The sequence below is a fragment of the Perca flavescens genome, chromosome 16 (genome assembly GCF_004354835.1).
Source record: "Perca flavescens isolate YP-PL-M2 chromosome 16, PFLA_1.0, whole genome shotgun sequence".
In the NCBI taxonomy this organism is placed as follows: domain Eukaryota; kingdom Metazoa; phylum Chordata; class Actinopteri; order Perciformes; family Percidae; genus Perca; species Perca flavescens.
The window spans coordinates 28,052,088-28,192,418 of record NC_041346.1 but is presented as its reverse complement, the minus strand read 5'-3'; the positions used below and the strand labels follow the sequence as shown (position 1 = coordinate 28,192,418).

Sequence of the window (140,331 nt, the reverse complement as noted above, 5' to 3'; positions counted from 1 at the left end):
AGGTTTTAAAGGTCTATCTCTGTAGGGATCCTTTCCATAATGATGACACTTTGAATATTAATCCGAGCCGGTCAGCGGCAAAACGAGATCTTTTGCGAAGATAGATACAAGCTGGACAATCGCCCCTATTAACTTACATTGTAGCTTGATCTTGCTTAAAGGAACACGCCAACTTATTGGGTATTTAGCTTATTCACCATAACCCCCAGAGTAAGACAAGTCGATACATACCCTTCTCATCTCTGTGCGTGCTGTAACGCTGTCTGACTCTATAAATCACAACATGTAAATAGGAACAGGTTGGTGTTATTTTGTCACTTATTCGGAGCAGTAGGATTACTGGAACCATTCACCTGCATGTTCTGTGCTGGGCTGATGCTGCTGGAGCCGTCAGACAGGATTACAGCACGCACAGAGATGAGAAGGATATGTATTGACTTGTCTAACTCTGGGGGTTATGGAGAATAAGCTAAATTCCCAATAAGTCGGCGTGTTCCTTTAATACTGGACCATTGTCAAAGACTGTTGTTCCCATCAGTCACTTAGACACAAAAACATAGGAAAATAGGGTCCAGGTTGAACAAAATGATAGTTACCCTTAGAAGTTAAGACTCCAAAACAACTAGTTAAGAATAAAAAAAAAAAAAGATTGTGGTTTGGGTAAAAACACAAGTCCCCTTAAGTAGTCCCGGGACACTAACACCTGTTTCCTGGGTGACAAAGTTGTGTTTTTTCCCTTAATTTGAAAAAACAAAAAAAGGTAGTTACCCTTTAACTGTCCTTGCCGCAAATCAGTCACCTTTTGTCAGCTAAACCTAACTGCCACCCTCATGGTACCCTTTCCCGGCTAAATTCAACTGTAAAGACCAGAAGTTCTGTAGAATTGTCAGAGAGAGAGAAAGAGGGCTTTTTTTGATTGTTTACAATGGTATAGTTGTACTGTACTATATTGTGTTGACGACTGCTATAGTTTGTCAATGTAAGTAAAAAGTACTTGTAATTCTTAATGTAATCATTAAAACAGGTGCTTTATAAAAAGCATTTGAGGGTTGCTTCTTTCTTGTACAATTTCTGGCATAAGTTTTCTCAGAATCTCTTTTATATCCAGGCTAAAATTTTTATTGTAACTGAAATTTACCTAACCTAATTGATATCAAATTAAATTAAAAGGTGACCGAATTGGGACCCTGTGAATCTGAGTCCAAACGATTTGGGAAGTCATTGGCAATACCCAGCCCTAGAAGGTATCTTGGAGCGGATTTCCCAAAATGTCAAAGTATTCCTTTAAGTATAAAAGCGTTCCCCTTTGGTTCTACGTGTGGGCTTTAGTAAACATACATACATACAATACAAAACTGCTGATAGACAACAACTGCAGCACGGATCCAGAAACATCCTGTTTACTCTCCAGTTAAAATGTCGTTTCCACCACCAGTAGTGCTCAGCTGTCAGAAATAGTTCTGCATTAGTGATCAGCGGTGTAGCAGGGTAGAGACGCCTCAGAGCTTTAGCCGAATCCGTCGTTCCACTCCATCACTTTATCGTATTCTTGGATCTTCTTTTTGATGTGCGACAGTTTGCTCTTCAGGTACTCGCAGCGCTCCTTCTTCTCGAGGAAAGTCGGGTCCTGGTTGGATGAATGAAAACGAAAGGTTTGACTTTCAGACAAACTAGTTACTTCAATGATTATTTACGGTTTTATTCAGCTGTTAAGGAGCAGTTCCTCATATGACTACTATTATACCTAAGAGATAACGCTGGTGACATTCAGGGCCACACGGAAACTGCGGACGCAGAATTCTGCAAAGTTTTCCGCAGATAAAAAATAAATAAAAAATAGATTTTTTTTAATTAAACTCAGAATTTTAACACATCTCCACCCCAAGTGGAAAAATAGTCCGCTGTTCTGCAGATTTTCATTCTGGATCACCGCTGAAAACTGTGATTTTCTATATTTCTCTAATTAGCCCATAAAAAGACCCAAACCAACAGTGAATGTATCAACTAACAAGTATTGTGTGTATCAAGCCCTGATATATATTCTTCCTCTGTGACACAAAGCTCTATTGTTGTTAAAAACACGTCAGTGAGCCACACTGCTGCACTCGATGACATGTTCCCTCATCAACATGAACACACACAGTGTAGTTTATTTTGACTCAATCCCACACAAACACCCACACCCACACTAGAGCACCACATGTGGATTAATCCACCATTGAAAATAGTCTAAAAACAAATGCACTATTTCCTCCTGTTTGTTTGATGAAAACTACAGCGACCAGCTGTTTTAGGAAGTTACCGGTACTAATGAAACTGTATATTTGTTGTTTTTTAAAAATGTACGTCCTTAGTAGGAACCAATGGGCTTGGAACTGAGAGCAACAAACAGAAAGTATCGAGGGACGGACTTACATTTTGTTAGTTTTGGTCTTTTCATGGGATTTGTTGACAAAAAGAAAAACATAAAATCTGACTTTTACATTAATCTATTTAGATATTTAGAATCCGTGTCAAAGAGCAACAAGAAATATAAAAGCCACTGCTACAGACGGTGTATACAAAACATCAACAAGACAATAGGCTCACATTTTTCTTCCTCTGGTAGTCCTGAAGGATTTTGTTAATGCGATCAACCTCCTGCAACACGAGAGAGAAAGAGAGAAAGAGAGAGAGAGAGAGAGAGAGAGAGAGAGAGAGAGAGACCGTGTTAAACTCAGGTCTATCCACTAAAGAGTGAAATGCAGGAAAATGCTTCAACAATTATGAAAATGAGGTGCAATGAAACGTAGGTGCTTCTGCATGGAGCAGAGAAGGAATTTGAGGGTGGAGGGGAAGTGCAGCGGGAACAGGAAGTGTAAACAGAGGATGTTACAAGATAGGGAAATGAGGCACGTTTCAACAAAAAGACCGGGTGCAATATTCCAGACACAACCGGTCTCTGACCGAAAGGTTTCCTCAGTAGTCACATGAAACCAAACACTGATCGAAACTGTCCAGCAGGGTTTTTGACACACAGAATCAGATTGAATGGGCTGTAACTTTTGTTTATCAATGCAAAGTGCAATCCAGTGTGCTGTGATGGTGCACTTTAAGTATTTGTGGGTTGGTAAAGACTAGGCTACCAGGAGCACACATGAGAACTAGGTTGGATTAAAAGGTCCTAAAATAAACTAATTTCTCATTCAGTTTCTTACTTTTTAATTTCATCTTTTGAAGTGTTTGCAAAGACAACGTTTAAAAATGGACTACACCTAAACTGTGAGCATTTAAATGTTTTCCAAACCTGAATTTGAATCCGTATTTTTTAAATATTAGTTTTTCTAAAATGATACTTTTAGAAAAACAGTATCGAAATATATTGAATCGTGACCCATGTATCGTGATAAGTATCGTATCGCCAGTTTCTTGCCTATACACAGCCCTATGTAAAACACACAAAAAAAAACTTTATCTCAGCCTCGATTTTGATGAAAATTTAAGTTTTGAGTGTGGGTCAAGCTAAAAAAGTACTGAACCTACAATTCCCATAATGCAAGGTGACTATAACTTTTCTTAAACTGTCCCTGCCTGTTGAATAAATGTACTAAAAATGATTTAAATGATATTACGTGTAAAATCAGTGGGAGTGAGCCGTTAAATAGCATGTATTTATCAGAGACAAAAACACTCCAAACTAGATACACAAAGCCGACTTCAATAAATGCACACAAAGAATATTTAGATAATTTAGAGAAGCATAAGAGATGTGTGCAACCAATCACCATCTGGCTGGTGGGGTTCTGGGGTAGACTGCGCATTATGGCGTCCATCTCATCGAACTTCTTGAGGGTAGCCTGCACCTCCGAGTGGATTTCTTTGTACTCTGAGTACTGGTCGTTGAAGACGGCTCGGTACTGGTCCCGCTCCTCGTCTGACCGGATCGTCGGGTACTTGCTGCACGATGGAGGTAGAGAAGGACACTTCAGTAACATTATGAGAGTAAACAAACTTAGGTGCGTTTGCCCGTTCAGTTTAGATCATTCCAGCTGGTGTGAAAGCTGTCAATCAAACTGTGGTGCGGACTTGACAACTCAGTTGAGACCACTGCAAAAAGAGGATTAACACCCCTGGCGTGCTGCTCCGGTCTAGTTGAATAAAGTGCTTTCTGACATTTTAAAGTGCTCATATTATGCTTTTTGGCCTGTTCTCCTTTCCTTTATTGCGCTATATATAATTTTTGTGAACATTATAGGTTTACAAAGTGAAAAAGCCCAAAGTCCCCCCCAAAGGGACTTACCATCTCCAACAGAAAACACTGTTCACCAACTGCTCCAAACAGCTCTATTGTAGTCCAGCCTTTACTTCAGAGACCAACGTGGTCACTTTGGAACACACGTTATAATGCTCGGCTAGCTGCTAGCATGGTACACCCTCATACTCTGCTTCTGACTGGCTAGTAGTCCTTACCTAGGTACTGTCAGGCCACGCACTCATACTCTGCTTCTGACTGGCTAGTAGTCCTTACCTAGGTACTGTCAGGGCACGCCCTCATACTCTGCTTCTGACTGGCTAGTAGTTTATTACTTAGTTAATTATTGATACAAGTAATCATTAGTTTCAGCCCTACAGGTTTATTGTATCTACTTTACTATGCAGTATACTGTAAAAAATAAACAAATAATCTTAACAAAAGGTGACAAAGACTCAAATTGGATAAGGTAATATCAGTGTGACCACCAACCGCGCTTGGTAAACATGGCTTTTTAATGATGTTTTTTAACTATTTATTATTATATGTTGTATTTAGATTGATCTTTTGTGATTACTGTTGTCAGTGCTGCAAAACCAACTGCCTCTCTGGGGACAAATAAAGTTCTATTTGATTTTTTCAGCACTTACCTGATGTAGTCAGGCACAATAACAGGTTTTGGAATGTGTCCTGATGGTATAGCTCCCTGCAAAATGTGTGGTGGAACTGCTTTTGGAGCAGCCTGGATGGGAATGACCGAGGAGTCTTGGATATGTTCAGGAGCTCTGGCTGCAGAAGCCGACACTGGAATCTGCATGGACACAGCAACAGGAAAAACAAACTATGTCAAATTTAAAGATGGTGTCGGTAGGATTGTGAACATCCAGGACTTAACCAAAAAATGTGAACATTGACAACTTCTTAGTCCCTCCCCCCTTTCTGCTAAAGCTTAAAATGGAGTCCTAAGCTCCTCCCCCCACAAGGGAGAATGAATGCGTTTGCATGAGCAGTGATTGAAACGCAGTTAGACACTCCCCCTGGCCCTGATTGGTGCATCTGAACCTGAAATGACCTGCTTCATGCAGTTCTACTGGAACATAGGGTCAGTTTCAGCAAATACGACAGAAAGTTAGTTTTACCTACTGCGACTTTAAACGTAGATATGTCTTTATTATGATTTTTAAAATTACAGGATGCTTACCAATGATTGTGTCGCTCGCAAGTCGGAGGGACGCATCTGTGTGTACAAAACAAACAAAAAAATAAATAAAAGTTAAAATGCAGCTAATATTAATAATCAACTATCAAAAGAATAGTTTGACATTTTGGGAAATGTGCTTATTCGCTTTCTTGCAGAGAGTTAGATGAGAGGATTGATAATAGGGCTGCCAATAACAATTATTATCTCTAATATATATGATAGCACAATATGATATATTATCTATATTATACTATAAGATGGTTGATCTTTAAAATGCCAGAAAATTGTGAAAAATGTCAATCCGTGTTTTCCAAAGCCCAAGATGACGTCCTCAAATGTCTCATTTTGTGCAAATTGGTATCAATCCCCTCATCTAACTCTCTGCAAGAAAGCCAATGAGCATATTTCCAAAGAGACCAAAACACAAACAAACAAAAACAGAGTTTAATATGGTGCAGGCTACAGCCACACTACTACATTTTTATGTGGCGTTTGGAGACAAAAACAATCTCCGTCCCTATTGAGTTTTAGCTCCAGTAGCAGAACTAATCTCCGTCCATATTAACAACACGTTGTCAAATGACCATTCACGCATGTGCATACCCAGTGTCAACAGGATGTAGATTGTCTGACGTTACTCTGCAGTTGAAAATCATGGGTGTATAAGTTGAAAATACAGAAAAATCTTGGGGGAAAGAACAACAACGGTGAAAAGTGAATGCAAGGCGTTAACGTAGTAAAAGATATTTGTTTATAAACAAAATGTGGTATTGTAAATGTAGTCTCAAAAACTAGCATAGTTGGGGCGGCCTCTAGCTCACCCAGTAAGAGTCCTTTGCAGCAGTGCGGGTTCGAATCAGGCCTGCTGTTCTTTGCTGCGTGTGATCCCACATTTCTCTCCCACATTTCCTGTCTATCCACTGTCACTATCTTATAAATAAAAAAATAAAACTAGCATAGTTAAACTATCCTGTGTGTGCACCTTTTTGCCCTGCGGCACACAGATAGGACTCACAGACACCACCAACTCATTCCTCCACAGCTGTAAGCCTGTGTGCAAATGATGTGGTTTGCTGTTGCATTGCAGTCTGTGTGTGTCAACATGTCTGCAGCCTGTTTTTTAGCCATCGGAGTGATAGATAGGGTTGGAATAACCCTTAAAGTTTAAGAAGAATCCCTGAGTGACTTTGAAGAATCCCAGGACCCAACCCTTAAAACAAACTGTGATCTCACCTCAAGGCCGTGCTTCTCCCGGTATCTGCGAGCAGCTTCATGTCTCCACAGCTTGAGACTCACCAAGGCTCCGATCAGATACAAAAGCAGAGTGACAAACAGGAAGATAATGGCAGCAGTCTGGCCTGCTTCTGTTCTGCAGAACGCCCCATTGATGCCATTGTTGAAGACCGGGTAGGAGCAGAGCCCTCCGCGGGTTGTGTCTCGGACATAGGCGATGCCTGGTAAACCAAAAAGATAACATGCAATAAAGAGGTAGTGTAAAAAGACTATATAAATACACTCCAGCAATACAGTACGATAGTCGATTTTGTGTTTTGACCATTTGTGATTGAAACCCCGTCTTGTTTACCATGCTTTGTGAGTGTGAATTTTTTTGTCATGTCCTCACCTTTCATATCTATACAAACTAGGGCTGTACAATATGAGGAAAACATGCGCTACTGTTGTTGAACATCGCAATGACAATATTACTTGCGATAAATAAACAGATATTAAAGTGTTCTCAGTTCTGAATTTCTGCTGCTTTCAGGATTCTGCTAAAATGCAAAACAAATTGCTTGTTGAATATAAAACAAACCAAAGGAAAACATTTCCAACACTCTTTTATTAAACTAATTGAACATTGAATTGAATCTAAAATGCACCCATAAAAAAAAACTTTAAATTGCAGCTTTCTACGGATATATTTTCTTTCAACTAACAAAACAAAATCTCCGAGTGTCTTTCGCGATGGGTCTTTGCGTTTATTGCGGCAGGTGATATCGTAATGGCGATAAAAAACAGCTCTATATTGTGCAGCCCTGACACAAACAATGTGTTTATGATTAAACTGCTAACAAGAAGAATTTTTTTTAGAAGAGCACACCGACTCTTCATAGATCTAGCTTCTTGACGTCGCTCTCAAAGTGCACCAGATTGATGCATTTAACTTTAAAATGCACACCATTTTCTTTCAGGGGAGCAGAGGGTCAGAGGTCCACCCACCATAGTCTCACAAAAACCTGTGAAAAACTGTGAGATGTGTTGGGTGTGCAGCTGCGTTACCTACCTGCTCCCATGTACAGCACTGCCAGCGCCAGGTTTATGGTGAACTCAGTCAGAGGCCACCAGGAGGAGTCCAGCAGGATGGTGCGGTAGTACATGGTCATCCCCAGCACTAACATTATCACAGTCACCAACCAGGCCAGCCCCGCCACCACCAACACAAACGGGGTCTTGGGGCCTGAGTAGTAGGACCCCCCTGTCACACCTCCGTACCCTCCGCCGTACCCTCCTGCGCCGTACCCTCCTCCGGGAGACGAGTATCCAAACATGTTGAACCACTCGTTGTCTTTGTGGATGTAAGCACAGACGCAGGCGAACACAGCTGCTCCCAGCAAGAGCTCCACACATCCCAGAATCCTCAGCAGTCCGGCCCAGGACTTCATGTAGTCGTAGCGCATATGATACTCCTCCACCCGCTCGCTGTAGGTCAGAGCTGTGCGGTAGGTTTGCCCTGACACGGACTCATGGGCGTCCAGAAGCTCCTTGTGCGAGTTGTGGCTGCCGCCTGAGCCGCCATACGGGTCCCGGTACGATCCAGGAACGGAGGGGGAATGTGGAGGAGAGCAGCGAACTCCCTCGCTGGTGGCGCTGTTGTTGTTGTTGTTAGACGAGGAGCCAGGCATAGACCACGCCTTTTTACTGCTGCGGCTACTTCCTCTGAATAAGTTCTTCCAGGAGTCCGGGATGAAGCGGTGGACCGGTTTGATGTCCAGGGCGGGGTCGTGGTCCGGGTCTGTGGTGTCCTCGCTGCCGCTGGGATACAACTCGGGCCCCACGGGAGGCTGGTCCGGCAGAGGCGGAGGAGGGAGCGGGTCTGCGCTCTGGGCGAGGTGAGTTGCTCTCTGCTCCCTCAGCGGCAGCAGGTCGCTGGAGTCGGCTCGCGGTAAGGAGCCCGGCGGTACCTGGTCATAGTACGGCGACTGACGCACACGCTCAGTGCGTCCGTAAAAGCCTCCTCCATTGGACATTAGGATGGTGATGGTCCCTGAGAGCACGAGCACAGACACACACACGTTTAAATGTGTTTACATTTGAGCTGCAAGTAAAACTATTTTTAAAGACAATTTGTTGCTCGACAGGAAATTTGGCAGAAAGGCCAAATGTTTATTTGCTGTTTCCAGCTTATTAAAAAAATGAGGATTTGTCGCTTTTCTCAGTTTCATTAAATGGGGTTTGGACAAAAACAGGCATTTAAAAGATATCGTTAAAGATATTTTCACTGTGTAATAGATCTAAATAATACCAGGACCCATTTTTAAAGTCTCACTTTTCAAGCTGACATCCTTGAAAGTCTTTTTTTGTCAACCCCTCCCCAGCTCAAAACTCAAACTCTCAATTTAGTATCATGTAAGAAATAGAAAAGCATCAAATCCTCACAAATGATAAGCAGGAACTTGCTTGAAAAAAATGATAATTATTGACACAAATATCAAAATTGCTGCCAGTTATTTTTTCCATCAATGAATGAATTAATCGTTTAAGCTCTCGCCATATTATCATCAATTCAAATCATAAACAGAACTCCGTAGGCAAAGAAAGAGGAAACATAAAAAGGAAGAAGCCAGAAGATAACAACAAGTCCCCAGACTGATGAGAAATTCAAATTAGACATTCAAGAATACAATTCATGCAAAAGTCTGTTTATTCCCCGTTCCGAACAGATACAGCTGACCCCCAGTACCTGAGCTCACCAGAGAAAAAGCCCTCATGAGTGAAGATGTTATCCCAGCATCCTCCATGCAAGCTGAGTCAAGAATGCATTGTTGTGCTGCAACCAAATTAGGAAGCACTAAATCCCCTGTGGTTGTTGTAAAATAAAGTGCTCGTGTGTTGTTTTCCAGGAATGCTCAACTTACCAACAGTTGTTGCAGTCGGACAGCACAAAAATACATTCTTGACGACCAATCAGCCCTTAAAAGCCCATTTCCTTAAATGATCCCGAGAAGTAAAAAAATATAATGAACTGTGCTTGTATACCTCTTTCACACGCAGTCACTCAACACGACTTACATTGGCCTGCAGCTCAGAATGCAAACCTGGTGTGAACGTACAGAGTGCTGATGAATCGCCTGTAAAGACACAAAGATATTAAAAAGGTCTGAGATGTGAAGATGGGGCATTATCAGGCCTGCAACTAGGCAGCCCAAAGAGCAGGGGCAAGTTCAGTCTCAAAACGGTGTGCGCGCTTTGCTACGGTTTCCTTGGAACTGTGTGCAAGGTCTTTGAGATATGTTTTCTCTCGTTTGGGGGGTGTGAATCACAGGTCATACCCGATCAGCAGAGACGGGTCTGTTAACTCGTGGTAATAAAAAGGCAGAACGCTTGCACACACAACAGGGTGTTCAACATGCCTACGTTTCAATATAAAAAAGCGTGTTGCTATGTTCTGTCGGGGCTGAATGTGGCCACGGTGCACTAGAGACCTCTGGGTCGACCGAGCCGGCTACTTCCTGTTTAGCGCCCTGTTAACTTCAATGGGGATGACGTAGGGCTGGGCGATATGGAGAAAAATCAGATATCATGATATTCTTGACCAAATACCTCGATATCGATATTGCGGTTATATTCTAGGGTTGACAACTGGTGCTTTAACAAAATATCTTCACACTTAGATTTTAGATAAATAATCATCAGTAATGTGGACATAATGTCTTAGTGGGGATTAGAAAAGGCAAATAATAGAACAGCTAGAACAGTCTGGTAGGTTCAGAAAAGTACATCACTTTACTGTAATGCAGCCTTTAAAACCAGGAAAAGACACCACTCCTGTCATATCACGATATCCAAAATCTAAGACGATATCTAGTCTCATATCACGATATCGATATAATATCGATATATTGCCCAGCCCTAGGATGACGTATCAAAGTCTGATAGTGAAACAAGTCATTCCACAGGCGTTTTAAAGCAAAAAAAAAATGTCTTTCGCCATGTAAGTCTAGGGGAAAAAATATCTTTGGGCCTCATGGCATCACGTGATAGACACAGAAGTTGTATTTCCACTGTTCAGCCGCTATGGTAAAAGGAACGCGCCGACTTTTTAGGACTTTAGCTTATTCGCTGTATCCCCCAGCGTTAGATAAGTCCATACATACCCTTCTCATCTCCGTGCATGTCATAACTCTGTCTGACGCACCCACCGCTAGCCTAGCTTAGCCAAGATCCTGGAGGTAACCGGCTCCATCTAGCCTAGCTTAGCACAGATCCTGGAGGTAACCGGCTCCATCTAGCCTAGCTTAGCACAGATCCTGGAGGTAACCGGCTCCATCTAGCCTAGCTTAGTACAGATCCTGGAGGTAACCGGCTCCAACTAGCCTAGCTTAGTACAGATCCTGGAGGTAACCGGCTCCATCTAGCCTAGCTTAGCACAGATCCTGGAGGTAACCGGCTCCAACTAGCCTAGCTTAGCACAGATCCTGGAGGTAACCGACTCCATCTAGCCTACTGCTCCACATACTGGGTGTTGCGCTAATCACTCCGCCTTCTGAGAATATAGTTCCCAGTATGTATACGGTTAGAAGACGGCTGTGTCTCATGTGACCTTGTTATTTGTACACGCTGTGACTATACAAATCACAACATGAAATGTTGCCGTTATTATGTCACTTATTGGGAGCAGTGGGCTAGTTGGAGCTGGTAACCTCCAGGATCTGTGCTAAGCTAGGCTAGCGGTGGGTGCGTCAGACAGAGTTAGGACACGCACAGAGATGAGAAGGACTTATCTAACTCTGGGGGATACGGCGAATAAGCTAACGTCTCAATAAGTCGACGTGTTCCTTTAGATTGGGTTCAAAATCCGGCACACTTCACGGGACCCTGGAGCCAGCAGCATCACTTGGAGGTTTGCTGCTGGCCTGTGAGGGCACCGGACAGATGCAGGAGGGAAGTTTAACATAGTTCATTTACACACACACTATCAACATTATTGAGATACAAAGTTGGTTAAATATCAGCAGAGCATCTCCTTTAAGTAACACCTTTTTTATTGAAGGACTTTAACTTGTAGTGTAGCATTTTTACAATGTGGTATTAGTACTTTAACTTCAGTAAAGGACCTGAAGACTAGGATAACGGCTCACGTTGAGGATGACTGTTTGTGAACATTATCATCAGATTGAGTCTGACAGACGACTACTCCTTTTATGAGGAAACGGTTTTCTAATAAAATAGGAGTCTGTAAACATGTCAGCTCTGATACAATAACATGACACTTATCTAAAGACGATAGGTAGCCTATACGTGCAGTTTAGTGTCCCAAATTATTTTCCAAAATCTATTGCAAATGATGAGGGTCTATTTGAGACAGGTTAGTTTATTAGTGTCCAAAAAAACTGAGGGCTAGGGTTTAGGTTCATAATTAATTAAGGACATTGTATGGGGAATTTGGGACACTAAATTGCACGTATATATAGACGATATATATAATATTCAGTCCAAAGTATTACATATAACGTCAATACTGTGTGTGTGCAGTCATGGAGGCCTCATAACGTTACAACAAACCTGCAGCTGGCACACAGCCACAGGGCTCGGTCAGGGGAACGAGTCAATGTAACACTTTCACACTTAACATGTGATTGTTAAGTCATATCCTGTTTAAAAGTTGTTTTATAAATGCAATAAAGAATGTAGCTTTCAAAATTGTTGCTCTTAGTTGAGGGTTTTCTACAAGTTTCGTTACAACAAGCGGTAGACTTCGCTCGATGTGCCCGTTACGCTTCAAACATAACGTTTCGTTTTACTGACTTTACGACATTAAAAGTTCACGTTTCGAACTAAAAAGGACTCCTAATCAATATCTAACCTAACACACGGATTAATACGTTTGAGTAGGGTATGTAAATACAGTCTGTAGTCTGCCTCACTTACCTTGCTCGCTTCCTTTCCTTCTCCTCCTTATCCTTTTTTCTCTCTCTCTCCCATTTCAGTAACGTTAAACCTACAGGTTTCCCTCGCGACTCTGACCTGCCCATCCCCATGACGTCACCCAGGCTGTGGGGCGGGGTTAATTTACCTGAGGATGACGATTGCACATTTGTTGTGTGAATGTTTTTATGTCAGATTGTTCTGGATTGATGTGTCTTTCATGTATTGTAAAATTACAAAGTAGAGACATTATGTTTTACTATGAAGGAAATTATTTGGATAAATGCCATGTTTTCATTTTGAATCTTTTAATTTTATTTTCAAAAATGTTATATCCATAAATGTACTGTAATGGTCTGAAAGAAAACCGAATATTCACCAATTTAAAAATGACATGAAATTATATTTAGAAACTTAAAAATGACAAATAAGAAAGCCATCTGGACTTGGAACATTTGCAATGCCTTACAACCTCTTTAATGTACATTTCATGCGCCCCTTTTTTCATGTATGTATGTATGTATTTATGGTTTTCTATGAGTTTGTGTATCTGTACTTGAATAATAAAGTTTTTTGAAGACAAAAACAAAACAAAAATAAATGTACCTGAGGCAGCCATAAACTGAGTACATTTACTCAAGTACTTGTACTCAGAGTATTTCAACTTGCTACTTTCTACTTCTACTCCACTACATTTCAAAAGGGAAATATTGTACTTTTTCTTACTGCACTAAATGTACTTAATATGGAAACCCATTTCTGCCAATATGAAGAAAAAAATAACTAAGTCTTTATAATGAGAAACTTTATCAATATAATGACTTAATTTCTCAAAATATAGCTTACTAAGGCACTATTTTAAGATATTAACTTATTATTTTGAGAAAGTTTCTTAATATTTCGAGATACTATCTCATTATAATGACTATTATTTTTTCATCAGATTGGCAGAAAAATGGGCTTTTTGCAGATTCAGATCAATAAAACATATAATAAAACTAAAAAATAATATAATCCACAAATACATGATCATAATTATTATGGCTAAAGATAAGACTTAGTCAGAGGTCAGAGAATATGGAACTTGTGTACAAATACTGTGTGAAACAAGTCCTCAAAATTGTACTTTTGTTGGCTAAAAGTAAAAGTATTAGCAGCATCAAAATATACTTAAAGTACCAAAAGTAAAAGTGCTCATTCTGCAGAATGGGCTGGCCCATTTTAGAATAATATATATTATATTATTATATTATAATTATTGATGCATTAAAGTGCTCATATTATGCTCATTTTCAGGTTCATAATTGTATTTAGAGGTTGTACCAGAATAGGTTTACATGGTTTAATTTTCTAAAAACACCATATTTTTGTTGTACTGCACATTGCTGCAGCTCCTCTTTTCACCCATATACTATTCTCTGGAGCCTGATTCTGTGACTGAAGTCAAGTCTATATTTTCCGCCTCAATTAGCTAAATTATGAAAGGTCCTTACCCCTCTGTTACAAAACTTAAATGTTTCTTTCTTGTTCTGACTTTTACCTATATTTCTAAAAGGCAGTTACGATACAGAGAAACTACATGCTTTATTGTTACTGCCTCATCAGTTAATGTGTGATATTGTGAAGCTGAATACAATGCAAAAACCCACATGCTTTAAGGAATGGCAGCTATAGCCTTGAATATTTATGCATCCATTGTGTGTGGGGAATGTGAAGAATAATGCATATACACCCGTTTTCAACTGTGAGACGGTGAATCGTGTTGAGGCAGGGTGCAAACAACCTTTTCTGATTGAATAAAGGTTCAAACATATTCAAAAATATAGAGTTTACCACCCATACAGTATATATTCAAGAAAACAAACCCATGCACACATACATGATTCAGCCAAAGCAGTGAGAGTCCATAGAGGTGTAAATAACTCAAGACAGGAGGGAAAAGAGGAGTATACTGTATATCAAAGTACTCTACATTGGTAGGAGCATATTTTTCCTTGCATCCGCTGCACTGACAACTTTACGGTCTACTGGTTAGACACTTAAAGTCAATCATTCCAATGGGAAATGTTTTGATTGACAGCAAAGGATGGTGTATCGAGCGGCTGTTGGCTCTGCTGACTGAGGCATGAATATGTTTTTGGGTTGGTCATAATTTAGCTTTTTAAACCAAGCATCAAAATCATATTAAACAAAGTTGAGGATTTGTTCCATTTCTCTATTTTATATCATAGTAAAATGAATATCTTAAGATTTTGGATGGTTAGTTGGCAGTGGTGGAAAAAGTAGTCAGTAGAATTAGTAATACTTGCATTAACAATTTTACTTGAGTAAAAATACAGCAACAGTATTAGTATCAAAACATACTTGGGGTATCAAAAGTATCCATTATACAGGTTTACATGGTTTAATTTTCAAAAAACACCATATTTTTGTTGTACTGCACATTGCTGCAGCTCCTCTTTTCACCCTGTGTGTTGAGCTCTCTGTTTTAGCTACAGAGTGAGACATCTCACTTCTGTTCCATCTTTGTTGTCAGTCGCACATGCCCAGTAGCTAGGTAAGGAATACATGAGCTAGCTAGCTGTTTCTCCAACTTCGGTCAGTACAAGGCAGGATTAGCCGGGAGACTTCTTCTAATTGACGGTGCACTTCCAACTTTGCGTGGAATACCTGCAGAACACCTCACTCATCTGTATATCTGTGTTTATATACGGGCTGTTTATATAAGGGTGTTTATTCTCTAAATATGTTGTTGTTATAACTCATTCTATTTCTTATATTCTGATGTGTGTAAATTTTTCTCTTTTGAGCTGCTGTAGCACAGGAATTTCCCCAGTGTGGGATTCATAAAGTCTATTTTATCTTATCTTCCACAACTGATTATCAGTAGTATTTGTGCTGAGCACTAGATGGCGCTCTGTAGTTACAGTATAACAGATGCTGAGATGTGATGGACAGGGGAAGGACAAAGGTGAGTGCTCTGTTCAACAGAGAGAGAGAGAGAGAGTTTCTACACGTGTGTGTCGGTTACAGTGTTTTACAAACTGGGGAGTGGTGATGGCACAGTGGATATGACACATGCCTTTGGTGTGGGAGACCCAGGTTCGATTCCCCCTGCGATACATCAACCAATGTGTCCCTGAGCAAGACACTTAAGCCCTAGTTGCTCCAGAGGTGTGCAACCTCTGATATATATACATTGTAAGTCGCTTTGGATAAAAGTGTCAGCTAAGTGAAATGTAATGTAATTGTCTTTACAAAGATTGTCGATTCCTTATCGACTTACTCTCCCACATTTGATTTGAATTATTAAATAGCACACATTCATAAATGGGGTGGCAGTAGCTCAGTCAGTAGTTGGTTCAAGTCCCCATACGTGCCAAAGTATGGTGGTGCACTGGTAGCTGGAGAGGCACCAGTTCACTGCCACTGGCACTGGCACTGCTTCGGTGCTCTTGAGCAAGGCACTGAACTCCCAACTGCAGCTCGCGCACTCTGACATCTCTCCATTAGTGCATGTATAGCTACTGAGCATGTGTGTGTATTTCAGGCCTGTGTATAATAATAACAGAGTGAAAACATTGTAATTTCCTTTGCAGGATTAATAAAGTATAAATTATTATTAATAAAACACAGGAAAAGAAACGGGATGTGTGCTGGAGAGAAAGATCAGAGACCTGTGTGGGGTGGGGCTGGAAGTAAAACCTCACCTGGTCACTAAAACTCAATTTATGATTGAAACACACGTAAAACTGAAATTTGGTGAAAATATTGTCCCTCTGTGTACAGGTAGGGAGGATGAGCTGCCTCCGAGGCATCACATCTTTTTGTCAAAAGTTGATTATTGAGACACAGCTCGTGACTGCAGAGTGACTCTCAGACTCAGGAGCTACCTTTCCTTTTTCTCTAAACTCGGCCGGTTAAGGAGCTACTTTTAGCGTTGGGGTGTTTTGTCAGGATGTCCCGAGGGGCCCCGGGGCCTCAGTGACAAAAGGAGACATGGGGGGGGAAGGGTCCTTTGTGCACATGTCAAAGTCTCACTCCCACCGTCATCTTGGCTTTTGTGTTACTGGCACCGTTTTCGATGTGCGTCTTGCTCGATTGACAAAAACTAGAATTATCTTCTTCTATTATCAATCCATTGTAAAATACCTAACTTTAAATGTATTTTTATCCTTTTTGGTCACTTCTCTCGGTCAGAATCTTCCTAATTACCACAAATACCAATCTCAAAGTTCAACACAACTGGCTGCATTGTCATCAAACTCTTCTTTCTTTCTTTGTCTTCGTTCACGCTGCCATGGAGCAGCTTCCAGGCCGAGACAGAAGAATATGATCAGTATAGTTTCAGCTGCTCAGCTTTCTTTAAAAAAGGTATTTCTTACACTGATTTATTGTTATGAAACAATTCATAGAAACGTCCAGGCTGTAGCTATAGGGCATTCATTACTTCGTAGCTTCATCAGATTTAATAAACTTATTAAAAGTATTCATTCGTTGTTCATTAAATGTCCCATATCATGCTCATTTTTAGTTTCTACTAACATACTATATACGTACTAACAAACATGTTTACATGCTTTAATGTTCAAAAACCCACTTTATTTCCGATTATACCATGTACCTGTATTCCCCCTCCGTCTGGAATGCTCCGTTTTAGCGCTTGTCTCTTTAAGAACCCATCCCCGCCAAAATCTGGCTGCAGATGTCGCAGCTGAAAACAAGGAAGAAAGGATCCCAGGCAGTGAATCCAACACCTCTCCCCCCCAGCCTCTCCAGCTGTCTCAGGGATTTCAGCCCAGTCTATTGTGCTAGAGCCAAAATGACATGAAAGACTGACAAGAACTAGAGACCATTTTGCAATAGGATCGCACCAGCCACAAAGCCAAATGGGGCCAGGGGCGTAAAGTGGGGGAAAAAATGGCCCCCATCCCTACTTTCTACCCTCTACTTCAGACACCCATGCATCTCTGATCTTGGCCTTCATTTTGAGCACACAGACAGACCAGACTCACGCACACAAACACATAGTGTGTTTTACTATCTTTGTGGGGACCCATCGTTGACATAATGCATTCCCTGGCCCCTTACCCTTACCTTAACCATCACAGCTAAATGCCTAAACTTAACCCTTACCTAATTCTAACCCTAATCCTACAACCAAGTGTTAACCCTCAAACTGCCCTTTAAACTTCTGGGGTCCAGCATTTTGGCCCCACAAAGCTGTCCGGACCCTACGAATATAGTTAAACAAGAACACACACACACACACACACACACACACACACACACACACACACACACACACACACACACACACACACACACACACACACACACACACACACACACACACACACACACACACACACACACACACACACACACACACACACACACACACACACACACACACACACACACACACACGAAAGAGAGATGGACAAAAAAAACAAAGAGACGACAAGGAAGACAAGAAGATAAAAAAGAACAAAAAAGTCAAACACATCAGTAGTCTGATTGATGAAATATTCGCACATTTAATCTTGGAAAAAATACGTTTTCACACATTATCAGAACAACAGACGTGATCTCATATGAACCGGCAATGATTTCGCCACAAACTGAGCAAATACAAACAGAGAAACTGAACGCGTACATCTAAATATATATATATATATATTTATATATTACACATCTGGTTGACAGATCACAGCCGACATAAGGAATGACTAACTGATTGAAAATACAGCAACTCAATAAAATCCACTACATTAAAAATGGCTCTGTAAAGAGTTAGTCACAGCATTGTCAGCCCCTTCAACTCTTCTCAGAGGCCGTTAAACAAGTACTTTGTGAGCGTATACCGACATACATAAACACACTCGATTATGAAACGGCCGCAAAGTCCGAGCTGCGACATGAAAACACTTCTCACGCAAGGATCAGGGTGGAGGGAATTATAGCAAGTTCATTTGTTGAACACAACACGCAAATACAGCATCAATATACATGAATATATTGCATAAAGTTAGGGTTTCTTGTCAAGTATTACTACAGTTGTGTTTCTACCGAGAAATGGCTTTTAAGGTAGTATCGTCACCCGCTTCAGTAAAAGCAAGACTTTCAACACTCAAAGATGTTCGATATAACTCAAATAAGGAATGTTTCAAGACGGGGTTCCACATATTGTAAAGGGCTTTCAAACGTGCTTCGGACACGTTATTAGACAGGACAAAATACATGTGATGTAGAGCAGTCAGTGAGCGCCTGGTCTACCCGGTTTGCTGAACCAACTCACTTTTCCACTACAGGAACTCAACATGGAGCCACTGTCGCAGGTTCTGCTTTCATTTCCACTCTTCTCCACCCTGGAACTAGTTCAAGGCTAGCCCGGGGAAAACCCTGACGAACCAATTTTTCCAAATCGAGGCAAAGATTACAACCGTTGAGGCGGGCTTTACACGATGACGATAGCGTTTTTTTTTGTTTTTTTTTACATTCAACGTGACGGCCACCGAAGCGCAGCAACCCGTTGATGCTGCTGTCGCTGCTACGTCACCCAGATCGTTGTTCTGATTGGTTGAAGGTATATCCAATTGCGCCCAGAGGCATTTGAGCAGCATCCGTTGGTGACGCCCCTTTGGAAATGGGCTGTGAATGAACGTTCCCGAGACCCACTCTCAGTTGTAACTGAGAGTGGGTCTGGTGTCAACCGGGCTAAGTTCAGGTAACAATAGTAGTTGTTAGCTGAAGGGCTTTGAAGAATCCTCAAAGACTCTTCAAAAAAACATCTGGATGAAAAAAGGTTTCATCTGTTAATCAATACACTCGTTTCTTTTAAGTTGTGATTATATTTTCCAATCCGGGTTACTGGAAACAAACATCAACATACCACTATAACTTAATAATAACATCAAAAGTTTCAGTTCACATTATTACCCTGATGTGATTACCGGTAACAACTTTGTGCGACCGGGCTATATGTTCCTTACAGCTTAACGAAATGATTGGTGCAACCTTACGGAAGTAAAAATGTGCGTTGTGTTCTAAGCTAGGCTACTACTAGTCTCGCATTGCCAGACCCTCCTCCACAGCGCTGCGGAGGAGGGTCTGGCTAGTCCACACAGCATTTCGGGATGGGAGAAGAACGTGCTCTGGATTATTGGCATTTCTTTAAACCAATCACAATCGTCTTGGGCGGTACTAAGCGCCGGAGAAAAGCCGCGGTGCCTCTGCAAACTAACCTCGGGAAGGAACTTGTTTTGGTGGAACACGTGTACGTTCAAAAGCATGGTTTGAAATGTGCCGGGGACAGAGCCGCATTTGGAAGTGCATTTCCAGAAGTGCTGGGTACAATGATATTCATGTTTCTTTTCTCTTTTGCGCAGGTCATGTTTTGAAAGACGCTGTCCTGTCGATTACTAATGTAAATTATTAAAAATGTATTCAAAAATGTGGTGATGTCTGACACGTTTTAAGAAGAAGAAGCCTTAAGTTTTCAACCATTAGACAGGCATTCTAAAACGCTTAACGTGGTTTAATGCAGGGTGCGAACTACGCAAGCATCAAGGCGTGGCGGCGCTGCGGTGCAAATTCAACTCATGTTTAGGACATGTTAATTTAAAGATTCGCAGAAAAAATATAAACATTGGAGGCCATTAATCGGCTCGCAAAGTCCTTGAAATCTATTCTGCAGTAAGCGTCATATAGCCATGGTAAAAAGAAAACAAGGCAGTTTAATTCATTTCGGTTTTACTAAGAAATAGTGTAGCGATGACGTTAATAGCACGACCGATTCACCTGCTGCAAGCCCCACCTCCAACCGGGGTGACAACTCAAGAAGAAGCTGAAGAAATAATGTCCTCTGGCTGAAGATGCTCCTAATCCCTCTTGTTCCTCTCTCTCCCGTTAAATTGAAAAAGTCCTATTATTATGGACGTTATCTGATAAGCGTTTCTGCTTCATTAGAGCCTATAAGCTTAACGTGGTTGAATGTAGCGGGACTACCTAAACAACAATCAATGATCACCAAATTTCTCTCTCATATTGCTCATCATAACCACTGAAAACTGTCAAAAAATCTAACCGAAAGTCCTATTATTATGGACGTTATCTGACATTAAGCGTTTCTGCTTCACATTTTCAGCAGGGCGGCGGAACGGCTGTGGGTTGACTCCCCACGGTTCTCATATGTCCTATAAGGTCCGCAGCAGAGCGGCTGTGTCTGTGCCTGTCCTGTGGGGGGGATAGAGCTTTTTGTGGATTTGTTGGTATCGGTCGATCACGAATTATAGGCCTATGTGTTATGAACTTTATTTTTTTAACTAAATTGAGTTCGAGGTTTTAAAAAAAAAAGTGGTGGGTACAAAATGACTCATGACGAAATGTGGTGGGGACGCGTACCCACCGTCCCCACCGAAATCGACGCCTATGTTCAAAAGTTGTTTTAGTCGTGCAACAGGAAACTCCGATTTGACAGATAGTCTAGCTAGCTGTCTGGATTTACCCTGCAGAGATCTGAGGAGCAGTTAACCATTTCCGGCGGCACCTGAACAATCCCGGAAGTGAAACGTCCTGGATATAGACTAGGCTACTACTTGAGTTTTGGTGAGCATGGCTGAGCGTGAGCAACCACATATGGATACAAACCGGTCGATCACCCCCAGGGTTAAAAGCTAGCGCGTGGAAGCATTTTGGTTTCTATGAAGTTTAAGGGACCCTGGATGAGAGACAAACATGAGGGACCATATTTCATGTTCCTTGTATTAACAAAAGATAATGGAAGTAAATGTATCCGTTTAAGTATGGATCATTACAAATATAGGTTTTAAAAGTAGCAAGTAGTCACACAGTGAGAAATAATCAATCGCAAAAACATGTAAAGAAATACATTTCTTTGATGCAACAAGATAATCGTTTTATAATCTCATTTTAGCCCACTGAATCAAATCGTAAAAAGGGGTCTCGAGTTTCCCACCCCTAGTTTCCGGTACGGATCGGGTACTGAAGCAACAGAAACAAACTAAATATCTTTATTTTTCATCCAGATGGTCGGAAGAGTTTTGTAGGATTCTGTAAATATACTGAACAAAATTATAAAGGCTTCAGTTCATGAAAAATGGGGGAAAAAATAAAAGTGTTGCGTTTATAATTTTGCTCAGCGTACCTCCTGAACAGTGATATGTGTTCGCTCAGTTCTGTGACTAAAATGTAGAAGCACAAACTGGGCCGTTTATTACGACCAAACGGCACCAAAAATGTTGTCTGTTCGATGACGTGTACCCAAACTAACCCGGCTTTTGAAACACAGTGGAAACAAAAGACAGAACCTAACACCGAAGCTTTACAGCTCCTTAAAAATTAAGTTCCCATAGTTGATAAAAACAACATTAAAAGCTGACATGAAGATGTGCGACATAACTGGCTTTGAGGATAAGCATCAAAGTACCAGTTATTAAAAACCTTCTGATTAATATGTTCTTCACATATAACTCTACAAGTTAATGTCAATCACAGAACGATATCTGTGATGTTGATGTAATTCTACAGTAAATATTCTACAGTAAAGACTACAGCACAATTACGTTTGGTTCTCTAAATACCGTTACATTCCTAAAGACTAGCGTTAGATTAAATGCGTTATGATTCCTGCATTGATTTTTTTTCCATCTACCAGCTTTTGTTCTATTAAATCAAAAATACGGCGATTTCATGGATCGGTTTGATTTAAATGCAGGTCCTTTTTAAATCTCTGATTTCTGATGTATAATCTCTGTTCAAGCTTGTGATCATAGGCAGGAGAAGCCGATGAAATACTGTGATCTATAAAGTGCATAAAAGTGGATACCAGCATAGTGACAAAATGATAACAATGATGATAAAAGCTGCTTTGACAAAGTCTATAAATATGGCTCCCGTTCCGGCCATCTTCCTCACGTGTGACAAATTAGTGTTGGTAACAAACAACAGCATCAAGAAGAAAATACTTAAAGGGTGATTCAAATGCCTTTTTTGGTCGTATATTGTTCTTCACAAGTTAAAACATCTTTAAAACTCAGAAGTACATTATAAAATCAGACAACTTACAGTATGCTGAATAAAAGTGGAGCATTAGGATCAAAGTGCCATATTGTTGTGTCTCAGAGTGGAGTACAGAATCGGCTGGACACACACGTAAAGTGCATCCAGCGCCTTATTAAAATCATCCAAAAAGAGGGTTTGCATTGCATGTGTAGAGACGTTTGTAGTGGACGTACAGTACAGCGGAGGTCCGGCAAAAGAGACTTTCAGTACGGGATTTGGTTCTGGTAATACTGCAGCATGTCGTAGGTTTTGCTCCTGTTGAAAACAAGTTTATGAAAAATATATATTAGTGACAACCTCATCTCAACAGTTCTTCTCATGTTGGTGTTTGCATGATGTTAAAAGGGATAGTTTCGATCTTTTAAAGCGCCCATATTATGCTCATTTTCAGGTTCATAATTGTATTTTAAAGTTGTACCAGAATAGGTTTACATGGTTTAATTTTCAAAAAACACCATATTTTTGTTGTACTGCACAGCTCTCTTTCACTGCTGCAGCTCCTCTTTTCACCCTGTGTTCAGGTCTCTGTTTCAGCTACAGAGTGAGACATCTTTTCTTCTGTACTATCTTTGATTGCACTGGCACATGCGCAGTAGCTCAGATGTAGCTCATGTCAGCTAGCTCCATAGACCGTAAAAGAAAGGCTGTTTCTCCAACTTCAGTCAGTTCCAAGGCAGGATTAGCTGGGAGACTTCTTCTAAACGAGGGCGCACATGCAAATAGTTTTTTGTAGATTATGGTGAACTTGTGTGTGTTGTAGCAGTGCTTTGCCATTGAGAACGAGGTAGCATGCTAGCGCTAGAAGCGAAACACATTTTAGACACCTAAAAACATCTCTATCAGTTTAAGTGAAGAATATTTTCAGCGCTTCACCTTGCTGTCAGACAGCCCTTTACGACGGAGAACTGAAGCAGTTATCTCTGCTCTCTTCAAAGCCTCCAGACTCCTTTGACAAAAACAGTGATTTTACCTCGCAGAACACGGGAGTTGCTGCTCTACGGCTGCCTCCATCGGTTAGTTAGTTTCCGTCATTGTGTGACTCCGGTGAATCCGAATTAACCCGTTAACACCAAAATCACACAATAACACAAAAACTAACCGATGGAGGCAACCGTAGAGCAGCAACTCCCGTGAACGGCTTCAGTTCTCCGTCGTAAAGGGCTGTCTGACAGCAAGGTAAAGTGCTGAAAGAAACTCTAAATATAGCGTCTACTTAAACTGATAAGAGATGTTTTTAGGTGTCTAAAATGCATTTAGCTGCTGCCCCCTCATCCACAGCAGGACATTGCTTAGCTTCTGTGTCGGTACTCCTGCCTGCTTCTTCAAACTCGTGGCATGCCAACTGCCATCTTTAAACTATGTAAACTATCCCTTTAATGTCACTTGAGATCAGTAAAAGAGCTGAAGAGAGGTGGGGTTTTTCTTACCTGCTGCTGAGAAAACAGCTTTGGATGACTTTGATAATGAAGGCTGCCGCTTCTTTCTCGCTCATTTGAGGATTAAACCGTCCTCTGATTAAACAAAACAAAAAACAAAAAGATACCCATTAATGTTTAAAGTTGCATTCATTGATTCACTCTCTCTCCCCTTGTATTCTGCCTTTTTCTTCACCATTTACTTTCCAAGAAAGATGAAAATGCAAAAATAAACACAAAGCTTTCAGTGCAAACTAGAACAGGAGTAGAATTTGTCCAAACTGTTTGCCACAGTCATATTCACAACATAAAACAGTATAATTATTTATACACATTTTGACGTTGCCCCACACTTTACAGACATCCTATTGTTGGACTTACTTGAGGAGTTTGATGGTCTGTCCTCTGAAGCACGGCAGTCCAGTGTCCAGCATGAGGGTCACTAGAGAAACCACTGCATCCATGTAGGGTCTTTATGTTCAGAGAGGAGGCAACAGAGTTACACTTACACAATTAAACCACCATATAAGAGTTCTCTGTGAGGAAGAAATACAGTTTCCTTTGACTTTAATCTTCAAAACATCCAACGTCATCTTTCAGTTTTCTTTCTCCCGTAACAAAGCACTAAAGTAGAAATGTGAAAACAGCATGGAGACCTACTGAAGACCTTTTCTTGTGCAGTTTCTTACCGTACAGCCAGATATCCCCTGACACACATCTCCATGAACCATTTGAAGGGCGTGGCCTCCATCTTGCCCCCCATGATCATCACCATCTCGTCAGTCAGCTTGATGTCCGGCTCCCAGCCCAGGTTTCCTCCAGGAGAGCTCTCAAACATGAAGCCAAAGTCTGTGGGAAACAAAGCGGACATGAACAGATCACATTTAGAAGACCAGACCTCAACTAAACAGAGTCCATGTCTGTCTGTGTACACACACACACACACACACATATTTAACACACACATACAACATACCTATGTGGATAAGATGTCCTTTGCTGTCCAGCATGATGTTGCCATTGTGTCTGTCTTTGATTTGCAGCAGGAACAGCAGAAGGCTGTAGGCAGCCATGCTGCGGATGAAGTTATACCGAGCCTGGAAAGAAGAAGAGGACATCAGAGATACCTCTGCTGGGGTTTATTTACATGTTAGTCTCGCATTGCCAGACCTTCCTTCACTCCACCGCGGAGGGGGGTGGAGTAGATAAGCCTACTATGGCCACGCCAAGGCCCGCCCTTCAATCACTACTATTGGCAAGGCATCCATGCTTACGCAAGTCTTGGCCCTCTCCTTTTTTCTCTTTATTTACTCCTACTTGGTTCCATACTTAGGAAGCATGGCATTTCATTCCATTGTTATGCAGATGACAGTCAGATTTATGTGCCTCTTAAAAAGAAAGATTCATACTCTGTCAGATTGCTACTTAAGTGTCTCGACGACATAAATGCCTAACCCCAACCAATCGCGCTGCTATTGAAGGGCGAGTCTTGGCGTGGACATAGTAGGATTTGTAATTTCGCTTCCAGACCAGCTGGGAAAACAAGAAGAAAGAAAAAAACAAAAAACGTTTCTGTCGCCCCCATGAGGAATTCTAAGTAATGACAACAAATCTGCCGTTGCGTCCACGTGATACAAGCCTTCTGTGAACGCGCAGTTGGTAGTAGCCAAGGAGGACACGGAGGATTAAAAAAACATGATGGACTCTTCACTCAAGTTTCTGCACGGGAAAGTCACCGGACATCCCAATCTTCTTAACATAATCACAGTGAGAGCTGTGTGGAGCGGATAGTCTCTTTTTTCTTTTTCTTTTTTAAACAGAAAACACTTAAACAGAGTGATAAATATCTGCAGCATAATCACTGATACGCAAGTCTTCTGGTTCCCTTTTTAAACTCCCATTAATCTAAACTAGCCATATATAAAAAACTCCTTCCTCCCTCTACCATCTCTAAACTAAATTCTGTGAGAAATATACACCCATTCTGGGCGTATATTCTAACTATTTAATGATTTATAATAATAACTTATCTATAAAATTGTTTTAATTTGTGTACTCTGGATCTATCACTAATTTATATTCATCTAGACATCGACATATCTACACAAACATGATCACACACGTTTATAGCCAGCTCAGTCTGGCTCACTGACAGTAATTCCGGACATTATCCGAGGACTACATGAGACAGGGTTGACAGTGGACCCCCCCCCACTCATTCATTACGCTGAATAAAAGGGGGACGGCCAAAGGTTAAAGTCTCTGTACCTTCTGGAAGGCCAGGGTGGATTCATCGCCGTACTGGTTGCGGAAGTAATCGTACATCCCGAAGTCCGTCTGTCTGCCGAGTTGGTCTCTGGACTTACAGTCTGGGATGCACTCGATCACGCCACACTGAGGAAAACAGGATTGATTCATAAATACCTACATATGAAAATAAAGTTCTACATTTGCAAAGTTTTGTCCATCGATGCTATCGATTATGATTTCTAAACCCGTGACATTGTTGAGATAACGGGATGTAACGACATGGAGTAAATATTCATAACAAAAAAGTGATAAGAGTTGTTAAACTTGTCTCTATTTTGAGCCATTTACAGTGGGGGAAATAAGTATTTGACCCCTTGCTGATTTTGCAGGTTTGCCCACTTACAAAGAATGCAAAAATCTACAATTGTAATCATATGTACATTCTAACAGTGAAAGACAGAATCCCAAAGAAAATTCCAGAAAATCACATCATATGAATTTATTAAAATTGATAACCATCTGATGAGGAAAAACAAGTATTTGACCCCCTGGACAAACAGCAAGTATTCTGGCTCCTACAAGCCAGTTAGTCTTTCTTTAAGACACAGCCCCAATCCGAACCAATTATCTACATCAAATACACCTGCCTCACCTCGTTACCTGTATAAAAGACACCTGTCAACACCCAAACAACCAGCATCCAACATCACCACCATGGGCAAGACCAAAGAGCTTTCTCTACGGACATCAGGGACAAGATTGTTGATCTGCACAAGGCTGGGATGGGCTACAAGAGAATCGGAAAGCAACTTGGAGAGAAAAGATCAACTGTCGGTGCAGTTATCAGGAAATGGAAGAAGCACCACACCACCGCCAACCTCCCTCGGTCTGGGCCTCCACACAAGATCTTGCCTCGTGGGGTGTCCCTGATCATGCGAACAGTGAGGAATCATCCCAAAACCACAAGGGGGGAACTGATGAATCAACTGAAGGCAGCTGGGACCACAGTTACAAAAGAAACGGTTGGTAACACACTACGCCGTCATGGATTGAAATCCTGCAGCGCACGCAAGGTCCCCCTGCTCAAGAAGAAACATGACACAGGCCCGCATGAAGTTCGCCATTCACCACCTGGACGACTCAGAAGAGGCCTGGAAGAAGGTGATGTGGTCAGATGAGACCAAAATAGAACTTTTTGGCCTCAACTCAACTCGTCGTGTTTGGAGGGCAAAGAACACCGAGTACAACCCAAAGAACACCATCCCCACCGTCAAGCATGGTGGTGGCAACATCATGCTTTGGGGGTGCTTTTCAGCCAAGGGGACGGGACAACTCCATCGTATTGAGGGGAGGATGGGACGGGGCCATGTATCGTGGAATTCTGGACCGACATCTCCTTCCCTCAGTGAGAGAGCTGAAGATGGGTCGAGGATGGGTGTTTCAGCACGACAACGACCCTAAGCACACCGCCAAAGCAACAAAAGAGTGGCTGAAGAAGAAGCACATCAAGGTTCTGGAGTGGCCTAGCCAGTCTCCAGACCTGAATCCGATTGAAAATCTTTGGAGGGAGCTTAAAATTCGAGTTGCCAGGCGACAACCTCGGAACCTGAATGATTTGGAGGCTGTCTGCAGGGAGGAGTGGGCCAACATCCCTGCCGAAATGTGCACAAACCTTGTCACCAACTATAAAAAACGTTTGACATCTGTGCTGGCCAATAATGGCTTTTCTACAAAATATTAACATGCTGTTTGTCCAGGGGGTCAAATACTTGTTTTTCCTCATCAGATGGTGATCAATTTTAATAAATTCATATGATGTGATTTTCTGGAATTTTCTTTGGGATTCTGTCTTTCACTGTTAGAATGTACATATGATTAAAATTGTAGATTTTTGCATTCTTTGTAAGTGGGCAAACCTGCAAAATCAGCAAGGGGTCAAATACTTATTTCCCCCACTGTAGGTATCTAAACTACTTTTTGGGAAATAAAAAGCAATGGGAATTATTGACATTATTTTATTAGATAATTTTTGGGGGCTTTTCCGCCTTTAAATGGACAGGACAGGTGAGAAAGGTGACAGAGAGAAGAAGACATGCAGGAAATCGTCACAGGTCGGAGTCTAACCCTGGACCTCTGCGTCGAGGCATAAGCCTCGAAGTAAATGTGCGCCTGCTCTACCCACTGAGCCAACCCGGCCACAATTATTGACATTATTACACAAACTTTTCATTGCCGGCATTTACTGTATTATAGAGATTATCTTTGGGTAAATCTTTACCGAGCAAAGAATGATTGTGATGGACATTTAGTGTATTTTCACATTTGTTTTCACCTGCAAAAAAAAAATAAAAAATAAAAAGCCATACTTGTCCTAACACTTGTTCTACACATATATACATGTATGTATGTATGTATATTTTTTTTGTCTTTATTTGTGCATATAAAATAAAACTTAAAAATATAAGTAATGTACAAAAACATAAGAAAATGCATAAAAAAACCCTAAGGCCTGGAAAAGGAACCCACCTAACATTGAAATGAAAGTTCATGCTTGCCACCAATTTACAAATTAACATAACTATTTTTAAAATAGTTAAAGGAAAGAAAAGAATACAAGTTCTACAGATAAAAAAAAAAGATATTCATTCATTCATTAAGGAAATGATGGCTCAAACTAATAAAATAAGATCCAGGCTGTAAAAAAATGTATCTGTAGAAAGGAGTGATTGATAAGAAATGAGAAAATACTGAGTCTCACCCCTGGTGCAGTGGCCACCACTCTGTAGGGGAAGACAAACAGATCCAGGCCTACCAGCTGGAAAATATTCTTAAAGAGCCCAATGATCTGCAGAGCGAGCATGTCCTGGAGACAGAGAAACACAGAAGGGTCACAAGAGAAGCCAAAGTCTCCTTTCTCTGAAATCTCCCTGAGAATGAGTTCAGAGGGGTACCTGTCTGCAGTCGTCTCCCACTTTAAAGATGGCAGCCTGCCAGCAAATCCTGCGCGATCCGTCAGGGTTCTCCTCTCCGTCCTCCAGACAGTCCGTGGTGGAGCGGAGCCCCTCCCTCTCCAGCTCACTCACCCCGCAGCGCTTCACCTTAAACTTGGCCAGGTAGGGCGCCTTGGCAGCACTGGGACAACAGAGAACGCACTCCCATGAGATAAACACAATACACAGTTTCTGCAGGTTTCACCGTCAAATTTAAGACTTTTTAAAGACCTTTTAAGACCATTAGGAATGATATTTAAGACCTTCATCACAACATCAACTGAGGCCCTAAATGCCATTGTTTCAGTATCGCTAAACCTGCACTTCCCCAAAGCTGAGAATAAAATCAGTTTTATGTCGGTGGTACAATCCCAAAGAGACTCGCGCCAACAACACGAAAGCTGATTGGCTGCAATATAAGTTGCGTGTTTGTCTCATTTGTCGTAATACAGCGATATTATATTTGAACTAATGGAAGAAAGAACTACAACACCAAGGAATAAAAAAAGAAAAACTGAGCATTAGAGGTAACGTTGCATGGACGTAGGAAAATATTGTTTGAAATGATCTAAGACCTAGAACACAATATTTCAGCCAATTTAAGACTTTTTAAGGCCTAACATTTAGGGCTTTTTAAGACTTTCTAAGACCCCACGGAAACCCTGAAAATATGCATAGATCTCTGATGTTTCAGAAGTGAAACCGCCTCCTTTACCTCTGCATGGGTGTTCCAGACTTGTAGTCGATGTCCAGCACTATGGCTTCAGGGTTACTTGGTAGGTAACAGCCTAAAAAACCCCAAGAAAGAGACAACAGAAGGCTGTGTTCAGAGACTCACATTGACGTTGCACTTTCTGTTTCATAGTGACAAAAATTGAAATTATTCACACTTAAATTACACGATGGGCAAGGGCCCACAAAATGTTGGGAATATCACAACACAAACAGAGACACTCTTCCACATGGAATAACCTTTTAATCTGCACAGAGAAAATATCTACCAAAAAAAGTGTATGGAAACAGGAATATGTATAACATATCTGTAATCACTAGAGAGACAATTTAAAGGAACTGAAAGAGAAGTTTTATCTAACTGATAACGGGGATATCTGGAAATATTTATAGCTAAAAGAGCAGTGTGGTCTCCATCCGAATTCCCATGAATGTCTCCGTTAGGGGATAAATGTCTTATGCCACCGAGGTTTACTAAAGCAGACTTTGGTTGGTCAAAAACAGGTTTTATTGTAGCGTCCAGGCTCAATTTTACATAATTGGAAAAGCTTCTTTTGATTTTTACGTAAAAAGGAAAACAAGTCAAATTTGGGATAATTTTCCTACATACGTTTAGGATGAATCTAAGAGAGTGCTTGGGATATTAGTTAAAGGGTAACCACCAGTTTTTTGTTCAACCTAGACCCCATTTCCCTATGTTTTTGTGTCTAAGTAACTGATGGGAACAACAATCGTTGGTTGACATTGGTCCAGTATTAACCCTAAAGAGTGCGTTACCTGACTGGACTTTGATATCCGACAGAGCTTTAAGACAGGCTCTTTTTCTCTCCTCTCCCTTCGGAACCGGCCTGGAAAATAAAATAAAAAATCAGACTTTAAAAATTACACCAAAACGTTCACTTGTTCGCTAATGATTTTGTAAAGTGATGGTGATGGATTTACTTAAGAATGGCGGACACGTTGGTGATCTTGTTGAAGAAGTCAAACTCTCTCTGGTAGAAGTCTTTGGCCGGACCCGACAGAGAACCGGTGATCTCCTCCACCATCTGCTCCAACAGCTCCCCGATGTCGGCTACACAGATTAGAACGGTAATAAGGTTATTGAACGATAGCACAACAGGAAGGAGGGCTGTGGTCTGAACTTAGTCACTTATGTATATTGTGTTGGATATTCTATAATGTTTTTAATGCTATTATGTTTTTAAAATTGTTATTATTGACTGGTGCTTAGAGAGTGCTAAGGCACATTGTATTTCATTGCTGTGGTACTTTGTACTAATATGCACATGACAATAAACTTGAACTGAACTGAACTAATGAGGCAGGAAGAAATGTGATCAACTTCATTTGATTGAATTAGGCCTGATGAGGGTTTTCCCATGAGGCAGACAATATAATTACACATTAAAAGGAAAATATATTACATCATTTTTTAGTCTTGTATTGCCATACTTCCTCCACATTGCTGCGGAGGAGGGTCTGGCCAGTCCACATTGCATACCAGGATGGGAGAAAAACGTGCTCTGGTTTATTGGCATTTCTTTAAACCAATCACAATCGTCTTGGGCGGCGCTAAGCTCCGCACGGAGCAATGGTGCCTCTGCAAAATAGCCTCTGGAAGGAACTTGTTTTGGTGGAACATGTGTACGTTCAAAAGTAGTTTTAGTCGGGCAACAGAAAACTTTGATTGGACAGATAGTCTAGCTAGCTGTCTCGATTTACCCTGCAGAGATCTGAGGAGCAGTTAACCATAGTCCTCACAAATCCACCGGAGGTTAGAACGCCAACACAAAGAAAGAAGAAGGGGACGACATCCGGCTGAACATGAACAATCCCAGAAATTAAACATCGTCGATATAGACTACATAATTTTACAGTAGCCAGAAAAAATTTGAGTACAGACAAAAAAATATGAGTACAGACGAAAAAAATATGAGTACATCTCATGTGTGTATTAATGAAGAAATGGAATGACTCGATAAATAGCTGACTCATGCAAATGCATTTTTAGATTTCAATAACAAGAAATAAAATGAGTCAAATGAGGACAGAGTTGGTAATGTACCACACATCAGCTGCATTAACCTGAGTGCTACTGAAGGAGGTTTCAGACGATTTAAAGTGCTCATATTATGCTTTTTGGCTTTTTCCCTTTCCTTTATTATTGATATACTTTGGGCTTTTTCACTTTGTAAACCTATAAGGTGCACAAAAAGAAATATAACACAATAAAGGAAAGGGACAAATCCAAAAAGCATAATATGAGCACTTTAATACCACTGCTGCTCTCGCTCACAGTGGATGCATTGGAGTTGACTGTGATTTAGTGAGTCTGTACTCACGGTCTTTCTGGTGTCCGTCCTCGTCCATGAATATGTTGGTCTTCATGTTCCAGATGAACTGGTGGGCGAGAAGCTGAGACTTCTGGGCCGCCCACAGGATGTACTCTCTCACATAACCCATCTGGGCAGGACAGAGTGGCGGCGTTTATCACTACTGCTTCATAAATGACGATTAAACCATTATCAAGTTGCTGATTCACTTCCGTTTAACTGAGCGTTAAAGCTCTTGCTGTTTGTGTTTACCTTGTCATAACGGAGAGCCTGAACAATCTGAGGAATGTAGAACAAGATGGCATCCTACGAAGAGATAAGCAAAACAAATGTAATGTTAAGAGAGCTGTGATTACCTAGTGCACTATTATCAATATGTGTATAAGTGTACATGTACAGTATGTCTGCATCTATGCAAATATATATATAAAAATTACATATATTCTTTAATATTATTATTATTTTTATTTATTTTCCTTCTCTCCTTGTGTCAGGTAACAGCATGCATGTTTAGTATGTACAATTGTATTTTCATTTTCTTTTAAACAAGAACCTTTTTGACTTTGCCTTTATTGATAAGCCATCCCTCTATCTGACCTTTATTTTCCACATTTTGTACCACCTAAGCGGTTTCTGTACCATGTTTGAAAAATAATAAAAAAACAAACTTGAATTACAAAAGAGGAGAGCTGTGATTTTTCCCAAAGTTGTATTTTCTTTACTGCAAAAACCCCGCGAGACTTACTGGAGGAAAGGAGCGCAGCACTTTAACCCCGTACTGAGCGGTGAGAGGATGAGGAGGGTACATGCTGCTGAAGTAGGACAGACCAGTGGGCGGGTCTGCTGGAGCCCAGCACAGGATGTGGCTCAGCTCAGGAGAGTCGGCGTCAATAGTGTGCCACGTCACCAGGAACTAAGGTGTACAAAATAGGGAAAGAAAATATTTAAAAATGCATTAGGAACCATAGTCAAAATGTCCAAAGCTCTAATCCTGTATATTGCAATGCATAATGCGTTACTACGTTTTCAATATTTAACATCTATTATTGATCCACTCTGAGCAAACTATGGACATTGAAGAAAGAAGGTCACTGGTAATGTATACTGTAGGAGCCACATATTGTATGTTGTTTTACGGTCTCATTTATATTATTTATTGATTATTATATTGTGCACTTATATTGTAGGTGGTGGGTGTTTACATCGCAGTTTGAGCAGAGATGATAACATATTTGTTCACCTGGGGTTTTTGGGCTTTGACAGAGAGGGGGGTGGGCCCGGTAGCGACACACTTTCTGTTGACCACCGCACTTATTTCGACTCACGAGGTAACTTTACATTTGGTAACTGCAGTACTAGTTGTATTTTACATGTGGAGGAATAAATCATTGCCATAAAACCCCTCGCGGCAGCACTTTGTTGGGACTGTTTACAGCCGCAACATATACTCTGTGTATACTGGACAGTGTTTCCCCAAGGATTTTTTTCCAGGTGGGGGTTGGGACGGTACAGTAACTTTGGCTACATTACACATGTAATGTATGCGGAGCGTTAGCGGAGCGTATGTGCCGTGGAATGTACGTTTTAACTGGCTACACCCGCTGCGCTCGCGCGGCATAGGATTGTGCGAGTCACAGGTGAGAGCTTTAGCTTTTGGGATTCTTGTTGTTTCTTCTGTTTTTTGGAGCCGGCACAGCGCTGTGAAAACATCAATTTACGGTCAGCTGCTTTCAAAGGACGCAGGTGAGGGAAACAAGAAATAAAAAGCAGTAACTCTCTAACTGCCAATACACTCACTGACGGTCATTAAGTTATTGGATACCTGTATATCGGTAGTTTAATTTCAAAGAAATAATGACACTTTATGATCCATTTCTGTAAAAAAGGGCCGCGCACAGTTCGAGTAAAAAATAGAAATAGAAGACTGTCCTATTTTTACGCTTGTAGAGCGGATCTCCGCGGAGCCTACGCACCACTAATGCGCTGCTCTCGTGCCCGGTGTCGCCACTTTCACTGACTGTAGTTAAAGCGTAGTGTTGGAACTTCGCTTTGCATAAGTTACGCTGCAATGTAGCCGGCCCGTTAAGTTAAAATGAACTTAATTTTTAAGGCGAGGAACGAGAAGTGAATTGAATTTTGTGTGTGCAATATATAGCATAATTATATAGTTTTGTCATTCGTTCAGGGGGGTCGGGGGGGCGTTGGGGCAAAGCAATTATTTCTTCATGTTTATGTATGTTCGTGTGAGTATGAGTGTTTGGATGTTGGGACTGTATTATGTGCCAGTATTTGTTTAAAAAGTCAATAAAGAAAGTTTCAACATAAAAACTAAAAACTAAAGTCCAAAGCTCATTAGACTCTGTGATCTTACCTTGACGGCCTCAGGAACATCGCTGACAGCTCCAGGGTCCAGTCGCACCAACCTGGTCACTTCAGCAACTATGGCGTCATTCTTAAATCTGGAAACCAAAGTTAGAAATAAACAAATAATCTACAGTCTGGCTGTTATTTTCTCTGTAAAACTTTATTCCCCCCACTTAAATCTTTATTGACATAAATAAATGAAAGAACAAAGTCACAAACACCAGCAAACAAAAGAAAAGGAAATCTGCTTTGGGATTGCCTTCACATTTTACAATCTTGGGAGTAGAGATGGCACGATAACATTTTTTGCTTTCCGATACCGATTCCAATACCTGAACTTACGTATCGGCCGATACAGAGTACTGATCTGATACCAGTGCGTCATATACATGTTATGTTTTATATGTGTATACTAATATCCCTGTATGGATGTGATATGATGTATAACAGCTGTATACTACTATCCCTGTATGGATGTGATATGATGTATAACAGCTGTATACTACTATCCCTGTATGGATGTGATATGATGTATAACAGCTGTATACTACTATCCCTGTATGGATGTGATATGATGTATAACAGCTGTATACTACTATCCCTGTATGGATGTGATATGATGTATAACAGCTGTATACTACTATCCCTGTATGGATGTGATATGATGTATAACAGCTGTATACTACTATCCCTGTATGGATGTGATATGATGTATAACAGCTGTATACTACTATCCCGGTATAGATGTCATATGATGTATAACAGCTGTATACTACTATCCCTGTATGGATGTGATATGATGTATAACAGCTGTATACTACTATCCCGGTATAGATGTCATATGATGTATAACAGCTGTATACTACTATCTCTGTATGGATGTGATATGATGTATAACAGCTGTATACTACTATCTCTGTATGGATGTGATATGATGTATAACAGCTGTATACTACTATCCCTGTATGGATGTGATATGATGTATAACAGCTGTATACTACTATCTCTGTATGGATGTGATATGATGTATAACAGCTGTATACTACTATCTCTGTATGGATGTGATATGATTTCTATCTTTGTTGTCTGCCTGGCTCAGGTTAAACTCTTTGTGAAACATGAACAAACACTAACAATGAATGCCTCAGAACTTTCTTTTATTCTCCAGTCTGACAGTCAGTTATAACGGAAAAATAACATAAATAAACTACTTTAACGTAGATTTTCTTTAGGGCTTTATTACGTGGTATCGGATCGGTGCATAAACTCCAGTACTTCCTGATACCGATACCAGCGTTTTAGGCAGTATCGGAGCCGATACCGATACTGGGACATCTCTTCTTGGGAGAGTAATGTTTCGGTTTACTATTGTTTTAGTCCAGTAACGTCATTTGAAGTCTGGTATAGGGTCCATTTTTCCCCCTTTCCAGTTGTGTTTCTTGTAGTCTCAGTTTGTGTGTCAGTCTTTCCATTAAAAAGATTTCTTTCCCAATTGTTAGCCATCAATTCTTCGTTGTAGGGGTTTCCTTACCCCCGTTCCTAGTGATAGCTTTCTTGCTAGCTACAAGCAGTTTTTTGATCAAATCTCTGTCACTAGCAATACTATTTTCCTCAGAAAACTTAAATAGATAAAGCACCAAAAGACTTTTAGGGACCTTATACCCTAGTATTCATTGGGACTCCTTGCTTACCATTTCCCTGAAATCTTCCCCGAAACGTTCAGGGACAATTTTCTTTTGTTTGGCGGTTGAGTTTAAATATCAACAATCTTTGCGCAGCATCGCTTACTGCACCTTTAAAAAGTATTTGGGAAATGTATTACACAAACACAGAGCGAGAGAGAGGGGGGGTAACCTGGTTGGTAACTGCATAGCCAGGTAGGGTGCGATACCCCAGGCCAGGTTGACGTTGTCCTTCCACTGTTTCTCCGTCAGACTGATGTATTTGGACCTCCAGTTGGCGATGCTGGTCTCCACCGACTGCTCCGTGGCGATGGCCAGTTCCTGAGTGGAGAGTGGGTTGTACCACGTCGTCAAGCGCTCGATCTCACTGGCCTGGAGAGACGAGAGAGGACACGGAGGGAAAGAGAAGAGCGTGAAGATAAAGAGCCACAAGTTTAAAACCAGAAAATGACAATTCATTCTCAGCCCTCACCAGTAAAGCCAGTAGCAGAGTCCTGCGTTTCATGTAGTATTTGTGGAGCTGTGTCCCTCTGTTGCTCTTCTTGGACAACCCTAGGACGTAAAGAAGAAGAGACATTCAAACCAGTGTGTCAGTTTAGGTTTTTAAGCGTTTCTCCATCTGCGTTCTTGTGTGCATTTGTTTTTCTCAATGAAATTGGGAAATATCATTGGTTACATCCCAGGAACTGTCTGAATCTGGCCGAGCAGGAGTGTTCTTACTCTGCACGTTTTATCAAAGATATTTTGGTAGCCGACTTTTGTCACCTTGGGGTAGAAAAGTGTCCCAGTATGCATTATGCAACCACTTTTTCATCTGTATTATTATTGTTGTATGTATGTATGTATGTATGTATGTATGTATGTATGTATGTATGTATGTATGTATGTATGTATGTATGTATATATATCACTATGAATGAACACATTTGGAATTATGTACTTAACAAAAAAGTGTGAACTGAAAGTAGCCACCCTTTGCTTTTTTATTAATAAGGGAAAAACTTCCACTAATTAACCCTGAGAAAGCACACCTGTGAAGTGAAAACCATTTCAGGTGACTACCTCATGAAGCTCATTGAGAGAACACCAAGGGTTTGCAGAGTTATCAAAAAAGCTATTTCAGACTTTTTTGTTAAGTACATAATTCCATATGTGTTCATTCATAGTTTTGATGCCTTCAGTGAGAATCTACAATGTAAATAGTCATGAAAATAAAGAAACCCATCGAATGAGAAGGTGTGTCCACACTTTTGGGCTGTACTGTGTGTGTGTGTGTGTGTGTGTGTGTGTGTGTGTGTGTGTGTGTGTGTGTGTGTGTGTGTATATATATATATATATATATATATATATATATATATATATATATATATATATATATATATATATATATACACACACATTTAATTTATCAAAACAAACAAACAACTGAATGCAAACACAAAATGTAAAGTCCTGAAAGAAAAGGAGCAGAAAGAAGAATCATCTTATATAATTTGGCCCCCTAACATAACAAATATTTTATAAAAAAAAAAAAGAAAATCTTCCCTATAACCCACCTCAACCCCTTACCAGTCACAAAAGAACAGAACAAAAACAGAATTAACACATTTAACTGTATGTACTCAACATATTTGTTTCAATTCTTTGGTTGCCCTTTTACAGGGTTCATACGCATTTTAACCAATCCTTTTCAATGACTTTTCCATGACTATGTATTCCTGAAAATGTCGACATTATACAATAAGAATACAAATCTGTGTTAAAGTTTACCCTCAGAGGTTGGAATCTGGAATTTGCATTTTTCACATTCCATAACCTTTCCAGGTTTTTTCAAAACGTATGAACCCTGCTTTTAACATTGTTCCACACACTGATTCCTTCCACTGTGACCTGCTGACTGTAAGCAGTACCTGATTTCTTGGACGTGGTGGACATGCCACTAGACAGCGGGTAGGTGTTGATCCACCCCTGGCCGCTCTGCTGGGAGCGAGCGCTGGAGTCCATGTTGCTCCTGAGGTCGGCTGCGTTCATCACCGACAGGCTGTTCAGGGACGGGTCCTGATTATCTGCTCACGTAACAAAAAGGATTTAGCATGGCCAAGACACGAGCACAAACAAACTCATATAGTAAATCCTGAACGAGAGAAAGCACAGGTTGAAGTTTCTTGTTATGATGTGTAAACAGCGAAAAAAAAACATCCACATTATGATCGATGGCGAGGGAGATTTTGAAGAGCTGAATGAGCTGCATGAGTCAGTCCTCTGCTTGGTGTGATGGTCATGCATTTTGAAAGCAGGGGAAACCAGCGGCATTCACATGGAGGTAGAGGTTGCACTTGAACCACTGATACTGGGTCAGGTATTATTTTTGTCTTGTTAATGCACAGCGGGGCTGACGGTAGCTTAATCTGATCCAGGATCAGCGGTTAGAGGACTCGTCTACCTGAAGCGCTTCGATGTGCATGAGAATGAGACCGTGTCTTTCCTCGGGGTGGCGTCGAGAATGAAGAGGAGAAGATTTTCTGGGTTGGAAGAAAAACTTAGTAGTTTCTTCTTCTGATACCACGTTGACCAATCGAGGAGAGAGGCAGACGGGCGGGGCTGACATGATGAATAATCATGCATCTTAACGCAGACGACAAATTTGCGCTTTTCCATCACAGCTGCTTAACATTAAGGATAGAACATGACTGATTGCAAAAGTATAAAGAGTAAGATAAATAAATAAAGGAGGATAAAAAAAAAAAGCAATAAAAAGGCTGGGTTTGTGACATAGATAGATACCAGGATCTATCTGCAGCAACGTGAGGACAAACAGCGTCAAATTTGACACGCGTAATAGCATGCCCCTGCTGCAGTGCAGTCCGAGCTCCACCGCTTTAGGCTTACTTAAGATAGAAAGAGGAGAAGTGCTGGACACGATAAGCGATCCAAATATCCCGGCAGAGAGCGTGCTCGGGGCTGGGATAGTACCAAGCTCACCAGGTGGGACCAAGTGGCACGCTGCCAAGTATTTCTTGTCGGACAGGATGCTGGCGTAGAAACGGATTATGATGCTGATGTCCTCGCGGAGTTGCTTGTCACCTTGGGTGGGGAACTTTGGAGCGATGCTGGAGAGATGGACAGTAAAGAGTTAGAGCATCAATAGTTGGGTTTTATTATGCGTTTAGGATGTTTTTACTAAACCTTTGTGCAATCTAATCCTCTTTGAGGTTGCATTTAGGCACAGAGGGGCTTTGAGTTAAATGCTAATGTCGGCACGCTAACTTGCTCCCAATGACAATGCTAACGTGTTGATGTTAAGCAGGTGCAATGCTTACCTCGTTCACAATCCTAGTTTAGCGTGGTAGCGTGCTAATATTTGTTAGTCAGCACTAATTTTACTTTCTATCATTTGTTCCTTTGGTTTGTTTGGGAAAAAAAAACAGCAATAGGCCTTTGGATATTTTTTTTTCTCACTTTTTTCTGATATTATATAGACTGAATTATTGTAATCGAAAAAAACATTACACAAATTAATTGATTGCTAACCCTAACCCAACCCCAATCCTAACCCTGCATGGAAATGTTTGTTGCACCCTTAGATTTTGTGTGTGTGTGTGTGTGTGTGTGTGTGTGTGTGTGTGTGTGTGTGTGTGTTTGTACCTGAAGTAATCAAAGGCTGTAGAGTAGATTTTCTCTCTGAGCACATTTCTAACAGTTGAATTTGTGAGGACGTCAGAGTGGAGCAGAGCCAGACCCAGAGTCAGCAGCCTGAAGCACAGAGAAATACATAAAACTTAAACTTAACATTTTACACTTCTTTTTCATTTCCTTAAAAAACCAAGATGATTGTCAAGACCCCTAAAAGGGTAAACCGACATTAAATGACAGGTAAGTAAGCATAGGGATCATAAAACATACCATACATTAGCTTTAAGCCGTGTGTGTGTGTGTGTGTGTGTGTGTGTGTGTGTGTTTATGTACCTGAAACGAGGTCCAATGGCAGCTACGTGTCGGTTGAGGCTACTCTTAGCCCCCCCGACGTTGAGAGACATCGAGCGTTGAAGCAAACTGCCGAAGATCTCCACTTGATCTGCGCTGGAATACTTTGCTATCTCAAACCTCTGGACTAGAAACTGGAGGGGGGCAAAAGGCAGACACGAGAGGCGATAATGGAAATGGAGAAGATGGAGTACGTTTACATGCACACTAATATTCAGAATATGACAATATTTTGAATTTGATGCAGGTCATGTAAACAGTACATTCCGTTTGGATATGGAATAAGGCCTTAATCCGAATTTAGCATTTTCTAATTTAAGACGTGTGGGATATTCCGATATTATTCTGGTTTTAGAAGCATTATTTGCGCATGTATACAGCAGTTTGTGACAGTTTACGGCCTCTTGCCTATTTACGGTCGGCTCTGTGCGTTGCTATGGTTGTTGGACACAGTAAGGATGCTTGCCTAAAATGATCACACTGTAAGGAGAAACACAGCTACTTTTTAACATAATGACTTGGATATCAACTGGATTTTGGAATGGCGACCTTTTCAAGAAGGCGGTTGAAGGAATGAAAGAGGGAGGTGCGTTCGCTCAGTCCAACAAGTCCACCAGCGGTAGGGATCTTTAAAGAAAATCCTTTTTTGCACAGCTGCATGTAAACGGGAATATTAGCGGAATATTCTCTTTCATTAGCCATGTCAACAGCTGAGTCGGAATATTGTCTTTTTCAGAATAAGGGCAAAAACTGGAATATTATGTGCATGTAAACCTAGTTCATAAGAGCAAGTAGATCCTCTGACCTCGATCCAGATCTGGTGAGGGATGACATCTGGAGGGCAGGGGACAGGCTGACTTTCCTCTGATGCGGCCAGAGGATCGGCCTCCACCTGAGCGTCTGAGAACAAGCCCATCTTAAGCTCCACGGTCATCTGCCACGCTCCTGCCATCTCGCGCATAAACTAGGCAGCCAAGAGAGGAGATTTATAGTATAGATACAATACAAATGCACTCCAAAACTAAAAATGATAAACCCGTCTGCGTTACCGGTACTTCCACTCCAACGCGAGCTGCCAGCAGCCACTCCCAGCAAGCGATAGCCGTTTCCATGCCGTGCGCTGTAAACATCTTGAGAGGAGACCAGCACAGGTGGTGCAGGAGCTGAGGGTCGCAGTCTGAAAACCAGTCAAGAGAAAACAGGGAAAAAAACATAGCGGCAATCAAACAACAAATCAAGAGCACTGCATTTGGTAGCCAGGGATTTAAATTAACTTTTTTGATCACCAGCCAACATGGCTAGTAGATTTTAAAAGTTACCGGCCAATCAGAAAGCAAAATTTTCCTGTCTCTAGCTCACCCGGTAGAGCGTGCGCCCCATGTAGGCTGAGTCCTCTACAGCGGCCCAGGTTCGAGTCCAACCTGCGGCATTTTGCTGTGTGTCATCCCCCATCTCTCTCCCAACTTTCCTGTCTATCCACTGTCACTGTACAATAAAGGGGAAAGCCCCAAAAAATAATCTTTTCCTTGTTTTCTTCTTTTCCCTTTACTTTTTCATCTTCATTTTGCTCTTCTGGTTTCTTAACTCCCGAAAAATATCTCCACATTTTTTATTATTTTTCTAACTAACTTTACTACTTAATTTCAGCTCCTCTGGTTTGTTTTCGCACCGTTTGTTTTTTTCTAGGGCTCGACCGATACTGTTTTTTTTTTTTTTTAAAGTCCGACTCAGTGGTGAGTGAAACGGCAGCAAAGGGACAGACACAGAGCTGTAGCTGAGCTAAAGTATATCTCTTTGTAATTCATTAACCTTATTGGTTTTCAGGCAAATACAGATTATCTGCAAACTGGCAAAAAAAAACGGCCCGATAATCTGCCAGGGTTGATAATCAGTCTATCCCTGTTTTTTTCTGTTTCAGCGTAACTCATAATCATTACCACACGCGTCAGCCATTGGTTGTATGACACGTCACGACATAGTGTTCATGGGGAATGCAGGATTAGTACTACAAGCAGTGTTGCCAGATACAGACTACGTTTACAAGCCAAACGCACACAAAACCGCCCAAATTTCTTGACGGAAAACCGGCTAATCTGGCAACACTGATTTATCGCATCGTTTCTACAGCCTGCCGATTCAAACAGACACAGGGCCAGATGAACTAACGCTTTTGCGCCCACTTCAGGCGTATTTGTTTCGCAAGTTGCGCGTAAAAGCATGGCAAGGTACGTACAAACAGGCTGCACTGAGGTAAAAGCGCAGACTGCCTGTCGCGGGGACTGAAAATGGCAAATTGCACTTTTCCATGTCATGTATATGCATTCATGGGAGGGTGAAGGGGAAAGTGAGCTGAAGTATCAAAGCGTGCGCTTTCTGCGGCCTGGCCATGGCGCCGATAACGCTACATTCGCAAATGTACGTACATCTGGCCCACAGTGTTGTTTGCTTCATTCATCACCAGCCATAAGCCAACGTTCATTTTTACACGCATTTGGCGGGTGTGAATTTAAAGTCCTGTTGTTAGCACAGAACAGCAGAGAGAAAGAGCGAAACCTTTGGAGCTGATGAGCAACGCGGCCAGTTTGAACATGGACTCGGTGAAAGCTTCCGGCTGCGTAGAGTCTAAAGCCTCCCCCATCTCCTTGACCATCATCCGGCTCAGATCGCACTGTCCTCGAACCGCCTGGGTGAAGTGGATCATACCCGAGACCTACAGACAAAATAGAAAAGATGTGAGCAGGAGAAGCACACGTATCAAAGTGCTTTATGTTCAGTTCAGAGAGCTATATTGTCCCTCAAGGGGACATTTTGATCTGCAGTTGACGGCACAAAAAAACAACTATTTAACCCTCCTGTTGTCAAATTTGACCCATTTTCAAAAAGTCTCTATATCAAACATTTGGGTTTTATTTCAACAAATTGTCAACAAATAAATAACGTGGATGGTTGTGGAACGCTCTTTAATGTAAAAAAAAAAAAAAAAAAAAAAAAAAGATCAGTTCAATACTTTTAATTAATTTGGGTATTTTATTAGATTTTATAAAATTTGAAAAAAAATGTATAGAAGGTTGAAAAAAAGTGACAAAAATGCTTCAAAAACGTGGGGGAAAAACAGGAAAAACTTTTTTTTTTAAATAAAAAGAGACATCAGGAATAATGACAAACTTGGTATTAAAAAATAAAAATAATCGACAAAGACATCGGAAAAAGTGACAAAAAAAAAAAAAAACTAGGAAAAAAGGTTCAAAATGTCAAAAAAGCGTGTTGAAAAAGAGGACCAAAACATTGGACAAAAAAAAGGTATTCATCTTGACCCAGAATGACACAAGGGTTAAAAACACAACAACAAAAAAAGACATCGTAGCATCGTGCATGCACACAGGATCGGACTGTATTTCCCATCCAAAAGGGTTTTTTATCAACTAAGCAACCAGATTTCTAATGTAAAAAAGTGTTAAAAGTTGTTTTGCTGACATTTTTTACTAAATGTTGAATTTGGCTGTATCAAGACACAGTAGAGGTAATAACAGAGAGCAGAGCAGATAGCCATAACAGTTAGCATGATTTGGTGAGATTACCTCTCCAGCGAATCGGTTCCTGAGGTTGAGGGAAGCCATGAAGTTGGAGTAGTCCTTCTTCACACAGGTTGGCCTCTCAGAAAGCTGAGTGGACTACAGGAGAAAACATACAAATTACTACTTTATAATGCCTTTTTTTTTTGGACATGGAATACAAACAATGCTGTCTTCATCTATCTGTTATGGTGATGTTTTTTTTTGTCTTTCGGAGGAATTGTGTCTATAAATGTTCCTTATGGCTTTATTGAAACATGACAAAACATCAAAAAAAGAGCCACAGTGTTAGTGTGATATTTAGAAGCTGATGTGCAACGCAGAGCATCGTCACCGCTGTTCTCCGGTAGCGAGTTAGAAAGGATTGATGTAAGCCTGTTCTTTGTTCATCAGGGATGTATTTTCAATTATTTTTGCAGCTTGAGGGTTTCCTGATTACCATTGTGAGCGCAAGGCACGCTGGCCTCTGCTCCTATCCTTTCAAATAAATCTACCAAATTTCCTCATGAAGTCTACATTCAGCTTTCTATTTTATGATATTGTGCAGTGCACAAGCCCAAAATGACAAAATGTTAAAAGCAGGACTGATTTAATTCCAATTTCGCTAATTTCTGTATGTAAACCGTTCTTCTGAATATTTTCATCAACATAGAACTGTTGGAAGGGTTAAATATCTTCATTTTGCAGCATTCATAAGCATTAAGCATATGAAAAGTCAGTTTGTGAAGTACCCCCAGTGTGGTGCTCTGTCTGTTGTAACCAGCGAAGTGCAGGATGCTCTCTGTGGCCATGGCCAGGCCAGTGTGCTGGGAGAGACCAGACACCCAGTTCTGATGTTTGTTCAGATACTCCTGAAAAAGACAACATTAAGATCAGTGGTTAAAGCCACGTTTAAGTACACCATGTAAACTTTATTTATTATTTGGGCTTTACTGTACATGAGGAGGCATTGGCAACTTTGTTGAGTTTTCTCCTCCCTTCTCCGGGAGACTTACGGCAATTCCAGAGGCGAGGATGTGCACCGAGCTCAGGCTCGTACATGGGAGGGGTGGAGTATGTGCAGAGGGGCAAGGAGGCATTTCATTGGTTCTTTCCAAGCGGACCGCAAGGCAGTGATTGGTGTTTTTATTTTTGTTTTTTGTTTTTTACAGGATTACAGCAGCTACAGATGAGGGATCTTTTTCGCTCCTTTTTCAGAGCCCATAAGTTATTTATTGCTACCGGAGCGTAAACACCATTTCAAAAAATATGTACAAAAATGGGTAACACTTTACTTGAAGATATCTGCATAAGAGTGACATGACACACACTGTCATGTGTTCATGACACATGAACCCTTACCATAACTTGTCATGAGAAAAACCGAATGACACTAAGCGTTAGGTCATGTTTATGACACGTTCATGACAGTGTCATGTCACTCTTATGTAGATACCTTCACGTAAAGTGTAACCCAAAAAGGGTGTATTGGAAAATGTTTCCAACCCTGCCTTTAATGTTTCAAAAATTAAAGTTTACCTGTAGGTGTGATTTGGTCACAGATGGCGCCCACTTCATAGCCTCTTTAAGGATCTCCCCACAACGAGCAGCAAAATCCTTCACGATGCTCTAAAATGTTGAGATCCAATATGTCTTTGATCATTTTAAAATAAATTACACATACAGACGGAGACACATTGGAAAATAAAGTCTACGGTGGGGAGTAAGCGATGAATAATTTGTTCTGAATGAAAACAATGTTACCTCTCTGGCTTCATATGTATCTGGGACGGTGATTCTGTAGGGCGTGTCGGGGATGTCGTAATAAGGTTGGTCTTTATGAATGTCCTGCAAAAAAAAACATCCTTGTTATGGCATGGTATGACACGTGTATTCAGTATAAAGACAGACTGAGAGGTAGATGCTACGGCGATGCATAGTAGACGTCTCTTACTGCACTGAGTGAGAGGGAAAGCGTCTGCAGGATGTCCAACATGGTCCTCAACACACGGCCGCTCCATAACAAGTGGGGGAAACTGAGGAGGGACAGAGAAAATACTGGTGACGCTGCTGCATTTTAAACAGTTAACCCTTTTGTTGTCTTCGGGTCAAATTCATATATATACACATCAGAAATATTGGTTTCTTTCTAACTACCTCATTTTAATTACCCAAAAATAACACGGATGATTCCATACAACGCGCTTCGCACGTGCAAATACTTCAGGCCACTTACGTAGGCTTGAGCCCTACGTTTCAGTTATTTTCCTTTCCCAACACTGATGCAAAAATACATTTGCCAGGGATTTTCTTAACTGCATATTACCCCAGCGATGAAATAAATCCATGTCCTAGCCATTTTAAGTTTTATGTCAAGTACTTAAGTTAAAAAATTGATTCTCCAAAGTTCAGTTCAAAAGTCTTTAGAATAATATGCAAATTAATCGTTAGATTAATCGACTCATCGAAAAAATAATCGTTAGATTAAAAGGTGCTGTAGGTAGGATGGTGAAGATCTAGGACTTAGCCAAAAGATTTGAACATCGACAACTTCTCAGTCCCTCCCCCTTTCCGCTAAAGCCCCAAACAGTCTCCTAAGCCCCTCCCCCCACAAGGGAGAATGAATGCGTGTGCATGAGCAGTGACTGACACGCAGTTAGTCACCCCCCCTGGCCCTGATTGGTGCATCTGACAGAAAGTTAGTTTTATAAGTCTTACCTACTGCACCTTTAATCAATGACAAAAATAATCGTTAGGGACAGCCCTAGTTTTGACCCGTGAGGACATGGTCAAATGAAAGACAACACAAGGGTTAGTAAAAGAGTCGGTGTAGTATTCTGTGTGTGTACTATGGATGCCCTCTCACGTTTCAGCCAGGCCAGACAAATATTTGTCAGCCACTCTGCGGATCCTCTTGTGGATGTGGTTGAAGTTGACCAAGAGGAACTGAGCGTGGCGTTCCAGCTCCTCCTCATGGGCTTTGGTCTTTGGCTGAAAATATAACATTTCGTGAAGATTAGGTCCACGACTAACGGCCGATTACTTTCTCAATTAATCGCTGGGTCCATGAAAAATCAGAAAGTAGCGCAGAATGCCCGTGGAGATGTCATCAAAGGTCTTGTTTTGTTTTGACCAACAGACCAAAGTTTAGTTTACAATGATATAAATCAGAGAAAAGCAACAAATCGTCACTTTTGAGGGGGGTCAGCCCTATGTTCCCACAGCCCTATGTTCCCACATTTCTAAGATTTTTCTTAAAATTAGGCCCTATGTTAGTGTTAGGGTTACATTCCATATGTAGTCCATTGCTACTGGATAATAGGGTGGGTGTAGTTGGCTACCAAATTGGAGGAAAGGGAGATAAAATCTGATACAAAGTTATGAAAATGGAACTGTGGGAACATTTTGGAAAAATCTTTGAAATATGGGAACATAGAGCTCTGGGAACATAGGCACGCTCCCCTTTTGAGAGGATGGAGAATATTTACTTATTTTTGCTGGAAAACAACAGATTATCAAAATAGTTTAGTTAGTTAGTTGTAGATAACATTTTCTGTTAATCAACTAATCAAACAATTGTTTAAACTTGAATTAAGATGCACTAGTGGTATTTACGAAGCCTTCTACAAATAACTGTCAGGGGCACAACATGTTACAAAAAGCATCTCAGACCCTTTAGTAAAAAATCCCCCAAAGGGTCAGAATCTAAACACACTCTAAACAGGATACGAGTTCTTCTTCGGTGAAAACATCTTCCTTACTTTGTCAGCCATCATGTGCAGGAAGACCTCAAAAACCTTGTCGCTAACGGCAATCACACACTGCATCATGCCTGGAAAGAATATATTAAACGTTAATGCATAGAATAAAAAAGTAATAGCACAGGTTTTAGGTCTTTTTTTCCCCCTTTCTGCTTACCAGATTTATCCTTCTGTATCGCTCTGTCTTCAAAGTATCGGAACATGACCTGAAAGCGCTCAGAGTCCAGAGCGCGCAGCATCCTAACAGATAAAGATGAATAAAATGTAGATATAAAAATATAATCCCTGAACACGGTCAAGCACATAAGCCAATATATATATGTTATGGGTCTGTTTTACCCGATTGTTCAAACTCTTTTAATCTGTTGTAATTTAAATAATATTGTAATTAGTATTATAAAGTTGCTGAAGTGCATGCTGTGCACTCGGCCCAATTCGAAATAAGGGACTCCCTCAATGGGCCCCGAGTTTTAAATAAAGGTTTGAAATGAAAATGAAATGAAATACTAGAGCTGTGCAATTAATAGAAATTTTAAAAATTTAAATAGTTTCCCAACGATCACAATAATAGAGTAATTAGAGAAAAAAAACATTATTTTGCACATAACATTTTGCAAGTAAACTCTTTTGTCTTGTGTTCTGAAATTTTAAACTGGAAAAGTATGAAGGGAAATTTCCCAGCTCAAGGTGTTTTCACAGTTTCTTTTTTTTTTAAGATTATTTTTTGGGCTTTTGCGCCTTTAATGGACAGGACAGCTAGGTGAGAAAGAGGAGAGAGAGAGAGAGAGAGAGGGGGAAGACACGCAGGAAATCATCACAGGTCGGAATCGAACCCTGGACCTGTGTCGTGGAATAAACCTCTATGCACCATGCTCTACCCACTGAGCCAACCTGGCCACACTGTTGATTTGTTTAACTGATTCACAGCTTTTCTTTACTTAAAATTTATAGTGGTGGGAATCACCAGAGGCCTCACAATACAATATCATCACAATACTTATGTCACGATATGATATTATTGCGATTTTAAACATATTGCAATATTCTGCAATTTATCACCTTTTTTCCAACTTCAAAATTTTTGCCAATTTCAAATTATGTCCCCAAAAGGAAACTTTGTCAACATTTATTTTATCTAAAAATATACATTTCTCTCTTTGTTCATCTCACTTCAGTTTGATTGCTGCAAATTGGGATTGTCAAGCAGACAAACTGACCAACACACATATAATAAAAGATCGATACTTGGCGTCTGTGTATCGATACAGTATTGCCACGGAAAATATCGAGACACTATGATGTATCGATTTTGTCCCCCACCCCTAATAAATACAATAAATGCAACATCTTTCCAAAAGACAATAAGTAAATTGTGTTAAATAATCTTGATTTCAATAGTGACCAAAATAATCTTGATTATTATTATTTTTCAGAATCGAGCAGCCCTAATATATACAATTTAGACGTGTTGGCATACCTCATGTATTCCAATCTGTAAACAGACAGCAGATATGTGGACATGGCAAAGTCCAGTTTGTTGATGAGCGCAGCCACCTCCGGCGGAGGATCCAGCAGGTTGATGATGGTGCTACGCAGATCATTCAGCTCCCCCTGAAATACAACAATGAACCGTAAACTAATGCGTACTTTACGTGAGCATCGTTGTGCATATGCGTGTTCTCTCGTACCGCAGTGACAGTGTCGTTCTTCAGTGCAGAGTTGTACTGCAGCTCCGAGCGTAAAGGTTCCCCACTGGGAAACGTGAGCAGCGGCGATTTGGTCGCAATCTCACAAACTCCCTCGTACCATTCCTCTGGCCACAGACCTGCAGATTTCAACGACGACAAAACATGATGAGGAGTGGTACAGAATCTGTAGGAATATTAAAGTGCTCATATTATGCCTTTTCCCTTTCCTTTATTGTGTTATATATTTGCACTTTTGTGTGCACGTTATAGGCTTACAAAGTGAAAAAGACCAAAGTCCCCCCCAAAGGGACTTACCATCTTCAACAGAAAACACTGTTCACCAACTGCTCCAAACAGCTCTACTGTAGTCCAGCCTTTACTTCAGAGACCAACGTGGTCACTTTGGAACACACGTTATAATGCTCGCCTAGCTGCAAGCATGGTACACCCTCATACTCTGCTTCTGACTGGCTAGTAGTCATTACCTAGGTACTGTCAGGACACGCCCTCATACTCTGCTAATGACTGGCTAGTAGTCCTTACCTAGGTACTGTCAGGGCACGCCCTCATACTCTGCTTCTGACTGGCTAGTAGTCCTTACCTAGGTACTGTCAGGGCACGCCCTCATACTCTGCTTCTGACTGGCTAGTAGTCCTTACCTAGGTACTGTCAGGGCACGCCCTCATACTCTGCTTCTGACTGGCTAGTAGTCCTTACCTAGCTACTGAGGGCTACTTTTTTTTGACCAGGAAACATGATAACCTATGTGAGGTTGCAGGGACCCAGGCTCCATTCAGCCCAAGATTATTTGTTCTGGGAGATGGGTCAGTCCTAAGCGGGATGGATAAGCACATAAGAAGCTGGGTCCAGTCTCGTTTAATGATAGCCAGACAGATTATTTTAAGAGGATGAAGGAATGAAGGGCTGCCGTCAATCCAGGAGTGAGCTTGTGAGATGGCTCCGGTGGTGGTGTTTGAAAAATGTCATTTAAATGGTTTGCCAGATTGGATGTCTATACTAACATTCTGGAGGGCTCCTAGGAAGCTCTGTGCTGGGGAGAGACCTGTATAATGATGGACTTATGGTGTTGTCATTTATACATATGTTTATTTGGTTTATTGTCTATTTTGTTACTATCTTGTTGAATGTCTTGAATACTGTAGTTACTGTGTCATCTTTTCTGAATTATTGTCTGGGTGGGTAGTGATGAAAAGGGGGGGGATGCGTTCCTGTTGCAAATTGTATGCTATATAAATAAAATAAAAATGATTAATCACAAAAACAAACATGATGCTGAAGATACATACTGTACATTAGATCATTTTTAAATGAAGTGCAAATGCATGACCCAATTCAACATGAGGTATTTGGAACCAACTGTACCTGAGCCTTCAACAGCAAATCCCATGACAACGGAGTAGAGCCAAAAGTCCCTGAAGAGCTTCTGCAGACGCGGCTTTGCTTCTTTAATTGGTGGCAACCTCTTAGTCAGCTAACAGCAGAGAAAGAAGAGGAAAAGAAAATAGATCTTTGTGGTTCTGAAGTTACTGAAGAGCATTAAAGCGATTTACTTGTAGGGCATCATTGTCGAGTCTAAGATGCTAAAGAAGTGGACCAAATTTACCTTTTTATAAAAACATTTATACAGTATGTACTAGGTTTCAGAGCTGCAAAGATCAATCGATTAGTTGTCAACTATTAAATTAATCGCCAACTATTTTAATAATCGATTAATCGGTTTGAGTCACTCTGAGAACAAAGTAAAAACTTCTCTGATGTCAGCTTGTTAAATGTGAATATTTTCTAGTTTCTTCTCTCCTCTGTGACAGGAAACTGAATTTCTTTGAGTTGTGGACAAAAACAAGACATTTGAGGACTTTGTCTTGGGCTTTGGGTCCACAACTTTTTTTATTTACCATTTTCTGACATTTGACATTAACTACTAATCCATTAATCAACTATGAAAATAATCTTCTAGGTTTCGACAATATTCGACATGCTTTCTGGGAGAAGGTAATAAAGACAATGTGATAAAAGCTGAAAATGTTGGAAGAACACTTACCACTGCAATAACTGGAATTAGGACACCGAGGTTTCCAGCACTGCTTGATGCCTAAAGAGACAAAAGAGGAGAGGAGATCTGGGTGTCAATATGATTCAAATAATTCAAATTTTTTTCTCTTCGGTCTCCCTACAGGTTGGAAGCGGAATTATCCATTACCGCTGTCGTAATGTCTCATTCGAACTACAGATCCGCTACCCGATCTGGCAAACTTGCATAATGTAATGTAATGGACAATTCCCCTGTAGGGGGACCGAAGCGGGAAAAGTGCTTTAATGTTGCTTTAAAATCTGACAATTTCTGTAACTTTCCAAAACAAACACGCACTTTCAAAGATTATTTTTTGGGGCTTTCCCCTTTATTCGATAGTGACAGAGGATAGACATGAGAGCTGGAGAGAAAGTGAAGGGAAGACATGCAGAAAAGGGCTGCAGGTCGGATTTGAACCCGGGCTGCTGCAAAGGACTCAACCTACACGGGGCGCACCCTGTTACTGGGTGAGCTAGAGGCCGCCCCACAAACACGCACTTTAGTGATTGGCCAAGGGGGACAGGGTTTGAACTTCTCTCTCAAGCTCTTTTTTTTCCCCCCCCCATTCTTCACACAACTACTTCCTTCACTTTCATGTTATTCAACCAAGTTTCGACACCATGCGGGCCTTCTAAGAGACTATTGAGCTATTGTGCCCATTTTTACAATTCATTGTGACAAGACTACAAAGACACACAAAAGACACAGGGAGGCAGTGGGATGCAGCCAGAGGGGAGGCTATCACGGCAGGCTTTTTGCCCTCCCTTCGACTGCGGCCGTTCAGAACAGATTCAGTTTGGCCTTAAAATGAGGTCATGAAGCAAGTCGTCATCTGTCCACGTCTCACTTATTTTCAAGCCTTTAGCCTGACTGACATTAGCACTGTGTCAAAAAAACTTATGTATGTCAAACTCTTGTCAAGTCAATTTTATTTATTTTGCTCCACTCATTTCCTGTTTGTATCTTTTTTGTTGTTGATTATTTTGCTGGTTTTTTATGCATTTTATTGGATAGTAGACAGGAAAGTGGAAAGAGAGAGGGAGAGAGAGAGAGAGAGAGAGAGAGAGAGAGAGAGAGAGAGAGAGAGAGAGAGAGAGAGAGAGAGAGAGAGAGAGAGAGAGAGAGAGAGAGAGAGAGAGAGAGAGGACGACACACCGGCTGCAACTTTTCCCTGCAAAAACGGTTTTGTCTTGTCACAAATCTTTTGTCTTAAAAAGGTGCAGTATGAGTTCCTGCATGGTCACTTCTGTTGACGTTCCAAATAAAATTCAAACAAAACAGAGCAAACTCGCCCCTCCCCACATGACTAACTGTCACTAACTCCCACCCCCCTCCCCCAACCATCTTGTCGGTGATTGGCTGGAGTGGTTTGTTGTATTTTGGTGCACAGCCTGTGCCTCTAGTGTTTGACGTTTACGACCCCTGTGTTGTCTCCCGAGACCGGGCTTTTTCGCGGTGCATTCAGGGGGCAGGCAGCTAGCGGATCAAGGAGAGATGCCTACGATTTGAGACAAAAAACGAAATCGCGCTGAAACATTGCAAGAACTCATAGTACACCTTTAACTTCACTATAAACCCCTAAAACCACCAGGGCTGGCCACAATAGTTTTGCATCAGGGCACTTTTAGAAATAATTTACAAGCTACAAAATATTCTAGCTGGTGTGTATGCTTGCATGCTTTCGATTGGCTGCACTGCACCAAATGTGTCAGGATACGTTTTCCTTCTGTGCCAACAATGCATTCTCATTGCTGTATGTATGTATGTATGTATGTATGTATGTATGTATGTATGTATGTATGTATGTATGTATGTATGTATGTATTACCTTCAGAGCCGGGCCTTTGTCTGGGGCTCTCTCACTGGCTCTCTTCCCCTCTAAGCCCAGCTGAACAAAAAGCTCCAGCAGGTTGACCAGCAATTCGTCGACCATCTGCTCAGCCTGCAGGTTCGCTGCTATGTTACCCAGAGCATTTATCACAGCCAAGGAACAGTGTCTGCATACAGGAGAGGGAACATTCATTTACTAGACTCTCGTGACAAGCTGTGAATAATACAGAGGAATAGCATATTCTCCCACTTTATGCATCACTTTCATATATACTCAACAACTCCAAAGGACTGTAATTGTGTCATTAAACCCTTAGAGGCCCACCATAGACCCATTTTTGTCTTTTTTAGGCAGAGATAGCGGGCCAACAGAATAGGACACAAAAGTGGTAAACAACATCTGAAAGCTGGAAACTTAAAGATTAATTTGAGATGCAGCTCAGCACGCTACTTCTGGTCATAAATATGTAAACATTGTGTTTCGGGGGAGGCATTATTTGAAATTAGAACTTCTTTTGGTTTAGAACATTATGATGGAAGTATATGATGGCCATTCTCATGCTCAATTATGTTTCATGAGTAATTGCAGCCATTTATGGGAATTTTTGAGTCTCAGCTTTCCAGTCATTTCCAACTTATGTAATTCCAAGACTGTTTAGGGACCCCAGTATCCAGAAACACTCAAATACACCTTTTTGGAATGGGTGAAATTAACACATTTGTACTGCATGAGAAAAACTGGATGGGATAGAGCCCATTTTAATTTAGATATCTTGAGGTGACAGCTCATGGGACCCCTTTGAAAATATCCAAGCCAGTTTTTCCCAAGCAGGGATTTAGCCTAACTTTGGAGCGTTATTCAGTCCCTCCAGAAAAACGCAATTATGCGATTGCATAATTCAATGCATAATCAGCCAAAGTCCGCATATTTATGCAGGGGCCGCATTTTTTCAAATACGCCGCATAAATTGCCGGAAAACGGATTTATTTCACGGAAAACATGCAGGGCTTGCATGATTTCATAATCCCCGCATTTTAATTGCAAAAAAGTCACATATATCTTAGCAGAAAGTTGAAAAATGTTGCGTTTACTTCACACAAGAGCAGCCATTTTCCCGTTACCATGGGAATGTTATGAAGTGACGTAATTACGCGATGTGAACATCATTGAAAAGCAGGATGTTGGGGAAAATCACTTTTTTTCTCTTTTTCATCAAACTGCAGTTTTTGCAAGTTCCCGCAATTTCATCGCATAAAATTGCATAAATATCCCACATATTCCATTGCATTTTTTAAGAAAACATGCCGCATAATCAAGGATTTTTGCCCGTAACGATCCCAAAAAAACTCTTTTTCTGGAAGGACTGGTTATTTAGCCCTCTTCTCGACAAGCTAGGATGTCATGGTCGTTTAGTTTCATACGCCACCCTTATTGTCACTTTGGCTTTAATTCCAGCCCGCTACAGCCTCTTAAAGACGGCAACGTTGGCCGTGATCGTCTGCCGTCCTGTGGGTCTCGGAGGGTTAAGATGGTGCTCACCTGTATCCATGGTCCTTGTAGTCTTTGGTAGAGTAGACCATGGAGCTGGCTTTGACACTGATCTGCTGGAACAAATTCCAGACTTCCTGGTAGATGTATTGCTAAGTTAAAAAAAAAAAAAAAAGAGAAAAATTAGGTTTAGGTTAGATATGTCAGGGTTTATATTAGCTAAAACTCACACCGCTTTTAAATAAGTTCTGTATATATGCATAAACAATAAAGTAGGGCAGCAACTAAAGCGAGCGGTATACTCGCCATTCCCGACCTGTCGCGCAACAGTGTGTCGTCATGACGTCATTCACCATAAAAGAACTCAACTTAACCCAGTAAGTTTACAAGAGAGACTTGCAGTCACTCTAGTCCTGGCATCCGTCACCAGTAGAATGCAGTTGCTATTGGCCCACTTGCTTGGAAAGCTTGCCCTCGAACTCGTCCATGCTTCCTGTTTGATTTAACTTTAAATCCTGGCGTGCCAGTGAGATCTACGTCATTTTGACGTCATATTGTCGCGCGACAGGTCGGGAACGGCGACTGTAAAGAGGCCTTAACGAGTCTTTTTTATAGTCGATTAATCTGTCGATTATTTTCGTCAAATCACTTAGTTGTTTCGTTAATAAAATGTTTCCCAAAGCCCAAGATGATGTCCTCAAATGTCTTGTTTTGTCCACAACTCAAAGATGTTCAGTTTACTGTCACAGAGGAGAGAAGACACTAGAACAATATTCACATTTAACAAGCTGGAATCAGAGAAGTTTTTACTTTTTTTTAAATATAAAAAAATGACTCAAACTGATTAATCGATTATGCGCAAGTATTTGGCAATTATTTTAAATAGTTGAAAACTAATCGATTAATCTTTGCAGCTCTACAATAGAGATATTTATTTATATATATTTATTTATATATATATATATATATATATATATATATATATATATATATATATATATATATATATATATATATATATATATATATATATATATATATATATATATATATATAAACATAAACATACATACATACACACACACACACACACACATATATATACATATATATTCAATTCAAATTCAATTCAAAACAACTTTATTTATCCCCATAGGGCAATTCTGTTTTTAGCCTACCAGTCGTATCAACAAGACAAGACAACACTTAATCAGGCATACAGACAAACAGAGAAACACTGTCAATGACATTATATTGCATAAATGGATATCAAAATCAAGCAAGAAATACACATACGCAGGCCACGATACTGACTAATCAGCAACCAATTCTCAAGATAGTAGCATATTAAATAAATTCAATTCAATTTCAATTCAATTCAATTTCAATTCAATTATTATTCAATAAATAATAATAATACTTAAGTAAATACTAAATAAGTAATGATACAAAGGTTTTGAATGCCTGGCGCATATTTAGTTGCCGCTGTCAACAATATTTAAGAATTTAGTGGCCGAGGGAATAAAAGAATCGGCATATCTGTTAGTTTTCCTTGGGGGGGCAAGGTAGCGTCGTCCTGAGGGCATTAGGCAGAATTCCTGACTAAGAAGATGGCCAGGATAACTCATAACCTGTCTAGCCTTCTGGAGCACCCGTTTTTTCCAAAGGGAGCTCAGGTCTGTCAACTGAACACCAATGATCTTGGAGCATATTTTGACAATACTGCTTAGTCTATTCTTGTCCCGCACAGACAATCCATAAAACCGGCAGATAAAAGAAAATGTTAAAAGGCTTTCAATAAATGAATAATAAAAGTTACATAAGATCCTGTGCGACACATTGAAAGAATTTAGCTTCCGCATCAAGTGGATTCTCTGTTGTCCCCGCTTAATGATTGACTCGTGTTTTTATCAAACTTCAGGTTTGAGTCATAGTTCCTAAGTACTTATAGGTTTCTACAATTTCAAAATTTTCTCCATGAATAATGCTGTCTTCTGGGTTAAAACGATTCTTTCTAAAATCAATAATTAACTCTTTGGTTTTTGTCACATTAAGGTCCAGGAAGTTATCATCACACCAGTTCACAAATTGTGATAAGGCACTTCCATGGCCCGATTGGGCCCCCTGAAGAAGTGACAGTAGGGCAGAGTCGTCAGAAAATTTCACAAGGTAGCTACCCAGTTGTGAAGTCCTGCAGCTATCTGTGTACATAATAAAAAGCAAGGGAGAAAGGACACAGCCCTGCGGAGACCCTGTGTTTGAAGTGAGGATACTGGACATGTGGCCATTCACAAATACCTGCTGGAGTCTGTCTGTTAAAAAATTTAAGAGCAGCAATAAAATCTGATCAGGTATATTAAAATAAGAGGCCAGTCGCTCTATTAAAATATGAGGCTGCATCTTATTAAAAGCTGAAGAGAAATCAGCAAATAAAAGTCTTGCATGTGACTTTGGTTTTTCGAGGTGCTTATATAATCTGTCTAAAATGAAAATCTTAGCGTCATCCACACCTTTCCCAGCTTGATAGGCAAATTGTAGTGGATCTAATTTTCCATCGATTAAGGAGAGAATTTCATCTTTCAGTATTTTCTCAAAAGTTTTCATCACAAGTGATGTTAATGCCACAGGTCTGAATTCATTCATTTCTCTGGGATTATTAGATTTAGGGACAGGTATTATAATTGATGTTTTCCATATGGCAGGAATCTGACCACACTCAATACACATCTGAAAAAGAGTTGTAAACACCTCACATAGCTGGTCAGCACAATGACGCAAAACGCGTCCACAGATGGAGTCAGGGCCAGCAGCTTTACGTATGTTTACTTTCTTGAAAAGATTTGTGACATTACTTTGTGTTATCACTAGACCACTCTCTACGTATACATATATATATACATATTTACATTGCCTGTGATGACCATGCAGCCAAGCTGGTCTATGATGAGGACGTCTAGCTGGGAGGGAGGCTGACAGAACTTCTGCTGTAAGATCTGGAGGATGGGCTCCATCACTCTGGGGGTGTCCCGTAAAGCCACAGCGATGTGACCCAATGCCCTGATGGTGTGGTCTGGGATCAAGTGAGCATCCCTGGGGAAGAGACGGAAACATCTGTACGCAAACTCTCAAATCAAGACTTTACATTCTCATCTGTAGCATAACATGATGCTTACTTATCGTTTTCCTGGTAGATGTAGAGACGGTTAGACAGACTGGCGAGAAAAGCTTCTACAATGACATTATCCATAGTCAGCCCGGCTTTCAAGCACCTGAGGACAGAGGGACAGATTGGAGAGTAAAGGGTGAGTTCGTACCGGTGTGTGTGTGTGCATCAGGTCCCTAAGAAGTGTGCCAGCCTTTGAAGCCAATTTGACCTAGCAGCCAAACAGTGGGATTACAACTTCTGTGTCCGGCACGTGATGCCAAAGGGCCCAAAAATACTTTTTCCCCCATAGAGTTACATAGAAAAAGACAGGTCTGTACAAGGGTGCGTATGTGGGCGAATTCACCTGCAGATGTTATCGATGGAGATGTCCCGCAGCTGTTCGTACATGGAGGGCTGGCTCTTCTTGCTCTGGGTACTGAGTGTGGACTGGGAGTGTTCGTTGGTTACATGGATCTTTATTTCACCGGAAGCTTTGAAAACAAATGAGGATTTGTCAAGAAAACGTAGAACTGGAAATACCACTGCTATTGGAAGGATGTGGCGCTCAGTTACCTGGAGTGTACTGGCTGTGGTATTTGAACAGCTTCACCAGAACAGGTGAGGGCACCACCAAGAAGTCTCTCAGTGACGTGGTGACAGAGTGGGCCACCACAGGGAAGCGCTCACAAAGACGACCCAAGCCCTGTGGACACAGACACGTGTGTGTAGGTGTGTGTATGAGTTAACCCTTGTGTTGACTTCAGGTCATACTGACCCGGTTTCAATTTTTGTTTTAAAATCAGAAAATATGGGACGTAGAGATAAGGGCTGAAAATGTGTAGAAGAAAAATGTAACAATTTAAAACTTTGGAAAAAGGTTGGTGGGAAGACAACACAAGGGTTAACAACTATAGCAGCTCTCCATCCAGGCTTTACAAAAACAAAAACAGCTGCAGGTTGCAGCAGCTGTTCGTAAGGTCAAACTTAAGTGTTTACTAAGTTAAGTTTGACACGCCAATAAATTAAAAAGGAGCAGTAAGTGATTGTGAACAAAGATTGTTGATATTTGAACTCAACTGCAAAACACACACAGCTTGTCATGCTTCAGTTACTTCCCGTTTACATAGCTGATTGCTCTTGATTGGACAGCACAGTAAAAATGTTCACTAGCAAACAATTTACACATTACTAAAGTCCACACATTACACGTAAGGTTACGGCGCTGTCCTATTTCGACAGAAAAAAATGCCAAGTATTAGCTTATTCCTATTCAAACGGTTTATGTATTTGACCCATTTTCAAAAAGTTTCTGTATCAGAAATTTGGGTTTCTTTCAACCAAATTTTCCAAAATGATAACGTGGATGGTTCCATATACGACGCTCTTCACAAGTAAAATAAATGATCAGTTCACTACTCTCAATGAATTTGGGGGTTTTATTCAATTTTATGGCGAGCAAAAATGCGACAAAAATGTCAGAAAAAGCTTAAAAAAAATAACAAAACCGTCAAAAAAAAAAAAAAAAAAAAAAAAAAAAATAGAACAAAAACATTGGCAAAGGTTTCAAAAACATCGGGGAAAAGTCACAAAAGAAACGTCGAAAAAAGTGACTCAAACAGAAAAGAAGTTTTTCAATTTTGACCCAGAAAAACAAGGAGTTGCATGGTCAACGGGAAGACAACAAGGGTTAAATGAATATCTACTGATGTAAATATAGGTGTAATAAGAGAACTAGGACATAGAAAAAGGGCTAACATTTTAACACAGTATGTGACATGTTCCTGGCAAAGATTATAAGGTCAACAACAAAGAGTCTTCTCATTCTTAGGTTTCCTTTTTTGTAGGGCTGCTCCTTCTTAGTCGATAGTCAACTAATCGGTCGTTTTGGTCTTAGTCAACTTAGATTTCTTTAGTCGATTAGTCATGTTTGATGCTTTTTTTCATGCTGAATGACTTATTTCCAAGAAACGTACAAGCACATCTCTGGTAAACACAAGAATTAAAGTGGCATGACTCTTTGCGGAGAAACTGAGATTTACAGATCTGTCGATTAAATCAACTAATCAATTAGTAGATAAAATTCAACAAGTGTTAGTCGACGAAGAATTTCTTCAAATCGAGCACAGCCATACTTTTTTGTTAAAAAAATAAAACAAACAAGCAGTTACCTGTAGGCAGCAAATGAGGAGCGGCATGTGAGCGATGATGACTTTACTGGACGTCTTGGACTGCAGCTTCTCCGATAGTTTGGTGCAAAGGTTCTCGGCTCCTGGTGAAAACAACAAAGAGAGGGAACTGTTGGCAGAGATGACCTCTGAGGCAGAGGACTTCCTGTCTGAACGAAGTGATTTCTCACCCTGCTCTTCAGTAACCGCCCACACCATGAGGTCCACGCAGGCGGCGTTGGCCTGACAGCGCAGCTTGAGCGGGCTCAGCTCACTGTGGAGGTACTCGACGTCATGCAGGATCCTCTGCAGCTCCGACTGGCTGCTGCTGAACTGCTCCAGCACAAAGTCGTGAACCTCCTTCACAAAGTCTGTCTGAAGGTCTGGTGAGCACAGAAAAACTCATCCTTATTGACACATTTGTGGCCTAATTTTGGAATCTTTTGAAGACAAGGAGGGGGATTCTTTACCTTTTAAATTGTACAGCGTGTCTCTTAGCATTTTAAATATGGCCACATACAGAGAATCACTGAAGGTTTTGTAGTAGAGACGAAGACCAGGAGTCAACTGCAAGAAAGTAGCAGAAATGTATCAATGAACAGTTGTGTCAAAAAAAAAAAAAAAAAAAAAAAAGAAAAACATCTGTCGTGACTTAAGATTCATACCTCCAGAAGTTCTGCCAAGGACTCATCCAGTGATTTTAGAAACGACTCCGAGACAAACAGTTCAACCTATTTGAGAGAAACAAGTGAATGAATTTCCATCAAATTTGCATCTTGCGTCAAATTCTCTTTATATCAAATGCGTCTATTCTGCCGCTGTGGGGCTGCTAACCATTTCAAGGAGTTGTCGGAGCATATCCAGAGGGATGTGAAACTCTCCAGAGCTGCTTCCGGTGAAAAGCGGGGAGACGGAGAAGCTGGAGCTGATGGTGGAGAAGTAGTACTCGGGGTCCACTGAGCTGCCATCAGGGAGGTATGAGCCTGAAGAGGGACAGCAGCAGCATTAAAAGCATGTTCCCTTAGAGAGCAGGGTTCAGTGTTAAGATAGGTTTTCCACACATTTTTACTGGCCCCAATAAGTTGTTGTACAATTGTTTTTTTTCTGAAAAAACAAACAAAACGTTTTTAACAAACTTTGCAAAAAAAAAGTCAAAACGACAAAAAAAAACATCGAAAAAAATGGTCGAACTTTGAAAAAAATGTTGGAAAAGCGTTAAAAACAAAAAGAAAACCCGTGAAAAGTGTCGAAAAGTACGCAGAAAAAAAAAAAAAAAAAAAGGCATAAAATTTTTACTGGCCCCAATACAAATTGTTATTTTTTCTGAAAAATAAAAATAAAAAAATGTTTTTAACAAACTTAAAAAACGTCAAAACAAATAGAAAAAAAACAATAAAAAAAAATGGTCAAACTTTGAAAAAAAACAAACGTCAAAAGCGTCGGAAAGAACGCAGAAAAAAAAAGAAGCAAATGTTGAAAAAAACGACGAAAAAAAAATGTCAAATTTCTTTTTTGAGAAATGACCTCAAACGAGCCAAGCACCAACTCAATTCTTGATTGGCCGACAGCACATTCAAATCCAAACATTCTACGTGAACATACACCATTTTGGTTACATGTGGAATGAGGTCTGAGTCTTTCGGTCACTGCAGACCTTCAGTTTCCTCCAGGCCCTTTGCGATTCATTGCTACTGTATATGGTATTAGGCCAACCAAAATGCTATAGTACTACAATAGTGGACCAGATCATGCAGTGTCGTAAATCGTCGGAAAACAGGATTATCATCTGCACATGCGCCAACATCTTGCACACGCGCATGTCGGATCGTGCAGGCAGCACAGATCTCGTACCCACACTTACCTTCAAAGTACTGTGCAGAGGCGTCAGCTGGTGAGATGGGGGTCAGACATTCTCTCTCTGGACTGGCCTGAAAACACATAAAAAAAGGTGTATGTGAAGACATGTACAGTGGTGTGCATACGTTTACACACCCATGCTTAAGTTGACTAAAAAGAGGAATAAAAAAAACTTCTTTTGGAAATTGATCTTAATGCCTTAATTAAAAAAATGAGGGAAAATCCAACCTGTAATTCATTTTTTGGTGAATGAATAATGTATCGTAAATAAATAAATATTCTTCCTTAAAACACAGGGGGCATAAGTAAGTACACCCCTATGTTAAATTCCCATAGAGGCAGGCAGATTTTTATTTTTAGAGGCCAGTTATTTCATGGATCCAGGATACTATGCATCCTGATAAAGTTCCCTTGGCCTTTGGAATTAAAATAGCCCCCCACATCATCACATACCCTTCACCATACCCCCACATCATCACATACCCTTCACCATACCCCCACATCATCACATACCCCCACATCATCACATAGCCTTCACCATACCCCCACATCATCACATACCCTTCACCATACCCCCACATCATCATCATCACCTACCCTTCACCATACCCCCCACATCATCACATACCCTTCACCATACCCCCCACATCATCACATACCACCCCCCCCTCCCCACCCACATCATCATCATCACATACCCTTCACTATACCCCCCACATCATCACATACCCTTCACCATACCCCCCACATCATGGGTATGGGGGTATGGTGAAGGGTATGTGATGATGTGGGGGTATGGTGAAGGGTATGTGATGATGTGGGGGTATGGTGAAGGGTATGTGATAATGTGGGGGGCTATTTTAATTCCAAAGGCCAAGGGAACTTTATCAGGATGCATAGTATCCTGGATCCATGAAATAACTGGCCTTTAAAAATAAAAATCCTCGTAAATAATAAAAAGAATATTTATTTGTTTATTTACGATACATTATTCATTCACAAAAGAAAACTGGTGTCCTTGAAGGTTGGATTTTTCGAAATTTTTTTAATTAAGGCATTAAGATCAATTTCCAAAAGACGATTTTTTTTTATTCCTCTTTTTAATCAACTTAAGCATGGGTGTGTAAACTTATGCACACCACTTTAGGTAGGTTTTTACAGGTGAGGTTCAGGTTTGTTTCTCTCCTTTTCCCAAATAACCCCTACCTGTTGGCTGCAGCCTTTACGTTTCAGCGTGTCTTCCTGATACACCGTGAGCAAAGAGCTCGGCAGGATGGAGCGGAAGTCGTTGAAGGACCGCCGGCGCGTCGCATCACTATCTTCGGCCGTGGACGGCACGGGAGTAACCGGTCGGGGGAACAGCTTGGACAGCAGCGGCTCGTCGGTGTTGCTGTATCGGCCAAAAGCTCGGGCAACACCGAGCAGGGTGGGCACAGTGTACCTGCACAGGTATTCTGCACAGAAAAAGGGTCACGGAAGGTAGAGCAGATGAAAATATCATCTTTGCAGAGAGGCTAAGTAACTGAAATGTATTTTTAAGAGTGTTTATCACGGATAAAAGTCACAAAGTAGTTTAAGTAAAAACATACAAGATGATACATATTAAAAACACAATAAATCACGACATTACAAGGTAATACTTGAAAAATAAAGTGCAGACAGGTCAACTAAAAGCCTGTTTAACCCTTGTGTTATCTTCCCGTTGACCAGGTAGGCCGGTTGGTCAACCCTTTGAGGTTTTTGACTTTTCCTGCGCTTTTCCCCCCCACTACCACCAGATTCCCCACTATCATCAACTTATTACCACTAGTTTTACCATTTTGTTTTTAATTCATGGTGAATGAACCGCATTTATATGAAATTATACCTCATTTTAGAGTTAAAAAAAAGCTGAAATTATGAATTATTTCGACAAATCGTTAATTTTAAGTGGAACAGACTGTCAAAGTTTAGTCAGGATACTGTTTAGAAACTATTTCATTGTTGTTGTTTTTTTCAAATGCTATAAAATTTTATAAAAAATCCAAAATTCTATGAAAGTAGTCATCTGATCCTTCATTTTACTCGAGAAGAGCGTTGTATGGAACAAGGCATGCTATTTTGGGGGCAAATTCGCTTGAAAGAAAACCCAAATTTCAGATGTGAAAACTTTGAAAACGGGTTAAATTTGACCCAAGGACAACAGGAGGGTTAAAAAGGCAGGTTTTGAACGGATTTTTAAAAGTCCACAAAAACAGCAGACCGTAGGGGTGGGTGACAAAGGAAGCAAGAGTTGTGTTATGCCGGTACCTTTATCATGAGCCTCTGGATCCTTGCAGATATCTTGCAGGACCTGCATGATGTCCATGACCGCCTCCAGGATCTGACAAAGATGTAACGTCATCACATTCTCTGACTCGACCATCCACATCGACAAGACAGTATTTACAGGGTTCCCACACATTTTCATTTTGACAGGACAGCTGAAGACATGAAAAGGGCGCCCGCTCTACAAACTGAGCTATCCGGGCGCCCTTTCCATGACTTTTCAAGGACCCATAATACAATTTCCATGACTATTCACAGCGTATACACACAAACAGAACTGTATAGTATACTTTACTCCAGAGGTTTATTATTGTATGAACATAAACAGCATACTTTTCTAATCTCTACTAGTTGGTTACGTTCCACCTTCACTTCAAATACTTCAAACTACAAACACAGTCAATACGTTGCACTTCACTTAAAAAAAATGCTTTACAAACAATTGAATATTCTGGCATTAGCTTTCAAGCATTAGGGGAAACAGAACTTCTTAATATATTTGATTATGAACACATTTCTGGATGCAAGTCTGCAAAGAAATGTGGCAACATACTGTAGGTATATGTAGTCCACATGCTACATCATATTTCATGACTTGTGTCCGTCACGTATCCGTCATTTTAGAGCCATGAAATAATAAATGTACACTTGCCTGGCGTTATATAAAACCATCAGGTTCAAACTCTATTAAAACATGGAGGGAGAGACGGAACCCGTGGGAGAAAATGAAGAAACGTACGTGCTGGTAAACCAAACGCTGTTGACATCAACAGAAGATTACTTTAACAATTAATTTAATCAAATGCAACAAAATCCACGACTTTTCCAAAAGTCTTTGTTCTGTGCAAAAATAAATTCTTCAGTACAGCTGAAGCTAAAGTGGGTCTCCCCCAAACTTCCAGTCTTGCAAGTACAAAATTCTTTCTTCATGTTTCCACAGACAGCGTAACTGTGCTGAGCTGCAGCAGAGGGATAGCATCCAATTAAGGGAATTTTGTTCTAAAAGAGCATACAATATTATGATAAGTATGTGTCACTCTCTCTCTCTCTCTCCATGTTTCCGGTCTATCTCTACATCAGTGTTTCTCAAATGGGGGGGTACGTGTACCCCAAGGGGTACTTTGGAGGACTGCAGGGGGTACGTGAGATATTTAACAAAATGTTTAATAGTTACAAGGCTGTTGTCCAGAACATTGTTTCTCTTTATGTAGACTTTTGTGTCGCCTTCTTTGGACCTAATCTTGTCTTCCTTCCTTCTACTTTTTACAAGTTTCTCGCTTTTTGCGAAGTTAGGTCACTGGTTTTGACGTTTTTGATAGTATTTTGACCTATTCTTGCCTTACTTTTGTAAGGTTTTGTCTATTTTTTTTTTACAGATTTTGTCTCTTTTTCTCATCAATCTTTAAATGTGTTTTTCAGTTACAAGGCTGTTGTTTAGTAAATCTATCGCTGACCGCGCTGTACTGTTCCTCTTTATAGAGACCTTTTTTTCTACCAAAAATAATTAGCACTGGTCAGGGGGGTACTTGGCTTAAAGAAACTATTCAAAAGAAGTACATTATTGAAAATAGTTTGAGAACCACTGTGGTACATTGGCCCAATCCCAAAGTGAGCCCTGAGGACTAAGGACTAAAGACTCACAGACTTAAGTGATCTCAGGTACTAAGTGAGTGAGTGTGTGAGGCCACATGGGCTCAGATAGGTATAAATGGGATTGGGACAGCACTTCACGAGATCACATGTTACCTTGGCGACGTTTAATAACAAAGATGTTGCTGACACTTGCCGGTTTGAGAATCTTCATTTTAAGTTTGTTGCTTTCCACACGGCCAAGGCACAGGAGACGGCGGCCTGATTCCAAACTCTTGTTTTACAAGCTGGACAACAGGTTGGTCTGTTCCGTGGCCGTGTGTCGTGCTGTTGTTTACCTTTGTAATTTCCGGATTTCCATACGGTCTCCGCGGTAAACGTCACAACGCTTTGAACTGTGGGTAATTCCCTTTGGTGAAGTCTGCATCGATGCAGACTCACGGAAAGGGCTCGGTAAGTGCGTACTCAAACCCTCACGCCCTTTGAAATTCGACATTGGGACAACCCTAAGCCCTTATGAATTTCGCGAGAACGCGCACCAAAGTCCGTGAGTCTGTGAGTCCGGACTTTGGGATTGGGCCATTGTCAACGATCAGATAAAGGCCTGGCTTGTATCAAAACTGTCAAGAGTCTCTTATTAGCTTAAGCTTCAAGTTTTCGGTTTGCACAGATTTGAGGGAGATTTTCCCCCGATCTCTCACACTGGAACATCGTCGTGAAGGAGTCTCTTCACAGCCAGCGTGAGAAGAAGGAACAATATCAGCAACACACTCACCTGTCTTCTGAAGGTCTCATCACGTTGGGCAACGTCTGACAGTAGTGTTACAAGACCAAAGGTGAAGTTCTCTGCGACAGGAAGGATCTCTGCAGGACAAAAAGTTTATTTGAATTTTTTATTTTTTTTTATTTGCACAGAAACACAACAAGAAAATAAATAAAAGAAAGATTGTGCAGGTGAGATTAGGAAAAACCCATAGGGGCTTATAGAAGGAATCTCACCCAAGGAAGAGCAAAAAATTATATTATGAGCAATTAAAAAAAGTCCTGAAATCTACAAATTTATCACAAGTCAGCATGGACACAACAAAGGCATAAAATAAATCACAAAAAGATAGATAAAATGAGGATGTGTGGACATATGTGTGTATGTGTTAGTACAGGGAATATAAAAAAACAGCACCCTAAATTATATTCAGGCATCCATACTTAACGCAGTAACAGACAACTATAGTGACAATTTTAGGATCTAGTTAAGGGTTAATATTGTTTCGAAATCACAGGTGTATAGTTACCCCTTCCTTTGCGTTCGGAGCTTTCTTCAATCCACTGAACTTTAGGAAGCCCTTTAAGCAACCCAAGCAGGTAGGGGACAATAGTATCTCTATGCTGCAACACAAGTATTCCACAGCATGTTATACAGTACATATATAGAGAGAGAGTTGCCACGGTTACATCAGCATCCTGTAAATTCACCCTTAGCTCCACAAATGTAACATGTAGTGGAGAGGTAAGTAAGTACAATGTTTTACCTGCAGGTTTGACTCAACCAGAAAGATGCCGAGTGCAATGACAGCGTCTCTCCTCCTCTCGTCCAGCTGGAAGACTCCTCTGAAGTCCACGGGACACATGCATTGCAGCTTCTGGACCTGTGGGCAACACACACACACACACACACACACACACACACACACACACACACACACACACACACACACACACACACACACACACACGGGTCAGAGCTAATGCTAACTTGATTAAGATGAGCTGTAAGCATAAATGATTTGGATTAGGGATCGACCGATACCAATACTGATTATTAGATTACTAGATATTTGTTCTTTGTTTTGTGTAGGGATGCACTGAATCCAGATTTTCGGGGTTCGGCCCGAATACCGAATCCACTGGTTAAGATTCTGCCGAAACCGAATACTGTCAGACAGTCAGATGTGTGTGTGTGTGTGGTGGTGGTGGGGTGGGGGGGGGGGATGGACGGACATTAAGTCAGACTCAGTGGTGAGTGAAACCGAAGCAGAAGAACAGACACAGAGCTGTAGCTGAGTAAGTAGCGCACTCTTTAATTAATTAACTTTATTAGTTATCAGGCAAATAAAACGCCAATACAGATTATCTGTCTATCACTAATTTGGATATAATCTTATAAAAGTACCCACAAGGCTTAAGAAAACACATCGCTGATGTCTGCTTCTATTAGCGAGAATGATTTTGTCGGCCTAAATGGAATCGAGCCAAAGTGCCTCTGGCATTAATTAGCCTTATGCTGAAGGGCCAGACTTAAGCTCTGAGAGACATTATTTATTATTATTTTATTATTATTTATTAAACAGAGACTGGGGCTGCTTGATTATGGAAAGAATCATAATCACAATTATTTAACACGATTACTCATTGACTTTTGGAAAGATGTTGCATTTACTGAACTTAAAAAAAAGGAGTCAAACAGTTAAAGAAATCACCAGTAAAAACACCCTGAATAGTGAAATTTCCTTTAACACTTTTCCTAGCAGTTTTCAAATTCCCTTCTGAACACAAGACAAAATCAGAGTTTACTTGCAAAATGTAATGTGCGAAATAATCATTTTTTCTCAACGACATTGTTGTTGTGATCGTTATTAAACGAAATCGAGATCACAACTCGATTAATTGCACAGCCCTTCACTAGATCCTGTGTTTTAATCCATACTCAACTCGGAGAATATTTTTAAATGATAATGTTGAAGGATAAGAGCAGCCAGGAAGGGAAATTTGAGGAGATCTAACATTGGATTTCAAAAGCTAAACTCTGCCATGTTTTTCAGTGCCAAAACTGCAACACAATGCAAAAAATAAAAATAAAAAAGGTACTTTAGTTGTATGCCAAAACTCAACCGGCTGTGCTAAGACAACACATAAACCTCCTATTGATCCAGGGGGAAAAGTGCTTATGAGACACAAAACATTCTAATGAAAACAGTGTTTCCTCTATATTGATTTTGTAGTGGCGGCCCGCCATGGCAAAATTTCTGCTGCCACTGTATCAGAAATAGGGCAGACGCACAATGTAGTCGCGGTTGCCTCTTAAAATATCCTGCTGACATAATGCATATATCCATATTTGCAGCAATAAAACTGAAGTGAGATGAACAAACAGAAAAAAATGTATCCTGCCAAAGTTTTCCTTTGAGGGACATAATTTGAACTTGGAAACCGGTAATAAATTGCATTATCTTGCAGAATATTGTAATACATTTAAAATCGTGATAATATTGTATTGTGGGTCCTGCGCTGATCCCCCATCCTCCCCCTACTGCATAGGTCAAAAAGATGGTTGATGCTTCTAGCTATACTTGTGAAGTGTGCTTTATGCAGACCTGCATAACAAGCACATTTTAAAACCCCTTACATAGACATACAAAAAGCAGAAACAGAAACACTTGCCCATAACCCAGAGAATAACACACTCACTGCATTATTGCTACCACTGCTCTTTCATCATAAGATACACTTCCTGTTTAGGTCAGAAAACATTTCCCCATTTAAATCTCATTGTGCGTATGTTTTTAATCACTTCAAACTCTGACTGCTCGTTTGAAATATTTCAGGAACTTGTCTTGTGGCACGCCATAATCCCTTACCACAAATCCTAACCTCCTGAGTGAGTGAAACCGCATCATTTCAAACCCCTCGATGCCGTTAAACACCGAAATCATTTTGAAAGACCTTCATCCAACATGTTTTGCAAGATTAGGGCTGGGTGACGAACTTCAACTTTTTTAGGCAGCGACTGAATTGTCTCCATAGTATCGAGTGTCAAAAAAATGTCTTGTCATTTAATACCACATTTAATAAATACTTAGGAGTAGGAGTAAAGAATAGGAGTAAATCTCATCAGTGTCAGTGAGCCAATAGACTTTTCACGGCAGACATGTTGACATGTCAGAGTAGGAAAAGCACAGGTGTATTCAAAAACCATTACTGATGGCTGCATTCCACTTAGGAGAGGTCCTGGTATTAAACCATTACTGATGGCTGCATTCCACTTAGGAGAGACCCTGGTATTAAACCATTACTGATGGCTGCATTCCACTTAGGAAAGACCCTGGTATTAAACCATTACTGATGGCTGCATTCCACTTAGGAAAGACCCTGGTATTAAACCATTACTGATGGCTGCATTCCACTTAGGAGAGGTCCTGGTATTGTTCATGCTGACTCACCGAAATATCTTACTGGGACACTTGATGGAACTGAGCCATCGTTAAGGTTATACATTTCAGCTGTGCTTTCCCTACTATGACAAGTCAAAATGTCTGCTGTGAAAAAGGTCTATTAGCATGCAGCATGCTTCTACCAAGATCCAATAATGCTGTTGATTGGCTGGAATTATGTAAAAATAAGACCCGTCAAATCTGACTCCAATTTATTAATTCCCGCGCCTTCTTAAGAAGATCCTAAGTTATCCTGGCCACAGACAAAAGGTATGCAGGGTTCAGGTTCATTCAGTCTCTCTTAAATTGTGAACCTCGTCTAACCATATCCCTAATCTTTCATGTTTCCCTCTCTGTCTCCGGGCAGATTCTTCAGTTCACACACACACACACACACACACACACACACACACACACACACACACACACACACACACACACACACACACACACACACACACACACACACACACACACACACACACACACACACACACACACACACACACACACACACACACACACACACACACACACACACACACACACACACACACACACCTCTCCGCCTGGTACTGAAAAACAGTTCTTAACATACACTTCACATTCCTGAACTATAACATAATCAAAGCTTAAACTAACCATTTTTGTGTGTCCGGGTCTGTACATTGTACAGGAAATTCAAATGTGTCTTCCCTGGAGTTGTAACCACGTCTCGTGACTACACACAACTCACATATGTTATAAACTTTTATACTGAGAATTACCTGATGAAGGTCTGAGACCGAAAAGTTGTATTTTTCTTCTTAATAAATTATTGCTTGCGTAATGGTCAGTGTGCAGGATTTTCTCTAAACCTTTTGATCTGCTACTTTTGACCATAGCCTACGCACCTGCCCGACAAAAAGAGGTGTGCAAAAAAAAGCTTTCCTACGTTATACTGAGAATAAGACAGATCATAGAAATATTTCTACACTGTCTAACGTTACGCGTCGTTTGTTACGCACAGAGATGGGAATCAGAGACGGGTGTGTTGTTGTATTTTGAGGCTTGACGACATTGTGCATCACACAGGCAGAAAGGAGCCGGGAAAAAAAAAAGATGCGTACTGTAATGTCTAATGTTGTAACATCTTTTTGTTACAATGGATTTTATTGAATTGGTATCGAAAAAAGTATTGTTCAGGAACTGATATTGAAGTCATGGTATTGAACATTTTTTTAACAATACCCAGCCCATTGCAAGATGAATGCCTACATCTAATTTAATGGGACTTAAAGTTGGTTGCCGCCCTTTCGTGATCCCTTAGACTGCCTGTCATGACCCAGCTAGTAGATTAACCTGTTCCTTGAACAGTAAATGTCAGTACAGTACACACAGTACACTAGAGATGACAGCTTTATTTTTAACACTTCTAGACTTGAATAATAGCTGGTCTCTGGTTTTCTGTATGTCAGGCAGTTTGTGGTAATTTAACAAAAATAAGTTGAGCAAAAACAAAAAAATGCACCATGAGAGCATGATTGATGACAAAATTAAAAAAGGTGTTTGAAGTAGATTTTGACACAGGGCCAGGAGGAGCCAGCCGATATTGTACATTAGTGGTGAAATTCCCAGACCAATTGAAAGAAATAAAATGAGCAAAAAGCAACTGACACACAGTGAAGCTGGGGCTTGTGCGGCAACTGCTTGTTTTGCCTGGTTGGAAATGTTCTCATTTAATATTGATTGTTCCTGTGGGACACATCAGCAACCTCACTATGTCACTGGAATATGCTGCAATTACTTTACTATAGATAACATTGATCCACCCCACATAAATTGGCAATGCATGTTATTGCTTTCAAAACACCACAACTGAATTAACTGGTTCTTGTATGAGGAATATTGGACACTGGACTCAAAGACAGACAGTATGTTGCAGGTTTGTGGACTCCCACTGAGGTTATTTACCCTCAGCTTTAAATCAGACATTAAGGCTGCAACTCACAGATATAGCAACTCACAGATATAGCAACTCACAGATATAGCTTTAATACTGACATATATCTAGCTGTGGCTGCAACTAACGACTATTTTCGTTACGGATTAATCAGACAGTTGCCACTTTTCTTTCTTGTACAACCGGTATGAACGACAGCCAAAGATTAATTATTAAATAATTAATTCCAAAAAAGGTAACGTTGACATTGTTCACATTTGAGCTGCCCTTCCCTTTTTTTCTTTAAAGACAAGATTAGCCACATATTCCAAACAGCTAACGATCAGCCACCTTTGGAGGAGTCAGTTACAAACGCTAACGTTAACCGTGTCGCCATTCAATCTTAAAATGACAGCGTAATTCACACATGGGAAAATGAAAAAAAAAATACGTGTTTACTGTGTTTTTTTAAATACATAACGCAAATCACACCGGTAGAGAAGCGAAGTTAGGGGACGGGGCCTTTAATGTCAAAGACTCTCTTGACAGGTATTAGCTCGTTTCTGTCGTTAGCGATCGCCACGTAACGTTATATAGCGTTACCTTTTCTATCGGCGCCTGCCGGTGAGCTGCCAACGACCGTGCCAAAGACAAGACGGTGTTGAAGTAAAATCCTCTGCTTCCCCCTCCATTCAGAGACATGTTTAAAGACGCCTTAATACGGTCACACAAAAACAAACATCTTCTTTCATTCGTCCCGAGGAGGAAGTCTGCACTGACAAATACGGCAAGCGGAGGGTGGTTAAAAAGCGCGAAGCAAGGTCACAGCAAAGCCGGTGTCCGGCTATATTAGAAATTCTTTGGTCACAGCAAACATGTTAAGAACCAGTGGTGGCGGAAAGGGTCTAGAGCAGGGGTCTTCAACGTTTTTTAAGCCAAGGACCCCTTAACTGAAAGATAGACGGAGCAGGGACCCCCTACTACATATATTGTATAAAATGTAGTTGCATATTAAACTGGACCTACAATAACGTAGCCTAAAGCCTTTACACATACCTTTTCATGGTGCATAATATAAGCTTTTAAAATAAATAAAAATGTTGGAATATTCATATATGTATACATCATGTTTTAATGTTAAAATGTGGCACAGTAAATCCTTAAGCTTAACTGTATCTGTGGATGGCTAACTTATCTATAGGCCACATAAAAAATATATATATTTACTTATAATATGTTAGATTGACGTGTATGTGTATTTTCAGACATATTTTATAGTTTACTTTTCTTTTTTTTTTAAACCACTGAACAATAATTTGGCAGCCCCGCTGCAGCTACTCTGAGGACCCCCTAGGGGTCCCAAAACCCCTGTTGAAGATCTCTGGTCTAGAGACCTCCTTGTCACGCTAGATGGCCGTTTCACTTAAAAATGGTCAAAATAAAATACACTCTGCAGGGAAGCAAGTCCAAGTTTTATGATTTAATTTTTTTGTTACGTTATTTTGATAACTTGAAGGATATAAAAGACTGAAAATAAGGTTACACCTCTGGTTTAGTACGGTTTTCTCTATCTGTGACAGGATGACTTTAGGTGTAGCTCTTTTTCTTCTTCTTTTTTTGGATAAGGTGTACTGTATAATGTTTGTCTTTTGTTTAATGGTTTAAAATTCCCTTTTTTGTAACCACAAGAGGATGTTAGTTATGGGTTGGGTGGGGATCTGTTTTTGTTGTGTAACGTCTGTTAAATAGCAATAAAAAGAACCTAAATAAAAATGTGGATGCAACAAAGTACTTAAAGTGACAATCCTTAAGCTTTCAGTCCTGGTTGATTTAAAATTCATATTTTAGTGAAAACAATGTACTTATGTATGCTAAGAGTCTGGAGCATAGAAATAGAATTAATGTGTTATTTCTAATGCTGGAGTCTTGTTGTTGATACATTTTTTTCTTTTTCTTTGGAGGCAGCAAATGTCTATTTTCTTTTTAGGCACACTAGAGCCTGACCAATATTATCGGCCGATATTAGGCATTTTCCGAACTATCGGTATTGGCATTTATAATGGCCGATAATTTGAATTTTTTACATTTTTATTTATTTTTTTAGATATTGACAAATAAATGATTCTGATAAATGAATATTTAAAAAATAAAATAAAAACGGACAAAACCCCCTTCATCCATGTTCTGAGTGTTAGCATTGCGTTGTTTGTCCACCAGAGGGCTCTCTACAACGTCCCTGTTGGCAACACTCGTGTTTAACCCTTTAAGTTTCATATCTTAAGTTTATTTTTAAACATTTTATTTATCAGAACTTTAATATATTTTGATGTTCTGTTGTGACAATAAAACAAACAAGTTTATTTTTAAACTGCATTATCATATTATTTTAGTGAGCACTCATAAATTACTACAAATAACTAATGTTAGGGAAATATGTTTATGTTTTGTTACACGTTTCTGGATTTATTTTAAAAATATATATCGGCCGATATATCAGAATATCGGATTTTTAAATCACCAAATATTTGTATTGGTATCGGCCTCAAAAATCCTTTATCTGGCTCTAGGCACAACATATAGAATAACATACAGAAAGTATATGGATACATACAATGACCAACCAAGCAGAAATTGATAGTTATACATGAGCTTCAAGTTTTTAAGAATTGTGTGCATAGTTCAATTTTGTGTGTGTGTGTGTATAAATATAATGGAGAAAAACTGTAATACATTTTTTTCTAAGATATGTCACGCTAGACATCCAGTTCAAATACTGCAAATAAATAAATATTGCGATACTTTCATCAGTGGGCCATAGGCCCCATTAGATTTGTGTTACCGCCTTCAGCAACAGTGACTTAACAAACATTTAGTTAAATAAAAACCTTCGAGATCACAGCTTTAAGTACAATTTTAAGGTACTTGTACTTGTATATTAACACATTAATGCATATGCAATAATTATATAATATCTATGGTTATAAAATAGGCCATTCTGCATAAGGACTACTTTTTACTTTTAGTACTTTAAGTATATTTTAGTGTGGATACTTCTGTACTTTTACTTAAGCGGGACTTTTACATGTAACAGAGTATTTACACTGTGGTGTTACTACTCTGAGTACTTCTTCTGCTAAGAACAAATACTGTAATCCTTAAAGTAAGATAACATGAGACCAGTATGACAGTTGAAATGAACACGACAAAATGAACAATCTGATCCAATGTTTATTTGTGAGCATCCATGTTAGAACTACTTAGACTAAAGGCACAACACTTGGTTTTAACTACTGGAGTTTTTCTTGTTTTTTTTTTTTCTTCTTCTTGAAAAAAGAGATTTAAATAGCTATGACAGAAAGTCTACATGTATGCAAGCTGAAGCTGAAAAAGGATAGCTTAACATTTGTAAAACACTTAATTGCATTGCATGTAAACATGCCAGACTCAAAACTCCAGTCTATAACATGGCTTTATATTTATATATATATATATATATATATATTTATATATAAATATCTATATTTATAATTAAGCAGCAGTTGGCACATTGGGTCATCAGTATGTGTGTAAAAAGTAAAAGGCAATTAATGTGGTTAAAAATAAAAAAAGAATCTGCAATAAAATATATCCTAAAGCACTCACCCTCCCTGGAATGAGATGGAAGGCACTATAAATGGCACTTCTCAAACAGGCAATTTAAAATGTAAAATCAAACATTCATCAACAGTTATGATCAATTTAAAAGAACATCTCAGAAATACCGCAGAAACGGCATGGAATTAAACATCTGGAACCACCACAGCGTGGTGTGCAACTGATTACATTATTTTAAAAATCCGTAGTGACTAAATTACAACATTCAATCATTCTTAATCTCAATAAGATCTCAAAATGAATACCTAGGCACTTTTTATAGCATCAGTCTAGTACGTTAATGGGTTTAAAACATCTCTACAACTTAAAAGTGAACCTTCTTTTCAACTCAACTACTATTTTGTGCATTTCTAAAGTTCTGTACAGATGCAACATAATAAAAAAATAATAAAACTGCATCTCTTTATGGATCCTACAATCTTGATTCATGTGACAATTGTGATTTAAGGCATTCAGTTCTTAATGTGCCTGTCACCTCTGCAGCATGTGGCATCAGAATATAAATTATTTGATTAGGTACTGAATGAAATATCGCTTTTGAAACGTCTTGTAGAAAAAAATCTAAATACTTGCATATAAAGAGGACTTTCAAATGGTTTGATCTCTGGATATAATCTCTCAATTCAAGTATAATTTCTTTGTCTATAGTGTCTAAAATCACATTATGTTGGGGTGGGTATTGGTTTCTCTTTGATTAAGTACATACAGCATTAGTATAAGTAAACTTAAAGCGCTGTAGGTGTCTGTGCGGACAGTAGATCTAAATAAATGCCCCGTTCCTTTCCCTGAGCGCTTAATGAACTTCCCCATTCTCGAATTTAAGATAAAAAAGGAAGTGTAAGCACTGACTCTGCAACTTTTTTTAATGCAGATAATAGTTCCATGTGTATTAGCTGTGTTATTAATAAAATCAAGACCATACCAATCCCTTGAGTTCACTCTGAAAATCACTAAGAGGTAGATATTAGAACCTAGAAACGAGGTTTAAAGGAGATTGGTTTAGGACTTGGCCTGGTTAATAATGTGAATGGCCGGTCCTAACACTCTCGCTTGTGGTGTAGCACCGGGACGGGTCCATTTCAGTCCGTCTTCCAAACAATGTTCAGGACCTTCACGACTTCCTCGTAGATAATGAAGACTATGGCCACGTCCATACACACCCGACCCAGCCGGGGCACAGTACCTTTGTAGAACCTGAAGGGGACAAAGGGAGATAGTGAATACTTCAGGGCACTAAATGAAGCACCTAAAAGGTTTCAAACACTTACAAAGGTTATATAGAAATGCATTATCACAAAAAACTTGGTTGCCTATCCACGCAAAACACCACAGTATCATTACAAACTAGAATGGCACTCAGAGTGTGCAGACCTACGCCAAGTTAACGCTACATTCACGTGCTCCTCGGATGGTCCTATTTCCCGAGTTGGGAAGTCCTTTTTCAGACATCAATGTATTCATGAGCTTTAAGTCATAATGTGGAAACAACATGAACGCCACAAAAAAAAGACGTGTTGTGTTTTATTGCTCAGAGCGTATAAACAACACGTTGATAGCTGTGTCCAGTATTTGCAACAAAGAGCAAGGTAAACAGCTCAGGCGAGCCATGAAATATTATCGGGACATCACCACACGAATGCAGCTGAAAATGCCCTATATCGCAATATTAACGAACCTGAAAAATAATTTGTGTATTTGCCCCGGGATTTGGATGCGCTCAAACATTTAATGTGTTCTTCCTTGGCCCGTGCTACACCCTTCCACCAAGTTTAATGAAAATCGGGCAAGTATTGTTTTCTGTAATCACGCTGACAAACAAAAAAAAAAACGTACGGACAAACCGAGCAGAAAACATGACCTCCTTGGCAGAAGTAATAATAACGTTATTTTTATTATCTAAGAATCAAAAATGGTGGCAGGTGGGTGGAGTCCCATCAAAAAAAAACATGTATTACAGGCCTAAGAACTTCCACATAGGGGGTGTTGAAAAAACATGTTTATAAATGATATGACCAAATGAAGGGACAACATAAGCGGCCCCGGGATGGTACCATGAGGTACTCCACAACCGTGTTACCCCTAGAACTGACATCTTTTCAACAAGTTTTACACTATAAAAAGGGACAATTAACTTTGGACTGGCTGGATACTTTTGCAGCAAACACAAGTACACGCAAGTATTATGTGTACTGTTATTGTTTGAAGGTACAGAGCGACTGATTCGGAAGGGACCGTGTCTGTTGCATACTCCTACACTAACACCCTTAAAAGACAGACTGTCTTGAGTTTCAGAGGTGCTGATCTTTTACCTTTTGGACTCATAGGTCAAGGTCATATTAATCTTCTCACCTAACTCTCTGCAAAGAAGCCAATAAGCGTATTTCCCAGTGTAGAACTGTTCCATTAATTTAAAAAGTTGCATTGTGATTACTAGTTATCTGCCGCCTTGTGGTAGCTGGCATGTAGATAATTATTGCTGAATTGTCGATGTGTAAAGACTGGGAATCCTTTAAAGATATGAGGTTTACTCCAACTGTCAAACTCTCCATAACTAGGACTATACTCTTTCTATTGTCATTCTTTATAATTTACATAAACTCTGTTTATGAACTTACGCTTTTGGTCCCTCATGCTTCATGATCTTCATAGCACAGTCCAATGTGCTTTTGTACTTGTGAGCTTCAAGACCCTGTTAAATAACATACGCACATGTTAGTCACTCTGCTCAGGGTTAAATTATGAGATTCTAAAGATTTGACAACCAACCTGCATTCTGGTCTTAACGACATCCAGAGGAGTATTTCCAAACACGCTGGCAGCACCAGCAACAGCTCCAAACAGTCCAGTTATCAGAGGGTTAATGGCTTTGTTGGGGTCATCGCCTTTGTGTTAAACAAAAGATGATATGTTTGGCTTATCCTTTTGATTGAATGCAGTAATTATAAAGATGTGGAAGCTATTCACTCACACACCTTTGTACCAGTTCCTCAGGGAAGTCATGACATAGAAGCGGATGGCCTGGTTGGAGCCTTGTTTCAACACGGTGGCTGTTAGGCCTTGGTAAGTCCCCTTCAGTCCTGCAGACACATCAGCACTATCAGATTTTGATCAAAAGCCAAACTCTATCACAGCTTTCCAGTTCAGGAACTAATGAGGTAGAGGAAGAATATTATCCTCTAAATAATAGATGTGATGACTCAAATGCAGAAGCTGAGTCATTACCTGTATGGCCCAATCATTATGTGGTGGAGTTTGAAAAGTACGTGGGAGTAAAATGCCACAGACCTTGCACAAATGAAGAAACCATCCTTACCTTCGACTCTAATAATCTCCCTCACACCATGGAAAAATCCCTTGTACTTTGGATTTGCTGATGTCTGATCATGTATGAATTTGACCTAAAACGATACAACAATGGTTAATACATTTCACAAACCAAAGAGTCAAAGATTCAGAACAGAAATGACTGCAGAAGCCCCTTAAATCAGAGACATGGGTTCTGGAAACTGTAACAAACAATGAGTAATGCTGCAATTTGCAAAACGTCTTTAGAGATATTTTATTGGGACGAATTTTTAACTCTGGACAGGATGAGGGAAAGTTTTCTCTCAGCCATACAAACCATACAATGGTTTCTGCAACGTTGGTTAAGACTGTTCTTTTTACAGTGTGTCATGCTGACCCCAGTGGCCAAATACTGAATGCACACTTAATGATGTTATTTTTATTACCTTAACTGTCTCCATAGGACAGACTATGAGCACAGCCTCTGCAACTCCAGCCCCAAGGCCACAGATTAATCCTCGTGTACTGTCTAGTCTTCCTTTTTCATCACGCATCTTATTACTGAGGAACTCAAACACCCCAAATCTGTAAAAGTTACCAGAGAAACAAAAAGATTAATGACTCAAAATAGAAAATAATTAGTACCACTTTCAAATAAGGCAAGGTTTATAAGTTGTTATATGTACATAGTGGTTTGAAAGCCATTATTAAAGCACAACTTGTAAATTGCCAAGTTGTTAAAAAAATCCCTTTAAAAAGTTGCACCGTTACTTGAAAAGAAAATGTATTTATTAATAACTTACAGAGTTTGTACAGGTTTTTAATATAATAATTTGAGCACTTTCAAGGTACTTAAACCAAAAGTTTAATAATGATTCAATTTAAATAATTAAATTAATTGATGACTATAATAACAATCTATAAAGCATCATTACATTATTTATTAACCAATAATACAACAATTAGTTACAAAATTATTAGGGCGACTGCAAATAATGAATTTTATTTTCAATGTTTTTCGATGAATCGGTTAATATAAAAAAAAAAGGTAAAGAGCTAGGGTTGGGCAATATATGGATATTATCGATATCGTGATATGAGACTAGATCATAATATAACATAAGTGTTGGTTTTAAAGGCTACATTACAGTAAAGTGATGTACTTTTCTGAACTTAATTATTTGCCTTTTTCGCACTTAGACATTATGTCCACATTACTGATAATTATTTATCTAAAATCTAAGTGTGAAGATATTTTGTTAAAGCCCAAATTGTCAACCCTAGAATATCGCTGCAATATCGATATCGAGGTATTTGGTCAAGAATATCATGATATCTGATTTTCTCCATATTGCCCAGCCCTATACAGAGCCCATGCTGACATTTTTAAATTGCTTGTTTTGTCCAACTTACAGACTCCAAACCCAACGATATTTACTCTACACTGATGTGAAACAGAGAAAAGCAGCAAATTCTCACTCTCATTCTCTCTCTCATTTGTGAAGCTGGAACCAACGTGTGATATGGAGGTATATTGGAAATAAGATGTTCACTCATTCATAAAGTGTGTATTTGTGCGTGCACAGGCGTATAAGGCTGGAGCGCCGCAATACCTGACAGCTGCTTTAGGTATAGAGCCATAAAGCAGTGAGCTTAGACCTCTGTAGAGACCCCTCACACCATGACCGTTCACTGTCTGCTTCACACAGTCAACTGCAGGACAGAGAGAGAGAGAGAGAGAGAGAGAGAGAGAGAGAGAGAGAGAGAAGCTTACAAAACAATGAATTCTTGCACCAGTATCAAAAGTCTAATCAGCAGCTGCTTTGTTATGAAAATCTTGCTGTAAAAGTAAAGTTGTTTAGAGTCGAGAGCACTGTGAATTTCTGGGTTCTACGTGTGTCTGAAACAAGAGTCCGTCACGCTGAGTTTCCATGGACATACGCGGTCTAAGCCAAAGTTCACAAGCTCTCATTGAACAGATAACAAACTAACAACGCAAACACACATCTGTTCGCTCATATCTGCAACAGCACAAGTCCACCCTGAATGTTAGTGAAACAGGAAGGAATGGCTTATGTGTTAATACCAGTGGTTCTCAAACTTTTTTCAATAATGTACCCCTTTTGAATTGTTTCTTTAAGCCAAGAATAGGTCGACAATAGCATCCAAAACTTCAAAAACAGTGACATAACTTTGAAAAAAGTGAGAAACTTGTAAAAAGTAGAAGGACAGTATACGGAAGGAAGGATAGGATAGGTCCAAAGAAGGCGACACAAATGTCACATACTGGTAGGAAAAAAAAAAAAAAAAAAAAGTCCACATAAAGAGGAACAATGTTCTGGACAACAGCCTCGTAACTATTAAATATTTGTTGTTATATATCTCACGTACCCCCTGCAGTCCTCCAAAGTACCCCTAGGGGTACACGTACCCCCATTTGAGAAACACTGGTCTATACTGTGGAGGTATCAATAAGAAGTATTCATTTAATGATATCTGTATTATTGATTGATTGATATATATATATATATATATATATATATATATATATATATATATATATATATATATATATATATATATGTATATAGTTTGCATTTCAGCATAATGCATTCCAGTTCAACACCACTGCAAACACTACAAGCTCAATAATAAACATATCGCTAAATTATATGATACCTAACCCTATCTAATATAATATAATATAATATAATATATATTCAACAGACGGTGAACATGCACTCACCAATGCCTTTGTATTTGGGAGGATTTGCCTTCTCGTCAAGCTGCAGCTGTGTTTTAACGTACTCGGTGGGGAAGGTGATGCAGATCTCTATGCCTCCTGCTATTCCACCTGAAACATAATTAAAAAAAAAAAAAGCCAAATGTTAAACAACTGTTGATTGACTTTATCTAATCTACAAATGTACTTTACAAATGCAAATATGTGTTTCTTTGAATATTGTTCACTAGATACAAGAATCCACAATCTATTTGCAATACTGTGTTCCCATTGACGTTAAAGAAACCCTACTAAATATTATAGCCCGACCGATATATCGACGGCCCGATATTAGCTGCCGATATTAGGCATTTTCCAAACTATCGGTATCGGCATTTATAATGGCCGATAAATGAATATTTAAAAAAAGTTTGTCCAGCATAGGGCACTCTACAACGTCCCTGTTGGCAACACTTGTGTTTCATATCTTAAGTTTGTATTTTTATACATTTTATTGATCAGAACTTTAATATATTTTGATGTTCCTCTGTTCTGTTGTGACAATAAACCAAACAATTTTTAAACTGCATTATCATATTATTTTAGTGAGGACCCCTAAATAACTACAAATAACTAATGTTACGTGAATCTGTTTGTTTTGTTACGCGTTTCTGTATTTTTCAAATATATATCGGCCGATATATCGGAGTATTGGATTTTTAAATCACCAAATATTTGTATTGATATCGGCCTTAAAAATCCTTTATCGGTCGGGCTACTAAATATATACTTTTACACTCAAATACTTGTTTAAAAAACTACAAACTTTGGTTTGACGGGCCAAATTAAATCACACTGTCTCGCATGTAAACTACAGCAGACGTTCTCTGAGAATCTCTTTTATATCCAAGCTAAACTGATATTGGAACTGAAATGTTCCTAACCTCAGTGATATTAAATCAAATCGGAAATATAAAATTGAATCAGGACCATGTGAATCGGAATCGATTTGGGGGAAATCATTGCCGATACCCAGCCCTAATGCCCACGTTATATTTTACTTATTCATAATGATGATACATAAATCTTTATTTATTCAGCACATTTCATATAAAAACATGCAATACAACATGCTTCTTTAAAAACACAAATGCAAGGATCATAAAACAGTAGAAATGATTCTTTAAAAAGAGATCCAATAATAAATGAATGTAAAAAATGGAATAGTAAATAAATACTGTTTTGGGGTAAAAGCTTGAGAAGAGAAATCTGGAATTACACGCACGTCAGTAATCACCAGAGGGAGTCTCCAGAGCGTTTGTCTGCTCTACAGTAGCTCATCTCCAGTATGACCCCAGCGCCACCTTAAAACCCTGGTTGTCACACATCTGCCGTTCAACAGCGAACACTCAGCCGGCAGCCGATTGGCTCGCCTGATCTCAGTTTTGTTCTGCCTACAGTTACTCCCCCTGGCCTGACTCCAGCTCAAGGGGGTGTGTAGCCTTCAGCGTACATCCTGTTCACCGTTAACCCCGTGGCAAAACAGACCAGCAGCCCGATAGTGGTGCCATTCCTTGGGTGACAAGTTTGCATGACGTGAAGTAGCTGAGCAAGACACGTTTGGCAAGTTATCTTACTAACTTTCCTGCTTCTACAGACATCTCAAAATGCGTATTTGGTCTATATGGTTCATACTGAATATCCATATTGAATCTGTTTTTCTTATAATAATACACTGCATGTATCTATATTATTCTTACTACTATTATAATGTTACTGCTACTACATTGTACATATCTGTACATGTTGTTCATACATTGTTCATATTACAAAGCCATATTTATTCAGCTCTTATAAAAGGTAACTGCTTATACACTGCACATATTTACATTTAATTTATATTGCTCCAAACCACCTTCTGTCAACCAACTGTACACTACTGTCTACACTGCACTACATTTCTTGTCCTGTCTATACTTTGTATATCACATTGCCATTTTCTGCTCTTTTTGCACTACTGGTTGGACGCAAACTGCATTTCGTTGTCTTTGTAGTTGTCCTCTGCACAATGACAACAAAGTTGAATCTAATATAATCTAATCTAATCTACAGGCCTTGAGTAGTGAGTAACTGTTAAAAAAAAAAAAAACTTTTTGTAGAAGCACTAAAAACTGAAGGCTTGAAAAGTAGAGCTGCAAAGATTAATCCATTAGTTGTCAACTGTTACATTAATTGCTAACTATTTTGATAGTCGATTAAGCGCTTTGAGTCGTCTTTTATTACATCATCTTGGGCTTTGGGAAACTGATGGACATTGTTCACCATTTTTCTAGACCAAACAACTAATTCATTAATCAAGAAAATAATCAACAGATTAATCGCTAGATTAAAAGCTTTACTGCGAACAAAAGAGGATACATGTTAAACATGTATACAAACTTGAATTCATCCTCACAGATTTAAAAAAAAAAAAAAGGGCCCTTTGTCAGTGCTTTTTACATGCATTCTTTCTACCAAAATGTCATGCAGAGAAATACAACACACCAGTTGTGCTCGTGCAATCACAAGATTACTGTTTTTTTTGTACCAAAACATAAAGTGCATCTTGGCTTCACGCCCAGGCATTCCTTTGGTTAGAGACTGAGTGTAGCCGAACCTACAAATTAAGCTGGCATCAAAAACAACAGTCCACATCATCATCATCATCATCTGCAAACTGGCCTCCACGTAGTACCTGCGTTACGTCCCCGTATTCAAGCTGGAAAAAAGGTGCAGAACCAGTTTATCGAGCCCAACGTGTACAAGAATACAACAACACACTTGATCAGGTGTGATGAAAGTCAGTGTGGGAACAGTCAATGCTTATTAAATACTTCCTTTTACCTGCAACACTTGCACAAAGTAGTCTGTAGTTCTTCAGACAAAACTTAATTCAAACACAACTTATATGTAATACCGGTTATTTTATGTTCTGATAATTAAGGCTAAAATAGTTTATGATAATTATTAGATAAGGTTTATTGTGAACAACAATTTTCAAGGACATATTTACCTTTTAACCCCGAAACGTTTCATGTTTAAACATTTAAGGTCACCTATCATGCTCATTTTCAGGTTTATACTTATATTTTGTGTTTCTACTATGTATGTTTACATGCTTTAATGTTCAAGAAACACTTTGTTTTTCTCGTACTGTGGGTCTGAATATGCCTGTATTCACCCTCTGTCTGAAACACTCTGCTTAAGCGCCTGTCCCCATCCCGAAAAAGCCCAGTCTGCTCTGATTGGTCAGCGTTTCTGGGTCTTTTGCATCTCTGCTCTCCTTGTCTTTGCACCGTTAGTGCAGCCGGGGAATGACTGTAATGGCACTCTAGCGGCACTTTCTCTCTATATATAGTATAGTTGTGACTAGGCCTGCACGATTCGTGGAAAAATAAGTGTAATGTTTATTGCACACATGAACCATGACAAAACAAGTTGGTAGAACCAAACATAGATTTTTTTTGGCACCTATAGCACATTGTGCATCACCCCAAGCCTGTAAACATAGAGGCTTCTATGAATAAAGAAAATAAAGTATATACTGGCCATTTAAGTACAGCAGGCTACCAAAAATAATTGACATATAACACATTAAACTAAATATGGCCCTGATACAGGCTCTATCTGAACTCTTTGAACATGTCTTTACATAATTAAAACATGTTAATGTCAATGTCAAATGCTTTAAATAAATTAAATGGAGGAAAAAAAAGTAATTTAACAGTTAAATTGTGAACGGGTGAATCAAGATCGCGATTTTATAACGATTTATCGTGCTGGCCTAGTTGTGACCTCACAACCGTACGGAAGTCCTGACGGCTTGTTTAAAAGGCACAGTTTCTGAATACGGGCTGTGTGCATTTCTCTATTGATCTCTGTAGACCGTATCGATACACCTCAACCTGCTTTATAATCAAAGTTTGAAGCTACAGCCAGGAGTTAAATAGTTTAGCTTAGCATAAAGACTGAAAACAGCTACCTTGGCTCTGCCCAAAGTAACAAATTAAGCTACGAGCACCTCTAAAGCCTCCCCGAATTGGTCCAAAAAGTGCCTCGGAACACAGCGAAGCGACGCCGACTCGAGCGTACGTTCTGCAAGTGCGCGAGACGTCATACGTCTCCATAACAGCAGGTGACGCTAATCTGCTCCCGAACTTTACAACCGAGCATAACGGCGGCTTCGTTCGGAATACCATCTCATATTTTACGAAGATAGTTCACCGAAACATGTTTCTGAGAACATTTTAAGAGAGAAATAGGCCGTGCAGTTGCTGAATCTGTCTTCATTTCAGCTCAACAAAGGTCAGCTTAAAAGATTTTCGTCAGATTTTGAGAGGCGGTAGTCACGCTCATCCCGCTCGTCATTTCCGGGTTAGCTCTCCACCAATCAGATTGGCCATTGAGTCCGACTGCCCACCCTCCGATTCAACAAGGTCAAATCGGCCCAAATCAAGGCCGACCACTCCTCAGACGGACAACGGCACGGAACACACCGAACAGACTCGAGTCACCGACCTCGCCAGACTGTCTGACAGCTGATAACTGGGTTGGTGTGTCTTGGGCTTTAAGCTCACTAACAAACACGATGCATCTTGTTTAAAAATTGAAGTGTAAAAACTACAAGTTGTCGTTTTAATTGCAGTGACTTCCTGGGACAGAGCACAGCCACGTCCGAGCGTTGAGTCAAGTGTTCATTCAGGGCGGAGCAGGACCCGACACTTTCCCCTCCGACACGAAAAAAAAAATGCCATGTCAGTTACTGCAGTCTTTATGCTAAGCTAGGTTAACCCTCCCTCGACAGATCCAAGAGTGATGTCGATTTTCTCATCCAACTCTATGCTTCTTTCCCAAAAATGAAAACTATTCCTTTATATTTGTTGTTTTTGCAAGTTTTTTTTGCAAATGATAATCATGTGTATGAGAAAACAAAGGTAACATTATAGCATACAAGCGCCAATTAAGATGAATCCAGAGTTTGCCCATGGTATAATAAAGATGCGGTCTGTTTCCATAGGGATTAGTGGGGTTTTAAAGCCTAGGCATGTGACGTAATTATTCTCTTGTGACTCGCTAATAGATGCTTAGTCATCCTTGAATTTGGGCTGGCCTTGCTAGATATGTTTACCATACATAAGGACTAGAATATACTCTTCTTTACACCAGTTTTGATCATCTTGACCTTTTATGCCCCTTTGCAAAAAGCTCCTGAACTGAGCTGTGTGACAGGCATGTTGTAACCAAGGTGAATGTGTGCGGAGGCTGACAGGGCAAAGTGCATTGTCATCGTGGCTCATGGAACTGAACACTGAGACCCAGAGGCCTCTGAGCTCACACTAAAAGGACACTAGGTCAATAGAAAACAGCAACCATACTTCTGATGGTAATGTACAAAAAGAAAAAATGAGAACAAACTAAACTTTTCTTCTGAACTTTTAAGGTTCAACCATTATCAGCAGCACCATATTCATCTGTCAAGTCTTTCTTCCATCCTGTGATGTTGCAATGTTGCCAATGATTATTGCCCTGTAGTACACTGAAGTTTGGACATATATCACTGATTGACTAATAAGGCAGTCAGACAATCAGAGTTCAGGCCGGTCAGGTTCCTTGGAAAATGAGTTCTAGTAAAAGTTTAAAAAGGTCCCCACAACATACCACACTTTCCAACATCCAGTCCTCAAGACAAGAAACACGTTATGCTGCTGTGTGCAAATTAAAGGCTGAGATATGAAGAAAATTAGAGTCTGGACAGTGGTGGTGCTGCATAATTCTCACATGGATTCCCATTTACTTTTTGTTGTTTTTAACCCACTTTCTCCTGCTTGCAATACACAATATGCATCTTTCCTACGCACTTAATATAAGTGTATTTGTAGTAAACAGTGCTGCAGCCAGGGCCTCTTATCACTTATGCACACTCAAGTGCTAAAACTTGTAAACAACTCATGTGTGCAGGATCGAGCGCCTGTAAAAAGATTAAACTTTCTTACCTGCCAAGATAGCCTTCCCCGGGTGCGTCAGTTTGGCTTTCCCCGCCGCTGGAGCTGCAGCAGCCAAACACTGGGGTCTGTAAAACGGGCTCACAAATCTAGGTTGTCCTGACATGACTGCGGTACCACCGGCCTAACTTTTTTGTTTTAATGTGTCAAATATACGGACGTGCTCGGTCGCCTCCAACCCAGTCGGCAGCCTTCCAAGCCCTTGTGCAGTCTGGGTGCTTTGCGCAGCAGGGATCCCGGAGCAAACATTGACCATTGGACTTTTGGTGCAGATCTAGAGTTGATAATGTCTGTGTACTTTTCACAGTGAAGTTCCCTCCGTGGCGCTCAGAGGTTGATAGCCTCGAGTCAGTGTACATTCAGGGCGGGGCAGGACACGACACTTTCCCCCCTCCCGACACGGAGAAAAACGCCATGTTTGTCACAAACATTTAAGGAGGACCGGAGAGAATCTCGGCTGCAAAAAGTGCTGAAACAATCTCCAGTCTGTCCGACTCTGGCCCGCGAATTTGCCTTTCCTAGGATGGCGAAGGCATGTCCCGCCCAACTCTGCCTTACTCTGCCTCTGATTTTTTTTATAATTAATTCTTTATTGTACAGAAGTTCATATACAACAAAGGTACAAACATATGCATAGAACAGACATTACAAGACAGGAACAAAAGAAAAGACAGTACCATAAAATGAATAATAAGACAATTACATTTAATAAAGCCAGAGTTTGTGTCAAATCATTTAATAACTGAAAGGTCTTAATAGCTTTTTTGTTTTTAATATTAAATTAAACATTACATTGCTGAAATTCATTAATAAAGGGCAGGATAGTTGGCTTAATTTACTGACCATTTTTCTAATGCATATGGATTATATATATATATATATATATATATATATATATATATATATATATATATATATATATATATATATATATATGTGTGTGTACAAGAATGCTCTGGATGGATGTAGTTTAATTCTGTGTTCATTTGGACACTTTATTTTGTGTATACATTCATTTTGTATCTTACAGTATACTCAGTGTTATACTTTATAGTTTTTATCCTTAATTAGGCATCTAAAGGCTTGCTTCAAACGACATTCCATTGGCCTAGTAGAGTGTCAATAAAGTTATCTTGTAACTTGAATGTATGATATTTGCCGTATTTGCCCTATCTTTCTTGGGTCAGGCACAAAGGAGGTGCCCCAAAAGGGTCAGAGGCCCCTGCAATCGGGCCCAACGACCTGGAGCGTTACTTTACGTTACGTTTTTCTCTTATAAACGTTTTTGGTCATTTTCTGTACCTAAATTCCCTTCAAATAAACTGGTATTCACTCGTATGAAACTGCTCGGGTGTGGCTGTGCTCTGTAGGATTACTCTCTTGCCTTTGTATTGACTCTTTGTTTGCTTTTCTCACTGACACCGCGCATGCTCCATATGTCTCCTTCATTGTGCCCTGTCTCCCCTAAACTAAGCTAGCTGTCAATCCACTCAGCAGCATCACGACCAGGGACGCTCCAGGCTCTGCGGACACTCCTATCAAACACATTTGCACCGGTAAGGAGACACAAAATATGCGTATTAATCTTAAATACAGCGCTTAGCTTTATTGCACGTGCATTGCAATAAACGTTAACGTGACTGATTGCTGCTTTGATAAGTGCGTTTCTCTCCAAGGTTAGCCTAGAATGTTTAGCGATTTAGCTAACGTTAGCTCTGTTATGTAATGATATTTAGCTTTGTAATGCACAGTTTAATCCTTGTTTTTTTTTCTGTGATAGTGCAGAGATTAATGTTAGCCACGTATTTAGCAACTTTATTAGCTGGGTTTGTGGCTGTCTAACTGCCTGTGAATGTGTGTGTGCGTGCATGCGCGTTCGTGTGTTTGGGGAGCAAGAACAGCACAACGCACGTTAACTAACTAGCTATAACAGGTAGTTAATGTCAGTATCTATCAGTCATCCTTTTATTAACAAGCAAGCATGTTACTGCAGCTCACACAGCAGTTAGCTAGCTAGCAGTCTGTCAACCCCCCATCCCTCTTTAACTGGCCCATCTGCTGTCCTTTGTCCCATATAAGAGATGCAGCACCAAGCAGTTGTTAATGCAGAAAATACAGCATTGTGCACATGGGATATTTTTCTAAACCGGATGTGCATACGGTCGGCACATCTCCAGCAGAAGCATCCCAAGGATGAGGGCCTTTTTTTTTACAACCTTGAGAGAGCCTTTTGTTCTGATGCTTGAACAGGATAAGATCAAATAAACCTTCATTAAGTCAGGTTGTAGGACAGCAATACAGATCAATGGAGAAAGGAAAAGTAATACACAAGAAGAAGTATATACCACTAAAATAGGAATAAAATAGAACTGCATTAAAAAATGACAAGGTAAAGTGACAGCAGTGTGATTAATGATGCACAAATTGTAACATATTGATAAGATAATATAGTGCAAACTGGTAAATAGTATGAGGTGAAAGGTAGTAACATAATACAACGTAATACATTGGATAGTACAAAAGTATAACATTTCAAATAATCGATAAGACTTGGTACATTAGCTATGAAATGTAATTCTTTATGCTCATATACAAGGTTAGATTAATATTTCCGGGTGCTTGACTCTTAATGTGCACCATTAGCTTCTTGGTTCAGCCGGACGCAGAGCTCATATGTTGTTAGCATCCCAGCTGCCTCTAAAGCAGGGGTCTCAAACTCGCGGCCCGCGGGCCAATTGCGGCCCATACAATACGGTACGCCATACAATCAACACCGTAACACCACATATTGTGTTTCGTTATTAATTTTTTTAACGCTATTTAAAACACGCAGCGTATTCGTTCAGCTGCATTTCCTTTCCCTGCTCTCTTCCGTCTCTCTGTCACTCACACGTCTCTCTCTCTCTCACACACACACACACACACACACATACACACAGATACGAACACCGATACACACACAGATACAGATACACACACACACACACACACACACACACAGATAGAGACACACACACACACACACACACACACACACACACACACACACACACACACACACACACACACACACACACACACACACAGCCCCTCCCCTCCGTGCACACAGCGTCTGTCTCCATGCAAACAAGGCGAAATTCACAAGTTGACGAAAGGTTGGTGTCTCGTGAACACCTTTACACAATCACACATTAAAAAGTGCTATAAAAATATTTTATATTCTGAATACAATGTTGTCAGTGTGTTAACGTCGGAGTCCCGACCTGACTCTTAGCAGACAAGCGATTGGGCCTGCTTTAGAAAGTTAACTAGTCACAGGTTTGCGGTAAAATGCAGTTGGGTTGTCGAGGTCAAAACACTATATGTAGCAGCTGTGAATCAAATAAATGTATTATTATATATTATATTATAAATAATCTTATGTCATTTTTTGACTGAGAAACTAAGAAGGTTGCCAACGAAAGCTTCGCTGCAATTGTTTTGCACCTGACAACACATAACTTGACTGCCGTGTAATATGGCTTAAACATGAGAGTGGGCGACTCCACATTAATGACTTTCTCTCCTCCAGCACACGATGGCTGTCCCTCCTTCATACTCAGACCTGGGCAAGACTGCCAAGGACATATTCAGCAAGGGCTATGGTGAGTATAAGGTCTTAGACCAAAGACTGAATTATTTACTGTCAGGAACAAATCTGGTGTCTCAGGGAGTCGAGCTGTTCTGCTAGTGTGCAGATGATATAAATAGATTGATTGAACAGTTAATATTGGCGAGAGTGGGGCAAACTGCAAAAGCAAGCATCTATATATATATATATATATATATATATATATATATATATATATATATATATATATATATATATATATATATATATATATATATATATTAAATTTGTTTTATTAATTTCTGTGGGTCATCATGATTAGGTACCAGGAAGTACATAATATATATATATATATATATATATATATATATATATATATATATATATATATATATATATATATATATTAGGGCTGCACGATATGAGGAAAATATGCGAGTTGTCCTCGATTCAAATTCAGATCTGTAAAACTTAAGTTTCTCCACAAAGAATCGTGCAAAAGCACCACATTAAATCTTGTCTTTTCCAAAAATGTCAAACTACTCCTTAAATCTTCTTTGATTTATTTTGCGGTGTCCCTAGGTTTGTAAAAGACTTGGGTGCTCGTATTTGGCAGAGGGTTAAAGGGCCCTCCCTTTGAGAAAATGTTGTTTTTCAATAAAAAAAAAAAAAAAAAAGGAAAAATGTAATTTTCAAATCTATGTCCAAAACATTGGAAAAGCTAGAGCAGTTATTAAAATAAATAACACTCAAAAAGACCAAACTTGCTAAAGAAGTCCACTGGGGACCAACTACATTCATCAGATCCTCTGAGGAAAGTCATTTAGTTAAGTGTGATGCTCATATTGATTTTACATTTATTTGGCTAAGGTTATGCCCAAAACGGCTTGGGTGCTGCCCCTAGGCTTTATAATGGTTGGGAAAACACTGGTTGGACTCCCTTTTTCATGGTTGTGGCTAGAAGGTGTACAGCTACGGCCGGAAGTCACGCAAAATCTAATATAATAATATAATTTAAATACTTTCACCCAGGAAACCAATGCTTGTTCCTCAGGAGTGTTATTTATTTTTATTTTATTTTTATACATTTTTGGGGCATTTTTAGGCCTTTATTGACAGGACAGCTGAAGAAATGAAAGGGGAGAGAGAGAGGGGGGAACGACATGCAGCAAAAGGGCCGCAGATTGGAGTCGAACCCGGGCCCTCTACGTTGACGAGTAAACTTCCATACATGCGCGCCCGCTCTACCAACTGAGCTATCCATGCGCCCCTCAGGAGTGTTTTAATCCAAACCCTCCTGGTGTCCTCGGGTCAAATTTGACCCATTTTTTTCAAAAAGTTTCTATATCAGAAATTTGGGTTTCTTTCAACCAAACTGTCAAAGAAAATAGAAAAACGCAGATAAAAAAAAAACGCCCCATGTAGGCTCAGTCCTTGGCAGCGGCCCGGGTTCGAATCTGACCCGTGGCCCTTTGCTGCATGTCATCCTCTCTCTCTCTCTCTCTCTCTCCCTGTTTCCTGGATCTCTTCAGCTGTTCTAAATAAAGGAAAAATTCCCCAAAAATATCTTAAAAAAAAAAAAAAAAAAAAAGTGACAAAGAACTTGGGGGAAAAAATGTCGACTAAAATGACAAGTTTTGAAAAAGAACAACAAATTGACGAAAAAGTTTTCATTTCAAATGTTGACCCAGAAAAACTAAAGGTTGCATGGTCGACAGGAAGACCACACAAGGGTTAACCGCTGGCTATATTTTCTCGGCTAAACCCCTAAACCCTTCTAACCACAACCCTTTCCCGCTCAATTACTGCAAAAACAACAACAACAACAACAACAACCCAACTCTGTCTTGTGAAATCCACCAGGCTTTGGAGTTGTGAAGCTGGACCTAAAGACTAAATCACAAAGCGGAGTGGTGAGGACCCTTTTCTCTTTTTACCTGTTGTTCATGTAATAGATGCTTTGTGCCTAGTGCATCTCCCTGCCTTCCCCTTGTCCTGCCATCACATTGGCAAACATGCTGCACTATCTAACCCTAACACCCCCAAAATAAGCCTCCAGTCTGCACATCTGTCCCTGAACTCCCGCGCCCTGCTGGAACCTGGTTTCCAGGTTCCCAGGAAACGGTGCTGCTGCAGACCTGCTTGGCCGAACTTGTTTGTGCTCTGTTCGAAAGAAAACATGACAAACCTGTGTGTTTGTTTTGTGGCCTGTCTGTCTGCCTCCCTCTCTCTCTCTCTCTCTCTCCCTCTCCTAACCGCTGCTCTGTCTCCATGCTGCTGCCTTCTGTACCGGACTGCTCACGCTCTAATGTAGATGGTAAGATCGGTGCCAGAGCTGACAGCTGTTTATTCATACACTGACCACCACCACCATCCATGTCTTATTTCTCTCTTTTTTTTGTCTTTGTGATAGTCACTCATACAGCATGAATATCAATGTGTTTTTATAACAATTATTTGTTCTCTACGTTCTGTCACGTCACTCTCAATTAGATCTAGCTCGTAGAGTCTTTGAGTCTGTCCAATTGCCTCATTTTTATGTCAATTAATTGTCTTGATTAATTAATTAATCATGTGGTCTCTAAAAACAGTTACAGTCCGCTGGAAACTTTTTTCGAATCTCCAGTTAAGTTTTTAGCACTGACCTCATCTAGGGCCCTATGGAATCTGTCTCATAGCTTTTTGTACATTCTCAATTTCATGATTACACTAATGATTCTGCTATCACAGCAACGACTGGGCTCTAGATTAATGCTGCCGTCAGTCTGTGAAAAGAAAAGATACTTGCCACCGGGCTTAACAACTGTTTTGAGGGGGGGGATCCTGCCGGTTGATAAACTTGGACAACAAGTGAAAGGTTTTACTCTCCTTTTGTAACGGTGTGACTTCAGATAAAGTATTAGGGGACCACTAAGGTCTATATAAAAGAGACTTCAGATACAGTATTAGGGGACCACTAAGGTCTATATAAAAGAGACTTCAGATACAGTATTAGGGGACCACTAAGGTCTATATAAAAGAGACTTCAGATACAGTATTAGGGGACCACTAAGCAGCATGTCATAGGACCTTTCAATAAAGTAATACAAAATAAATGAAAGATCCACTGAAAATAGGACATTTCTGTAAACAGTCTGTGATATATAACATTATTCCAGCATTACAAAACAGTAAATATAATAACAAAAAAGAGGAAAAAAAAAAAAAAAATCAGGCGCCCGGATAGTTTAGTTGGTAGTATATAGAGGTTTGCTCCTCGACACAGCGGGCCCAGGTTCGACTCCGACCTGCAGCTCTTTGCTGCATGTTATTCCCCCCCCTTCTCTATCTCTCTCTCTCTCTCCTTTCATGTATTCAGCTGTCCTGTCAAAAATAAAGGCCGAAAATTCACGTTTAAGAAGCTGGAATCGGAGAAATTGTGACTTTTTTTTCATAAAAAAAACACTCGAACCGAATATCGTTATAGCTGATGACATTTAAGTCTTCTGATCATGTATAAATTAATGCAAATAGAAAGAAAACAAGGGCCACAACAAAATGAAGCAAAACATTTGAAACGGTTAAAAAAAAAAATAATAATACACTGACGATGGTAAAAAAAATAAATATCTAAATCAGCCTCAAACTGAGAATTGTACATGCTCTCTGTCATATTCATAATGTTCATCAAACGTCTCAGCATGTTGTTGTTTTTTTTCACACGTGTTACTAATGTCCTGCATGGGTTAACGTCTGCTCGTCTGTCAGCTGTATCGTCTCGTGTGTTAACTCATATTCTTTAATTTATGTCTGTACAATTTAATAATTATTAAGTTTTGTCTCATCTTTGCGGTCTCTCTCTATATTTTGTGAATGCTTTGGATATTTTACAATATAATCTGTCCTCCTGTGGTTATTTTGTGTCCGATTGACTTTTGGTCAGAGGTGGAAAGTAACAAATTACTTGTGTTAGTGTAGTTAGGTCGTTTTTTGTGTACTTTTAGTTTTAAAGTAGTTTTTAAAATGTGTAGTTTTACACTGTTAAAAAAAGTAAGTAAAGTAACTTTTACTCTGAGTTTTATGAACTACTTTTCACTTTTACTTGAGTAGATTTTTATACCGGTAAGTTTACTTGTACGTAATTAAAAGTGAATCAGAGTAATAATACTTTTACATAAAGCGGTGGTGTTTGTTACCCCACCTGCTGTGGTAAAGCTCTTCTCTTTACAGTGCTGTAGATTACTGAGGTAGCGTTACCGGGAGGTCATATAGTCACGATGAATGGTTTGCTCGGACAGAAAATCATTCATTTGCAATAAGAGAATACGTTACAGATGCATCATTGCATTTCCAGTGTTGCATACGGTAACTTAACCTACTTTGGATGTCTCGTGAGCTAAACCGGGTATCACCGTCACTGTGTCACGAGCCAAAGCATTAAGAGGTTGTGTAGCAACCAACGTAATAATAACTTAGATTAATATAGCGCATTTCATGAAACCCACGGACGCTTTACACAAGTAACGTTACAGGGTGACAAGGGAAAAGAAAATACTAGGCCAACACGAACACGGACTAAAAGGATTAAAACGTCCGCGCTAAATGGAAGGGGGGCCTAATTTAATGTTGGCTACTGACGTACAGCCACATGGCGCAATCTGAAGTTATGAATGAAATGACATATTACATACCTGAGGGCCAATTGGGGGACGTTTTTGAATAATTTACAATCGCGTGTTGGTCTCCATCTGTTAAAGTGCCCATATCATGAAAAAAATCCCTTTTTCTGGGATTTGGGGTGTTATTTTGTGTCTTTGGTGCTTGCTTCCACACACACAAACTTAGAAAAAAAAACATCCATGGTGTTCTGAGTGAGATACGGGTTTCTGAATATGTCCTGCCTTCAGTCTCCGGGTGAGCTGGTCAAAATCTGCATGGCTTTCTACGTCACTATCCAAGACGAGGAGCCTAGGGGGCTAGCGCTAGCATGTTAGCTCGTTCTCAATGGCAAAACACTGCTACAACACACACTAATTCACCCTAATCTACAAAATAAATTGTATAGAACTCCTTCCATGTCCCTGTTCTGCAGGTATTCCACGCAAAGTTGGAAGTGCGACCTCATTTAGAAGAATTCTCCCGGCTAATCCTGCCTTGTACTGACCGAAGTTGGAGAAACAGCTAGCTAGCTCATGTAGTCCTTACCTAGCTACTGAGCATGTGCGACTGACAACAGAGATGTTGCAGAAGTTGCGAAGTCTCACTCTGTAGCTAAAACAGAGACCTGACACAGGGTGAAAATAGGAGCTGCAGCAATGGACAGTACAACAAAAATATGTAAACCTATTCTGATATAACCTCTAAATACAATTATGAACCTGAAAATGAGCATAATACAGTATGAGCACTTTAAAGCCCAACGTGATCGTTGTCTTTCGTTTTAGCTTTTAGTTGTTCTTTGTTTAATTTCCTTCTTTCCTGTGATGGTCCTGCCCAGTATCAATCATAACTACAGCAGATAACTTCTGAAAAATAACATTAAAATACAATTAGGCCTAAATAAAGAAATCTCCTGCTACCCTTTACCTGGCTGGATACGCTAACAGGCTTTTCCGGTGTTACACCGAAATCAGTGACCCGTCAGATTGTGTGCTCTTCGTGGGGAAAAAAATCGTACCCGGGCAGATGATTTACTAAAAACTATATAAAACTAGCGTTCTTTTCACGGTTTGTCTCGTTTGCTGTTACAAGTCATTTATGATCATTAGATGGACAGTTTGAGAAATGTGTAAAAGTTACATATAGTGACTTTTAGTAGAATATTTTTTTACTCTTTCCACCTCTGATTCTGGAACATTAATTCAATTAAATGTATTTTTTTACTCTTTCCACCTCTGATTCTGGAACATTAATTCAATTAAATGTATTTATAATGTAAGTAAATGATATAGTATAGTAACAGTAATGCTTGATGTCCTCTCCTGTCAGGAGTTCAACACATCTGGCTCCAGTAACACGGACACAGGGAAGGCCGCCGGCAGCCTGGAGACCAAGTACAAGATGAAGGAGCTGGGCCTGAGCTTCAACCAGAAGTGGAACACGGACAACACGCTGGCTACCGAGGTCACTGTGGAGGACCAGGTACGCTCCAGTAACATGAAGTCTTCACACTCGTTTCTGCAAACTTATACAATAGCATTGTTTGAGTCTCACACTGGTCTGTGGTTACTTTACCTACAGCTGACTCAAGGACTGAAGGTCGCCTTGGATACGTCTTTTGTACCAAACACAGGGTGAGACCACATTTATTTGTATCACGCCGCGTGGGATTACATGGAACATTACGTAATAAGTATAAACTGTGGGTCAGGCCTGGTAAAAAAACACTGACTGTAAATATTAATGGACAGAGCATGAGTGACGTCACTCATTTGGTTTGTGGAGCTCTGCTATGAGTCGTTGAGTATGCTGATGTGAGGATTTTAGACGTGAGGGAGGAGCCGTAGACTGTTGGGCATTATCTGACTGTGACACAGAGATGGCAACGCCGCTTACACTCTACGTTACGTTACACACTTTCACTGGCAATCTGAATGCAACTGCTGCTGAAAGCTAGCATACATAATTCGAGGTAAAGTTTTAAATATATCTTTGTCCCATAGTTATATTACATATAAGACAGGCTGCGGACTGGCAATCACATCACAGCCACACCCTAAAACACCCCCTGCTTTATCGCCCATTTTAAAATCAACAAGGCCATAATTCAAAAAATGAACACCATTCTGTGTTGCAGAAGACTTCAAACTAGCGATTGAGACCATAAACTCATTATGAAAATGTTTACTGAGGTAATAAATCAAGTGAGAAGTGGGTCACTTTCTCATAGACTTCTACAGAAGGGGGACTACCAATGAAAATTAGCACTTTTGAGCTAACTCGGGAACATTTACATTGTTTCAATGTTGATTAATGTTCACTGTCCCCTTTCAAAAATAAAGAAATTGAAAAAAATTGAAGAAACAGACCTCTTTTAGCAACCGCACGTGTCGCCCCCTGCTGGAGTTCAGATAGGATGCAGGTTGAAGGCACTTCAGCATTGGCAGCACTTTGCCGAACCGGATGCTTTGTCCATTAATATTATATAATAATATAATAACAGTCTATGGTAAAAACTCATATTTCTGTTCTTTTGGTCAATAACTAGCTGCTTTTTTCCACACGTTTTCAAATTGGAGAATTAGATTCTTTTTTTTTTTTTTCCTATTTTGAAAATCTTCACAAATATATGGTTTTATATTTTATAACAAATGCTTAGTAATGACCTAAAACAGCTGCGCTCTGTAGTTTTTATAAAACAGGGGGAGGAAATAGTGCATTTGTTGGGGAATATTTTCAGTAGTGAGTATGTGGGGCAGACTGAGATACTTTCACTGTTGGTTTTGGTCTTTTCTTTGGCCTTTGGGGACAATAAGAAACATTTGAATTGGGCTCTAACTAACGATTATTTTTAAAGTTAATTCATCCGTCAGTTGATTTCTCGATGACGTCCTCAAATGTCTTGTTTAGTCCACAACTCAAAGATATTTAGTTTACTGTCACAGAGGAGAGAAGAAACTAGAAAATATTCACATTTAACAAGCTGAAATCAGAGAATTTACTTTTTTTCCCATAAAAAACTACTCAAACCAAATCTTGTAGTTAATGACTAATCCATTCATCTTCACAGCTCTACATATGAGCAGTGAATATTAGAGATAAACTAACATGAAACTCTATGAATCTATTTTTCAGTAAGAAGAGCGGGAAGCTGAAGACAGCCTACAAGCGCGACTTTGTGAACCTGGGCTGTGACGTAGACTTCGAGGGTCCCATCATCCACGCCGCTGCCGTGTTGGGCTACGAGGGCTGGCTGGCCGGCTACCAGATGGCCTTCGACACGGCCAAGTCCAAACTGGCCCAGAACAACTTTGCCCTGGGATACAGGGCAGGGGACTTCCAGCTGCACACCAACGTGTGAGTGCTCCTGTGGTTTTTAAACACATCAGATTCAGTCTACTCGTCATGGGGAGAGTACTGTGGCTCTGCAAAAAGTCTGGAACAATAAGACCATTTTCACAGCAGACATGTTGACATGTCACGGTAGGAAAAGCACAGGTGTTTTCAAAACCATTACTGATGGCTGCATTCCACTTAGGAGATACCCTGGTATTAAACCATTAATGATGGCTGCATTCCACTTAGGAGATACCCTGGTATTAAACCATTAATGATGGCTGCATTCCACTTAGGAGAGACCCTGGTATTAAACCATTACTGATGGCTGCATTCCACTTAGGAGAGGTCCTGATTACGTGCATGCTGACTCACTGAAATAGCTTACTGGGACACTTACTGGCCCCAAAAATAATCTTTAAAAAACCTCCTCTGAGCTTCGACGTCACCAATATGTAAATCAGGCGTATGACGTCATGTGGCCAGGGAGGACCCTGATAAATCTGTGTGCGTGAACGCCTCTTGATCTTCTCTGTCTCAGCAACGACGGGACTGAGTTCGGCGGCTCCATCTACCAGAAGGTGAACGACGAGCTGGAGACGGCGGTCACCCTGGCCTGGACCGCCGGCAGCAACAACACTCGCTTCGGCATCGCCGCCAAATACAAGCTGGATAAAGACACCTCTCTGTCTGTGAGTGCCTGGTTACAGCTCTGTTGTAAAGGCATAGTGCTCAAAAGAAAATGTTTTGTTTTGTTGTTATGTTTCACGTCCTATCACGTTTCCCCCCCGCAGGCCAAAGTCAACAATGCCAGTCTGATCGGAGTCGGCTACACCCAGAGCCTTCGGCCAGGTAGGCTCCTTTTCACCGCAAATAATCTAAATACAACCTGGAGTCCTCCTCAGTGGGGCACTTTTGAGGAGTATTTCCATGTTATGCTACTTTCTACTTGTACTCCGCTACATTTGTCTGACAGCTTTAGTTACTTTTCAGATGACAGTTTTTCCTCCCCTTCCTGTCCAGTAAAAACCACGTATCTCCAGATGTGCTGATGTTGAATGTTTGTGATAAACTGAAGGATGAAGTCTTCCTTTATGTGTTGAGAAAACTCTACTTCTTGAGCTAAATAAAGTCTTTAATAAGCCTCTTGGATCAGCTGGAAAATGCATCGTAAGGCTATGTTCACACGTGTCGTCTTTTTCAACAAGAAAAAGTTGACTAGAGCGCTTTTTTTAAGTAAAAAAAAAAAGCTGGCAGCGTGTTGATTCCAAAAAGCAGCTGAGAGCGTCTTTTGTTGCTATAACAACAGCTACAGTACTTTAGAGCGCTATGTGGAGCAGTGCTAACGTTAGATAAAACAAAGTGGTGGAGCGAGCTAGCAAGAGAACAGAGAGATTGAGCAGTACTAACGTTAGATAAAACAAAATGGTGGAGTGAGCTAGCAAGAGAGAGAGAGTGGTGCTAACGTTAGATAAAACAAAGTGGTGGAGCGAGATAGCAAGAGAACAGAGAGAGTGGTGCTAACGTTAGATAAAACAAAGTGGTGGAGCGAGATAGCAAGAGAACAGAGAGAGTGGTGCTAACGTTAGATAAAACAAAGTGGTGGAGCGAGATAGCAAGAGAACAGAGAGAGAGAGTGGTGCTAACGTTAGATAAAACAAAATGGTGGAGCGAGATAGCAAGAGAACAGAGAGAGAGAGAGTGGTGCTAACGTTAGATAAAACAAAATGGTGGAGTGAGCTAGCAAGAGAACAGAGAGAGAGAGCAGTGCTAACGTTAGATAAAACAAAATGGTGGAGTGAGCTAGCAAGAGAGAGAGTGGTGCTAACGTTAGATAAAACAAAGTGGTGGAGCGAGATAGCAAGAGAACAGAGAGAGTGGTGCTAACGTTAGATAAAACAAAGTGGTGGAGCGAGATAGCAAGAGAACAGAGAGAGAGAGTGGTGCTAACGTTAGATAAAACAAAATGGTGGAGCGAGATAGCAAGAGAACAGAGAGAGAGAGTGGTGCTAACGTTAGATAAAACAAAATGGTGGAGTGAGCTAGCAAGAGAACAGAGAGAGAGAGCAGTGCTAACGTTAGATAAAACCAAGTGGTGGAGTAAGCTAGCAAGAGAACAGAGAGAGAGAGAGTGTGGTGCTAACGTTAGATAAAACAAAGTGAGTTCCCTGTACAGGGAGCACCCGGTCATATCGTAAAACTTTTTTGAAGATCCGTGGTTCTCACTGGACAGCGACCCTACAAACATACGATGGTCTTATAGAATATGATGCAGATTACAAGATTATAAACTACCCTCCTTTTACTTTAAGTACTTAAACAAAATTTTGCTGAAACATACTTTTAAGTCAAGTTTGTTTTATACGGGACTTTTACTTGTAGTGAAGTATTTTCACATTGAGGTATTAGTACTTTTACTGAACTAAAGAATCTCAATACTTCTTCTACCACTGCAGATATCATACATGAGACAAAGTAAGTTTGTATCTGCAATCAAACACCAGCTACATATCTGAACACATTTTCTTCATTTGATGGGAAAATTCAACAAACCACACTACCTACAAAAATCAAAAACGTAGGAGTTCTTATGTTATGATGGAGTTATTTTTTTTATTTTTTTTGTGCATACAGCTTCAGATTTTTCCAAAAGAAAGCTTATTGTCCTAGCCCTACTTAATACTTTGACCAATATGACTGTCAAACAGGTCTTAAATAGGGCTGCACAATATATCGTTTTTTATCGTCAGTGCGATATCAACTGGCGCATTATAGATATCGTGAATGGTTGCGACATATCGCACTAGACACTACAAGATTTTTTTATGTTAGTTAAAAGAAAATATCAGTAGAGAACTGCACTTTAAAGTGTAACTATTGTTCTTTTTTATTGTCAATTCAGTGTTCAGTTTGTTCAATAAAAGAATGTTAGAAATGATTTCCTTTTTCAACGAGCAATGTGTTGTATTTTACAAGAATACTGAAAGCAGCAGCAACATTTTAATATGTTCATTTATCGCAAGTAATATAGTTATCGCGATATCCAACATCGTTATCGCACAACACATATTTTCCTCGTGTATCGTGCAGCCCTAGTCTTAAACTGATTTTATATTTGGTATTATAAAGGTTTTATAAAGTCTTACCTTTTGGCTGCAGGTGTGAAGGTCACCCTCTCAGCCCTGGTCGACGGGAAGAACTTCAACGCTGGCGGACACAAAGTCGGGATGGGCTTCGAGCTGGAGGCATAAAGGGGCAGAGAACAAAGAAAAAGAAAAGACCCGAACCACATCCCAACACACTCCTCTGCCCCTCCCCACCACCACCACCTTCATGTGTCTTCTCTCTGGACCCCCACCCCTCCCTCACACTTCCTCCCACCTCTTCACACATTTCACGAGCATCTCTGACAGTAACAGTCGAGCCTCAGCATCGACCTCCGAGAGGAGCCGTGAGCTTGTTGATCCTAAAACCGACGGCGGAGCATAGCGGTGGATTATTAGCAGGTTTTACCGTCATTGGAATGAAACTATTTATTTCCCCGTAGGTCTTTGAATGATGTAGTCGTCGGTGTAAATGTGTAGCCTCTGTATTAGGCTGTTCCCGCCTTCGTTAAAAGCATGCAAGGATGAAAACGTGCAGATGCAGAGCTAAAAGCTTGTTTGCTTGGTTAAAAAAAGAAAATAGGAGTTTTCTCTTTTGTTATTTATCAGTTTGAGCCTTTTTGGCTGTATTGTTGCAATCTTTGGACTATTGAATCCATATAAATGTTCTGTTACAGCCCATTTCATGAACGTATGACTGGAATATCGAGGTGGGTTTTAAGTTGAGCGGTAAAGACTTATAGACATATTAAAGACATATTTTAAACGGCTTTACAGGGACAGTGAAAGATTCTCCCGAGTGATCTTTTAATCCATCGTGACTTTCGGTAGGTGAAATCAATGTGGTGGAATCTTCCGGTTGCGTGCGTAGTTAGTTTTGCATTTCTACAATATTGTTTTCATCTATCTGTCTCGGGCACATACGTCACAGAGGAAAAAAGGGAGGATCATTTTTGCATCTCTCGTAGGTTATCTCAGCCGTTGAGTGGCTCAGGCTGATGTTTGCTTGATGGCCAGATGTTTGCTCATGTTGCTCGGGTGGGGGGACTGCACTCGTTGCTGTCAGCGCTCTCTTTGTCGAATACAACCTACACTCCTCAGATATGTACATAAAATACAGTTTGTCCTCCCAAGTGTCTCCGGTCAAAACACTTCATAGGAATATGTAAAAGGTCTGGTGTCTGACCATCTTATTTCTTTTCTTTTTTTTCCCCCGGTAATCATACATCAAAATGTATGTATGTTTTTTTTTTTCTCAATCTCATCGTGTCATCACAATTATAAATCTCATTTTTCTTTGTCACTTAGACACAGTACCTCATTTCTTTTTCCAATGTCGAATAAGGGAATTCTAATAATAAAGAAAATTGAAAAATATTGCCTGAAAGTTGTGATTCTTCTCTTCATCCACATATGGTAGAAACAGTACTTTGATGGGTCGTTTGAACTCCACTAACCTTTTTAAGCCTTTTGTGGAGCTTTAACCACATCTTTCTTTGCTCAGTTGTCGTCGCTCCTCCAACAGACCCCGTCTGCTGAGAGAGACTGAGATAAACAACAAATAGTACCAGGACCCTGAGTTAAAGCTCTGGTAGGGATTTTAGTTTTGGCGTCATTGGGCAAAAAAATCTTTTAACATGTTGTAATTCGAGTAGTTTGACAGAAAACCATAGACAATAGAATACATGGACACAGACTTCGACGGAGACCACTGAAGTCACTTTTTTACGGTGCTGGCTGAGCGTTACTGAGCAGCCTTCAACGGAGCTTGACGACGTAGATGTGACGTGAGCAACGTGTCTGATAGTTGGAAGTCTTCTGGTAGCTGTGCCAAGAGAAATCTCAATCATTCCCAATCTCACAGAGACGGAGAGTGTAGGTATATGTAAGGAGATAACATAGGCACAGGCTAAGGGAAAGGGAAGTTTGGGGTCCCCTGCTGGAGCTGCTCCCCCCGCGACCCGACACCGGATAAGCGGACGAAGATGGATGGATGGACAGGCTAATTATTGCTAACTAAAATGTTAGTTAACATTAGTAATTAAACTTAAACAGCTAATGTAAGTCCAAACTGCCTGCGAGCTTCTCCTGTACTATATGGTAATTCCTCTATTATGTGACAGTAAGTCGCGTGGTTATGACCCAATCGTTAGCCTATTTTTATAAAAGCGTCTGCTACGGAGCCATAACGTGAGCTACAAGGTAATGGAGCCTTTTATACATTGTCATGTTTCTTTGGAAATAAACAATGGACAAATAGAGTCTTTAAACGCTTCAGATGTGAAGTTATTCGCTGTCAAAGTGACGTCAAAAGGAATGGGAGTCAATGGGATGCTAACGGAAGCTGATGGCTTGTTAGCCTAGAATTTCCCCATAGGAGGGACGCTTTCTGGATGCTCAATTACCCCCTTGGAGAAAACCAGACTTCTGTACTTCCTCTTGGCTCTTTTTCAGGCTTTACAAAATCTAGCTGAGACTTTGGCCAATCACAAGTCATTTCAGAGAGAGAGTGTGTTCCTATTGGCTGCTCTGGGCATGCAACAAAGAGGGGAGAGAGAGAGCTGCAGGAAGAGGTCTCACTTTACTGCTAAATTCTGTCTTTCTTGGTTTTCTACCCACTGCTGCTTTAAAGTAATAGTTTAACATTTTGAGAATTTGCTTTCTTGCAGAGAGTTAAATGAAACAATTGACTCTGCTCTCGATGTTAAACATAAAAGTCACAAAGCCAGCAGCGGCTTAGCTTAGCATAAAGACTGGAAGTCGGAGGAAACGGCTAGCCTGGCTCCGGCCTACAGCACCTTTAAAACTCACCTTTTAATTATTTATATTTTGTTTAATCTGGAAACAAACTGAAGTGTAAAAACGGCATGTTGTGGTTTTAGGGGGTTCGTTTCCCCCGTCTCGATGCTAAGCTAAGCTAACAGGGTCAGGCCGTAGCATATTTACCGTACAGCCGTGAGTGTCTCAGCAAGAAAGCAAAACAATCGAATTATGAAAAACTGAAGAGGGAACTAGTCTTTATAATTACATCATATTATATTTCACAATACGTCAAACTATTCCTTCAAGATTTCCTCCTTTGTTTTGTCAAACAAAAAAAGCGCCATATTACGCTTTGCAAGAAAAACAACAACCTCACAGTCGTGTTTAAATGGTGTATTTAATTTCAAGGCACTCACTACACATTAAACGTTAATATTAAGACTGTAAGATACCTGAATACAGGACATAAACATATTCATATTCTCATCAGGTCAATAAAAATCAATGCTAGTGCGAGTCTGTGTTGCACTTTGGATGTCAACGTGTAGTATATCCATTCAAAACCATCTTTTTTTAATAAATACACTTGTAAGGGGCAACTTATTCTCAAACAAAGAGAATATATCTCTTTACATCTCAGAGTATGCAGGAAAAATTCTTCTACGCTACCAACTTCCCATCTGCAGCTCCAAGGAAGAATCAATTACTTAAATACCATTACGGTTCTTATAGAGTATATCATTAATGAGTACATCCACACTGCTGACTTGCACTAGCATTAATAAGAGTTATGCTGAATTCTGACAAAAATCAAAACTTCTAATTGTCCTAAAATGCGTTAGTAACTGATGCATTATAAATATCTGAGCTTCCCTTTATACACGAATGAATATTGGTCTTGCTCATCTCTTCTGTGTCGGCTTGAGCTGCCTAATATGTAGTAGTTAAAAGGGGTTAAAAGGTCTGTTCACACAAATTATAAAAATATATCTATTCTCATTTACCTTTCGTTGTGTCAAGCTGTCTACAAAGTTTTGTGTCGGGTTTTTAAGTCCATCTCTCTGAGATTTCTGCCTCCACCTACAGTGGAGGTGAAGGAAATTCAATTTGCTCACAAAATTTGAAAATTACATTTAAACAACAATAAGAGCCTTCTGAGCATTTTGACTTTTTAGAGAGCAATTATAATGTTTATGATTTTCACCCACTTAATTTAGCGTGTTAGCATGCTAACATTTGCACTAAACACAGTGTACAGCTGAGGCTGATGGAAATGTAATTAGTTTTCTGAGGTATGTGATCGTTAAGTATTTGACAAATGAAAGTTGTGACCTGATGATGGCGCTGGATGAAAAAAAGTTAAAGGATCTTCAAAGGGATTACAGTTCATCTTGAGGGGAACACGTATGTCGGCACCAAATGTTGTGACAGTGACAGTCGTTCAGAATATTCACTCAAAACCAAAATGTAAACTTGCCTGTAAGGGCTAGAGGAAAAAAAAGTCAGAGAATCAGTCTTTGAGTCAAGGATCGAGCCTCGCAGGACTCTGCAGATTTGTACCAAATTTCATGGCAATCCATTCAATTGTTGCGGAGATATTTTTGCTCAAATGTTACCCTTCAAGGTGGCGCTAGATTCAAAGTCAGACACTCACCAAAGTCATTAGGCTTCATTCTCCGGGGAACATGAATGGTTAGATAAATTTGCATGCCAATCCATCCATCAGACCTTTTTCACAGCAGACATGTTGACATGTCACAGTAGGAAAAGCACAGGTGTATTCAAAACCATTACTGATGGCTGCATTCCACTTAGGAGAGACCCTGGTATTAAACCATTACTGATGGCTGCATTCCACTTAGGAGAGGTCCTGGTATTAAACCATTACTGATGGCTGCATTCCACTTAGGAGAGACCCTGGTATTAAACCATTACTGATGGCTGCATTCCACTTAGGAGAGACCCTGGTATTAAACCATTACATATGGCTGCATTCCACTAAGGAGAGACCCTGGTATTAAACCATTACTGATGGCTGCATTCCACTTAGGAGAGACCCTGGTATTGGGCATGCTGACTCACTGAAATAGCTTACTGGGACACTTTAAGTTAAGGTTATCAATTTCAGCTGAGCTTTTTCTACTATGACAAGTCAAAATGTCTGCTGTGAAAAAGGTCCACTGTTGCTAAGATATTTCAGTCCGTACCAAAGTGGTCAACTAAACAACATCGCCATCCCACGGTAATCGACACACCTCACCGTCGACTGTTTTTCGACTGAAGAAATAATCCCTATAAAATAGGTTGACAGTGTAAAATTATTTAAATGATGTTGTGAGCAACATAAACACATTTCCACTTACCTCCTTTGTATTTTGGTGGAGGCAGATATCTCAAACTGGGGTCAAATAAAAGCCTAAACGATCTGCATATCGCTAGTTTTTACTCACTGAGCTGAGCTGAACTGACCTTAAAGGACTGTTTGTGTGACCGGGTGCTCTTCACAAAAAAACGCCACATTTCCCACAACAGAGGCGAACCTCTTTAGCGTCCCCCCCCCCACACACACACACACACCACACTCTTACAAGACGGCTCTTGAAAAGCTGTGGCTCCGAGTTGTGTCATTGAAGTTTCATAACCACGTAACCTCACTCGCTCCCAGCGAGGCCATTTCTTCATCCGTCAAAGAATGTGAAACATTCAGACATTTCCTGCGGAGGGATTTCACAGCAGGTTGACTTTAGCGACCACTTGCTTGCAGCCCGTCTGGGAGTATTGGTGCCCTCCTGCCTCGGGGTAATATTCAATCTCCCCCGCGAGCCTCTCTATGTTGGTATGATCCGGGTAGAAGCCCTCTCGAGTCATTTCGTCCAGGAAGCACTCCATCACGTGGCCTTTCTCCAAAAGGCCCAGAGGTAAAACGTCCGCCTCTGTCCACAGCGGGTGAAGCTTCGCCAGGGTGCTGCGTAATATCGGAGTCAGCTCTTTCACGAGGTGGCTATGACGACCCGACGACGACGACGACGACGACGCCGCCGCCGCCATAGAATTACTGGAGGAGTTGTAGAGCATGTGTTTGGTGATGTGCGTGTGGCCCAGGTTGCTCAGGAACAGGTAGATGGCGTTCAGGTACTCGTTGGACTGTTTGGAGGCCACGAGCTGCAGCAGGGCGTCCAGGATCTCGCCGTGCATGTGCTCCGCCTCGTCGAAGATGAAGAGCGGGATCTTCTCCTCCTCCTCGGCGCGTTCCACCATCTGCGCGATGAGGGCGGCCAGGTCGCCGGCGCACTGCAGTGCATCCGCCTCCTGGGGGCAGTGGTGGAGGACGTAGTACTGCAGCACCAGCGTCTCCCCAACCACCGAGCGGAAGTGTCCCGCCAGGAGGCGCCCCAGGTGGCTCTTGCCCACGCCGCTGGGGCCGTGCAGGGACACCACCAGGGGCTTGTTGTGGACGTAGGTGGACAGGTAGTCCTTCAGGTGGGACAGCAGACCCTCCACGGCTCCCTGCTGCCCAAACACCTCTCGCCTCAGCGTCTTCTCCAGCCCGTCCAGGTCGTACCTGAGAACGTGGTCATCGAGGTTCTCGATGGCGTTGTACACCTGAAGAGACACACGGGACAGAGATTTAGAATATCATGGGAGCGATGACAGATAAAGCTGTGATGTAATCTTTATAGAAAACGGTTCGTATACAAGGATATCAAATTGCAACTTTAGAGAGCCACTGAACAAAGCTAAATGTTATCCAGCAACTTTAAAAGGTCCCATATCATGCTCATTTTGTGGTTCATACTTGTATTCTGGGTTTCTCCTAGAACATATTTACATGCTTTAATGTTCGATAAACACTTTATTTTTCTCATACTATCTATCTGAATATACCTGTATTAACCCTTTGTCTTAAACGCTCCGATTTAGCGCCTGTCTCTTTAAGACCATCTCCTGAAAAAGCCCAGTCTTCTCTGATTGGTCAGCATTTCCAGGCCTTTCGTTCTCAGCGTCTCTGCACCATTATTGCAGCCGGGGATTGACTGTAACGGCACTGTAGTGGCACTTTCTACCTATATATAGTATAGTTGTGACGTCACAAAGTTACAAAAGTCCTGACGGCTCGTTTAAAAGGCACAGTTTCTGAATATCATAATGCATTTTTGGCCATAACTCAAGAATTCCTACTCAAATTATGACATTGTAAACTTCACACAAATGTCTAAAACTGCAACAGGAAACACATTGGACCCATTAGAAATGTTGCCAAACAAAGTGATAATAAGGCAGTCACAAACAGCCTCGGCCACATGAACTCACAAAGATGAGGCCCTGAAGCAAGAACGAGCTGTGGGCACTTAGATTTTACTAAACTGTGCCTCAAGATAAGGTAATGATTAATGATTAATCAAGAGTTGTGAACTCTTAAATTAATCGCCAACTATTTTGATAATCGATTCATCGGTTTGAGTACATTTTTATGAAAATAAGTTCTTTTTTTTTATTTCAGCTTGTTAAATTTGAATCTTTTCTAGTTTCTTCAGTCACACTTCACTTCAAGCCCTTAAATGCTTGCTCTTTGGGGGAACTGTTGGGTCTTTGTAAATTATAGAGCGTGGTCTAGACTCTAGACCTACTCTGTGTCCTGAGATCCTAACTTCTATAACTTCTGTTATGATTTGACCCTATAAATAAAATGTTATTGAAATCTTCTGTGACAGTAAACTGAATATCTTTGAGTTCTGGACAAAACAGACATTTGAGGACATCATCTTGGGCTTTTTGGGAAACACTGATCCACATTTTTCACAATTTTCTGACATTTCATAGACCAAACAACTAATCCATTTATCCAGAAAATAATCCAACAGATTAATCGATAATGAAAATTAATCGTTAGTTGCAGCCCTAGTTCAGTCTATATTTACATTGCATCATCACACAGGAATTAATAGTTATACAAATCCCTTACCTCAGTATTTATTCTTATTATTCTTATATCATTTTGAGTTCCTTTACCTGGATGAAGACAATGGCACAGAGCAGGACGAGGCAGTATTTGGCTCGGCTGCGCTCCTGTTTCGGAGGCGCCCTGCACCCCCCTCTGTTGGGATACAACACCCGTTTCCTCTTCCTTCTCTTGTTCCACTGCGGGACAGAGGACGACAAGCTGGACGGGGTGAGTCCGTCGAAGGTGAAGATTTTGGGGCTGGATCTGGGGGGAGCTCCCGTGAGGGGCCCGTCTGCTGCCAACCCCAGGGCCAAGTCCTGCCGCCTCTTCTTCATGGCCCGGTACTTCTGTTTGATGCGCATGACGGCGCTTAGGGACGTGGAGAAGCTGGACAGACCGGGGGCCGGACTGTCCCTGTGTTTTTCACCTTCTTCTTCTTCACCACCACCTTTCATTTCTCCGTCCATCTCTCCCTCAACTTCTCCCTCAACTTCTTCCTCAACTTCTCCCTCTGTTTGCGAGGCCGAGGTGCTGCTGTCTTGGTCACTCATCTGCAGAGAAGAAAAGGGCATGGCGTTAAAGCAGCTACAATCTGGATCAACGGAAGTACATTTCCAGGAAAACAAGGCATTCAAGCCAAAAAAAAAAAAGCAATCTGACGATTTGCCTCAGGGTGTTGCAGCGGGGGCCATGGGGGGGAAGGACGACAATGAAACAGCCCCTTTGTTTTACGTCCTGTTGTGTTCTTGAACCAAGCCAACACAGCAAAAGCAGACTTTATATTACTTAAAGGTGCTCTAAGCGATGTGACGCGTTTTTTAGGCTACAATATTTTTTGTCACATACAGCAAACATCTCCTCACTACACTCCTGAACACACTGTAAAAAAAAAAAAAAAAAAAAAAAAACAGTCTAACTGCCGGCAGTTAGATGAGTGCTTAGGGCCGTCTACAAATTACAACACCGAAAAGAGATGCAACAAAAATATTAAATAAGGTAATGTCTCCAAACTTACCTCAATTATAACGTGTTTCCTGCTTGTTATACTACAGCACTTACTTTAAAAAAAAAAGTTGAATTGATAAATATTTTTGTTGCATCTCTTTTCGGTGTAGTAATTTGTAGACGGCCCTAAGCACTCGTCTCACAGCAGAAACAACAACAGCAGAGAGCAGAAGCCAGCAGGCAAGTGTTATTTACATAAACTTCTGGGGTACTTACAAACTTTCCAATCCATCGTTTTATGATTAAATAAACTATTTGTACTAGTGTAGAAGTTTGGTATCATTTCGGGCATTATTAGTGGGGTCATTTATGAGATACATCACTGGATCCATTAGCCCCTGCGCTAAGCTATTCAGCTGATAACGCTGCTCTACGCTAACTCTCCCAATGTTAGACCCAGGTCTAACATTGTGTTTGGCTCGAGGTCATGGTGCAAAGGACCCTTTTCTTTTGCGGGGTGCAAATATTCCACCAAAACAACTTCCTTCCCGAGACTTAGCGTCGCCCAAGACAGTTTTTGATTGGTTAAAAGAAATGCAAACAACCCAGAGCATTTTCTTTTTCCTTCCTATCCCAGAATGCATCTGTGGTGTAGCCAGACCTTTACTCCACAGCGCCGTGGAGATAGACCTGGGCATGTGAGACCAAAGCAGCTATAATCAATATTGAAGCATTTGAGTCTTTCAGCTCTTTGTTTTGGGGTTTTTTCGTCCACAACTTTACTAACCAGAGTTATTTCTACACTGTAGTATTACCACTTTTACTCAAGTTAAATATCTGCATACGCCTTCCGCCGCTGCAAACCACTACCCATCCTTCCTTTCTGTTATCTTCGTTTAGTTCCTCTTCATCAGCTACAGCCCCGCTATTGAGACCGACACAAACAACCACAGACACATATTAAATTGCCTGGTCACGCTATGAGATATAGAGCAGCGACATTTTGTCAATTTGAGCTACTTCCTGATCTGGCACGAGAAGACCATTTGTCAAAATTAAGGGAAGAGAAGAACTGGATGTCAGACTTTTCTTTTTCAGATTTATGACTTATACACAGTTGTGAGGAAATCATGACGACAGATGCAGCGCAGAGTGGAATCTGGATGGTGTTGAAATAACTGCAGCCAAAGGCTGATTTCTAAACAGAGCTGATAAAATTCCTTTATAGATCGTTGCTCACTCTGCTGTCAGCTGATAATCCTTTGGATGGCATCCATCAAGTTATCTTGCTTTATCTGTTCCATCAACACACTTATTTTGTCATTTATACTTTGATCAGTTACTGCTACTTCGTAGATGTCGACATGGACGTAACAAAAAACTATTTTCCAGGTACGGTGCTGCGGTTTTTCCCTTCAACCATGATATTCAAATCAAGTGATAAATATTTTGGAAAAGCTCCTGCAGAAAGAAGGAAGTGCAATTCATTGAGGAACATTCGCTGGCCTGTGCTGCAACATAACTCTGCCTGTGTGTAAATGCACACAGGAGAGCTTTGTGGCAGCTTTTACATGCATCATAAACTCACTATACATGTTCTGCAAACTGTGAAGGCAAAGTTTTAACCTAAGTTGATTTATCTTCAAATAATTGAACATTTTTTTCAGGTTAGTCTGCAGAAATAGTCACTATTGCACAAGCAGGCAGCAAAATGATAGATTAAAGAAACACTTTGTGTGAAATTGTGGTGGTTACACACTCATCTCTGTGTTTCAAAGCAGGCAGTGCGAGTTAAAGAAAAAGGAGGAACTGTCAGTTACACCCAAAGGAGAACAGGCCAATGACAAAATGCGCCGCATACAAATCCGCACTAATGGATGACATATTCTGGGGAATTTAATTCTGTTCCTGGAACAGCAGCACCAATAACACTGACAGTTCAAATATGTGCATGCATTGTGTGACTGGTATTAAAGTTGGATATTATTCTTGGCACAGGCTAACTTGCTAAACTCGTGTCCTATTTTTTTTTTTTTACTTCAGCACAAAAGAATTCAGCAAAGGGGAGACAAAAAATACACTCATTATCACCTTCACTATCAGAATCTGCCCATCTGCCTGTCTTTTTACATGCATGGACCTGAAGGGACCGTCTACATACCAAACATTTTAGGGCTCTTAAATGATGTTTTGTTGCGGTGTTAAAAAATACCTCTTTTTTTCCCACCAGCTTTTCTTTCCTCAGTTGAGAGTGAGTTTTGGCTGCAAAAACATGAAGAAACCCAAAGCTGAAACACACACAAAGAGACACAAGTTGTAGGTTAGTCGTTTTCTTCAAAAAAAATGTGTTGTGTGTGTGTGGAGTTTCACACAGGAGAGGTACTGAATTACTGCCTCACACCCAGATGCACACACACACCACACACACACACACACACACACACACAAAGCAAAGAGTAGGGGGACAATGAAACATGAGGTCAAGTGAAAACATGCAGGAACATTTTTTTTTCTTCTTACCTCCAATGTTGCTCAAATCTTTGTAAAGTTAAGTTCTGTTTTTAGTCCATAGTTCTTTGAGTGGAGAAAGCAGACAGCAGGTCACAGCAAACAGCTCAACTCAGGAAGAGCCCTCCTATCGCATCTGCTGGCTCCTCCTCTCTATTCTGTCTTCTGTCCACTTCATGCTTTTTGTAAAGACTGACATGCTACACCTCACTGGGTTCATTTAACATATTAACTTTCACTTGTGCCATTTATTTTATTTTTATTTATTTTTTAAACAGATCAAATCCACTTCAAGGGCTTTCTTGTCCAGCCTTGTAATGATAATACAGGTGGAAATCAAAAGTCTTACTTCATGATCCAAGTTTCATTTATTATTTAGACGCACTTGTACATTCCGGGGCTCTCACACATTTTTAAAATATCAAATTCAATTTTTTTTTGGAGTACTTTACAGGCTCTAATACCGTCATATTCGAGGAACAACAAAACACACATCATTCTTTCAGCAAAAAATGTCAAGCATTTGCTTCTTAAATGTGACGATTTGCTGTTTCTCCACTTCTTATGGGACAGGAAAGCCAATATATTTGGGTTTTTATTTTAAAATATTGTGTCACCTTTGGCTCCTGGGAAAATTGCGATTGCATTGTTGACACACATTGTTTAAACAGAAAGATGAATCGATATTGAAAAATTCCGTGTTAGCTGCAGCCCCGGTTGCGTGGGTGTTCAGACTTTTAAAAGGCCCTACATTGAGATATAAATAGAAAACAAAGAGGTGTGATAGCGATTTGCATACTGCATCATTTGCCTGTAACTTAATGTGTAAAGCTTGTTGCTTGTTGTACAAAAACATCTAGCCAAACAGGCGACCTAGCAGATGGCATTAAAAGATATGTCACATTCACAAAAAAAAAAAAAATACAACTTTAAATGACAAATTCTCGTAAAAAGGTTTGAGTGTGAAAACTACTGCGAAGATGGTGTGAAAAGGAAGCTATCAGACTCTAGAGGGGCGCTCAGGAAGTCTCAGTATTTATCATCAGCCAGTGGGTTTCTCTGTTCAGCTACATCCAGCCTCTGTACACAGTTTACTTTCAACGAGCTGCCGGACGTAAACTGTTAATGTTGTAGTAGGAAGAGGAGGGATTGGTCATACCGTGACGGGGCAGTTTGCTACTGCGGCAGCCGTCAGTCAGGCCTCCGACGACGCTACTCGAGGGACAAATAAAGGTCTGAAGTGAGCCGAGATGTCTGCACTTTTGGCGTTTTTCCATGACATGGTACCTGCTCGACTCGCCTCGACTCTGCAATTCCATTGCAGATTGTATCGCCTCAGCGTGGCTGGTCGTCATAGCGACTGCCGTGGGTGTGGCTTAGTAGCTTGCTTTTCCCATTGACATATCCCCGACGCATTTCCTGGTTCTCCGTCTCCGTAAACAACATGATATCAAAGAGATAGTTAACGTTTACTGCTCCAGATTTCCCACCGTGGTCACATATATGACTCTAGAGTCTCTACTCGCTTTGTTTCGCTCACATATATAGGACTCTAGAGTCGCTACTCGCTTTGTTTCGCTCACATATATAGGACTCTAGAGTCGCTAATCGCTGCGGAGATAATCGCCGTCACTCTCTCACTTCTCCCTCGCTCACTAGCTCCCCACACACACACATACGGCGACTCGACACACGCACATCACACATGCACACACCAGCGCACCAGTATAACCATCAGGCCACTTGTATGCTACGGAGAAAGCTCTGCGTGGAGACTCCGGCAGCAAAAAAACACCGCTGGCTAAACTATTTAAAAATGCCACCTCTAGCTAGCAATGCAGTGATCAGTGACGCTTCTTTCCGACCAATCAGCAGCCTGCAGGGTTTCACGTCACCTTCTCGGCTCGCCTCAGCTCGCTTGGAACCTCGACTGAGCAGGTACTAAAAAAAGTACCCGTTAGCAGGTACCAGGTACTTTTTTTCGTAATGGAAAACCAAAAAAGGCGAGTAGAGTCGAGGCGAGGCGAGTAGGTACCATGTAATGGAAAAGCGCCATTATTAAAGCCCAGAAAGAGGAGCTGGTACATAACGGATATTCACTGGGTTTTATAAGTGAGCAGTAGTGGTGGGAAAAGTAACGTTATTCATATCCTTTTACTTTGATGCTGCAGATAAGGATTTATTTTTAGCACAATACATTAAAGGTGTCAGTCCAGTTTTAAACCGGACTCTGACAACCTATAATTACTTAGACACACACACACACAGACAGACAGACAGACAGACAGACAGAGACAGAGACAGAGACACACACACACACACACACACACACACACACACATTCTTATTGTTGTAGGTCATGTAATAGCACAGACTACAAATTACTTCTCTGAAAACAAAGTTGCGTGTAAAGTGACAGCTGCTCTGGCACGCGGGATATAAACCCCAGCTCAGTTTTGGCTGACTTTCCCAAGCTCCTCACAATTCAGCAGTTTTGGGATAAACACTTGTTTTCTTGCCGAGGAGAAAGATCGATCCCACTCTCATGTCAGGCTGTTCAATTTGAAGCAGGAGATGGTTAGCTTAGCACAAAGATCAGAAACACAAGGAGACCGTGACAGCGACACGCTAGCTGTTCCCCCCCTGCTTCCAGCCTTTATGCTAAGCTAACTGGTATCGATCATCTCAGCTAACGCTTGGCAAGAAAGCGAATACGTTTTTTTCTCAAAATGTTGAAGTAATTCTATTAAAGGGTTGTCAGGGAAAAGAGAATCTCCTTTTTCTTCCCATCATGTGTAAATGACCTTATGAGCCAATTAATAAAAACACGAGTTCTGAATTAAAGTGCTCATATTATGCTCATTTTCAGGTTCATAAGTATTTAGAGGTTATACCAGCATAAGTTTACTTGGTTTAATTTTCAGAAGACACCATATTTTTGTTGTACTGCACATTGCTGCAGCTCCTCTTTTCACCCTGTGTGTTGAGCGCTCTGTTTTAGCTACAGAGTGAGACATCTCACTTCTGTTACATCTTTGTTGGGAGTTGCTCATGTGCATTACCTAGGTAAGGACTACTAGCCAGTCAGAAGCAGAGTGTGAGGGTGTACTGCAATTTCTTTTGATTAATCGATTAATTGCCCAAAGTGATGCAATTCTATATCCAAAATCCACATTTGAAAAGAATGTTTTTCACCTAATAAAAAATAAATAAATAAATAAATTATCAATAGTTGCTGATTCGTTTTCTCTAAATCAACTTTATTGTTGCAGTGCTAATTCTAACCATGTATGTATTATGTATTTTATAATGATCATGTGTTTTGCATGTAGAATTTGATTCTGTAAAGTGACAAGTAACTACAGCTGGAGTGAAAAGTACAATATATTTTCCACAGACGTATTGTGGAACAGAAGTTTAAAGAAGTAGCAACAAATTGAAATACTCAAGTAAAGTACAAGTACCACAAAATGGTACTTAAGTACAGTACTTGAGTAAATGTACTTTAGTGATGTTTCACTAACTAGTTCAGGTGTAACAGCTGACTCGGGTTGGTGGGAGGAGTGGTCATAAATATGCTAAAGTTTTGCCTTGATTTACAATCCAAATCATAAATTCTATATTGATATTTTATAGCGGAGCTACTTCACAGCCCTTTTAGGTACTTCTTGGTAAAAGCAGTGGTATTAATTACCCCCTGTGGGACACGCACTCCTGCTTGGGACCTAGATGGTAAAAGGGTAAGCATGCTTCCTGCTCCTGCCCAAAAAGGCTTCCTGTCAGTGGGTATGTTCTGGCTGCTGTCCCTGGACTTTCCAACAGCGATAAACTGCACGCATAAGAAAAAAAAAAAAAAAGCAACGTGGCAAATCAACAATTCTCCTCCATCTCTGTTAATCTTTATCATCCCGAGTAGTGTTCAGTGTTAAACTACTGAGAAATAATGTTTGGGGGGTGGGGTGAATGTGAAAAAACAAACACATTTTACTTAAGAATAGAGTCCAGCCAAAAAGGGTTTAGGAAAACACAAGCTTCCTTTACACAAAGAAAACATTCATGTACCAGCTTCTCTTTGCCAAATTTCTCACAATGTAAAAGAAAAACACATGTCAACACAACTGTTACAGGGTATTAAACTGGGAAAAATGATCATTTTGGTCTGATAAATACCGCTTATGATAAAAATAATTATTCTTTTTAGATTGTGGAAATAGCTGAATATATTTATATCACACAGATGTTAAATATATTTAAACAAACCACAGCCAAGTGTTGCCGTTAATGGCTGACCAATCCACCACCATGTTCCACCTTTCTTCTTGTGGAAGCCACATTAAGTTAAGTTGTGAAGGTAAATATCATCACTATTTCATCTTTCTTCGAGGGGATGAGCGTCAAGTCTTTATTTCTCTTCGGAGTGCCTTCTGGGGAACCACAATGACGGAGACGCACGTTAACAACAAAAAAAAGGACAAAGCTCAGCCATTTGTCCAATGCTGAGAGGCTGTGATAGTTTCCAGCATGTTCCAGTAGACTTTAAAACCACCGCCTACTTCCTCTTCCTGCCCCGGCCTCTCCTGCCTCTGGCGGAGGAGGGGCCGGCTCCGGCGCTGTCCGGAGGGCTGGCGCCGATGTTGATCTGTCCCTCCTGGATTTCACTGCGGGCCTCCGGAGGCAGGTGTTCAATCTGCTGCTGCGTTTCCAGATAAAACATCACGTCTCTCAGCTGCTCCTTCAGTTCTGCTATTGCTCCGTCCTTACATTCACCTGCAGGGAAACACCAGACGATAGACACACCAACGCATGGTAAATGCGCTGTAAAGAAGAAGCAACGTGGCATCATGACTTTGCGTCAACATACACGGCACTTTCCTGAAACCAAATGGCGTGTTATCTGTGCATTTTGAGCTTTTCACGTGTAGGTCTACGTGGATTTGTTTGTGACGTACTATCGCGACAATGTCACATGCGTGTAACATTTGCGTCCATTCAAACTACGCCGAAAATTCACACGTAATGTAGCTCAATGGCGGCCGAACGGCATTGATAAACACGCTAAAAAGCGATTATGCGTCTTGATAACACGCAAAAACGGCATACGAATTGGCATGTCATACATACGCCACTTCATGAGATCAGTCTGAGAAGAAGACATACTTGCTACATACCTTATCTGTGAATTGTCCTTTTATGTGTTACTCTTCGTGCCTTTTCATTTCAACTCTTACAGATGAAGAATAAAACTATCACCACATTTTAAGTGGATGTGCTGAACTTGTTAGCAAAAAGTTGTTTATTTTCTACATCCGGCAGTTACCTAGCAACATGATGATTCATCAGGAGTATTTGGGTTTGTGTCCACCTGATGAATGTCAGTCCGACTCCCCTCTCTCTTTCAGCTGTTTTTAGTCTCTACCGATGCCTGAGGGAAATATCCGTCTCTTTAGCTGCTAAATGCTCCACTATGTTCACCAGCTAGTCTCTAACGGAGTCGGTCTGCTGTTTGCTGCTGAGCAGGTAGTGTTCACTGGCCTTTTGCAGTGTTTTCTCTGAAAACATTGCTATGAGAGCGCAGGGAGAGAAACAGAACAGTAAATTTGTGGACCCGACAGATAAACAAAGAGCTGAAACTCACTATAAAGCTCCGTAAAAGCCGAGAGGAGCTGAAAATTCAGCTGAGAATTCACATTGTCACATTATCATTTGGCACATTAGTCAAATTACTGATGGATGTGCAGCTCCCTTAACTTGTAAACCCAAGATAATAGCACACACTATTTGTTTTACAACACTTAAATGTGCAGTATAATGTATATACTATTCCCATACATTGATATATTAGTGGCAGCTCACCACAATATCAACATATTGATTTTTTTTTTTTTTTATAAAATCTTAAATGGGTCAAATCTGATTTCACTGTAGAGTGGATGGAACCTACTAGAACTATGCTGATGTATTTCACACCGTCACTGCTGGCCTCAGGGCTGTGACCGCCACACAGCTGTGTGAACTTCCTGTCTGTGACTTACATAAACATTTAGATCGACATACGGATTAGTAAAAGCTGTGCAAAGAGAGCAGAAACGTAGCTCTGCCCATCTCTGTGTAACTACTGGACGGATACTTTTAAAACTATTTCAGACATAGTTGAAGAGAGGACCGAGCCGAATGCTCTCACCGCATAGTTTGGCGTCTCCTCCTTTGTAGCTTCCTTATCGAAATCTAATAGAGATGTGATTGCCTTTGTCACCTTATTAGCAAGAAGACCCTTAAAAAAAGAATCTTACAAAAAGAAAAGCAACAATCATATAGAAGTAGTAAATTTGCTTCAAATAAGTCAAACTACAAAGTGCCACATGTAAGTGCAACATGTAAGTATATATGTGAGAACAATCATCTTTTAAGCCAAGGTGCAGTCGGAAGAGATACGTTTTCAGCCTGCGGCGGAAGATGTGTAGACTTCCAGCTGTCCTGAGGTCAATCGGGAGCACATTTAGAAGATGGTGACACAGAGGAAGAGCCTTCTTGGTGAACTTAATCAGAAGCTGCTTTGTTAGGAAAATTCTGATATGAGACTTTAGCTTTTAAAATGAAAGAATAATGGATTTCTGAGTTCATAACAAGAAACCTTGCTCAGATTTGAAGTAAGACGTATCGAAATATCTTCAGCACAACGCAACAAACGGCACGGATTTATTTACACAAGTGTTAATTTAACTTGAGTCAACCAAACCAAGCGAGCAGTGGAACCACAACATCCCTGGACTAAGCTCTGACTACACTCATTAAATAACACGTGTTCAGACCGACTCCAAGAGGATTACTAGCAGTGTGGAAGGTTTAAAAAAAAATAAAATATGCCGTGGGTTAAACGTTCAAATCCCTCTCATCAAAACAAGTTAAATGGCACGACTTGCATGGGTCTCTTCCACATAAACAGAGAGCACCTGCGTTGTGGAACATTTGTTTAAACTTTCTGCATCCTCAGAGCTGAGCGCTGAAGGAAAAATACAGGTACGTCTAAACCATAGGCCTAAAATTTCCATTCAAATCTCTAGTCTAGGCTGACATTAACGTTGCCCTCAGGCAAAGTCGTGAAATGTCAGAATGTATGCTGCCTAATAAAGTATCTCTTACTGTAGACCTGACAATAAATAGACATGATTTTACATGTTTGATGAGGACTTGTACCAGGTGGCTGATTTAAAAAGGGAAGTCTTTCTTTAACTCTAGTCCATGTCCTGTCCACCTCCAGCAGAGCTCTGTTTATGATTTGCAAATATTACTGTATAAATGAGGAAGTACTTTCTGACTGCCGGCCCCAGATACAAAAACAACCCATCTACCTTCAGGCACATACTGCATGACCTTTGCCCTCTGGGAGTAATTTATGAATGTTTACCAGCAGAGCATTCAACAAATTCCTGTTGTGTATCCCTCCCGGGCACGGCCCTTTTGCTCTGGATTTTTTAGCCTGACCAAGCAGCAACCCCCCAGTTCTGAAAACTGAAGCCAATGCTGAAGCTCCTTAAAGCAACACTAGGTAACTTTACCCGCTTCGGTCCCCCCACAGGTTGGAAGCAGAATTGTCCATTACATTACCTTGTCCAGTTCATTTGAACTACAGATCCGCTACCTGATCTGGCAAACTTGCATAATGTAATGTAATGTAATGTAATGGACAATTCCGCTTCCAGCCTGTAGACCGAAGTAGGAAAAGTTACTTAGTGTTGCTTTAAACCTGCATTTTCTTTCCCCCCAGTGGCCAACAGGGGGTGACTCCAATGGTTGCAAAAAGAAGTCTGTTTCTATAGAAGTCTATGGGCATTTCTCAATCTGTTCTTCTAGTGACTTGTGTTCTTGTGTCCCTGTGAAACGTCATCTCATGTTGCCAAAGTACTGTCCCAATAAACAAGTTCGCATTTCACCGAGAACAGTTAAGATTCCCGGAAAAGTTCTTGACATGCCCATTTTACCGAGGATGCATTGGTTGGTAACTTGTATGAACTTGGCAGCGCCCGTATCCCAACATTCATTTCGGCATTCAATGATGGTCGTGTTTCCGGTACATAGACAGCCCAAAAACATTTATGCGAGAAATGAACGGTTTAGATTTCGAATATAGGCAGTCTTGCAAAAAATCTTTGCCGAATTGACCATTTGCTCCAAAGTTTTCGGAGCTCCATAAAGTGACGCGGCCACCAGCTCGGCGCTCGGACAGTCACACTCAGAGACCCCGCTGTAGGACCCCGGAGGTCTTTTAGACCGGTCCCGTAAATAAGAGGCTTTTATTTTGCCGTTGACGGATCGTTTGTTTAAATATCACAACACATGTCCATCATAAGATTAACAGGAACAAGTGGTTAACTGTCTTTTCGGAGTTAAACACAAGCACACACAAGCATGCACACACGCACACACACAGTTTTTCGGGAGACTTGTTTAAATTAAACAGTTATACATACAGTGGTAACATACTATGACATGTTATGTAGACTAACGGGGAGACACCAACCTTTATAATTTGAAGTAGTTATTTCCATCTCATATACAGTGCAATACAATAATATATAAATGATAATTCCACATAACAATAATAAGAACACATAGGACACACCAGTGCATATTTATTTTTTTAATTTAAACTGACTTAAACACTAATAATAGTAGGGATTGAGTTCACTCTTTTGAATAAGTAAAGGGTGTTTGAGCTAAACCATAATCAATAAAATTAAAGTTCAATTAGTTTTATTTTTCAATATTATTGCAATAGTTGTAGCATTATGAGGTTTTCTTGTCCGGAGATTGTTTTAATACAAAGTGGTTATATAGTTGTGGTTTTTATGTCTAGCTGGGTTTTCGGAGCCCTGCAGGTAGCCTCTGTGCTGGGGGTGTTGAGCAGCATCAGGAAGAAGGCATCGTCTCAAACTGTTAACAGCGTTTTCTGTGCTTGTGAACTTGCGGGTTCATTCTTCCAAGAACAATCAGCAAGAATGTTCTCGCCAAGAACACAAGTACGTTCTTTGCATTCTTGAGATTGAGAAACACCCACTTAGCAAATCAGCCTACTTCTCACTTGATTTATTACCTCAGTAAACATTTCCATAGTGAGTTTATGGCCTCAATCGCTAGTTTTACGTTTTTCTTCAGTACAGCATGATGTTCATCTTGTAAATGATGGTCCCATTTTATTTTTTGGCTCCCCAGTGATTGACCAGTCGCTACCAAAGCGGTGTCCTTGCTCCTCCCAAGCTCCACCCTGTTGTCCAAATATGCTCACTTTTGGCTCTAATAAAAATTAAAACGGCGATGGAAAATGCCAAACTCAAGATTCTGCACTGTAGTCCACAAACCAATGTCACAGTGGCTTTTTTATATATATATATATATATATATATATATATATATATATATATATATATATATATATATATATATATATATATTTATTTCTTTATTTAAAAAAGGGACAGTGCACATTAATCAACATGAATACAATGCCCAACATGTAAATGTGCCAGATTTAGCCGTACCGGCTAATTTTCATCTGCAGTGGCTACGTCCACTTCTTCTATACAGCGTTGAGTCTGACATTAACTATGGTTAATTAACTATGGTTAATGTCTGGGAAATGAGCAGCTAGCTTACTTGGAAGCAGCAACAGATGAGCTAATTTAGGTAGAGACATTTTGGGGTCAATCCAGGTTCATTTTATTAAATCAGTATGGGCTTAAATAAACTCGATCAAATTACTGATCTCTCTCTCTCTTATATATATATAAGGTTGCTTTCACACCTGAGCTGTTTGGTCCGCTTATAACGAACCTGGTTTGTTTGGGGTGGTGTGAAAGCTCATTCAAACTCTGGTGCGGGACAAACAACCTAACTCTGGTCCGCTTGAAAACGGGGGTCTCGATTCACTCCCAAGGCCTCTAGAGTTTGGTTCACTTTAGGTGAGAATGTGTCTCGACCCAAAAAACAGAGTGTGATCGAAAAAAAAAAAGGAGGTAAAAATCAGCATGCTACTGTGTCCAGTCCACAGTGTGCTGTATGAGGGCCCTTTGTGCTGTGATGTTGACTAGCATAATTATACTTATTTATCAGTTATCGTCATCTCCTCACTCACCGGTCTCTTTCGCTTTGCGTTCCTCCTCTGCCAGCTTGGCCTGCAGCTGCACCTGATTGGCTCTCAGACAGCGGTTCATCTCCTGCTCCTCCTTCAGCTCCTGGGTCAGCTTCAAGACTCGACTGTTCAACTGGGTGCACCTGAACACACAAACAGAGTCCGCTGTCTACAATTTATTACAACTTGGCTTTTATTTGTGTTGCTCTGGCTATAGGTTTCCTTTAATAGAACATTTAACAGCATGCATTTTGACTTATCACAACAGGAAAAGCACAGGTGGAACTCATCAGCTTAACAATGTGAACCAGTGTGCACAATGCCAAAGCCCTGGAAATGTCACACACAATTAATGTTACTAATTAAATCTGGGCTTTTCCTGTTTTGACATGTCAAACTGTCCGCTGGGAAAATAGGTACATTGTTGTACAGAAATTCTTATACCAGTTAAATCACACAGGATGTTTCATCCCACTTGAGGACCTACAGTATGCTTCATTGTCCAAAAAGGGTTAAATTCAGTTTTTTTTTCCAGGGAATTATGTTGATGTTTTCGCTGTAAAATGCCCGGTGGGGTGGGGGGGGGGGAGGGGGATCCTGGGAAAAGAGAGTGTGCTTGTGTCTTCAAATACTGAAGAATATTGTATGTGCAGACTCATATGATGATAAGCATTGTTCCCACCTGAAAAGAAAGTGTACCTTTAAGATGAATTGCTGTTTTAGTAAATATCAAATACACTTACAAATACGAAAGAATAAGATCAGAGACTAGAAAATGCATTTCCTGCAGAAAATGCGTGTGTCTGTTGAATAGCTAAATTGCTAAAGCTAAGCTGGATGAATAGCTTAAATCTGTAAGAAGTTGAAGTAGTGAGAACAGTTGGAAAAGTGGGAATGGTTTTCATAAGTACGAATTTCATTGTTGAATAACCTCACTAATGTGTGCTGCGTAGCACAAATCTTTTTTTTCTCTCCGTCTCTTTTAAAATGAGTCATGAAGACAACAGCAAAGCCCATCTTTACTTTAAATTAAATCAAACAAAGAGAAATGTTCTCACCTCGTCTTAAAATAGTCAAAAATCAATACTAGAGAGTACTTCCTTGTCCAACTGATGCAATAAATATGTCGATGAGGAGAAATGAGAATGTAATTACTGCGTAACCATCATCAAATAGCTTTATTTTCTCTCTCTCTCTCTCTCTCTCTCTCTCTCTCTCTCTCTCTCTCTCTCCTGTACAATGACAATTGTACAGTAGAGAGAGAAAAAACATGGGCAGCAAATGGGGGAAGATTTGGAACCGTTATTTGGAAGTTCACCGAGCCAAATTTATAACTCATATTGCTTAAATTAACACATTTTCTGAAACTACACAATAATACCTACGTTTTAACATATAAATCATGTATGACAAGTAAAAATTGTGGGCGTGAGAGCAATTTATAGACAAGAGACAAAGACTTTTTTTTTTTAAGGCTCAATGCTCTAGTGATGACATCACCCACTGTAATGTCTGAAATGAATACTTAACTTAAACAGTGATATCACAAAAACTGTAAAAGATATCAAACTGAGCTGGTCCAGTCAGAAACAGAGTCCCCGGCCGAAGAGACAACAACAGGTAACACCAAAATGTCATACAGTTTGCTCTTGGTTTTTTGGGTCTTGTACTTGTAATACGGCATGATGATGGGAGAGATATTGTTATGGGCTGGGATAGGGGGGGGAAATAAAACAGAAAGTAGTAACACAACAAAAGAAACCAAAGTGTCAGTCTTACTTCTTCTCTATGCCCTGCTTGTCTTTGCTTAGTTCTCCGAACCGTCGCTCCAAGTTATCACAACGCTCCAGAGTCTCCTTAAATTTGGCCTTCATGTTGTTTATCTGTAAAAAGACATGTGTGTGCAGAGAATAATCAGAAAAAGATGCAAGGAAACTTAAAGACTTAAAGCATGTATTGTTTATAGCACTCAGTACCTCCTCAGCGGTCTCCTTCTCCAGATGAACGATCTTATTCTCCCAGTAAATCCTCTGAGACTCCAGCTGACTCGTCAGCAGGTACGAGTACTGTGGACATGGAGAATCAATAATTTAATACATTTTGTGTTGATTTAGCAAACTTAAGCATCAAAAGCAAATGCTTACCTCCAGTTGAAGTCCGTCAATTTTCTCAGCGTGGCAGGTGTCTCCCTCGCACTCGTACTGCACCATCTTCCCGTCGGTCTTACTGGCCACCAGCCGATGCACGTAGTTATCTGGAACCACAAAGATCCCCATGGGCTGGTCGGTTAGAGCACCCAAGAGTACCCAAACATCATTTTATAGTTGGTCCGTTGCATGAAAGCTGAAACAATTAATTAATCAACAGATAATTAATTGATATTGACGAAAAAATGATCAATTTATTAAAGCAAAAAGGCACCCTTAACTTGAGGGGATTTGCTGCTTTTCTCCGTTTTTATCATTGTGCTCTTGAGCAAGGCACCAAGGCACTGAACACCCCCCTCCCTCCAAACTGCTCGGGGAACCTGTCCAGCAGCTGCAGCCCCTTCACTCTGACATCTCTCCATTTGCGCAAGTAAAGGACCTGAGCATGTGTGTGGATTTCAGGCCTCTGTGTAGTGTGTTCTAACAACTGTGTTTAAAAAAAAAGATCAGCGAAGATCAGTGAAAAGTATAAATAAATAAAAAAACATCTATATACATGTCTAAACTTGTTTAGGTCATCTTCTGCCCTCTAGTGGCCAAAAGTGCTTAAAGCAGCTTTAATAGTCATTCATTTTTTGCTCCTAAAGATGTAATCTTGCAATTCACCATCACCAACTAGCAACATGTGCCTGTTCACACGCACACACACTCTCACACTCACACACTCACACACACACACACACACACACACACACACACACACACACACACACACACACACACACACACACACACACACACACACACACACACACACACACACACACACACACACACACACACACACACACACACACACACACACAGTACCTCCTGCATAGTCCCAAACACGGTGGTTGGTGAGCTGCATAGCGTAAGTATGCTGCGTTTCCTCAAAGTGCTTGTAGGCATGCCGGCTGACGTAGCGACCACAACCGATGTGCCCGCAGATCAAACAAATCCACAGGTTCTACAGAGGAAAAAAATAACACGTGGGGTGAGCAAAAAAAAAAAAAAAAAAAAAAGGTTAATTAAAAGCTAAATCAATTTAAGAAGAAGAAGATCCAGTACAAGATAAAGAGCTACACAGATTGACATCAGTTACCTCCTGCACTCCACACTCAAAGCACTTGTTCTCTTCAACTGGTTCTGGTGTTTGACAGTATCTACACACAGGACACCTGCAAACAGAGCCAAACACATTCATCTATTGTGACACGTGTGTGTTCAGTGGTCCTTTGTGAAACAGAAGAATACACGCAAAGAAGAGGACAAAGACTAACATCCCGTGACATGAAGCCTGGAGAAATAACCAGTGGACTAAGAATCAGGTGAGAGAGCACCGAGCATGTGATTCTGTCATCAGTGAGAAGGTTCCTTTATGTAGAGGGTTGTAAACCAGTCCTACAGTATATTTACACAGAATATTACCAACGGTTGCATACATGCAATAGGAGTGTCAGTGATTAAGATAAACCCAAAGCAGATGGACAGCACTGAGTTTTAGTCACATCGTTGATAGAAAAAAGGTCGGAAATAAGCTCATCTCAAAGGTAAAGTCACGTAGGAAACACAGGACAGCGTGGTAATTCCAGTGTGTGTGTGTGTGTGTGTGTGTGTGTGTGTACACAACTCACGAGGCATCTTCCCACCGCTGGAGACACTGGCTGTGAAAGCTGTGGTTGCAGAGAGTGGTGAGGATGCCGTTAACCGACTCGTCCATTCTCTCCAGGCACACGGTGCACTTTGGCAACTCAGTGAGCTCCATCACAGGCAGACTGGCTCCCTGGGGGGAGGGGGGGGGGTCAGAGGAAAAAGGGGGAGGAGATTAGAGAAAGGAAACTATTTAGGATCAAAAGTATCCAGTTTTCACTAATTTCTTCCTATAATCAATGACAAGTGCTGCAGCTGTGTTTGGTTACAATGGTCACCGTAGATATCAATCAGTCAGCATGTATTTATACAGCCCTTTACTGCAACCAGCAGGTATCCAAAGTGCTCCACATCAAGGACCAAGAATAACAACACAACATACAGTTTAACCAGAAAAGGTTACATAAAACCAGGAGGAAGAAAGGGAAATGGCACAGTGCTACTATGTATTAAAGGGGTGATAGAAACCGATTTTACCCTGTCATAGTTGAATAACGACAGTTCGGTGGGTAAATAGGACATACATAGAAGCTCAAAGTCCCACTGACACCCCTTTACTATGAAAATCTCATATTTTGAAACTGCCGCTGAAAACGGGCGAATCTCAACAAAGCTAGAAGTTGACGTCAACCTCCCAAAAACCGGAACCTTTGTCAGCCCCAACATTTACATAGGCTACACAACTGACCTGAGATCAGGTAGAACATTTACATAGGCTACACAACTGACCTGAGATCATGTAGAACATTTACATAGGCTACACAACTGACCTGAGATCATGTAGAACATTTACATAGGCTACACAACTGACCTGAGATCATGTAGAACATTTACATAGGCTACACAACTGACCTGAGATCAGGTAGAACATTTACATAGGCTACACAACTGACCTGAGATCAGGTAGTCTTCTGAATCTAGCTAGGTCACGCAGATCTCTGCTATTCCATTACAAAATTAACTTCTGAAACTTTTTAATGTGAGAAAACTTTTGGGCCAAATATGGGCCAATTTGGTCCGACTGAAATCAAATAAAGCTCAAATATGGGCCACTTTACGAAAATGGATGGCTAATTGCAAATTTGGTCCGACTGTGTGTCGGAGTTCAGCGACCGGTGCTGCCTGTGTTGCTGCCTTGCCACCCAGCCTGCCTTCCTTCACACACCCAGGCCTGCTCTGAGCTCGATTGAGCTCCCACAGCACTCCATACCCGCGCAAAGTCACCGGTTTTTGGCTAACGGACTAGCTACTAAACGCCGGTGCTCTGACAGAGCTCCAGGGCCTACAGCTCCCCTCTTCCTGCTAGCTAAATGCCCGGTGTGTGTGAGTGAGAGCACGGTCAGTTACACCAGCAATCTCTTACCACAGATTTCAGTTAATCTTTTAATGTGTAATTATAATGTGTTGAGTTATTTAAACAAACAATTGGGGAAATAAACGCCGCTTGTCCGCGAGTCTCATTGATAGAGCCTGCGGCTGGATGTAGCTCTATCAATGAGAGCTAGCTAGCCTCCTCTTAGAATTCCTCTGAAATTCACAAATATTCATTAACTTGAAATCGGACACTGTTGTTAGCTTTATAAGACATTTAGGGAGATGTTGTATAAGTGGCGTGACAAAATTCAAACTGTAAATATACAGAAATTATGCGGAAAATGAAGCTAACTATCCGTGATTTGTAGCTAGCTACACATAGCTAGGATTGAAGAGACAACCCCCACTGTTCACAAAAATTCATTAACTTGAAATCGGACACCGTTGTTAGCTTTATAAGACCTTTAGAGATATGTTGTATAAGTGGCGTGACGAAATTCAAACTGTAAATATAGCTAGTTATGCTGACAGCCAGCCAAGATTAACTGGAACTGTTGTAAGAGATTGCTCGCTGACCGCGCTATCACTCTCACACACGGGCCATTTAGCTAGCAGGAAGAGGGGAGCTGCAGGCCGGGGTCTGTGGAGGAAGGCAGGCCGGGCAGCGAGGCAGCAGCACAGGCAGCACCGGCAGCTGAACTCCGACACACAGTCTTACCAAATTTGCAATAAGCCATCAATTTTCGTGAAACGTCCCATATTTGAGCTTTATATAGTTGATTTCTCACTTAAAAAAAGTCTCAGAAGTGAATTTAATAACGTAATAGCCCGACAAACAATGTATAACTTTGCCGTGAGACCTGCTGTCGAGTCTCCCATGTGTTTCTATGTAGTTTGCTCAAACCAATCAGCGTGTAGCTCATTCTGAATATTCATGAGCATACCATATTTGGGAGAAAAGCTCTTGTTCCAAATAGAGCCATATTCACAGGGTAGTTAAGGGCCTAATAAAATAGCATTCGGGCAATTTTCAGCCCAACCAATGTTACATACCCCATTAGGAGACCTTAAGGAACAGTGTAAAATACCCTATATAATCATTCTATCATCCCTTTAAAAGCCATTCTGAATAAATAAGTTGTCATATTTTAAATTTAAAAAAAGAGCTACGTCTGTAATAATTTGAATCAGGGCAGCAACTGCAAAAGCGCGATCACCCCACAGTTTGTATCTTGATCTTAGGACTTCTAAAAATTTGAAGGATAAAAATCTTGGAAAAATACGCCAGGGCCAAGCCGTTAATGGCCTTAAAAACAAACATTAACATCTTAAAGTCGATTCCAAAACACACTGGGAGCCAATGGAGAGAGAGAGTAAAGAATGGGAGTAATGTGTGCACGCCTGGAGGCATTCGATAAAAAGCGACTAATAGTTATTTTCATTGATTATTCCGACGACTACTTTCTCAACTTATCCATTTGTTGTTTGGTCGACAAAATGATGAAGTAGTCAAAAAACGTCTTGTTTGGTCTGACAAAAACCCAAAAGATATTCAGCTTACAATGACAGTAAATAATGACTTTTTAAATAATATAATTTTTATATCAGATATTTTTTGTTAAATAACTAACCGTTTAAATGACTTATTGTTTCAGCTTTAAAAATAAACTGGAAATGTATTCTTATGGGTACATTTACCTCATCAGACCTTATAACCTCTGCCCGCTCCACATAGACCATTTGGCACACTGCGTCCTCTATGGAGTTGAACTGGCGGCCATTACACGCTGTGTAAAAACTGTCTGCGTCTGCCTACAATAAGACAGAGAAAAAAAAAAAAAAAAGCATCAAGTCAGATGGTGACTTAAGTCAGAAATACAGAGGCACAAACTTCAACATACATTACAAAGAGTCCAAAGTCCATACAGTATAGCTCCAAACTAACAGTGGGGTTTGTGACAGAGAAAACAGCCCATTAATGGGAGCAAGAGCTGAGCCCTGAGGGGAACACAATTGATTGGGAGATAGTTTGGGACAACATTTTCCACTGTTCCAAGAACCCAAATCACCAGTAGATCCACTTCAACATATGTCATAGGACATACTGGACTCCTCAGAAGAGATACGTCTCGAAAGCCACTCCCACTCCCTACTGCAAGTTCTGTCAACCTGAAAATTTCCTGCACATGGTCTGGTGTGAACAGGTGCATCAGTTCTGGGATAAAACAACATAAAAAATATCTGATGCGATAGGATGTCGAATTCCTTCTGACCCGATTGTTTTGTTACTTAATGACGACTCTAAATTACACCTGCTTGGGAGACGGAGGAAAATTTGGCTAGCCGGCTCAACTGCAACCAAGAAAATGATAGCTCCCCCTCTACTCGCTTTGTATAAAACAGTAGTTGGAGTATTTTCTAGACATAGTTATGCTTGAGCTCTCTACAGCAAGGATTAACAAAGCCAAGTCATCGACTATCAGCCTATGGGAAAGCACAGCAGCACAGGTATCACACTTAATGACCTCAGCATCACAAGAACTAGAGGAGAGTGACTAGGCAAGGTGTGATTTTTGTGCGTTTTTTTGTTGTTTGTTTTCCTTTAGACCGCAGAGGGTGGGAGATGGTTTTTGTGTAATTTGTGTTTTTTTACACCATTTGACACTAACTGTCATACATTGTGGAATGTATTCTGTATGTCTGAATGATATAAATGGTGCTAATAAAAAACCGATCACAAAAAAAAGAAAAAGAAAAACAGCCCATTAATGCAAGGTTATTAAGCCGCAAACTTAGAAGTCCTGTGTCCCTGAATTTAGGTAGGATTAAATAAGTTTATACTTCATTCTACTCCTTTTCACTCAGGTAAAGAAAGTAAAATTCGCTAATGAAATTAATTATATTATTTCTTTTCCATTTAAAAAAAAAAATATGTTTTCAACAACTGCTGTTGTCTTTTTTTTAGTTGAATTGTACAAAAAACCTTCCCTCCAGAACATGGAAACAGTCGTTGTGGCTGACACTGAAAACTCAGAGCTCAAATGATTTTAAGGCAAAGACAGAAACAGACAGCCTGTGAGTTTGAAAACATAGTCACTGTTGTGAATATTACATTCCATTCTGTATTAACTCTGAACAAAGCCTCTCTCGTCCATTTTAATTGGTATCATAGGTCTGTATACGTACACAAAAAAAAAAAAAAAAAAAAAAAAAATGGTAAAAATAACATGATTATGCTCTTACCTGTGTACAGAACTTAATCAGGACCATATACTGGTTAGGGGTCGGGTCCCGGATGATCTTCATATGCTCCATGACATCATTAAAAGGGGCCAAAAGCTTCATGAGGTCGTGGCTGGTCATGGTCGCTGGGACGGTCAGGATGCACACCATCGCGCTGCGTCTTACATCCTCAGTCAGTGATGTCATTTTGCTACAAAAGAAAACAGCCATATTGAAACATAGCCGTTAAATTGCCTCCTTGACTCCTCCACTTGCCTCCCTTCCTCATGTCTTAGTCCCTCCCACCGATTAGGCATGGGAGAGACGTGAGGAAAACGTGGGAGGAGAGAGGCAACGAGCAAATGTGTTTAAAGGGGATGAGAAGTCCTTTCCTCTGAAGAGTCACATGAATTCATCAGCCGTTTGGGCGGAGTTAGCAACTCCTTCAGCAGCACGGCTTCCGGGAAGGCTGCTTGGGTACCGAAACCCGGTTCCTACGCAACCGGTAGGAATCGGACCGGATTGGAACACAAAATTTGGTTCCTTACTTCGGTTCCACTTATTGTGGCGACGGAAATATTTTCCTTCCGTCGCTCCGAAACAGATGTAAAAATACCACACTTTCTCTGTAGTCTACCGTAAATGTAGGATACTTTAATACGCCATATTTTCCCTCTGGGCCCGCCAACAACAAAAAAAACTCTATAAAGAGTCTTTCTTTGAAGTCATTTTTCAGTTTTTCAATAATCGGTTTAGGAATCTGAATCGTTTTAAAGGGAACTCCCGGTCTCCCCTAGCTGTAGATAGGTGGACCAACGCATTTTTTGTGCATGCATCGTTTTAGTCCGGTGCAACACCGGCAGCACCGCCGCTAGTTAGCTTAGCGTAGTGAATGGAATCCTATGTTGCCGGTTAGCATGTTGTGAGTAAAAGTGAGCCAAGAAAAGACAAAAAAAACAACCTAATTACTTGCACTGAGACAAAAAATGCGTTGGCCCACCTATCTACAGCCAGGGTAGACCGTGATAAGAACTATTTCAACAAACGGTGGCGTATTCCTTTTAAAGTACCGGTTCGGCATTGGAATCGTGAAAAATCCAAACGATGCCCAACCCTAATCCTCGCTCATGGCTCCTCGGGGCAGAAATAAGAGCTTTGAGATGGCCTTCACCAAGGAGGGACAGAACAACATCCGGTTCACCCAAAGACTGAGGAGTCGAGGAGCTGTCAAATAAGGGACATGAGACGCAGCCAGGGTCTGAAACAATGAATAAACGTGTCAGATGGGACTCACTTGGTCTTGTAGAGGTGCATGATGCCATGGACGATCTCCACTGATGGGTTTCCGCTGAAGAACGAGATCTGGTCCGGCAGCTGCTTGGAGGGGGAGTCAGGAGTAGCGCCTGTCGCCTCGTTGGTGTCCTGTGAAGCCTCAGTGCCCTCCAGACCGTCCGCGTCGGCCTGCGCAGCCGGAGCTCCACTGTCCGGCTCGGATGAACCACCGGGGTCTTCGCCTCCCCCTTTATCTACAATGAAAACATAGTAGTTTCATCATTTGATGTTTTTCAAGAATTAGGCTGACAATATTCTAGTTTCTTGTCAATGTAAACCAGGGGTCAGCAACCATCTTTATTAAAAGATTAACACAAAACTTACAACTCACAACATGGACACATCACCTCCCCATCTGAACCCCCCACTCGCCATCACCCCCCTCCCTAAACAACATTCAAGACAAGATAAAATAAGAGCCAAAATATGCAATACAATAAAATAACAACACAAACAACAAACTGTAAACCAATTAAACATATTATGTATATGTTGCTAACACCGTAAGCACATTGCATACATCTATCCCCAGTACATGGCAACCTTTTTAATAGGAAGTGCCATTTTAAAATGTTATTTTTATGTAGTCTCGCTTTACCAGACCTTCCTCAGTGCAACAGAAAACTCATATTGGACAGATAGTCTAGCTAGCTGTCTGGATTTACCCTGCAGAGATCTGAGGAGCAGTTAACCATAGTCCTCACAAATCCACCGGAGGTTAGAACGCCAACACAGAGACAGAGGACGGTAACATCCGGCCGAAAAGAAGAACATCCAGCAGAATTTCCGGCGGCAACGGAGCAATCTCGGATGTGGAACGTCGTGGATATAGGGTGCTTCTCATGTCCCTTATTTGATATCTCCTCGACTCCTCGGTCCTCTGCTGAACCGCAAGTTGTTCTGTCCCTCCTCGGTGAAGGCCGTCTCAAAGCTCTTATTTGTGCCCCGAGCATCGAGAAGGGATCATCGAGGAGCTTTAGCCGAGGATACACGAGAGCAGCCTTCCCTGAAGCCGTGCAGCTGACGGAGTTGCTAACTCCGCCCAAACAGCTATTCACATGACACTTCAGAGGAAAGGACGTCTCGTCCCTTTAAAACACATTTTCTCGGTTCCTCTCTCTTACCACAATTTCTTAGCATATCTTCCGGGCCTCCTCAGTGGGAGGGACTAAGACGCGAGGAAGGGAGGCAAGTGGAGGAGTCAAGGAGGCAATTTAAGCAACATGAGAAGCACCCGTAGACTAATCAGTGTGCCATATCAGCATTTCGCCTGCCATCATCTCCCAAGCCCGCTCGCGAAATTACGAATCCCACTATGGCCACGCCAAGACCCGCCCCACGAAGCAGCTCGATTGGTTGGAGTTAGGCATTTCACCTTGAGTGGTTAAGGTTAGGGTTAGGGGATTGGTCAGGGGATAGGACCTGTACATGTAAGCATGGACGCCTGGCCAGTAGTAGTGTGTGAACGCTATTGAAGGGCGGGTCTTGGAGTGGCCATAGTGGGATTCGTAATATCGCAGCCCGCTCAGGCGGTGTTATTTCTTTTTCTCCTACTAGCCATCAGAGGCAGAATGGGGCGGGTCTTGAAATTGGAATTTCCAGCTTCATGTGCTTACCTGGGCTGGGCTCAAAGGTTTCTATAACCATGTCCCCCATGGCTCTGCTACCAATGTGCTGGTGCAGTACACCTGCCCTTTCCAGATCCGTCTTTCCACTCAGAGTGTGTTTGGCTACACCCAAAGCCTTCTCCTGCAGTTCCTTCTCCGACATGCCTTCAACTGAACACAAAAGACAAGAAAAACAGCCATGTTTTCAGCTTTGGGACGATGCACTTTCCAGCTGATCCAAGAGGCTTTTTTAAAGACTTTATTTAGCTTAAGAAGTAGAATTTCTTCATCCTTCAGTTTGTCACAATCATTCAACGTCATCAACACGTGGTTTTCACTGGACAGGAAGGGGAGGAAACACTGTCATCTGAAAAGTAACTAAAGCTGTCAGACAAATGTAGTGGAGTACAGAGTAAAATATTTAACTCTGAGATGTAAAGGAGTACAGGTATAAAGTAGCATAAAATGAAAAGTACCAGTTTCTTAAATGTGTACTTAAGTTCATGAGTAAATGTACTTAGATACATTCCATCGCTGGGTCTATTCAATAAATAAGGTCTACTTTTGAAAACACTTAACTGGTTAACAGCTGTGACGTTAGAATCTTCACTTATCACTGCTGGTTAGCTTCGTGGCTAACTCCACACAAACACAGTGACTTTCATGTTTAACGCGTTATGAGAAACGTAACTCACCGGCTGAGTACTGGAAACCTTGTGGATAAGGAGACTGGTCGGCTAATTCCAGACGGATAACAACCAGAGACACACTCATGTGTTATAAAAGAAACGACCACTTTTACAAAGAACAAAACAACCCGGTGACAGCTAGCTAGATCACTAGCGAGCTAACTAGCAAGATAACGGCTAAATATAAGTAACAGAAGGCCAGTTAAAGCAAAACGCCTTTTAGTCCAGTTACACCAGTATGTTAGTCATACTGGTTTGGTCTTTGCCGACCATGAACACGAACACTTGTGTGTAGTTGTCTAAGACTTTAGCTAGCTTCGCTATGTATTCACAGCTGTTTCTTTCTAGCATGCGGCTCTTCTTCGTGTACAAAAGCAGTGAATGCTAACTTTGCGTGTGTTGCTGCCACCTAGAGGGAGCAGCTGTGTACTGCACCCGTTAGAGATGTACAGTCACTGTAAGACACTGTAGACATAATATAATCTATATTATAATAATATAATAATATAATCTATATTATGTCTACTGTGGCTTGCAGTGAATGCACCCCTGCTAAAGTTGACTAAAAAGAGGAATACAAAATCATCTTTTGGAAATTGATTTTGATGCCTTAATTAAAAAGAATAGGAAAAATCCAACCTTTAAGGACACCAATTTTCTTTGTGAATGAATACTGTATCGTAAATAAATAAATGTTCTTTCTTAAAATACAGGGGGCATAAGTAAGTACACCCCTACATTTCCTTGTAACACACGTTATAATGCTCGCCTAGCTGCTAGCAGGCCACGCCGTCATACACCGCTTCTGACTGGCTAGTAGTCCGTACTGTCAGGGCACGCTCTCATGCACCACTTCTGACTGGCTAGTAGTCCTTACCTAGGTACTGTCAGGGCACGCTCTCATGCACCACTTCTGACTGGCTAGTAGTCCTTACCTAAGTACTGTCAGGGCACGCCCTCATACTCTGCTTCTGACTGGCTAGTAGTCCTTACCTAAGTACTGTCAGGGCACGCCCTCATACTCTGCTTCTGACTGGCTAGTAGTCCTTACCTAAGTACTGTCAGGGCACGCCCTCATACTCTGCTTCTGACTGGCTAGTAGTCCTTACCTAGGTACTGCACATGTGCGACTCCCAACAAAGATAGAACAGAAGTGAGATGTCTCACTCTGTAGCTAAAACAGAGAGCTCAACACACAGGGTGAAAAGAGGAGCTTCAGCAATGTGCAGTACAACAAAAATATGGTGTTTTTTGATAATTAAACCATGTAAACCTATTCTGGTACAACCTCGAAATACAATTATGAACCTGAAAATGAGCACTTTAAAAAATAAACAAAGACTTTGCACAACCAAGTTCTCCCATTTACTTTTTATTTTAAAAAAGCTTTGACATTCCAGTGTTTCTGTTTTCCATTTTCTAACAAAAGAGGGTGGTGAGATGACACTCCAGATTGTCAACCGTCATTCTGAACCTCAACAACAACAACACGTAGGCAGATCACTAACATCTTCTCTCCAGCCTCGGATCCATTCAGACAAACGGGGCTCGAGTGTTGAAAAGAAGAAGAAGAAGGAAAGAAAAAAAAAAAAAAAAAAAAAAAAAAGGCATTTATTAGAAGATGTGTAGGTTATTGTAACAGATTAACAGGAAGGGGAGGGTTCACAATTCACTCACACGTTCACATTGCTCTGCCAAATTCCTAATAAAATGGTAAAACAAAACCAAAAATCCCAACTTCACACTACCTGCAGTCGTCCATCAGTGCTTCTGGGTGATACCTGTAAACTATGTCTGCTAGAGCTGCAAAGATGAATCGCTTAGTTCTCAACTATTCAATTAATCACCAATTATTCTGATAATCGATTCATCGGTTTGAGTCACAAAATTCTCTGCTGTCAGCTTGTTAAATGTTAATATGTTCTAGTGTCTTCTCTCCTCTGGGACAGTAAACTGAATGTCTTCGAGTTGTGGACAAAAACAAGACATCGTGTGGACGTCCTCTTGGGCTTTTGAGAAACACTGATCAAGACTTTTCACCATTTTCCTGACATTTTACAGACCAAACCAAGTCAGCCATTCATCCAGAAAATAATCCACAGATTAATCGACGATTAAAATAACCGCTAGTTGGAGCCCTATTGGCCTTGCTCTCTCGTTGGTTATGTAGAAGATGCTCATTTTTTCTGAGAAGATGCTGAAGCTGATGAAATTGTTTTGGTTCATTAGACTTTTTTCCTTTTTTTTGGGGGTTAACAGTAATGACAAAAAAAAACATTAACAGGACAAATGTTATGGCATCTACTGCAGCTGCTTTTCAAAACACACCAATGTCCTTTCACACTCAACTCTGAAAATGCTGCCTCAGCGCTTTTATTTACAATTAGGTCCAATGGTTGTCTGGGAAACACACGTGTCTGGGTCTGAGCCGTTCAAATGACGGAGAGAAAATCCCCAAAATATAACAATTCTACTCAAATCACCAGAATATAATAATTCTACCGGGCTGCATCGCGGCTTAATGTAACCGTCTGTACTATCAGATGTCAGGAGGTCAAAGTGAGACAAAAACCCCTCTTAAACGTTCTGGTCTTGGATTGACCAAGAACACATACTGTATTCCAAAACATGCATTCTAGCAAATCAGATTCATTTCTACACTTTGTTATCGTGATTTCCTTGCATTTCCTACTGAAGCTTTTAGCTAGAAAGACCGTCCATGCCTGCAGTGATACATCGTGGATGACTGGAGAAGACAATCACACGTGGTCTCTTAAATAATTGTAATCAGACCAGTCTTCTAGGATTCTGATTATTTGAGCTATGCATGGTGGGTGGGGGTGGGTGTGTGTGTGTGTGTGTGTGAACCAGATTCCGCAGTGGACATGCTTACAAGCACCACTTCTACTGGGGTTAAAAATAATATGAAAAGGCAGACTTAAAGAAAATAAAAATAAAGTCCTTTAACTGATCCCCACCACTGCTCTTTATAATACTGCTACTACAGAGGGGGTTCCACTTTCAAAGCAACACACAAGATACACAAAGCAAAAGAAGAAGAAGAAGAAGACACGACTGTGATGGGAAACTTCAGTCTGCAGGTGGCCAGGTGTCCATATTTCCAAAGAGTGCTTCAGTTTAATGCAAAGTTGTGCCCGCTTGCTCTTGATGCAGAGAAACAGCTGGAAAAGCAGCCCGCTGACACACCTTTCCTTACTTAGTGTTAACAGTCCAAGGTATGTGGTACTTTGATTGTTCTCACCAGAAAAAAAAAAAACTAAGTAAAGGAATAAAAAGAGGAAACGTAACTGACAAACAGAATAGTGGTTTATTGTGTCTTATATTCTCATTCAGTCCAGGAGAGTTGTGGTAGTTGCTCTTTACTATTTACAATAATTTATTAGATTAGTTCATCTAAAAACTGCTTTTTCTTATTTTTTCTAATTTGCTCGGTTTCTTTTTAAAAGGAGCGTGACTATTTGTCCTCATTTTGACTTATAACTGCTGTATAAATTCATGAGTTTACTTACAAGCTTGTGTGCTATAAGAGTTGCAAATGTCCCAGTGGTGTGTGTGTGTGTGTGTGTGTCTCTGTGGTTGTGTTTGAAGATCTCACAAACGCTGAGTGGAGAAATACGCAGGGAAGGAAGGAAGGAAGGAGGTCAGTGACGACTGCGCTCGGGCGGGATGTAGGAGGCGGAGGTTGGCTGTTGGGCCGACAGACGGTGGTCTAAGGGTGGAGGGGGTCGGGGGGGCTGACGTGGGGGCAAAGTCATCTGTATTTTGGAGGTGTGGGATGGTGTTCAGATCTTGAGGTTCTTTATAGTTTCTGCTCTCTTCTTGAGCAGATCTCCCACCTCCTGTAGGGAGCGCAGGTAACTGCTCTGCACCTTGTCCATGGCAGCCTTCATAAACGACGCTTCCTCCTGAAACAGACCACACACACACACACACACACACACACACACACACACACACACACACACACACACACACACACACACACACACACACACACACACACACACACACACACACACACACACACACACACACACACACCCCCCATCAGCTGATCGTGCACGCTGAAAACTATTTTCGGTTTGACGCTGCCATTTTTAAGTAATTGTTCATTACTTAAGGCTGATTTATGCTTCTGCGCTAATAGAGAGAGCGAGAGAGGGGAATGAAATGCCCAAAGGGCCGCAGGTCGGAGTCGGAGCAGAACCCGCGGCTGCTGCGTCGAGGAGTAAACCTCTATATATGGGCGCACGCTCTTACCAACTGAGCTACCCGTGCGCCCGTTTTATACCATTTCAAACATAATATTCCTTCCATTCAAGGCAGGACATCAGCTGAATGTATCCACAGAAAATACAAAAGGGGATTTTCCAAAGAGACCCAGAGGGCAAAAAACAAATCGAAGACCAAGAGCAGCTTCTTTCCTATAAATAGTTCATCTGTAGCAATAATAGATCGCTCAGTTTTCCTTTTCTTGATTTGATCCGATGCCTCAATGAAATCAAAATAAATCCGTGAGGAGCTTCTATTTACCTTTGTGTTGTTTCTCTTTGAATAAAAAAAAAAAAAAAAAAAAAAAAAGGAAATGTGTGGATACAAATACTGACAGGAGGGA

General features: G+C 40.6%; 7 protein-coding genes across 12 annotated transcripts in view; 1 reads left to right on the top strand and 6 right to left on the bottom strand.

The window, feature by feature from the left end:
* Positions 1 to 1,373: 1,373 nt before the first annotated feature.
* marveld2a (MARVEL domain containing 2a) lies at positions 1,374 to 12,664 on the bottom strand. Of its 4 annotated transcripts, XM_028601563.1 has the most exons (10): positions 12,582 to 12,664; positions 9,569 to 9,781; positions 9,394 to 9,480; positions 7,717 to 8,697; positions 6,666 to 6,886; positions 5,433 to 5,468; positions 4,882 to 5,042; positions 3,765 to 3,936; positions 2,590 to 2,640; positions 1,374 to 1,627 (listed from the first exon to the last, which is right to left on the bottom strand). In XM_028601563.1, exons 3-10 carry the CDS (start codon positions 9,449 to 9,451, stop codon positions 1,508 to 1,510), a joined length of 1,800 nt encoding a protein of 599 aa, XP_028457364.1. In that variant the 5' UTR covers positions 9,452 to 9,480; positions 9,569 to 9,781; positions 12,582 to 12,664; the 3' UTR covers positions 1,374 to 1,507. The 4 variants fall into 4 exon arrangements, with proteins under 4 accessions (XP_028457364.1, XP_028457367.1, XP_028457365.1 ...); XM_028601566.1 differs by lacking the exon at positions 9,394 to 9,480; XM_028601564.1 differs by lacking the exon at positions 9,394 to 9,480 and having other exon boundaries at positions 9,690 to 9,781.
* A 9,582-nt stretch (positions 12,665 to 22,246) lies between these two features.
* Positions 22,247 to 72,792, bottom strand: pi4kaa (phosphatidylinositol 4-kinase, catalytic, alpha a). The gene is made up of 54 exons (XM_028601445.1): positions 72,622 to 72,792; positions 67,419 to 67,535; positions 67,182 to 67,275; positions 66,665 to 66,753; positions 64,282 to 64,354; positions 63,199 to 63,446; positions 61,997 to 62,063; positions 60,970 to 61,118; positions 60,801 to 60,866; positions 60,606 to 60,702; positions 60,327 to 60,518; positions 60,139 to 60,239; positions 58,544 to 58,673; positions 58,335 to 58,461; positions 57,999 to 58,094; positions 57,732 to 57,915; positions 54,877 to 54,977; positions 53,335 to 53,503; positions 51,477 to 51,527; positions 50,798 to 50,906; positions 49,415 to 49,551; positions 49,204 to 49,337; positions 47,884 to 47,966; positions 47,727 to 47,797; positions 46,832 to 46,956; positions 45,920 to 46,001; positions 45,730 to 45,813; positions 45,505 to 45,594; positions 44,718 to 44,837; positions 43,993 to 44,085; positions 42,968 to 43,124; positions 41,464 to 41,591; positions 41,220 to 41,378; positions 40,397 to 40,548; positions 40,076 to 40,183; positions 39,413 to 39,540; positions 38,341 to 38,496; positions 36,903 to 36,982; positions 36,603 to 36,802; positions 34,756 to 34,843; positions 33,130 to 33,297; positions 32,637 to 32,690; positions 32,394 to 32,514; positions 30,994 to 31,123; positions 30,829 to 30,899; positions 30,035 to 30,107; positions 29,281 to 29,461; positions 29,088 to 29,192; positions 26,348 to 26,473; positions 25,056 to 25,176; positions 24,769 to 24,928; positions 24,461 to 24,550; positions 24,092 to 24,175; positions 22,247 to 22,919 (listed from the first exon to the last, which is right to left on the bottom strand). The coding sequence occupies exons 1-54, from the start codon at positions 72,718 to 72,720 to the stop codon at positions 22,868 to 22,870; spliced, it is 6,270 nt and encodes a 2,089-aa protein (XP_028457246.1). The 5' UTR covers positions 72,721 to 72,792; the 3' UTR covers positions 22,247 to 22,867.
* Positions 72,793 to 75,226: 2,434 nt separating this feature from the next.
* Positions 75,227 to 88,249, bottom strand: slc25a1b (slc25a1 solute carrier family 25 member 1b). Its single transcript, XM_028601535.1, has 9 exons — positions 87,712 to 88,249; positions 81,704 to 81,811; positions 80,571 to 80,670; positions 79,404 to 79,542; positions 78,986 to 79,070; positions 78,645 to 78,749; positions 78,439 to 78,554; positions 78,288 to 78,361; positions 75,227 to 76,866 (listed from the first exon to the last, which is right to left on the bottom strand). The coding sequence occupies exons 1-9, from the start codon at positions 87,824 to 87,826 to the stop codon at positions 76,752 to 76,754; spliced, it is 957 nt and encodes a 318-aa protein (XP_028457336.1). The 5' UTR covers positions 87,827 to 88,249; the 3' UTR covers positions 75,227 to 76,751.
* Positions 88,250 to 89,106: 857 nt separating this feature from the next.
* On the top strand, positions 89,107 to 103,785 carry zgc:56235 (Voltage-dependent anion-selective channel protein 2-like). 3 transcript variants are annotated; one of them, XM_028601158.1, is made up of 10 exons: positions 89,107 to 89,276; positions 91,292 to 91,364; positions 93,194 to 93,243; positions 93,645 to 93,647; positions 97,298 to 97,450; positions 97,550 to 97,602; positions 99,104 to 99,325; positions 99,846 to 99,996; positions 100,099 to 100,156; positions 102,464 to 103,785. In XM_028601158.1, exons 2-10 carry the CDS (start codon positions 91,298 to 91,300, stop codon positions 102,553 to 102,555), a joined length of 849 nt encoding a protein of 282 aa, XP_028456959.1. In that variant the 5' UTR covers positions 89,107 to 89,276; positions 91,292 to 91,297; the 3' UTR covers positions 102,556 to 103,785. The 3 variants fall into 3 exon arrangements, with proteins under 3 accessions (XP_028456959.1, XP_028456960.1, XP_028456961.1); XM_028601159.1 differs by lacking the exon at positions 93,645 to 93,647 and having other exon boundaries at positions 89,108 to 89,276; XM_028601160.1 differs by lacking the exons at positions 93,194 to 93,243; positions 93,645 to 93,647 and having other exon boundaries at positions 89,268 to 89,276.
* A 3,952-nt stretch (positions 103,786 to 107,737) lies between these two features.
* Positions 107,738 to 113,751, bottom strand: tor4aa (torsin family 4, member Aa). The gene is made up of 4 exons (XM_028602006.1): positions 113,579 to 113,751; positions 113,271 to 113,346; positions 110,182 to 110,664; positions 107,738 to 108,774 (listed from the first exon to the last, which is right to left on the bottom strand). Exons 3-4 carry the CDS (start codon positions 110,662 to 110,664, stop codon positions 107,899 to 107,901), a joined length of 1,359 nt encoding a protein of 452 aa, XP_028457807.1. The 5' UTR covers positions 113,271 to 113,346; positions 113,579 to 113,751; the 3' UTR covers positions 107,738 to 107,898.
* A 3,826-nt stretch (positions 113,752 to 117,577) lies between these two features.
* brap (BRCA1 associated protein) lies at positions 117,578 to 136,122 on the bottom strand. The gene is made up of 13 exons (XM_028601475.1): positions 135,702 to 136,122; positions 135,016 to 135,177; positions 133,362 to 133,593; positions 132,089 to 132,278; positions 130,544 to 130,657; positions 127,516 to 127,664; positions 126,984 to 127,059; positions 126,710 to 126,848; positions 125,837 to 125,946; positions 125,669 to 125,758; positions 125,472 to 125,575; positions 123,696 to 123,835; positions 117,578 to 118,333 (listed from the first exon to the last, which is right to left on the bottom strand). Exons 1-13 carry the CDS (start codon positions 135,778 to 135,780, stop codon positions 118,116 to 118,118), a joined length of 1,803 nt encoding a protein of 600 aa, XP_028457276.1. The 5' UTR covers positions 135,781 to 136,122; the 3' UTR covers positions 117,578 to 118,115.
* A 2,882-nt stretch (positions 136,123 to 139,004) lies between these two features.
* naa25 (N-alpha-acetyltransferase 25, NatB auxiliary subunit) overlaps positions 139,005 to 140,331 on the bottom strand; it is a 23,599-nt gene continuing 22,272 nt past the window's right edge. The window contains exon 24 of the mRNA XM_028602093.1: positions 139,005 to 139,621. Coding sequence (XP_028457894.1) covers positions 139,499 to 139,621 — 123 coding nt within the window. The 3' untranslated portion in view covers positions 139,005 to 139,498. The remainder of the gene's footprint in view (positions 139,622 to 140,331) is intronic.

Excerpts from the sequence above, each read along its gene's own strand:
- brap (XM_028601475.1), bottom strand. The coding sequence starts at position 135,780 with ATGAGTGTGTCTCTGGTTGTTATCCGTCTGGAATTAGCCGACCAGTCT. Across the intron at positions 130,658-132,088 it reads TGATTAAGTTCTGTACACAG|GCAGACGCAGACAGTTTTTA; the intron begins GTAAGAGCATAA and ends GTCTTATTGTAG. Across the intron at positions 125,947-126,709 it reads TGTTTGGGACTATGCAGGAG|ATAACTACGTGCATCGGCTG; the intron begins GTACTGTGTGTG and ends TTGTGGTTCCAG.
- pi4kaa (XM_028601445.1), bottom strand. The coding sequence starts at position 72,720 with ATGTCTCTGAATGGAGGGGGAAGCAGAGGATTTTACTTCAACACCGTC. Across the intron at positions 61,119-61,996 it reads CTCTGCACAGTACTTTGAAG|GCTCATACCTCCCTGATGGC; the intron begins GTAAGTGTGGGT and ends GTCCCTCTTCAG. Across the intron at positions 58,462-58,543 it reads CCACAGCCAGTACACTCCAG|CTTCCGGTGAAATAAAGATC; the intron begins GTAACTGAGCGC and ends TTGTTTTCAAAG.
- tor4aa (XM_028602006.1), bottom strand. The coding sequence starts at position 110,664 with ATGAGTGACCAAGACAGCAGCACCTCGGCCTCGCAAACAGAGGGAGAA. Across the intron at positions 108,775-110,181 it reads GTGCCATTGTCTTCATCCAG|GTGTACAACGCCATCGAGAA; the intron begins GTAAAGGAACTC and ends GTGTCTCTTCAG.
- marveld2a (XM_028601563.1), bottom strand. The coding sequence starts at position 9,451 with ATGGAGGATGCTGGGATAACATCTTCACTCATGAGGGCTTTTTCTCTG. Across the intron at positions 5,469-6,665 it reads GGGAGAAGCACGGCCTTGAG|ATGCGTCCCTCCGACTTGCG; the intron begins GTGAGATCACAG and ends TTGTACACACAG. Across the intron at positions 5,043-5,432 it reads TGCGAGCGACACAATCATTG|ATTCCAGTGTCGGCTTCTGC; the intron begins GTAAGCATCCTG and ends GTGTCCATGCAG.
- slc25a1b (XM_028601535.1), bottom strand. The coding sequence starts at position 87,826 with ATGTCAGGACAACCTAGATTTGTGAGCCCGTTTTACAGACCCCAGTGT. Across the intron at positions 79,543-80,570 it reads ATACCTAAAGCAGCTGTCAG|ATTTGGGGTGTTTGAGTTCC; the intron begins GTATTGCGGCGC and ends TAACTTTTACAG. Across the intron at positions 78,555-78,644 it reads CCTGAGGAACTGGTACAAAG|GCGATGACCCCAACAAAGCC; the intron begins GTGTGTGAGTGA and ends TTTAACACAAAG.
- zgc:56235 (XM_028601158.1), top strand. The coding sequence starts at position 91,298 with ATGGCTGTCCCTCCTTCATACTCAGACCTGGGCAAGACTGCCAAGGAC. Across the intron at positions 99,997-100,098 it reads ATAAAGACACCTCTCTGTCT|GCCAAAGTCAACAATGCCAG; the intron begins GTGAGTGCCTGG and ends TCCCCCCCGCAG. Across the intron at positions 100,157-102,463 it reads CACCCAGAGCCTTCGGCCAG|GTGTGAAGGTCACCCTCTCA; the intron begins GTAGGCTCCTTT and ends TTTTGGCTGCAG.